Raw genomic sequence first — 144,179 nt, forward strand, 5'->3', positions numbered from 1 at the left:
TGAAAGACTCTTTGGGCAAGTTGGCGGCCGAGGAAGATCTCTTATTTTCTTTGGATGGTGGTCCACAATGGGCTACCAATTGGGAGATGGCTGAGGCAGATGGGGCAGGAGGGGCACTGCCAGATGTGTTTTCAGGAGGAGTCGTCCCTGAAGCACTGCCTTTGGAGCTACTCGCATGCTCAGACAGTGTGGAAGGGAGTCATGGGGATCTTAGCAAGGGCTGCACCCGAGCTAGGACCGGTCACTTGAGGAGTTGTTTGCTGGTGCAGCACCAAGATGGGACATCACTTGGCTTATGAGTTCTCTCGGCAGGATCCAGTTTTCTTCATCACGTAGGCCACCTCGGCATACATGGACAGCTTCCCTTGGCATCTGACAGAGACAAATGCAGGAGCGATGACTCGGCACCCAATTTGGGAGATCATAGGGAGTATTGTAGGCTGGCATATCTAGACTTTCAGATGTGCGCAGACCCTAGGAGATCAGGTTTCCTCTGCTACCCAGATCCTAGCGGACATCTAGAGCACGATCATTCACACGCTCAAGGGTCAGTGGGATCAAATTCAGGGGGAGACCTAGGCAGGGAAGGAGAAGCGACGGCGCTCCCTTCGCGACTGGGACCATCAAGAGTTGTTCTTCCAGCACTCTGCTCAGAGTCTTCAGTGGCATTACTCCCCCCCACCGTGGCTGTTTGTCCACACTCAGATGATTATGCCCTGAGAGGCTTTTAATTATTTTGTTACCACGGGTTGTATCCGTTTTGTGATTACAGCCCGCTGGCCTTTAGGCCTTCTTGTACTCTCGTTTTCAAGCAATATAACTAGCCCTACTTTTTGCAGAAAAAAAAAAAGAGAGAACTATGACGATTAAGAAAAAATTAGGGGGAGTATAATGAGTTAGAGTAGGGGAGGAGAGGGGGGATGAGTTGGGAAAGGGAGAGGGTACTTTGGGGGGAATTAGGTAAAAGAGGAGGAAGAGGGGTAGAGAGAGAGTGGGGGGGGATTTTGAAAGAGGGAGAGGTAGGAGGTAGTTTAAAAGGGGTTTTCAAAGGATTTTAAAGGGAAAAAAGGTAATTCGCAAGGAAAAAAGAGAAAATGAGGATAGTGTGTGTGTGTGTGTGTGTGTGTGTGTGTGTGTGTAATAAAGCAAATTTTGTGGGCACCTATCATATTGGTTAAACAGAAAAATCTAGACTAGTGTGTGAGATTGAGACTTTGTGTGAGTTTGTGTGTCTCATAAATCCAAAATCGTGGTTAAAAAGCAAACTCTATGTTTAATCTAAAGTGGAGTGGGTCTAATGTGTAATATCAAATGTTTAATGTAAGTGGGAAATCAAAAAGAGCTTATCCTTTCACATATGCAGCACCTCTGCTTCTGCTTCGTTTGCCAGTTTGCTGATATTTGGAATTTGGAGACCATGACTCTATGCCATCGCGACCCACCGTGAGAGCTCTGAAGACTGTAACCTCGTCTACGACGTGCTCACCAATCTCACACACACACTCTGTGCCAATTACTCCACAGACGTTCGCCTTTTCTTGCTTTTTCGCTTTCTAGGTAGAGCAGACTTAGCTCGACACAAAGGCAAGATATATAGAGCATACCCAAAGACTCTGCTGGCATGAGCAGTTCAATTCTTGCCAGCCTTTGACCTCGTCTGCGACCTGGTCCATGCGACTGTTGCGAAAGGCAAACCATACCTGCACTCTGTCTTGACAACGCCGTCTGCTCAGTGAACCAACCTTCCCCCTATAGATCATGGCTTCTGACTACTATGAACACTGCGAATTAGAGCCGCTCCCAAACCTCGTCTACTGTCTTGCCTCGTCTACCACCACACGTTGGGAATAAATGAAGGGCTTGAATTCTCTACCTATATAAGGAGTCTGCCAGGCTCTGCCTTCAAGTTCAAGGTGCTTCACGAATCTCTCTCTCTCTCTCTCTCTCTCTCTCTCTCATGCACTCACAACGCTCTATATCTCTCTCTCTTTCTCTCACTCAGCACTCTCTCGCTCTATCTTTTTATCACATCACTACCCACTATGGATTGTGCACAAAGCCCTACAGAAAGCAATCAATGGGAGTCGCCTAGTAATGTTTACGTATGATTTTGGAGAATGGCATTAGAGTCAATCTCCACATGGAGAATGGCACCAGTGCCATTCTCCACAAGCCAACATAGAGTCCTATTCTGAATGTGGGATTATGGAAAATGGCACTGGTGTGAATATCCATGTGAGTTTGGCAATTTTATGTTCCACATGGAGATTGGCACCAGTGCCAGTGTCCACAAACTGGCCATTATGCATGTTAGGGAGATTGCCACCATTGCCATTGTGATTGTGGGTCTATGGAGAATGAAATTGGATCTAATCTGTATGTGGGTTTATGGAGAATGGAACGAGTGATCTAATCTGTATGTGGGTTTATGGAGAATGGAACGAGTGCCATTCTCCACAAACCACATAGTGAGGTTCCTCTAAATTTTGTATGGGAGTTTCCATGTGAAAGCCCTCAGATCTGGTCAAAAACTCTCATGGAGGATGGCACCGATGCCATTCTCCACAAACTTGCATGGAGATATGCATTAGTGCCATTCTCCAAAAGATCAAATGTAGTTGTGGAGAATAGCACTGGTGCCATTCTCCAAATAATCAGATAATGTTGTGGAGAATGGTACTAGTGCCATTCATCACATGGAGAATGGAGAATGGCATTGGTTCCATTCTCCACAATCCATGTGTTCAATGGCACTGGTGCCATTCTCCACATCATCATCTAATTATTTGGAGAATGGCAATGATGCCATTCTCCAACCTTCATGTGTTAGGCTCCTCTAAATTTTCTATGATAAACTCTCATGTGAAAATCCCAACATCTAGTGACAAACTCTCATGGAGAATGGCACCGGTGCCACATAGATAATTGCCTCCTAGGTGTGGTCACCCTCCAATGACAAGCTCACCTAGATCCAATCTCGAACTTGGCTCCTCATGGGCATGAGGCCTACGATGCGGCCCACCAATGAACGGCAATATGCACCTCTTGCTTGTCCTCTAAGGAGAGGGAAATCTATATGGTTGTGGGAGTTGAGCGAGCTGCCATAAGAGCGCCTGGCTAGACCGAATGGTTACCACTAGGGTTAAACAAAGCAAAGAAACTACTCCTATTAGCAAAAGAAAGAGTCAAAGGAGGTATTATAAAGGGGGGAAAACAAAGGGATGGGAAAGGGAAGGCAAAAGGAAAAGACTGTGGGCTACCACCTCCCAAAAAGGTTGTCTGGGCTGTTAAATAGACTGGAAAAAGAAGAGGGCCTAGTTCCCAAGCAAAATACAAGGTATGAAAGGGCAAGCAAGGAAGGGGTCCACAAGCCCAACATCTCTGCACGGCCACAAAAGCAATGCTTTTTTTGCAAATTTTAAAAATTTGGCACTCATTTGGTTTGGGGGGAAAGAATGGACAACCACACAAAAGAGAGGAAAAATGTGTATTGATTGAAGAAAAATAGTCAAACTTTGGCATCTTGTATCTATTGATTGGCGAATCCAAGATCATATCAAATTAAATGGCAAGTCATGAATAGGGTATCTCTTGCACCATTTAATAACTTTATACTTCATTTTTTTGAAGTTAAAACTAATTTTTACAGCAACCAACAACCTAAGGAGATGTTTTGGTTTTCTTCCATCTCCTTGAACCACGTGTAACAAATATGAGCCCTTAGATTGATTTTAATTAATCTCAATCATGAAGGTTTTATTCAAAGAGTGTAAAAACTGCTAGGTAAAGGCATATCTCTCTTTGCTTTTTAAACACAAAAAGGCAAAAAACATACATACAACATAAAAAGCATACATTACGCTACTCCATAACTTACACATATACCTCTCACATAATCACTCACCATTTCCCCACCGCTTCATCGCCGTTTTATGATTGAACATCTTCTTGTGGCGATGATCCAACATCTCCTTTTGTTGCCTAACCTCTTCCAACTCCTTGATACGTAATAGTTGCATGGCTTATTTTGGTGAAGACTTCCCTTCCTATGTAGATATTTTGCTTTTGACTTGGCTATGGTCAAGCAATGGACTTACTCCCTTGCTTCCAACCTTGTGGCAAGTTCCCTTATGGCCTCACGCTTACTGTCTACTCCTTTCTACTCCATGTGTGACTTCTCTACATCTCAGGTTTACGTCTCCTTCCCTTAGACTTAAGCACTACCTTGCTTAAAGCTTATGGTTGACTATTCCGGCCTTTTTTCTACGTGGAGCGGCAACATGAAAGTCTCCTTTTGGCTAGCCACCCTCCTCACATAGCTTTCCCTCCACCCTTAAAACCTTTTGATTTGTTTGTTCGACCGGGTTGGCAAGCTCAGAGGCAAAGTACTTTCTGCCATGGTTTTGTTTTCATTGAGGCTCTCTTCCTTTCTATACGTGTGTGACGAGTTTGTATGTTCAACTCTTTCCTTAACCTGGTTCTACATTCGTAGTTTTTCCGCGGGTGTGTGAGCCCTTTTGTAATGGGAATTGTGACTTGCATAAGTTCTGCTTTTGAATCTTTGGCGTTGGCGTTCCATTGTTGTCGGGCTCTGTTCATTGGCGCTATGGTTTTTTCTTTCGTTCTTCTCGGCTACGTGCGGACTACGTGCTACTCCTAACAATGCCGCTTTTCACCGCTCATTCTCTGTTTCAAGGTTGCATTGTAGGTGATCAACAATGGCACCTCTGAGCGTTTGAGTTTGTAGCAACCAAGTTTGGAATCACCCTGCTTTTCCTTCTTGGCGTCGCCCCGCTATGGGATAGAATACGGAGTTCCATTGGGTAGGAGTCGTCTTAATGCTGGAAGAAAATTTTATTCATTCGCTTTTTTCCTTAAAATTTTGATTGGGGATCTCCCAAAAACCCCAAAAAAAAAGCATTGCATTAAAGGGGGACAACAGCTCCTCCGAACTGTTTGAAACAGGCTTAGACCAGGTAGAGGGGGGAAGATGGCGAGCGGAAACAGCAAGGAGGGGGGCCGGGGGGAGACAACGGTGCGACAGAGCAAGAGCGGGAGTGAGGACCGGGAATAGAGGCAAAGCAAGGGTGAGCCACAATAGGGGCTGGGTGGATGCGGGCAAGGAGGAGCTGTAGCGGGAGATGCTAAGGGGAGGGAGCAACAGGAGCAAAAGGGAGAGGGGTTTTCGCAATATCTTTTTAGCTAGAGAACGTTCTTATTTCATATGCATGAAGACATTTTCAATTCCAAAAAATTGCTTGTATGCTGAACATTTTTCAGGTTCACAATAACATTTTATATACGTTCATCACATTCAGTTTGACAATTCCAAAGGTAAAGCTTTGCTTCTCAGCTTAAATTGGGTATAGTTTCTTGGTACATTACTACCCTTGGACAATTTCGATCCACACCAACACACTCCTAAATTACAAAATCCCAAAGGTAGTGCACGTTTCATGCTATCTTGTTCAACAACTTTCTAGATCTTATGTCTAAAGTCAAAGTACATGCCCTAAGGAAAGAAAAACATGGGTACAACATTTCTTAGAGTCTAACCTGGAGCAAAAAGAATAATAAATTTTTTAAACTTAGGACCCCTTTTTTGACATAATTTACAACTGTAATTGCAACCCCTTTTGTTGCACGGTTGTTCCTCCTAAATTGGACAGCCAGTAGAAACGAGCTAATATTTGCCCTCTCTTGACCATTGTCTAATCATCAATCTTTCATGGTTATTTGTTGCTATTGAATTCCCTAGGCTTGCCTGACCATACGTCTGATCTCATGCTCCCGTATTGGAACGCAGATCCATGATCCCGTGAAATTCCTTGCCCCTCTGTTTGTATGTTTCCCTTTTTCATTTCTAATGATATTTGTGGTCGCATGCCCTGCCACCCCTGACCCATGGATGGAGGAACCACAGTCCTGAGAAACATTTCTGTTTCGGAAGTTTCCTTCATTGGAGCTAGACCTCTGGCTGCAACAAAAGGTAGCGCAGGCTTGTGGTAGTCAGGGACCTGTAGAGTTTCGTGCTGTACTAGTGCTGGTGGACGCCATTCTGGCATCTTATCATCATTCCACAAATGGCTGGCTTGCATCCTGCTCCACTGTCTCAAATTCATTGATGTCAGTGTGTTCTGACTACCTGAACCAGAATTTAGGTAGGTTGGGACCCCAGAAAAATCAGCCCTTATCCTTTGCTCCGGAAAGCCACCGAGAAAATATGCATATCGAGGAGGATCCCCATGTGGTTGAGGTAAGATAGGCTGACTGGAGTTTGAACAAAATGCATCCTTTTGTTTTGTGCCCAAGACAGCAGGCGCAATTGTCTGCTCAAGATTTGGTGGCCCTGGAACAAAAGGTCCATCTCCAGACAGATGGGGTCTTGGGGAGAAAGCATTGAAAGATTGTACTTGTGGTGGCACTGGAGATGGACCGGGCCTTGACTCCTGAAAATGAGATTGTTGAAAAACTTGAGGCGGGTTAATTTGTTCTAAAGTTCCATGTGCAGGATAGTAAGAAAACTGGTCAAGAGGATAAGGTTTCTCAAAAGGGCCTGACCTTACAACAGACCACTGTGGAGCTTGAGGGATTTGAGAAGATATCCCGCTCTGGGAAAAAAAAGGTTCCTGCAACTCCAATGACTGAGGCACAGCAGGTGCACTTCTCCTTGGAAGTTCTGGAGATTTTGTACTAAGCTTGGGCACTATGTGCAAGGCAACCTCAGTTGCAAAGTTAAATTCTGGGAGATCATCATCATCATCATCTTGTATGCTTGACTGCTCAGTCCCAGGTCTAATCATAGCCCTTGCTTTTGGCCCAAACCCAGGGGGTATATCATCAGACCTGTCATCTTCCTCTAAATCCGTTTGTGGCCGCTCTTGTGGTACTCTGAACTCACATGATCTTGGATCTTGGTGATCCTGGGTGGAAAGCGGAAGCATTGTCTCAGATTCGGTGGTCTTAAGTGGTAAAGTTTGAAAAGTTCTATGGGTGCTTGTAATTCTGGGAGCAACATCATCTTCAGGTTTAACGTTCAGAACAGACATGCTACTATGCACGTTTGCAAAAGATACTACAGCTTTTTTATCTTCGATTTCTGATTTCAATAGCATGCGTTCTGCCAGCTGTACTTCACTGGGATGCGTAGGTGAATGTAATTGTCCAGATAAAGCATGTCTATTTGCATTGAAATAGTGGCTAGATGTTTTGTATGTCACACTTTTTATGACACTTCGACGACATACAACAAAGCCTATTAAACTGTCCTCTTCCTCTGCCACTACTTGATTCACACTGAGGTATCCATGTTCTATCAATAAATTCAAGGAGGTACCCCCTCCAGGAAACAGATACAACTCAAACCCTGCAGCAGGCTCAGCATAGCCTACTCTCTCTCCGTTTTTATATTGATTGGCAGCCTGCAGTTCCAAATGTATTATCTTATAAATAAAAAATCTGATCCAACATCCAGTTTCTAAAAAAGGTACTGACATACTCTATTCTCTTACCTCTTTCATGGTGTTCATTGAAGTTCCATTCCCCGCTTGTCCATCCACACAGCATGCAATAACCTAAACATTCATAAGGCGGCAAGTTGAAATTAGATGGAATACCATTCATTCCTTTCAATCAAGTCCAAAATACCAATCCTTTTCACACATACAATTTCTTAGCTTATCATGTGAAAAGAAAAAACCCATAACAACACTTTTTACCCTTCACATCATTAGTTTTTTACATTTCCAGAGTATTTTTTAATTTTTTATCAGTACAACGCAAGACTACCATTACTCAACTCAACCCAGCAAATTCCAGCATTGCTTTATAAACTAAAAGTAGAGTAATGATTTACAACGTGTATGTTTATTTTGACCAATAGAAGGAGAAATCTGTGTGCTGCTTGATCCACATTATTTCCCTGCTTCATTTATAATCTGATGTGGAATTCTGAAGTAAATGGACCTTTACAACATTAAAGGATGATCAATATCTCTGAATTCAAAAGAATGTTCCGAAATTGCCTACGTGACTTGTAACTCAACTTGTCATATCCAAAATTTTGTTTCGGTGCCCAACACCTCCTTGAAAGATTTCCCAGCTATTTGGCTGGCTAACCAAATAAGGCCTTGTAGGTTGCTAGACAATGAGACATCAATATTGTGTTTCTCCCTGATGTGCACATAAGCTCGACATAGAAAAGTGTATGTTCTTCAATTTCTACATCACCTACTAGGCATACCTTGCAGATTCTGTAGCTTTTCCCACATGCCCATTTCCACTCTAGATCATGTGAGCTGACTTCATGCTACTATGGGTCTCTTGAAGCCCAAGATATGTTCTTTGAGATACTCTTGCCTTCCACAGTTCAATATAGGGTTGATCTCCTACTTTACAATTTCAATCTCACTATAGTCACTGATAATATTGAAAACCATAAACTCCATCAAGCATAGCAGGGACTCGGCCATGAGCTCTTCTGTGGCGATGGCTATGGCTATGGCTATGGCTATGGCTATGGCTATGGCTATGGCGAGCTTGAGCTCTGTTCTATTGTGTCAGAATGTGGAAGTTTTCATCGGGGGCACTTGAAAGTTTCTAACTAGTTGGCGGTAGTTTCGCATCCTAGGGACTAGCCACTACGGCATCCCCACTGCCATCATCAGCGCCCAACAATGCTCTCAAACATACAAATCCACACACCCACACATACGTGAGCATCCATTTATACAAAGGTCTTCGTACTCAGTTTCTGCTAGCACAGCAGAGGTGAGGGGTAGACTCAGCCGTGACAAAGGCTAGAGCTAAAGGAGAAGGCTAATCAAAAAGTAGTCCACATTCTCTTCATTCAAGCTACAATTGCTTGTGAAGACTATATGATATCATTGTCGTCACTCTCAAACGAGCATCCAAGCAATAAAATGCTTAGACCATCTAGCTGATAGGGCAATGCACCACTTAAGATAGAAAGAACTAATCGCAATATCAACAAGCCGCAACATGGACAAAAACTTCACAAAGTGAAATTTGCATGTCCGCTAATACTACTGGCAACACGTATCTAGATGAGCATGCCCAAACTCATCCTTTAAAGATAACACATAGTGCAGTTTCAATCTCACGATAGTCACTCATAAGATTGAAAACGATGAACTCCATCACACATAGCACGGACTAGCTACTATGACATCCCCATTGACGTCATCAGCACCCAATAGTGGGTGTAGACCATAGCATAAAGATATGCTCTCTCACATACAAATCCACACACCCACACATACTTGAGTATCCATTTATACAAAGGTCTTCGTATTGAGTTCCTGTCAGCACTCTAGAGGTGAAGGACAGACTCAGCCATGACAAAGGCTAGCACTAAAGGAGAAGGTTAATCAAAAAGTAGTCCACATTCTCTTCATCCAAGCTACAACTGCTTGTGAAGACTACATTTTAGTCTCTCCCAAACAAGCATCCAAGGAAAAAATGCTTAGACCATCTAGCTGATAGGGCAATGCACCACTTAAGATAGAAAGAATTTATTGCAACATCAACAGGCAGCAACATGGACGAAAACTTCACAAGGTGAAATTTGCATGTCCGCTAATACCACAGAAGCATATATCTAGATAAGAACATGTCCGAACTCATCCTCTAAAAATAATACATACTACACTGTCAATCTCACGATAGTTAGATTTTGGCTAGCATTTCAGCATGGCATATTTGGACAGCTAGATGCATAGAGGCCCTAGACCATTCCTAGGTCCACACCTCCATACTTTTGCCAATATTTGGACAAATACTATACATACTTTGATGGCCACTTGGATGAGCATGCAGGGATCTTCTAGAGTGGCCTCCGCTAGGAGGACTACCTTCCTTAGGGAATCGAGAGGCTCCCCTTTCTTCTCAGAGTCCTCTACAGGGTTGTGGTCGCATTTTTTTTTGTTGTAAAAAGAGACTTCTATTAAGTATTAAAGAAACCGTTAGAGCAAGCTCCATACGGGATACACCATGCAATGCATGAAAAGCTCAAGAGCCAAAAAGAAAGGATTGTGGCTGATAGTGCCATCTCAATCCAGTGGAACCCTCCAAGAAAAAGGGAGAACCTCTCCAAACTCGAAGAAAAACAGTCCTCCTAGAAGAGCCTGCCCGTGAAGGGCCCTACATGCTAGCCCAAGTGGCTATCAATGTGTACACCATGTCAGTCCAAATACCCGTGAACACCTGTGATGGGTGTATCTGTGTGCCATCCAATGCCTCTATACATCTGGCTCTCCAAATGTGCCAAGAGGAAATGCTAGCCAAAATCTCCCAAGAGGTGTCCACTGAAGCATGGGAAGCTCTGAAGGGAGTAAGTGGTACATCCTGAAGAGAGCAGGGCTCTATCACCTGCCGGCGGACCAAGAGTGCCCAAGAAGAAGGCTCACCCTCATAAAACACCTAGGGCCCAGTAAGGGATAACCATGCGATCGAGCCCCAAGTCATGAAGAAAGGGGAAGTATGAAAAATGTTGAGTATCCGAGCAACCCCTTTCCAAACAGTCCTCGCCTGACTGCAGTCCCAAAGGCAATGTCGCACTGACTCCTCTGCAGAATGACAGCGAGGGCAAGTGGGATCAACCCCAAATCGTGATCTCCACTGGTTCACTGCAATCATAGTCACATGAAAACCCGTTTCGTCCTCTTCGAAACCTCGAAACGCGAAACAGACGAAATGTTTCGAAATAGGATGAAACGCTCTCAACGAAACCTTTGTTTCACCCAAATCAAAATAAACATTTTTGCCCTGTTTTTTCTAGAATCCAAGGTGTTTATGTTTTGAATTTCCTTTTAGTATCTTGACTTTATATTTCTAGAATCCAAGGTGTTTATGTTTTTGAAGCAAATAGAATGAGTGAGAGAGGGCAAGAGAGAGTGAGAGAGCAGGAGGCTTGGAAGCTGAAGACTTAGTTGCAATAGAATAGAGAGTACAACACACTGAAGGAAAAAGATAAGGTTTCGTCCTAGTGACAAAACCTTAGTAGTCACTAACCATAGTTAGTGAACTAACTGCAGTTAGGGGGAAAAACCTCTTAAAGAGGGAAAAGTGCCCCTAACTAGCTTATTATATTACATTGGTCACTGATGACTACTCCAATTTTACTTGGGTTTATGGGCTGAAAAAGAAATCTGAAGTGTTCACGGTGTTTAAACACTTTTCAGCCATGGTTGAAAATGAAACCGGACTCAGGATACAGACATTACGCACGGATAGAGGTGAGGAATACCTATCTATAGAATTTGATGCTTTTCTCAAGCAAAAGGGTATTGTGCATCAGCTCACAGTCAGGCTGACCCCTCAGCAAAATGGCAAAGCTGAGAGGAAAAATAGAACCCTCATGGAGATGGACAGATGTATGCTGAAAAGCAAACACATGCCTCATAAATTCTGGCTAGAGGGTTTGATGTGTGCCAATTACATTTTGAACAGGGCTCCCACTAAGGCTTTAAAAACAAAAACTCCTTTTGAGGTCTGGAATGACAGGAAGCCTTTAGTGGATCACTTCCGAGTCTTTGGATGCCTTGCCTATGCACATGTGCCAGTTGAATTTAGGCACAAATTGTCAGATAAAGCCATCAAATGCATATTTGTTGGATACAATGCAGAAAGCAAAAGGGGTACCGTCTCTACAATCCTGCTTCACGCAAAATCATTGTAAGTAGAGATGTGATATTTTCTGAAAATTCAGCTCACACTCAGGCTGAATTTCAAATGCCTTCGTCTTCAGAGGATGTCTTTGAAGGCTTGCTACCCATTGCTTTAAGTTCCCCTGCTGATTTTTCTGATCCAAATCAGAATTTACAGCAACCTCCAAATGCTTCAGTTCCGCCACAGGATGTCTTGCCCCCTCCACAGGCAGTGGAACAGGTGGTGCAGCAAGAAATTGCAGACATACATGCAGCAAAAACAGTCCCAAACTGGCTGTTACAGACTCTCAGGGAGAGTAAACTTGATGCTCCGTTACCTCAGGGCAGCAAGGCACATGGAAGGTGCTAATTCAGTGGAATCAGCATATGCAGGTACTCTCCTTGATGAGGAGGAGCCTGCCACATTTGAAGAGGCAAAAGGTAATGTGCATTGGATGAATGCCATGCACGATGAGTTGCAGTCCATTGCAAAAAATCAGACTTGGGATGTTGTGGACTTGCCACAGGGTAAACATGCCATTGGCACACGATGGGTATTTAAAGTCAAACGGAAGCCAGATGGCTCCATTGACAGATATAAGGCCAGGCTGGTTGCTAAGGGCTATGCTCAGAAAAAGGGCATAGATTATGAGGAGACATTCGCTCCTACATCCCGGATGACCAGCATCCGATCAGTAATTGCAATGGCTGCACATTTTGAGTGGAATGTTCATCAGTTGGACATAAAAACAGCCTTCTTGAATGGGGACTTGCTGGAAGAGGTGTATGTCAGACCACCTCCGGGCTTTGAAATTACAGCAAATGCACTTCAAGTATGCAAGCTCAATAAAGCTTTATATGGGCTGAAACAGGCCCCTCGTGCATGGTATGCCAAGATACATGCCTTTTTGACCAGCAAGAGGCTGCACAATAGTCCTACTGAGAGCACCCTCTACATCAAGATGGATGGGGGGGAAATATTAGTCATCCTTCTTTATGTCGATGACTTACTGCTCACAGGGTCCAATGAAGAAAAAATTGCAGATTTCAAAGCTGATTTGCAGACCAACTTCGACATGTCAGATTTGGGGCTGCTTCACTTTTATTTGGGGATCCAGTTCTCTCATGAGAGACGTGGCACTGTTATGTCTCAGTCCAAGTATGTTCAGAAACTCTTGGACAGATTTAACATGCAAGAGTGTAAGCCCATATCCACTCCTATGGAACCGGGGCTGAAACTCACAATGCATGATGCAGGAGAATTAGTTAATGCCACACTTTACAGTCAGGCTGTTGGATGCCTCATATATCTCTGCAACACTAGACCTGATATTCAGTTTGCAGTATCTCAGGTGAGCAGGTACATGCACAGCCCAAAAACTATGCATTGGCAGGCAGTTAAGCGCATCTTCCGTTATTTGCAGGGCACAAAGTCTTTTGGCTTACTATTTCCCAGGGGGGGTGACTTGCAGATGTATGCCTACAGTGATTCAGATTGGGCTGGTGATTATGACACTAGGCAGTCCACTAGTGGCAATTGTTTCTTTTTGGGTAAATCTTGTATTTCATGGCTGAGCAAGAAACAATCTACAGTGGCTACCTCATCATGTGAAGCTGAGTACAGGGCAGCTTTCACAGCAACAGTTGAATGTGTTTGGCTGCGACGTCTATTTGCTGATCTTCATCTGTCTTTGGAGGGTCCCTCTCCAATTCTCACAGATAGTCAGAGTGCCATTGCAGTGGCAAAGAATCCAGTGTTTCATGCTCGCACGAAACACATTGAGGTTCACTATCACTACATCATAGAGAAGTTGCATGCAGGAGAGATCAGTATGATCTTTGTGTCCACACATGACAACGTTGCAGATATTTTCACCAAAGCACTACCACGTGAAAAGTTTGAGGCATTTCGCAGTGCCCTGAACTTATATCCATTTGGTGATTGATTAGCCTTGTACATGACATTGGCACTGCAGGGGGGTGTTAGAATTATAGACATAATTCAGCAATAAATGTGACAAAGTAGAGATGACCACCCAATGACGGAGTCCTCATGGGACCACAGACATCACTGTGTATAAGCTGCAATTTGCGAACAGCTTTAACTGAACCATCCTTCTTGAAGGGGAATCTATGCATTTTACCTAAAATGCACCCTTCACAGGCATGTGGAGGAGGTATCTCAAGAGGTGGCAATGCATCAACCATTGAAAATTTCTGAAGTGTCATTAAGCTGTTGTAATGCATGTGGCCATATCTGGCATGCCATAATTCTGCATTTTGCATGGCAGCTGTAGGGGTAGAAACTGCCAGAGCATGGGCTGCTCTTTTCTCAAAAATATCAAGCTGAAAAAGCCCACGCAGCAGAGTACCAGATAACCTTAAAGCATAGTTAGCTTCCCTGTCTCGGACAGCACATTTGTCTCCTCAAAGATGACCCGAAATCCCCCTCTGTTAAGAGTGGACACTGAAAGAAGATTTTTGGTTATGCCAGGCACATATAAGACATCTGAAAGTCTGAAAATTGAGCCATCAATTGCAGTGAGCTCAACCTCTCCTGTGCCATGTACTGAATATGAGGAGTTGTTGGCACAAGTGACTTTCTTACCAACAGGAGGTGGATGCAAGGAAGTAAAAACACACTTCCTAGAAGTGATATGCTTGGATGCACCGCTGTCAAAATACCATGTGTTCAGTGTTTCATTAACACTGAAAGCAGATGCATCTGTAGAAGAGTCAAAGCTGCAAGTCAAAAATGCATATGTATCATCACTGCAAGAGGCTGTACTATCCCGAGCATCTGGAACAGCCAACCTAGAATCTGAAATGCAAGATAAGAAGGCATAATCCTGTCCAACAAAGTTGGCTGCAGCATCCCCACTGTCAGATGCATGAGGGGCTGAATCTGAAACAGCCATACCTGAGCTGTTTTTCTTTTCTTTTGCAATCCTTTTCTTGCATTCTGCTATGTGATGACCTGGCTTTTTGCAGTAGTGACAAAAACCCTTCTTTTTGGGTTTACTTGCATCACTTTTAGCCTTTTGTGAAGGCTGTCCTGACCCACTGGAAGGCTGATTTGCTGCTATCTTTGCCTGTCCCTTTGTTTTTTATTTAAATTTTGAAAGCATGGCTTGTTCACCTGCACGTGAAGCCAAATTTTTCCTGGTCTGCTCTTCCTGAAGCAGAAGTCCTATCAACTCACGAAAAGTGAGGGGATTTGCACCCCCCTCATTGATAAGTTCAGCGAAGTGTGAAAGCTGAGATAAGACTCAGGAAGAGAATTCAGAGTGGTTGTAATCATCTCTGAATCAGGAATAATTTCATCTATGTTTAACAATTGCTCTCTGAGATCCTGTAGCTTTGTGAGATGGACTGACATGGAGTCACCCTCCTCCATATGTGTATTGCTCAACTCTCTTTTTAAGAAAGATACCCTGGCATCATTCCGTGCTGCATACATGCTTTTCAAGATATCCCACGCTGCCCTGGAGGTCTTACACGACCGGATATGCGGAATGATAGATCTTTTTACTGAAAGAGAGATGCATGACAAAGCTAAGGCATCCCGTGAATCCCATCTCTTCTGCTCTGGAGTATTGACTGTAGCTGCACCAACAACTTGTCCTGCAGCTGCACCCTGTGCACGACCTCTTCCACCTCCTTGCTGAGGAGGGGTAGCAGGTGCAATATCTGCTGGTCGGATCTCATCCCCATTGACATAATCCCATAGATTCCGAGAAATCAGAATATTACGTACCATAAAACTCCAGAGTAGTTGAACTTGTCTTCTTGTGAAAGACCACCAAATGGAAACTCATTCTGATTTTGATGGGCCATTCTTGAGAAAAAGATTGAAGCAGATACAGATCTGAATTCCCTTACTGGGAATGGAATGCACAACTTCCAAAGAACACAGCCAAGCACGGGCTGTATATACAACTTAGATTTCTGTACTTGAGCTGTCAAAAATCTGTCCAAGCATCAAAAAAACTCTCCAAAATCTGCCAAAAGTGTTTCAAACACTCCAAGAAAGGCAGTATGTACTAAATACTCCAAAAAATGCTCTCTCAACACAAAAGCCCCAATTTGTGGCTAGAAATTGCAGCCAGAAAGGGGCAAAATTACTAAAAGCCCCAAATCTGCAATTTTTAAACAAAAGCCCCAAATTTCAGACTAGATCTGCAATTTTGCTCCAGATGTAGCTCCAAAACTGCACAATGATTGCAATGTCTGCAATATACAAAATGCCCCAAATTTACTCCAAAACAACTGCACCAAACTATGGTTTTCTGCAAGATGAGCCTGCCCAAGAACACCTGTGGCTGAAGGCAACCGGTGTAGATCTGCAAGTACAGATCTGAAAGTACAGAAGTGCACGCAAATCTAGGAAGGGTACAAGTGGTACGGTACAGTACGGACTGTACGGTACAGTGTGTACGGCAGTACGGTAAAGTTGTACGGATGCTCCTGCGTCAGGCACGACACTCTGTACGGCGCTGTACGGTAAGTGCACGAACGATGTACAGACACCTCTTCGGAAGTGTACGGCGCTGCAACGAAGTGTGTACGGACGGTGTACGGCAGTGGTACGTCGAATTCCGTACAGTCGTACGGACTGTACGGACGAGTTGGAGCAGGCTTGTAACGTGGAGCAAAAGAGGTACGTTGAAGGGAGCAGGGAGCCCGAGGCTCTTGGACCTGCTTTAATACCAAATGAAGCAAATAGAATGAGTGAGAGAGAGCAAGAGAGAGTGAGAGAGCAGGAGGCTTGGAAGCTGAAGACTTAGTTGCAATAGAATAGAGAGTACAACACACTGAAGGAAAAAGATAAGGTTTTGTCCTAGTGACAAAACCTTAGTAGTCACTAACCATAGTTAGTGAACTAATTGCGGTTAGGGGGAAAAACCTCTTAAAGAGGGAAAAGTGCCCCAAACTAGCTTATTATATTACATTGGTCACTGCTGAATTATGTCTATAATTCTAACAGTTTTGAATTTCCTTTTAGTATCTTGACTTTATATTTCTCTTTGTTCACTCTAACTTAAATATAACATATCTTTTTGTACCTATAAGGGTATATATTAAGTATCAATTCGAAACCTATCCGTTTCGTCTGACAACACGAAACGAAACGAAACAAAACCTGTCAAAACAGCGAAACGGCAAAACAGACGAAACGTTTCTTGTGACTATGACTGCAATCCCTCCATGAATAGAAAGCCAAATGAAAAGAGTGATCTTTCTATTTCTAAGGGATTTCCAGAGCCTCCTCCAGAAATTCCTACGCAAATCTGCAGTGATGAAGAAGCTGTCCCAGTAGGGGGCTCTAGAGGGAAATCCAACCCCTAATGCTCAGCTGCAATCTCCTAGCATTACCAACCGTGAAACGAAAGAAGGGAATCCCCTCTCTCGGTGCCAATGATCTATCCACTCCCACTCTCCAGGGTCCCACTGCAAGCACCTAATAGGTGCACCTCCATATAACCAGAACCTCCAGGATCCCAAGGCCAAGAGCAGAGGGTCAAGGTCTAAGTACCACTGCAAGCCTGCTCCATGGTCCACAAAACCAGCAATCCTGACAGGCTGAAAGGCAACCTCTAGAAGGATATCATTAGTGGATCTAGAGAGTATACCTCCATCCCCAACATCAAAGACCAGCGCATCTTCCTCGCGACCTCAAAGAGCGATCAGCTGTAAAGGAACTGCTGTCCTCGAAAAAGCTCCCATCCAAGTGGTGGAAGTAATAGGCATCTCAACTATCCATTCCACCGGGATGGCTGCACCTATCTGCTGAATCATGCGTGCTACTCCTCTAAGGTGACTCACTGACTGTAGTCTCTGATCCTCAGGTAGCCTGATAAAAGCCTTCCAAGTGCCTACTGTGTAGGCGGGGCCTCTCTCCCATCTAGACCACTGCATGTAATGGGAGGTGCCCAATGGTCTGCCCACTCCATTAAAAAAACTTGACTGGTCTAACGCGCTAAGTAGGCGGTGGCCAAAAGAACCTCGTTCACTACCACAACTCTAGATGCAAGGTCGAGTTTGACTGAGCTCCAAAAAATGAGCTTTTTCCTTATACTCTCCAGTACTGGGGCAAACTGATGTGCTAGAGAGATGCCCAATCCTACCAAGCATCCCAAATACCTGACACGAACACCCCTCTGAATCCAGGAAAAGCCAATGTCAACTCCTCAACATAGAGTGTCCTCATCGCTGATCCAAAAGCCAGAGGATTTATGCTAGTTAATGTGTGCCCCTGCAGCTGAGCAAAAGATATCCAAGGCTGTCCGAAAAGAATCAAGTGACTGCGAAGAGGCCTCAATAAAAATAGCAGTGTCATCAGCCAACTCATAGTCAAGAAGCTCTTGCTCCTGTTGCAGTGGCAATCTCAGCCCATAAAGATCAGCCTGAGATCTAAGGAAGATACTCATAGCTTTTGCCACAAATAGAAAGAGGAAGGGGGCTAAAGGGCACCCCTTACTCCTCCAATCAAAACCTGGCTGTGGGCTGATCTGTAAAGGGAGGCCACCCCTCTAATCCATGCATCTGAAAAACCAAATTGTAGGAGAGTGCGCTCAAGAAAACCCCAATCTACTCTGTCATAGGCTTTTTCAAAGTCCAAGAGTAGAACTGCCAACCTCTGCCTACTCTGCATAGCCCACTCTATGGCTTCCCAAAAAGAAAAGATATTATCAAAAATGCTCCTACCATGCACAAAGCCTGTCTGAGTATCATGGATGAGGTCTAGAAGAAGGGGCTACAATCGGATGCTTATCGCCTTGGCAAGGATTCTGTATAGGGTGCCGAAAAGAGTGATGGGTCTCCAATGGGATACAAAATTCCTGTTGCCACCTTTCGGGATAAGGCGTATGAATCCCTCGGTCAGTGAGTCAAGCATCTCACCTGAGTCTTAAATGCCCTGCAGGGCTGAAGTAATATGATCACCTATCATATCCCAAAAGGCTGTAAAAAAAGATGGAGTAAGACCATCGGAACCAGGACACTTGCCCTTATGAAGGGCGAAGAGAGAATTCCTGAACTCTGTGTTGGTGAAGCATGCATCAAGTGAGCATATCATCTCTGGTGTGACCAACACAGGTAAACTCTGCCAAACTACATCTCTAGCCTCATCTCTGGCCTGTGTGTCAGGATCTGCAGAAAGAAGGGATGCATAAAAATATGTCGCTAAGTGCATGACAGTATCCAGATGAGACTACAAAACGCCATCAGAGTCAACAAGCTACCTGACACTCTCTCTACTATGTCTGGGTCCAAGTACAGAGAAAATTTGTTTATTGACTCTCCCTTCCATCTGTATCCAAAAGAACTCCCGTGCATGAAAGGCATACTCTGCTCTCTGATCAAGCAATGTCTGCAAGTGAGCCCTTGCAGCTACAGCAAGGCGCTCCTGTATCCAAGCATCTGAAGGTCGTCTCTGCTCCTCCCTCTGCAAGGCTGCCAACAGCCGGCGGATACCAATCTCCCGCCTGAGTATCTCACCTCGCCGAGCACTAGCGACAGAGTGATAAAAGTCGCTAATATTGACAAGTGATGTGGCCACATGTGAGGGACCAGCCACCCCCCCTGCAAGTGAGAAACCCAAATATCCAAGACTGCCTCTGTGAGAGTCTCATTTGTGTATAAGGCATCGGGGATCCTGATGTTGTGAGACCATCCTCTCAGAGGGGGCTCTGAGATAGATAAAACTATCGAAAAATGATCGGAGGTGGAGACACCAGGTGCAATGCAAACTGTCCTCCCTCTATCAAGAGCCCAGTCATCCACATAGAATCTGTCAATCCGAGCATGGATAGGCATCTGCACCCTATGGTTCAACCACGAAAACAAAAGTGACTGAGACTGAATATGAAATGCATCATCTGACCAAACATCTCTGCCACTGAATCTGAACAAGAAGGCATCCCAAACTACTCTCTCGAGGGAATGAATACCACCTTCTCTGCCCCCTTGCTTATCAGATGGTGCTTGAAGTCACCTCCAATAATCCACGAATCAGCAATGTCAGCCCAAGAGAGTAACTCTTTTAAAAAAACAACACAGTCCCTTCTGTTGTTCAGAGCGTAGAGGTTGAGGAAACCAACCTTACGTCCGTCAATCAAAAGTAAAATCCACTGGGCCTTGGAAGGGGTGATGGTACCATGTCCAATGACCAGAGGGAGAATAGAATCTGAAACTGATATGCATGTACCTCCTCTGGTTCCCAAGGCAGGAAGCCAAAAAGTCCGGCCTAAAAGCAGCTTACCTGACTTGGAGCAATCTCTGGTATCTAGTTTGTGTTCCTGAAGAAAAAGAATGTCCAAGGAACCACCTGACACACCTGGATGGAGCTAATTCCTAATCAGCTATCTGCGACGGCGATGGGGGATGCCGCCCAATCCCTGTATATTCCAACTGGCTATCCTCATCGGTGGGAGGAAGCGGGTTGGAATACCTTACCCAACCTGGTGGCGGAAAAAGAACCCTCCACCGGAGCTGATCTCCTGCCATTCACACGAGGTCCAAGGGGAGGAAAGTCCACAGGTGAGAGAGAGAGAGAGATCTCTTGAAAGGGATGCCGGCTCTCCGAAAGTGGAAGGTACAAAATCATCATCTGGGAGGTCAGAGAGGTCCTCAAGAGCGGAAAAGGAGTTCCGCTGAGCTAGTCCTGGGGAGGGGCTCCGAAGGATTCCTACCAAAGCAGGGAGAGAATGTAAGACCCCCTTCCCTCTATCCACGAAAGGAGGCACCTATAACGTGCTGATCAAGAAGTGGTGCGGACAAAGTGCCAACAACCTGGGCTGCTGAGGGAGATACATCCTGATCCTGGGGTGGAGTGAAAGAAGGCTCCTGGACACTAGGCTCCAAGGTGATAGCCTCCCGAGGCTCCAAGGGGGATGCCTCCGAAGCGGTGGAAGTATGCTTTGAAGTAGAGGGCCTGACCCACTGTGGGCCAGAGGTGGTGCACTGTGCAGGAGGGACTCGAGCAGCCCTAGGAGGAGGGGGAGCTCGTGTCTAAGGCGGTCCCTGTGGAGCGAAGGGTCCTGCTCCTGTTCTCTGTTGTAAGCTAGTACGAGCTGGTTGCTTTCTGGGCCTCTTTTTCTTCTTTGGGCAATCTCTGGCGAAGTGCCCCGAGGACCTGCAAATCCTGCACTAGTCCTGCCGACCTGCAACCTTGAACCTCTGATGGAAGAGAGACCCATCGGGTCGCTGTAGCATGATGTGGTCATCTGAAATATTAGGGTCCTGGACAAGGACCCTAACTCCGGGTACCCCATCCATCCTGACCGCCTCAGCAGCCGAAGAAGGCTCACCAGGAAGAAGGGGGATCTCTGCTACAACACCAAATCTCTCGCCAATAACTGAAAGAAGCCGGTGATAAACTAAGGGGGGACCAGGGAACCTGATGAAAATATAAGCTCACTGTTTGTCCTCTTCAACTAGGTCAAAGGCCAATTGAAAGGGAAACAAAGAAATCCTCCTGTAGCCTAGAAGTAGAAACCCAACCTGTAGCAAGTCTCTCGTGACGTCTGGGGAATCTAGGCACACCTGAAAGAAACCTCGTCCCAACAGACGAACATCCTTAAGGTGGGGAGCAAGTTCCTAGGGAAGCGCCGCAAGCATCCAATCTCTAGCATGTGATCTGGAGGGGTGTGAACCACAGATACGTGCGAAGAGAGTTGTGGAACACTCATGCTCGAAGTCCTTTTGCAACTGCTGCAGCTCGTCTTTTGAAAATGTGACGGTTCTCGCGACCGGTGCATGCGGTAACAGATTAACTTAATGGGTGCCCATTCGTCAATCGAGGTGGGTAAGGCCGACTCAAACACAATAAAGAAACTCGGTCCGCTTTCCTAATGCCCAGGAGACCCCCAAAAGAAACGGGGGTACACCTGAAGGGAGAGGGTGAGGAAAGGAGGGAGATAAGAGAGAGAGCAAGTCTAGGTTGAAGGAGGAGGGAGGTTCAAGGAGGGGGAGCTGGAAGGGGAAGAGGGAGGGCAGCAAGGGAGGGGACAGCAGGAAAGGGGGAGAAGTGAAGAGGAGAGAGGGAGGGGAGGAGAGGAGGAGAGGGAGGGGAGGAGAGAAGGAGGGGGGGAGAGGAGGAGAGGAAAGGGGGGGGGGGGGAGGTGCGAGCAGCAGCGCAGAGGGGGCCACGGGAGCAGCAGCGGGGGGGGCAGCGCATGCAGCAGTGCAGGGGGGGCAGCGCAGGCAGCAGCCCGGGGCGGGGGGGGGGGGGGGGTAGTGCAGCAACAGCGGGGGGTAGCGCAGCAGCAGTGGGGGTAGCGCGGGGGGGGTAGCGCAGCAGCAGCGCGAAGGGGGAGGAGCGCAGCAGCAGCGCGGGGGGCAAGGAGAGGGTTCGGAGAGGGGAAGGGAGGGGGCAGCAGCAAGGAAGGGAGTCAAGGAGGGAGGCAAGGGGAGTCGAGGGGAGGGCAGCAGGAGGAGCGGGGAGCAGCAGCAGTCCGAGCTGTTTCTAGTTCACTTCCACAAGCACACTAAACTTAATTGGTCTTTCTGAGAGAGCTGCGGTCGCATTTTCAGCCTCAGCCTTGGAATTTTTCTACCTCATTTGGAGGGGGGAGTTTTTTGCCATTTTTGAGACCTTATTTGTTGCTTTGCATGTTGTATTTCTGCTTTGAGCTTGCTCTCGCAGGTTTTGTTACTACTTAATAGAAATATATTTCATGCCCAAAAAACAAATCTCACCATAGTCACTCATAAGATTGAAAACCATAAACTCCATCATGCATATCAGGGACTAGCTACTATGACATCCCACTAACGTCATCAGGGCCTAATAGTGGGTGTAGACCCTAGTATAAACATATGCTCTTAGACATACAAATCCACACACCCACACATACTTGAGCATCCATTTATACAAAGGTCTTTGTACTAAGTTTCTATCAACACTCCGGAGATGAAAGGCAGACTCAGCCGTGACAAAGGCTAGCAATAAAGGAGAAGGCTAATCAAAAAGTAGTCTACATTCTCTTCATTCAAGCTAAAACCCCAAACGAGCATCTAAGGAAAAAAATGCTTAGACCATCTAGCTAAGAGGGCAATGCACCACTTAAGATAGAAAGAATTTATTGCAATATCAGCAAGCCACAACATGGACGAAAACTTCACGAGGTGAAATTTGCTTGTCCACTAATACGGCAAAAGCATATATCTAGACGAATCCAGGAACATGCCCAAACTCATCCTCTAAAAATAACACATAGTAAAGTGTCAATCTCACGATAGTCACTCATAAGATTGAAAATCATAAACTCCATCACGCCTACCAGGGACTAGCTACTACGACATCCCGAGTGTCATCAGCGCCCAACAGTGGGTGTAGACCATAGGCACTAAAGAAGAAGGCTAATCAAAAAGTAGTCCACATTCTCTTCATTCAAGCTACAACTGCTTGTGAAGACTATATGATTTCATTTTAGTCTCTCCCAAACGAGCATCCAAGCAAAAAACGCTTAGACCATCTAGCTAATAGGGCAACGCACCACTTAAAATAGAAAGATGAATCCAGGAACATGCCCAAACTCATCCTCTAAGAATTACACACATTGTGGTTTCAATCTCACGATAGTCACTCATAGGATTAAAAACCATAAACTCCATCACGCATAGGAGGCCTAGCTACTATGACATCCTCATTGACATCATTAGTGCCCAACATGGGTGTAGACCATGGTATAAACATATGCTTTGATGCTTCATCGTGAGAGCTGCAACCCCCCTCCCCCCCCCCCTTCCTCGACCCTCTCCTTCACTTCTAGCTCCAAGCCCCGGGCAGGGTAGCGCCCGACACCCGCGATATTCTGCATAGGGGGCACGTTGGCGAGCGACCCCCCTTTTGTCCTTGCTGGTTCACGGGCCGCCTCCCGGTCCCGCTCCATCAACAGTTCCTATCCAAAGCATTCTTTCCTGCTACCTCTTCTAGTCTCCCGCTTCTTTCTTAGCAAACGGTGCAGTTTTTTTGGTCGTTGGACTTTTGGTGGCGACCTTGGGTCTAGCCAAAGATGTCAAAAATCTCCTATCACTACTTGATAAACAACAAGTATAGCAAGCAGTGAACCTTCTACAGGACAAGGTAGTTGTTGGCAAGATAGTCAGCCTTACTCCCTCGAGGAGACAAATCAAGGACTAGATCCAGGCCATCCTGGCATTAGATGGCGACCACATCCAAGAGGTCACCATCTGTGGACGAGGCATGTTTCTCCTCCAGCTTGGCTCCCTAGATATTGCTCTGGCTCTCGTGGAGAGGAGCCCTATTCTCCTGGGCCCACATTTGGTGTATCTTATCCCTTGGTATCACGGATTTACGGTGGAGGACATGGACTTGACTCACCATGTTCCCCGCTTTCAAGTGATGCTCCACTTCCTGGGGCTTCCAAGGGAGTATATGGCCATTCTTCCTTCTATCCGGTGAGCATTCGGCACAGTTCTAGAGTACCCTTCAGAGTCGACGGCGTCTATTGTGACAAATGACAGGGTTCCTCGTCTCCTATTGGTTGTAGAGAGCCCAGATGCCCTCCCAAAAGTGATTCTCTTGGAGACTCTTGAGGGAGGTACTCTTCGGCAGAGACTAGAGGTCTCTAGATTACCATGCCAGTGTTTGAGGTGTAGATAAAAGGGGCACCTAGCTAGGGATTGTACGAGAGGCTTGAGCAGGGCCCATCCCTCCGCACAGAAGACACAGGGACAGCGTAGTGACACTCAAGAGAATGGGATCCAGCGGCCACCCAGGCAAGCACGACAGCAGTCTTAGCGACAACAGCCAAAGTCCCAGGGTTGAACCTTCTGAGGCGGGCACAAGCAGATGCACAGTCACAAGGAGACCACATTGGAGGTCCCCTAGACAAGCGTATCATGAGATATGAAGGGAGGGCCCTCGACCTCAAGACCATTTTCAGGCCCTCCGGAGGTGAGACTTCATGTTCGCAGGATCCTCCGCAACATCACGAGCAAACACCAGAGGCTTCCAGAGCATCAGTGTGCACAGCCCCTCCGACTCACCCTCCCCTGAGTTCGGAGGAGGAGCCTCAAAGGCCCCAGGTGCCATTGCCGCCACCGCCGCAACGACCTTCAACTTCGGCAACAACAGATACCGCACAGCCTCCCCCTCCCCCGGGCACAAGCAGATGCACAGTCACAAGGAGACCACATTGGAGGTCCCCTAGACAAGCGTATCATGAGATCTGAAGGGAGGGCCCTCGACCTCAAGACCATTTTCAGGCCCTTCGGAGGTGAGACTTCATGTTCGCAGGATCCTCCGCAACATCACGAGCAAACACCAGAGGCTTCCAGAGCATCAGTGTGCACAGCCCCTCCGACTCACCCTCCCCTGAGTTCAAAGGAGGAGCCTCAAAGGCCCCAGGTGCCATTGCTTCTTGAAGAGTTGGGGGGAACGACCAGATCAATGGCAGAGGCTCGTAGTCGAACGGAGGTTGTGTGAGAACAGGAAAAATCTGTGTGTGGAAGGTGAGTGACGGGCTTTGGAAATGGGAGCTTCTCCGACTACAGGAGTCCATGAGCCCCATGGCTTGTGTGATGACGGGAGGTTTGCTCTATTGGCTACCTTCACATGAAGGTGGAAGAATGAAGTACGTAAGATCTACTGGAAGTGTCGACAACGGCTGCTTTTGAGAGGCTGGAATACACAGTCTGTGGAGATCGTGTGCTGCACTAGGTCCAGGGGAGAAGCTGTTGTGACGATGGAGTTCCTGATACAAGATAGTTGATCGTTAGTTGCACGTGAGCTAGAAGCTTGTTCGGAGAGTGCAAGCTTGTAAGTGACGAACGAGTCACTGACTATTGCTTTGGCTGGAGTTCTTGATACGGGCCAGGATCATCATGCTAAGGAGGGCATGTGATTAGAGGTTAGGCTGCCGTATTTGAAGAGAGCTATGGATGCTGAGGCTTGATGACAGAGAAGGCGATACTGTGGCATCGCTACTATGCAAGCATGAAGGAGAAGAGAGATGTAGGTGCTCTGTGAGCAAGTACAGGAGCTGTGAGGCAGTTACCTCTGCGTGGAGGACCTTGGGCGACAGGGAAGGTGATGTTGTGGTGCTATCTTGATCATATGTCAAGCTACGAGCTGCCTACTCTTGTTGGGAGCCTAAGAGACGGGCTGTTTGCTTTTGCTGGAGTCTTGGGGTGCTTGGCTGTGAATCTCGACTGCAAATTTGGAGTAGACAAATTCGGAATGCTCCGTGATGATAAGAGAGGCCGTGTTGCTGGTTTTCTCCACATGAAGGAGATGTTGTGGCACAGTTATGACTATGTGAAGAGTTACGAGCTGTTGTTCTTGATGGAAGCTTAGGAGTTTTGGCTATGGGTTCATAGTATCTTGAGGCTGACTGTTCTCTGATTTTTGGGGGGAAGTTCAGTTCTAAGTTTATCTGCTTCGGGCTGCGTATCTTTTGGCTCTGTTTGAGTCTATGTGATCCATGTTCAGTCAGTTTTTGTGGGAGATTGTCTCGGTGCCTAATACAAAGACACATGCTCTGGAATCTGGTTAATAAGCTCATCATCTACGAGCCCACATTGCAGCTGATCCCTATGAAGTCTCACCTATCTGATGTGGTGAAGTACATAATTCCTGGTTGTCTTTCCTTTTTTTCCTTATCATCTTTTTGGCAATCCTGCTGGGGACAGGAGAAGTTTTGAATTGAGATTGGGTACTAAAGACAAAACGGCCCAGAAGAATTGGCTGGGGAATGTTGCTTGAATTTCTGTGTGGTTAAGGATTGAAACTATGAAGACAAAGCCTCACATGAGAGTGATTCATTGAGAGTTATGTGGGGAGTGTGGACACAGGAGAGATAGATGCCTTGATGTTGAACTTCGGGTGATACACCTCCGTGCTGGGGTTCAAAAGGCTTTGAAAGTGATTGCTCTTAGGAAGAAGAATGCCAGTCAGATGCAGGGTAAGTTTTCTTCAGTAGAGTGATTATTTTTGTTTTCTTTCCAGAAGAGGTTGGGTGGTATTTCTGGTTGGAAGTGTATTTGAGATAAGTTAGTCAAGAGGAGAGATGGCTCATGAATTTCCTCGATTTCACGGGTTGCCCAATGAAGACCTAGAGAGGTTTTTAGAGTGCTTGGAGTTCATAGCTCTTATTAAAGATAGGAATGCTCCAGAAGTCCTCCTTCAGATTCTATCCTTTTGTCTATTGGGAGAAGCGAGAACTTGGCTGCAAACTTTCTCTGCAAGGATGCGTGATGATTAGGGTGCTCACAGAAACCCAACTTAATCAGAGGTGAGGACAGCTTTCCTGGACAGGTTTGTGTGTGTTAGAGATCCTGATGGCATTTGGAGAGAGCTATGTTTATTGCAGCAACAGCCGACTTAATTAGTGGATGAGTATGTCTGTAAGTTCACTGTGTTGTGGAATAAATGGCAGGTGGCCTTATTACCTGAAGTTCCTCTCAGAGTCATAAAAAAGGATAGGTTTGTTGTTGGTCTGAAGCCGGAGATTAGGATAAAGATTGAATGTAAAGAGCTGGTCACTTATGAGGATGCTCTCAGGGTAGCAAAAGAGAAGGAGAGGAAGCAAATAAGATTGTCACAAATGATGCAAGAGATGCCAATGGTTCAACATGTGCTTGAAATTATCTCTCATGTGAAGCCAAAAATACAAAAGCCAGAAGTCAGGAAGGAGGAGAATATAAAAGAAGAAATTCATGAAATGTCGGAGCTTATGAAGAGTTTGAGTTTGAATTTGATGAACGGTAGGAAAGAGGTAGATCATCGGGTGGTTATGGCAGAGGCAGCATGCCTTCTTCAAATAATTCAGGCCCGTGGTAGGCAAGATGAGGTCAAGGGTCATTTGCACCTTGTGTCCAGTGCTTTAATTGTGGAGAGTGGGGACATTACAGCACACACTCTGATAAGCCTCCTCGTGCTGGAGGCGATGTTTATCCATTGTCAATAGGGTTAAACAATAGGGTGAATGATCATAGTGTAGAAGTAAAAGATGCAGGTCAGCCTAGTACCTCTAGAATCCGTAAAGCCACTGCAAAAGAGAAAGGGAAAGGTAAGGCAATTACATTTGGCTTGTTGGAGTTGGAGGAAGTTAAAGATGTCATGCCATTAGGGAAGAGAGATAGAGAAGAGGAGGTTGGTCCGAGTGCAAAGAAGGGGAAGCAGTCTGAGGAGATGATGACCTACCAAAAGAAGAAGAGCAGGAAGCCCAGAAGGAAGTACAGAACTACAGATTATCCCATGGGGAAGGAGCAGGGAGATTATGATTTGGTGGAAGATCTTTCAGCGAGGAAACCGGACATTCCAATTGCCCAAATGATTGGTCTATGCCCAAAGCTTAAAAAAGAATGGAGGCGGGCTGTAAATCCAGCAAAGAGGAACTCTCATAAAGGTACAATTAAGCTGATGTCTGTCTCAGAGGATCTTTTACCCGATGTAGAAGCATGGCATAAAGGAAAGGGTTTTGGAGAGGCCTATATAGATGGGGGTGCACAGATTTGTGTGATTACTCAGGCTTGTGTGGAGAGATTAGGACTGAAGATATCCCGCTCCTCTAGTTATCGCATCAGAATGGCAAAACACTCCAAGGTGAAGACTTTAGGAATAGTACCTGGCCTAGAGGTTGAGGCATTCAGTGTTTCATGTCGAGTGGATTGTCATGTGATGCCTGCGGGGTTGGGAGCCTATCCTTTGATTCTTGGAACGCCGTGGTTGAGGAAGGTAGGTGCAATTCAGAAATGGCAGAAAGAAATCTTTTCTGTACATTCGAATGGGAAGAAATTGAATTTTAATATGGTAAGCAGGGCTGAAGTTTCAGATTCAGCAAGTGAAGAGGAAGAGAGAAGTGAAACCAGCAGTGAGGATGAGAGCTCGGTGACTTCAGAAAGTGATGAAGGAACAATAGCATCGGTGGATTTAGTAGATGAGGATTCACAGGTAGATTTTGTGGGGGCAGCAGGGTTCGGTGAGGAAGAGGTGGATAGGTTTGAGGTTATCGAGGATTTAATGCAGCCCAAATGTTCTCAAGAATCAACCCAGGTGTTGATTGAGCAATCATTGAATCCTAATCTCAATGTTCAGGAGAAAGAAGAATATTTGAAGATGTTGCAGAAATACCCCAATTTGTTCATCACCTCTTATGAGGAGATCAGGGGATTTAAAGGGAAGCCTCTGAGGATTGAGCTGAAGGAAGGTGCCAAACCTGTTTTTAATAAAATAAGAAGATTAAGCTCGGAACAGAAAGATGTGCTAAAGGAAAAGGTAGATAAGCTTCTGAAGGCAGGAATAATTTATCTTGTAGTTCACTGTGATTGGATAAGTCCTGTGGTCATAGTGCCAAAAGGTGTGGACAAATGGAGAGTCTGTGTCGATTACAAGCCTTTGAATGCAGTGATAAAGAGAAACCACTATCCTCTGCCTTTTCTGGATGATATTCTTGATAAAGTGGCGGGTCATGAAATGTACAGCTTGTGTGACGGATATTCAGGGTACTTCCAAATAGCCATAGCCTAGGAAGATCAAATCAAGACTACCTTCATTACCCCCTGGGGAAAATGCCTTTTGGAGTTACCAACGGCCCCTCACTATCAGGAGAATTCAGATCTGATTTTATCACCTTTCTTGGATAAATTTTGTAAAGTGTTTATTGATGACATCTGTGTCTACAGTGGAAGAAGGGAGCACTGTGGCAAGCTGGATCAGGTATTCTATGAGATTGATAATAATGGTGGTCAATTCAATCCTAAGAAGACTCCGTTAGCTCAGACCAGCATTAAAATATTGGGGCATATTGTATCTGAGAATGGGATTGGAGCCAGATCCAGATAAAGTAAAAGCTTTAGTTATGATGTCCTCTCCTGAGAATACCAAGCAGTTGCATACCTTTCTCCACAAGGTGAAGTATTTGTCGAGATTTATTCATATGTTATCTCAGATTTTGTATCCTCTTCAACAAGTGGTAAAATCTGAGCCTCTGAAATGGACGACAGAGAGTGAAGAGGTGTTTGAGGCAGTTAAGGAATCCTTGACTCATATTTCAAGTGAAGAGCGACCAAATTATTCCACGACTTTTTATGTGAATCCGTCTGTAGGACCAGATGCTATTGGTGCTATTCTTTTGCAATAGGGAGAGGGTTCCGGATATATGAAGCCAATCTATTATGCCAGCAGGGTGAAGAGTGAAGTAGAAAGGAAGTATTCAGCGGCTGAATTGGTCCTGGCTAGCCTCTTGTATGCCTGTAGGAGATTTCGGTCTTATCTATTGTCCAGACCTTTTGTGGTTCTCACCTCATGTTCACTACTGCCTCATATGTTGAATAGTACAAACATCTCCAGGAGCATGATTAAATGAATAGTAGAGTTACAGGAGTACTCTTTTACCTTCTTGGTTGAGAACTCTACCCGAGCTTCCTTGGCTGATCTCCTCACCTATAAGGAAGGACCTATTTTAGTTGAAGATGTAGAGAAGAACACTGACATGAATGAAGAAAAAGTACTAGAGGATGCATTTGTTTTACACTTCGATGGATCTTACAAAAAAAGTTTAAATAAAAGTACAGGAGGAATTGTCATTTATGATCCTGGAGGAAAGGAGATTCGGAAAATGGGAATTCAGCTCAAAGCGAGCAGTAATAATGAAGCTGAATATGCAGCCTCTTCTAAGGTTTGAAAGTATGCATTAGTCTGGGTATAAAGAGACTTATGCTTAAGGGAGATGCTCTGTTGGTTGTGAAGCAAATTTAGGTGTCTGGAAGGTTAAGCATGTTCATTTGAAGAGATGGATAAGCGCGGTGAAGAAACTGTTAAATCGATTGGATGCCTGGACACTCCATATTGAAAGAGGTAAGAATGTAAATGCACATGATGCTGCGCAGGAAATTACAGCAGCTTATGTTGATGCAATAGGAGTGCAGGAGCCCTTACACAAAGGAAGGGAGACATTGGCTTGTGAGGAAAGCTTCCTGTTAACTGGTAAAATGCCTGAAGAAGTTCCAAAACAAAGAAAATACAGATTTATTAAAAGCTGTACTTCTTATTGTCTGATAGATGATGTTCTTTACATGAAAGGGGCTGATCTGGTGCTCAGAAGAATTTCATGGCATGAGGAAGTTTTTCATATTCTACAAGCTAATCATGAGGGAGTATGTGGAGGACATTTTGCTTTCAAAATCATGCTGAGGAAAATACTTACAGAAGGGTATGTGTGGCCATCCCTCCAGAGAGACATAAGACATTGGTGCAGGTCATGCCTACAGTGTCAGCAGATGAGTAAGAGGATCTTACATCCAGAACTCAGAAATAGCTTGCTTGTAATATTTTTGAGAAATGGGGAATAGATGCCATCGGTCCTCTACCCATGACAGCCAGGGGAAATTGTTATGTGCTGACAGCTGTGGATTATTTGACGAGATGGGCTGAAGCACGAGCAGTACGGGCTGTCAATGCGAAATCTATATGTAAATTTGTGTATGAGGATATTTGTTGTAGATTTGGAGTGCCACTGGAGTTGCTTTCTGATAGAGGTCCAAGTTTTAGGAGTGAACTGATGGATTTATTATGTGGAAAGCTGAAGATTAAACACAGATATGCAAGTCCCTATTATCCCCAATGTAATGGGATGAATGAAAAATTTCATAGTGTGTGTACTAATATCATGGGAAAGATCATGAGAACACATGAAAAGGAGTGGGACCTTGCTTTGCACTGGGCTTTATGGGCTTACAGAGTTGCAGTAAAAGAAGGCACTCAGTTTTCACCATTTCATCTTGTTTACAGGAAAGAAGCTCTATTACCCTTGGAAGTAGAAATTCCTGCATTACAGATGTTAATGAAGATAAACGAGGATTCAAATTCTACTTTCCAGAACCGGTTATTGGATTTGCAAGAAGAACAACTAGATAGACAAAAGGCGGTGGAACATTATGCTTTAATTCAAGAGGAGAATCAGAATAGAGCAAACAAGAAATTCAGGGATAAGAAAATCAAGGAGGGTGATCTAGTTTTGAGATACAACAGGAGTCTAGATTCTACCTTCAAGAAGAAATTTGTGACCAAATGGGATGGACCTTTTCATGTGACGAAGAAATTCAAAAATGGCTCATATCAACTTGAGGATTTGGATGGTCAGCAGCATAAGAATAGAGTAATTGGCTTTAGACTAAAGAAATACTTTCATAGGATTATGAGTGTGGGCAGCTGTGGACCTGCTGTGATGAAACCAGACAAGCCGAAAGACCTCATGGATGAGGATATCTTTGAAGAAATGCAAATCTTATATACCCCTATCTGCAAGACATGAATGTCTGCAGACTTGGGGATAGGCAAAATGATAGGAAAAAATCTGTATCAAGTTTTTGAGCACTGTATATAGCTGTGGGTAGGCACATAGTTGTACACATCTAGGATAGGTGTGGGCTTTTGGCATTTGTGGATTTTTCTTTCACAAGCATGATGGACTAATGTATAGTTTTTTTGAGACAATAAAGTATGTTTTGCAGGGACTTCATGGGAAATGATGAAATGCAATGTGGTTGTACCAGACTTCCAGAGCAAGGGTATCCAGTGTGTGGTCAAGTGAAATGTTTTTGGGGTCATGTAAAGTCAAGTCATGAAGGGTTTTTTTATATTTTCCCGAGTCAATGTGCACTTGCATGTTACAATGTGTGTGTACGGGGGTGCATGCAAGCTTTAATGTGCATGCTAATGTGTGTGGGAATTGTGTGACTAAAGGTCCAAAATGTGCATTTAATGTGCCTTGGGGGGATATTTGCATTTTTTTAATGGGAGAGTGGTAAAATGTCACTGATGAGGTGGCAAATTAGGCTAAGGTGGCTAGACTGATTGGGAAGGCATCCTGCACATGCAAGGTGGCTACGTGAAAGGATGAAGCGAAGCTTCTGGACTGTGAGCTGGAGCTACGTGAAGATGGCGGCTGGGAGTTGATCGGGGATGCTGGAAGGATCTTACATTGCACTGGACAAAGGCTTCTTGAAGAGTTGGGGGGAACCACTAGATCAATGGCAGAGGCTCGTAGTGGAATGGAGGTTGTGTGAGAATAGGAAAAATCTATGCGTGAGGAAGGTGAGTGACGGGCTCTGGAAATGGGAGCTTCTCCGACTACGGGAGTCCATGAGTCCCATGGCTTGTGTGATGACGGGAGGTTTGCTTTGTTGGCTACCTTCACGTGAAGGTGGAAGAATGAAGTACGTAAGATCTATTGAAAGTGTCGACAACAACTGCTTTTAAGAGGCTGGAATACACTGTCTGTGGAGATCGTGTGCACCAGGTCCAAGGGAGAAGCTGCTCTGACGATGGATTTCCTGATACAAGATAGTTGATCGTTAGTTGCATGTGAGCTAGACGCTTGTTCGGAGAGTGCAAGCTTGTAAGTGACGAACGAGTCACTGACTGTTGCTTTGGCTGGAGTTCTTGATACGGGCCAGGATCATCATGCTAAGGAGGGCATGTGATTAGAGGTTAGGCTGGCGTATTTAAAGAGAGCTATGGATGTTGAGGCTTGATGACAGAGAAGGCGATACTGTGGCGTCGCTACTATGCAGGCGTGAAGGAGAAGAGAGATGTAGGTGCTCTGTGAGCAAGTACAGGAGCTGTGAGGCAGTTACCTTTGCGTGGAGGACCTTGGGCGACAGGGAAGGTGATGTATGTCAAGCTACGAGCTGCCTACTCTTGTTGGGAGCCTAATAGACGGACTGTTTGCTTTTGCTGGAGTCTTGGGGTGCTTGGCTGTGAATCTCGACTGCAAATTTGGAGTAGACAGATTCTGAATGCTCCGTGATGATAAGAGAGGCCGTGTTGCTGGTTTTCTCCACATAAAGGAGATGTTGTGGCACAATTATGATGAGCTGTTGTTCTTGATGGAAGCTTAGGAGTTTTGGCTGTGGGTTCATAGTATTCTGAGGCTGACCGTTCTCTGATTTTTGGGGGGAAGTTCAGTTTTAAGTTTATCTGCTTCGGGCTGTGTAGCCTTTTGGCTCTCTTTGAGTCTGTGTGATCCATGTTCAGTCAGTTTTTGTGGGAGATTGTCTCGGTGCCTAATCCAAAGACACATGCTCTAGAATCTCGTTCATAAGCTCATCATCTACGAGCCCACATTGCAGCTGATCCCTATGAAGTCTCACCTATCTGACGTGGTGAAGTACATAATTCCTGGTTGTCTTTCCTTTTTTTTCCTTATCAATGTAGTCAACCGTAGTATCTCATTCTTCGTCAAGAATTGCAGCGGGCTTTGGTAGGTAGACCAGTTGACTTCCTCTTGATTCACGAGCACATGTTCTTAGCAGTCGGAGGAGGATTCGGCCAACACTCTTCTGGCTAGAGAGGCGGCAGTTTGGGAGCAGGTTCGATGCAAACTTGGCACAATTGTCTTGTTCGGTCAGGAATAGAACCACCAGCAGGTGGTGTGCACAACTACGGTGGACAATGGCCTTCACAAGTTGACGGCGCTCTATTCTATCACTGGCACCCCTCGAGGTGACTTGTGGCACTTCAGGTTTGGTCACTTGAGCATTCATGTGCTATGGCGAGCTGCTCGGTAGCAGATGGTTCTTGGGTTACCAAACGTGGGCTTGCTAGCAAGCACCGGCACTACTGCTCATGTTGACGAGGGAAGCAACATCAAGAGGCATTTCTAAAGTAGGCTATGAGGCGAGCTTCTAAACCCCTTGAGATGGTTCATATGGATCTCTATGGTCCAATGGCGATCCCAAGCCTTGGGGGCACTTTGTACTTCATGCTATGGGTCTATGAATTCAACAGATTCATGTGGGTATACTTCCTCGCTCGAAAGGACATGGCATATTCCCGGTTTTGCGAGTAGTGAGCTCTCGTGGAGAATTAATTCAAGCTGGCTGTGATAGATAGGCCTTTGGGCTGATAAGGGTGGTAAGTTTTGTTCACAAGAATTTGATATGTTTTGCGCAAAGAAGGGCATCCGGTGAGAGTTGCGTGCTAACTCTGAAGCAAAGGTAGTTGAGAGGAAAAATAAAACAGTACTGGAGATGTCTGAGACTATACTGGAGCATCAAGAAGTTCCCCGTTTTCTCTAGGCAGAAGCTACAGTAACGGTCCCGAGAAGCAGAAGGGAAATTGGATGTCAAATCCAACAAGATGGTCTTTGTTGGGTATAACTCTCAATCAACAGGGTATCAATTGTATGATCCTATGAGAAGAAAGATTGTACTTAGCAGGGATGTCATCTTCAATGAACATGTACCATCCTCAGTGGTTGATGAACCACCTATCCTTGGCAAGCCAACTGATGAAGATGGCAATGCCATTGTTCATGTGCCTAAGCAAGGGAAGGTGCCAACAAATGATCCCAGACAGTGAACCGGATGATCAATACCCACACAGGAGAAAGGAGAGGGTTTAGGTTCTGAGAAGGTACCCAAGTGGCTCACTGAGACCTTCGAGACTCCGGAGGAAGTGATATTCCTTCTTTGTGGCTCAAGTGTAGAGAAGGGGGTAGAGACAGATTTGGAAAAGGAGGAATAGAGGAGCAGAAGGGAGAGAGAGAGAGAGAGAGAGAGAGAGAGAGAGAGAGAGAGAGAGAGAGAGAGGGGAAGAGGGAGAGGAAGGGTAGGAGAGAGGGAATGAGGTAGGAAGAGAGGGAAAGATTGAGAGGGAGTAGGAAAGAGAGAGAGAGTGAGTGAGTGAGCGTAGGCAAGAAGGAGGAAGGGAGAGTAGATAGGATTAGATGTCACATCCAAAAAGTCCATAGTAGGGGGTGGATGGAGACTTATATAGTCCCTCCACATTTCCCCCCTAAAGGGCCTCTAACTTGGCCTCTTTTTACCCTTCATTACAGCCATCCCTTCCCATAGAATTTTGCCCTCAAAATTTCATATGCGGGCTGTTAAATAGGTGCAGCAAACAGCAAATAATAATCAGCCCGGTAGGAGATAGAGGTTGTCCTGGACAATGCTCTCTGGCTGCCATGAGTTCTCATCCTCAGGGAGTCCTTGCCACTTGATAAGATACTCGGTGTACACTTTGTTTCGAAGTATGTGATCCCTGAAACCCATGATGCGCTCCAGAACATAGAGTATGTGGCCCTCCTCATCCATAGGTGGTAGCTCAGGAAGGACTTGGACATGCTGTCTGACATGTGGCTTCAGCAAGGACACATGGAAAACATTATGAATCCTGGAGGTCCTGGGTAGCTCCAACTCATACGCCACCTCGCCAACTTTGCGGATGATCCTGTAGGGTCCGTAATACATGTGAGCAAGCTTCGTGTTGGTGTTACCCTTCAGCGAGGCATAACGGTTCTTATGGAGGCGTAAGTGCACATAATCCCCTTCTTCAAAAGACAGATACCTCCTGCATTCATTCGCATACTTCTTCTGCTTGGCTTGGGCATCCTAGCATATTCTTTTTAGCCAATTGCAAAAGGGCATCCATAGTCTCCAAGTCATTTCTTGCTTGCTGATTTTTCACAGCCATGTCTGCAACTAAAGATGGCATACCCATTGTGCATCCATACATAGCCTCAAATGGGCTCATGCCAATAGAGATGTGCTTGGTATTGTTGTAACAAAATTCAGCAAGTGCCAACCACTTATCCCAAGACTTTTGTGTGTCATGATAGAAATGCCTCAAATACTCCTCCAGCCATTTGTTCACCCTTTCTAACTGTTCATCAGGTGTAAGAGAAGTACCCACTGCTGTAAATAATTCCTGCCAAAAGTGACCCATAAATTTTGCATCTCTGTCGCTGACAATCTCCTGAGGGTAAAAACATGCTCAATGAACTGCCAAGCAACCTGTGATGCTGAATAACGGGTCTTAGTGGGTATGAAATGGGCCTGCTTTGTCATTTCGTCAACCACCACAAAAATGCTATCCCATCCCCGCTCTGTGGAAGGCAACCCTATGATGAAATCCATCACAATGTCAGTCCATTTGCCTTCTGAAATAGGTAATGGCTGCAAAAGACCCGCGGGTAACCAGCTATCCACTTTACTTTGCTGGCAGGGCAAACATTCACTGACAAATTTAACTACATCCCACCACAAGCCATCCCAGATAAAGCTCTGTTTAACTTTTTCATATGTCTTAGTAATACCCGCATGTCCTGCCATAGGAGATGAGTGCATTTCCTGTAAGACCAGCAGTCAGTACTTTGAATCTGGCACCAAGTAAATCCTGTCCTTGGACCACAACAGCCCATTATGCAGCTTAAATTCAGCATGCCCCTCGCTCGACGGCCTCTGTAACTCCATTAATATGGAAGCTGCCTTAGAATCCTGCATGTATTCTTCCTGAATACCATGAATCCACTCCTAGTAGATGGTAGAAATGGCAGACGAACTGCAAGCCCACATACGGGATAAGGCATTTGCAACCACGTTTTCTTTCCCCTTCCTATACTCGATGTCAAAATCATAAGACTGAACCTTAGCCAGCCACCTCTTCTGCTTCATTGACAAGTTGGGCTGCCTAAGGAAATACCTAAGTGTCCTATGATCTGTCTTAACCTTGATTTTGCTACCATACAGGTAGTGGTGCCATTTTTCGAAAGCATGGAGGATAGCCAACATTTCCTGATCATACACATGATAATCTAGTTCCTTGGCATCCAATTTCCTGCTTTCAAAAGCAATTACCCCGTGTTCCTGTCTTAGCACAGCCCCTAATCCTCTGCCACTGGCATCTGCCTCCACAATGAAAGTACGTGAAAAATCAGGGCATACCAACACAGGAGCATGAGTGAGGGCGAATTTCAGGTCTTCAAAGCTGCGCTGTGCATTTGTAGACCACATAAAAGCATCCTTCTTCAAAAGGTCTGTCAAAGGGGCTGCCCGCTTGGCAAACTTGCGAATAAAGCGCCTGTAGAAGGAAGCAAGACCTAGAAATCCCCTCAACTGAGTAGGGTTGCGTGGCTACAGCCAATCCACAATGCATTTCACCTTTGCAAGATCCACTCGAATGCCATCCTTGCTCACAATGTGACCAAGATACTCAACCTCTTGTGCCATAAAAGTGCATTTGCTGGCCTTAGCATAAAGCTGATGCAACCTAAAAATTTCCAGCACTTGCTTGACATGTCTGATGTGCTCATGCTTATCCTTGCTGTAAATGAGGATGTCATCAAAAAATACCAGCACATATTTGAAAAGGAGAGGCTGCAAAATCTCGTTCATGAGTGCCTGTAAGGTAGCTGGTGCATTGGTCGATCCAAAAGGCATCACCTTGAACTCATACAGTCCCCTCTCTGTAAGAAACGCTGTCTTGTGCTCATCCCCAGCTTTCATTCTAATCTGATGATAGCCAGACCTCAAATCAATCTTAGTGAAAAACTGAGCACCCTTGAGTTCATCCAACAGGTCATCTATCCTAGGGATTGAAAACCTGTTCTTGATGGTGACCTTATTCAAGTCTCTATAGTCAATGCACATATGGTAAGAACCATCCTTCTTTTTCACCAGGAGTACAAGGGATGCATAAGGAGAAGTGCTATGAGTGATGAAACTCTTTTGAAGTAAGTCCCTCACTTGAGTTGCCACTTCTTCCCGTTCTACCTTAGAGAGTCAGTATGGGGCCTTATTGATAGTCTTACTGCCAGGTTCCAGGACTATGGCGTGATCTACATCTCTTCTCGGAGGCAACTGTGATGGCAAATCAGCAAACACATCTGCAAACTCTGAGAGCAATCTCTGCATATCACAATCATAACACGGGGAGTGCCACCCTCTTTAGTTACTGACACATTTAATGCATATATGGCGCTGCCCCTCTTGAGCTCTCTGGCCAACTGTCTTGCTGAAATGACCTGCAATTTAGGAGCTGTAATACCATGCAATGTAACTGATCCATCCTTGTGGACAAAGCGGAGTGTTAAGGCATTGAAATCCATGCTGATTTTGCCCAGTGATTGCAACCAATCACAGCCCACGACAACATATATTGGGCCCATGTCAATTGCCAAGAGATCATGTGCAAAAGTATAGTCATCAGAGAACTTAAACCTTGCATTTGGCAACAAGATCTACTGATCATATGCTGTCCATTGGCCACTTCTACTCTCAGCCCATGGTCTATCCCAGTAGCAATCAGTCCAACCCTCTGTAAGGTCTTGCAGTTAACAAAACTGTGGGTGCTACCGCTGTCCACCAACACATGCACAATCCTGCCATTAATCATCCCTGTTAATCTGATAGTATCAGCACTTTTGGCACCCATCAAGGCATGCATGGAAATAGTATGAAGAGTTGGCTGGGCATCCCAATAAACCTCATCCTCATTCACGGGAGCATTACCACCTGGATCTTCACGTGCATAAAAAGGTACCGCATCCTGATGCTCCACAAAAAAGAGCGTTGGCCTACGGCCTCTCATGCCACCAGTGGGCAGAATCTCATACGAATGCGAAGCATGAGTGTCATGCGCAGTAGCACCACCAGGATCAAAAGGAAAGTCGGTGCCCTTCGTGGCTCCAGTGTCAGGAGTCTCATCTGCATCATGTGTATTTGCCATCTCATCTTGAGACGTATCCAAAAAACCTAGGGCATCAAACAATTCCTCGTCATCTGAGAGGTCAATGATCATGCTGAGCTTGGCAGTACCACTGTTGCGCATCTTGCACACATTCCTGTGCTCAGGAGTCCATTCGCCACATTTAAAACATAAGTTGGCCTTCTTTCTGCTGTCCATTATTGCCCGTGTATGCTGTTTTATCTCAAGCTGCTCATTTCCAGCAGTAGGCTTGCCTCCAGGCTTGGCATCAGGATACCTGTAAGGCCTGGCATACGGCATCTTACTACCCGAGATAGTAGGAAAGCGCGGAAATGGCGATGCTGCAGATTTCTTGTCAGTCCAATCAGCAAGCTTAGGCTTCGACTCAGTGTCATACCCCATAGCATGCGAGCTGCCCATGCCATTTCTGTGCTTGCCAGCATATTTAGGCTCGAATACTTCTGCAAGCTGAGCTGCCCTCTCAATTGTTTGAGGGTTATGTGCCTTCACCTCTGCAGCGAGAGAAGAACTTAACCCATGGATGAAACGCAGCAGCTTTCCCTTTTCAAATACATCCTACACAAACAGGCAAAGCCTCCAAAAACATTGCAAGTACTCTTGGACCGTACCGGTTTGTGTCAAGGCATAAAATTCAGCCAAGTATTGATCCAATACAAGTGGAGATACAAATGTAGTGACCATCAATTCTTTGAAACCCCTCCAAGTGGTTGGTTTCTGAGGCAAATCCCTCATGTATCGCCACCATGTGTGGGCATAGTCTTGCATATGCATACCTGCCAAAATGATGCGCTCCTCCTCAAACTTGGGGTAGAAGCAGAAATAGTCTTCCAACTTCGTGAGCCACTCCTCCAACTCATTGGGAGTGCGAGTGTCCCCTTTAAACTTATGCACTGTGAGTTTGTCCTTCATATCCTTAGCTGCATAATTCTTGTGTGTGTAGCCTCCAGAAGTGCGAGCATCATCACACTTGAGGTTCACATAATCGGAGAAGGGCATCTCAAGTTTGATGGCCTCAGGTAGGGCCCTGTATGAATGCAAAGAATTTGCCAACATGTCATCAAAAGTGGCTTGCTGCCCACCACCAACCCCCTACTGCATAGAAGCTGCTGCCATCTAATGCACTGGCTGCGTATGGCTATATGTGCTCGCTGGCGGAGTGATAGGTGCATGAACTCCAGGCTGGGTCTCTCTGCCAAACGCATCTCTCCGAAATGATGGCATATCGAAGGGCTGAGAAGAGGACTGACCTCTCTCCCAAGGGTGTGGGCTGCCATATAAACCCAAGCCAACTCTAGGCATACTCGTTGGTGCGGTGAAAGGAGTGCTAGCCGGATGCACACCAACGGGTAGACCCAAAAGAGACGGTTCAGTCTGCATAGATGCAGAAAGCTGAGAGCCAAAAGATGGCCTAACATCTTGCAAGAAGGTGCTCTGTGGCACAGAAAATGCATCATCTATGTCCTGATAATCCCAAGCTAGGGTACATGCAATGGTCCAGAAGACTGATGCTCATAGGCACGATGGGCATCTGCCATAAAACCCCTGCGTGGAGCAAAAAAAACATCCTGACTGTTTGAATGGTCCCCTTGCTGGGGTGCGGGCTGCTTACCCTTATCCTGCATAGCAATAGCAAATGTGATCTGCTGTCCCATCTGAACAAGAGCCGTATCCTACATAGCCATGGCTGTGGTAAGCTATTGGCTGAACTCCTATCCTATATGGTAGAAAGCACCCTGAAGCATAGAGTAAAGGGCATCCATAAACTGCGTCTCCGCTGCCTGCACTTCCGGAATGCAAGAGAGAGAGGCTGAGTGGAAGGAACCTCTGCACCACCAATGGATGCAACCACTGTGGCAGGTACTTGCTCATACTGAGCAGCCTCATCAGAGTCATGCGATATATCACGAGGAACACGCTTCAGTGCCATGGTGACTGGCCTTGGAGAGAGAGCTCGCATGTAGGCAAGGAGAAATGGATATCAAAAAATCTGCTGTGATGAGCCCCGGAGATAGTGTGTGGAAAGCACGAAAATGTCGATGGAGAGGCTCAGAAGAAAGGTCGTCGAGCTCTGAAAGGCCCCTAAAAAGAGGCTGAAAGTGAACTCTCTTTTTTTTTTTTTTTTTGGGGTCCCTAAGTCACCTGAGACAATTAGGACTCCTAACCTATGACTGGTAAGACAGTTAGGACATGGACCTTAGGTAATCTAGCTAGACCATTTAACCCTAGTTAGCACTAACCTAACCTAGCCCAACTAACTGACCCTAAACCTAACCTAACGAACTAACTAAACCCAGTCAGGCTAACCTAGGAAACAAACCTTGGAGGCTAAGGTTTGCAAGGAGGAAATGGGAGGAGACGAAGGGTCGCGTAGCGCGTCGCATGAGCACATGCGACACACGACGTGAGCAAGTAGTAGGCGACTGCCAGGAGGATCAACTGGCTCAACGGCTGGCAGGCGTAGCAAAAGAGCAGCTGCGAATGAAGAAGCTGCAAGGTGATGACCCGCGACGGTGTGGCAAGGACGACGGGCACCCACCAAAAGCATCTATGGCCGCTACAAGTAGAGTTGTAGCCCAGTATGGGAAATGGTTTCGTCAACGAGACTGGAAGGGAGCTAGTCGGTTCGTTCAACGGAATTGGAAAGGAGCTGGTCACGAGCAAAGTTTGCCGTACGGGCAAAGTGGGTACTCAGGGGTTGGCGTTGGACAGTAGTGCGTTGCAGCCTGCTATCCTCCTAGTTGATTTTGACACTGGTCATCTACACTCAATTGCTCCCTCTTCTACGTTATCTTTGCTTGACGCTAAACTGCTTCTGCTTGCATGGAGTCCGGTAGAGAATGAGAAGCACAAGGCCCTAGGAAGGAGCTCTGATACCAATGTAGAGAAGGGGGTAGGGACAGATTTGGAGAAGGGGGAATAGAGGAGCAGAAGGGAGAGAGAGAGAGAGAGAGAGAGAGGGGAAGAGGGAGAGGAAGGGTAGGAGAGAGGGAATGAGGTAGGAAGAGAGGGAGAGATTGAGAGAGAGTAGGGAAGAGAGAGAGAGAGTGAGTGAGCGTAGGCAGGAAGGAGGAAGGGAGAGTAGATAGGATTAGATGTCACATCCAAAAAGCCCATAATAGGGGGTGGATGGAGACTTATATAGTCCCTCCACATTTTCCCCCTAAAGGGCCTCTAACTTGGCCTCTTTTTCCCCTTCATTACATCAGGGAAGAGGAAGGTCCACACAGGTCATAGCGTGGCAAGGAGAAAGTTTTGGAGGCCACACCTATTTAGGTGAACTATTCTCTAATGTCTCGGATCCACATGTGAGGCAGTATGGCTTCGTAGATGGCTTGGAGATAGGGCTCCTGTCACTAAATGTGATAATCCAAAGCTGTATAGCTATTGCCTGCAATCCGGGTTGTGTGCTCAGACGAAGGACATTGAGATACAGTATAATTATGTTCGGGAGAAGGTGCTAGATGAAGTGACCTTGCTCATCTTCTATAAGACGGCAGACAACAAGGAAGACCTATTTACCAAGCCACTTCCACAGGAGCTGCTTGGCGCTCATCCCAGCTCCCTGGGGGGGGGTTCAATAGCCAGGAGTGTTGGAAAACCTGAGATACTTTTGCATGCAACAGATCTTATTGTAGAGAGCCCGAGACACATAACACAAAGTTGTAGACCACACAAGCCAAAATGTCTTGATGATAAGAGCTTCTACATGAACTGTCACCTCACTCACACACACTATCTACTGGTCGCGCATCCTTACCGCGCTTGTTGCAACCTCACAAAAGCTCCTACATAGCTAGCCACCGAGGCTTACACACAAGAAGATGTCACCAGCTCCAACACACCCGGAACATACAACACATACGAGATATACCACTCTGAAGCCACCCGAACAATTATATAGCTCGCAGGAGATCCACACGAGGTCCTGAAGAGCCAAGAAGACCTGCCATCAGCCAGGACCAATAGCATGTGGTAGAATGACACCTCTGCCTACACACGGGAGCCAAGAGCTCCGACTCTCAAGGAAGATTCGAGCCAAGAACCAACAAAGAAACCCTCCATGAAGATGAAGACCTCCTACGTAGTATTCTGCATGTGATAATGCCACATGGCAATTGCCTTTTCTGCCCTTCCATTAACCTTAGCATAGATCACCCCCCACAAGGTTTACCACACAAATGCCTTACAAAGCTAACAATCCCCCCATAAACCAAAGAGGGGAATAAACACAAAATGCTACGAACTATTGCCATCTACTGAAAAAAAAATACTCTCCGAAAACAAACTGATCACAATCAAAAAGTGTAGCCATTATCATTCTCCAAGTGGATCACTGGTGTTTCCGTCATATGAGCAAATGTTGCAGATGTACCCGCCTCATTTTATTCTACTAGACATGCCTTCTTATTAGACTATTGCTTTAGGTCAAAAGCTCTCTTGTAGCAGCTCTTCTCCGTGTGTCCTTCTCTACAACAATATTCGCACGTGGACGACTCCTTTCCTTTGCCCTTGTCTTTCATTGTGAAGGCTTGATCTCCTGTACTGACACGATTCATCTCTACCTGCCTTTCTTCACTCAAAAGCATAGCTGCAATGTCGTGAAAGGTGAGAGCATCCAAATTAAGCCTCAATATCATGACCACCTCCGAGTACTTTGGAGGAAGGCTTGTCAACAAAATGGCCTTGGAATCATCGTCTTCAACACGTACACTAAGCGCCTGTAATTGCTTCATAATTGCCTGCATCCTGTTCAGGTGAGTAGCCAAAGAATCCCCATCGCCCATTTGTAATGCAAACAAGTCCTGCTTCAACATTATCTTGGAATTTATTACCCTAGATCCGAAAAGAGTTTCTGGCATACTCCAGTTTTGAGAAAAAATCTTGATGACATCAACGTGATGGAAGAAATCAACCCTAAGTGCTCGACTTTTCATTCTTTAGATCCCAGGCTTGCATTTTTTCAAGCCCTTGATTGTTTGCAAGTGACGCAACCCCCCACAAGCCCTTCTCCATAAAAAATAATCGGACAGACAGTTGCCAAGAAGGGAAATTCCTACCATCGAATCTTACCATGGACGTTTCGGGGGAGGCCAGTCTTAGTAGTCTTCGTCCATGCATCCATATCTTCTTCTAATTCAAAAAGTAGCTGTCCACACAGCCGCGAGCACGTCGATTGCCAACACTTTCCTTCTATGGTTGCTATGTGGTATTTACTGGTCGCACATCCCTACCCGGCTTGTTGTTGCGACCTCACAAAAGCTCCGACACAGCTAGCCACCAATGCTTACACACACAAGAAGATGTCACCAACTCCAACACACCCGGAGCATACAACACACACAAGAGATACAGCTCTAAACCCACCCAAACAGTTATATAGCTTGCAGGACATCCACACGAGGTCCTAAAGAGCCAAGAAGACATGCCAGCAGCTAGGACCAATAGCATGTGGTAGAATGATACCTCTGCCTGCACGCAGGAGCCAAGAGCTCTGACTCTCATGGGAGAGTCGAGCCAAGAACCGACAGAGAGACCCTCGATGAAGATGAAGACCTCCTACGTAGTATTCTGCATGTGATAACGCTATATGGCACTTGCCTTTTCTGCCCTTCCATTAACCTTAGCATAGATCACCGCCCACAAGGTTTACCACACAAATGCCTAACAAAGCTAACAAGGAGCTGAGAGGGGGTGTTAGAAGTTAGCATCTCTTGATGTATCATATGTATCATGTGAGTGAGGTCTTCTTTGTGGGTGTGCCCACCCTGTGTGAGGATAGACTAAGAGGGGGATGGACACATACCAGGGCCACATCATTCGCCACGATACCACGGAGAATCCAGCCTCCTCTCAGGCTGTTCCTGACCCGATTGCTTTTGCAGCACCAGGGTACAACAGAGGTTCAAGGGGCTGGTACGGCTGTGTACGGGCAGATTTGGCTCAGTTTGGTACGCTGATCCCATCTACTCCAAGGCCAGGTTGGGAGGGCAACTAGGCCACCCACTTGGTCAGGCAAACCAACCAGCCTGGTCGGGTGACCAGGACCTGGACCGACCCCATTGTTGGGTCGGACTGACCCACTCAGTTGGCCCAGGTCGGCCTTCACAAGCAAGCTGACGGTAGAGGTGTGGGGGCTATACATAGGCCGCCCCCTTTACCCTCTTTCATCGTCTTGTGCTCACGTATTATCTCAGCGAATAGAAAGTTTTCTCCTACCTTTGGAGTCAACTCTCACTGTCCCTACTTGCATTTTCAGTTTTGTGTGTGTGTGCTCTCCATTGCTGTTCGCATGCCGCTGCACTCTCACATGATTATATTTTCTTTGATTCTGATATCTACTAGTGACCTTGCCAATTCAGCAAAACCTCTCTTCGTACAACCTCTCTCAATTCTTTGGGTACTTTCAGTTTCTCTATTGTTTCCCAGAGTTTTTTTTAGGACTATTATATCAAATGCTTTCTTGAAGTCCACAAAATAACAATATAAGGTCTTGTACTTGCCCTTAACCTCTTCCGGTGAAGCTCGTATTGTAACAGGTGGTCATCTCTTGAGTGTTTAAGACTGGAACAGCTTGAAATGGTACCCTTAATCCAGTTTTTTCTGCCCATTTTGCTGATTTTTCACTGTAAGATGGTTCCCTAGAGCTTCGCCATAAGCTACTCAACATTAGTCCCATAGTTCTTTGGATTGTTCTTGCCCCACCTTTTGAAATGACCCTATTCATGTCTACTAGAGATCCAATAGGATCTATGGGACAACCAAAAAATAAATATGTATGTTGAACCTCAGTCACAACTAAGTATTCTAGTACTTCGGGTATAATCCCTTGGGTATGATCCAATGACTGCTCTAAGAGGTACTGCAGGTCCTGGGGTGTTAGTTTGTATACTTTGTGTCCCTCTCTAACGCACGGATAGGAACAATATTGGAGAAGTGTGTGAGATTCATCCTCTCTTTCACCCATTGGACATAATTTACAAATCCTTTCTTTCTTGGGAGGTTCTGCCTTCTATATGCTTCTGCCTCAAGGTCATGTGAATCAATCCTCGTCTTGCATATGAGGCATGCTTGAAATTCCTAGAACGCTGATCCCCCCCCCCCCCTCACAGACACTTCCCTCTGGCACTCCTACGCACGTACACTCTATGATATCCCTGATCAGCCTCCTCCCGACCTCTCAGCCACCCCCCGCCCCACTTCTTGTATCCTCTTCACAACCCAGGGAGTCACCCACGCAGCGCATAAGCTTCACAACGGCCGAGCTAAGGATCATGAGGGCCTATGCACAGAGTTTGTTGCCTATGGCATCAAAACTCTAGCCCCCATCCTGGCAACGCTGTTCAATGAAGCTGTCTGCCACGGGTTACCCAGAGCCTGGACCCTGAACACTATCACACCCATCCACAAAGCAGGAGATCCCATGGATCCATGGAATTACAGGACCATTATGATTGGACATGTTATGTCCAAGATCTATGCATCGGTGTTAGATGGCGAGGTCAGTGCTCGCGCAGAGGTACACGGGCTCAGGGCATCCGAACAGGCCGGCTTCAGGGCGGATCACTCGACTTACGATCACATTTTTACACTAAGAGGGATCATTGAGGAGGCCAGACACAGGAGACAGAGAGTATATTGTTGCTTTGTGGATTTCCGCAAGGCATTCGACACCGTTCCCCGCGCCCGACTCATCAGACGCCTGCAGGAGTTAGGATACAACTCGGTGATTATCTGGGCAGTAGTAGCTCTCTATGAGCGGGTGACGGGGCAGGTCAGGATTGGCACCAGCTGGACCCCATAGATCACGAGCACTATTGGAGTCAAACAAGGATGTCCCTTGTCGCCGACTCTATTTGGCCTCTACATCAACGAGCTCGAGACCACCATCAGGACACTCGGAGGTGCAGGCTGCTCTCTTGCGGAGGCTATCATCCAGATTCTCCTATACGCAAACGATGTAGTACTACTATCCTCTTCTGCTACTAGTCTTCAGCGACACCTGGATGGACTTCAGGTCTTCTGTGATACACATGACTTGAAGGTCAACCTTGGGAAAACCAAGGTGATGATCTTCAACACTTCCAGACCCGCTTTGCACCGAGAGCAGTTCCTCTTCGCCGGCGACCCTGTTGAGATAGTTGACTCCTACACATACTTGGGCGTTGTCTTCTCAGGCCCGATCTTCACGATGCGCCCGGTCATGCAAGCCAGGATCAGTCGGGGATACGCCGCTCTTGCCAGGCTAGAGCGACAGTGCTACCACTCCCACTTCCAGGACCCGCAGACCAAGTCTCTCCTTTTTTATTCTTTGGTCCGCCCAGCAGGCATGTACGGTAGCCCTTGGTGGGGAGTCGACCTTTCAGACACAGAGTGGGCTCGAGTCGAGCACCTACAGATACTGATGTTTGCTCGGATGATCTGCAGCAAACCATCAGTACCACACCAGATCATTCGAGCAGAGTTCGGTGCCTCACCCCTACAGCTTGATGCGGCTTTTCAGGCTATCACCTATCTCCACAGAGTCAAGGATTTCAGCTCCTCCGCCGACGGTCGCCTCCGCCTACCTTGGCTAGCCCTATCCTCCTCTATGGCCTTATCCGTTGATGGGGACCAGCAATGCTGGTATAGTCGTCTTTCCAGTTGGTTCACCCGACTGAGCCTCGACTTAGACCGGTTGCCTCCTTTTCAGTACAGCCTCGACGCTCCACCATCTCCCCTCTCCCCCACTGACCAGGAGGTCAACCGGCTCATTCGAGCGGATCTGCTCCAACTCCACACCTGGCGGACATGGTTTCTTCACTCCAAGCTCCCTGTGAAGCTCGTCTTCTACCGCCGACACTGCCTCCAGATCTCACAGGAGGGCTTCATCACACCTCCGGGTTACACACAACTTCATCTACCACATGCGCTCCGGATCTCCCTCGGTCAGTTTAGGGTCTTGTCACACCGATTACGAATCGAGAGCGGACGCGCAGAGGGTATCCCACGAGAGGACCACCTTTGCCCACTTTGCGACTTGCAGGAGATCGAATCGGAGGAGCACTTTGCTTTCAAATGTCCTATCTATTATGCCATTCGAGGCCGGTACCACTGCCTCTTCAGCGACGGATTCGGCTCCCTCCCACACATGCTGTAGTTCCCGGATCAGCGATGCCTAGCCGCTTTCTTACATGAGATGACTCGCCACCGAGATACCTCTCTCCGAGCACGGCGACACGAGCAGCACACACAGCGTGAAGACACCCAGCGTCCTATCACTGATTTCTTCCAGTCACAGGATACCTCTCCTCAGTCTAGCCAACGACACGGATGTGAGCGAGAGCCAGAGCCACGACAGCTGCGCCAGCGGACAGACTCACACATCCGGGTCCATGACATCTCGTCTCTGCTCTCTGCCCGCCCCACTGGGGTTACCGTTGCCCTCATCCACAGGGCCACCCGCCGCCCCCGACAACCGAGCTCGACTAGGCCGCGTGACATCAGAGGCCAATCATCTATCGCAAGGTTTTTTCCGACCTCCCATTTGACGGCCCCTCTATGATTGGTCTCTGACGATCACCACCTGCACATGTATACTGTATCTCCCCCCTCTGCCCCATTTTTTGTGCCCCCCCCTTCTTTTTGGTATCATCTAAAGGTAGACACATATTTTTTGTATCAGGACTAGACACAACGTCCTTCATAACCTCTTTTTTGTAGAAACGGTTGGCTGGCCCGTTTTGAGACCGCCACCGTTATGCTCATTGTATCAGTTATCTTTAGTCTCATAGACCTTCACAGTCTCTCGAAGACTTTAATAAACTTTCTTTCTTTCTTTCTCTTGGAGGCAGTCTTGTACCCTATATATGAACATGGGATTGAACTCCCTCTCTCATTGAACTCTCTCTCTCTCTCTCTCTCTCTAGCATCGCAAGTATTAGAGCCCTATCTCGTCTCATATGTGAGAACTCTACATCCATTTTATGTTGAGGGATTAGAGAAACTTATCGAGCTGTTTCCACAAATGCATATCATACCTTGGTCGCATTGTATATTATGCATATCACCTTATATGCCTTGGTCACATTATATATTATGCATATCATACCGTGGTCAACTTGGAAATATGTAATGTGACCAAGCTATGATATGCATAATTTATAAAGTTGTTTCCACAAATGATATCAAGGGATAACCTATAGTTGAAGTGAATGTCATGGTATGTGGTATGTACGGATGGTGTTGTGGTGTGTGGCTGCATTGGACCCTCAGTCATAATGCATATCATACCTTGGTCACATTGTTTATTTCCACAAATTAGGTCAATAGGGCACCATAGCATCATCGCGCTGAGTTAAGACTAACTCAACACCCTACATCCACATTGCATAAAGTCAAATCATAGGGTCCCCTAATTCAGTCCTCACACTGTATTTATTGGGGAATCCTCAAAACTTCGCAATCAGCCATAGGTCAACTGCACTAGGATAGATTCACTGAGTCGTCATGAAATGGGAATAAAATTAAGTCAAAAGGGGTTGTCCTACTTGAAAGGGCATAAAAAACATCTTCAAGTGAGGCCTAGAACATGCAAATAGGCATTGAGCATCTCAAATCCAAGTTTCAAAGGAGTCGTTGAATTACGGCTAAGTCTACGCCCACAGAAATAGTATTTCAGTGCACGTCACCATCTCTCTTGTTCTAAAACTTGGCGGGACTTGCAATTTGGTGAGCTGATGGCCTACAATTAATCCTCGTAAATTCGGATGGATTCGAAGGTCTTGGAGCCCTACTTGGTGAGCTTCTCCTTGGCCACGATGAGCTTGTTTTTTTATAGTAGCACTTTTCCTTTAGGAGTGCCTACTTGGGCTTCTAGGACACTGAGTTTGGCTTGTAGTGCAAGATTCTCCTTACTGACTCGACCTGTTTCTATAGCCCGCATCACCTGCTTCTTCCTTTCTTTGCCTACCTGCAACCTTCCTTCAACAATCGTTTCTTTTTTGCTTGGATCCATTTGATTGCACATTTTGCTTCTTTTGTTGCTTGTATGGCCTAGTCTTTCTCGTCCATAGCCTTTTGGAGCTCTACCCAATCCACTTGCCTTCTCACCCTAAGTGCCTTTAGCTTGGCCTCAACAATCGGCATCTCGGACCATCAAATAGAGGAACTCAAGGTTCCAAGGTAAAAAAGAGATGAGTACTGTTGGCTTCGAGAGGTGGCACGAATCTGGATAAGGCGAAGGCACCAGATCCATGAGTTAGTCAACTATGCTGGAGCCTCCCTAGGTGGAAACCAAGTGAATCCACTCGAGGAGGGCCATCCTTCCATACCATTAAATATGATGAGGTTATGTCCAAGAAAAAGAGCCCTTATGAAGTGATCAGGAGTCGCCTATCTGCAGATACTCAAGATATCCCTGCCTCATCCAGATCAACATCAAGTAGCAAAATAGAATCAACCTGAAAATCAATAAGTGGTACCTGATGTGAAGCTATCCTTGCATTGAAATCCCCAACAAGAAGTCCCCGTTGCTCGAAAAATCTATGACGTCTGGATGTAGGGCTGCGTACGGTGAGGTCTTGGCCTCACAAAGATCTCTAATGAAATGTGAGGTCTCAAGAGGGAAATAGCGCAATGCAATGAAGAGGTCTTGTGGAGAAATGGGTTGCATCCAAATCCAAAGAAACATGGCGTGTCTGCCACGTCTCTCAATTGGGATCACGGCAATGAGAAACGACCTACATAGAACCACCATTCCTCCTAATCCACAAACTCCACGTCTCTCTAGTCTCATCACGGTATGTCCTACATAGAACCACCATTCCTCCTAATCCACAAACTCCACGTCTCTCTAGTCTCATCACGGTATGTCGCCTCCCATGTGTATCCGCAAACTTAGAGCAAAAGGCGCTCTCGGCTCTTCTGTGTAGAAAGCTATATCTCGTCCTATGTATGACTCTAAGAAATTATGACCATGAGGTACCGTTCTAGCTCCAATAAGTACAAGTCAAGTTCTCAGTACTCTGAGCCTCATAGGCCCAGTCCCCCTATGCGGCAGTCTACTAAATGTCATGCCCATCTCGAGCTACCATCCAGTTTTCCTCCTTGCAGGCCACATCCCACTACTATAGAAGGGTACGCCTTTCCTCTACATAGAGATCCTCATCCATGTGAATCTAAGGATGTTGAGTCTGCATAGTGCTGCAAGACGCGGTAGCCCAACGGTGGGTAGGGAAGTCAAAAAATAAGGCTGGGTGAGGGGTATAGGAGAGGGCAAAAGCTAGGAGGGAGAGGGAGACATCGGGTAAGCCTGGTGAAAGGCACAGGAAGGAGGGGTGACAACGGTACTGTTAGACTGGAGCCGCACACAAAGGCTTGAGCTGAGGCTGTAGGATTTCGCACAGCAATAGTCTCAGTCTGGAACCTACTATGCATTTACCTATTATTTAGATTTTTGATGCAGTCACGTTGTTCTTTTTACTTGGTCTACTAATTATTGTGCCTTTCCGTCTCCTTTTTCTCTTTTGCCATGTTTTTCGGAGTCTCTCTTCCACTTTGTCTCTCTCTCTTCTTGGGTGGTTGCTGTTTTTGTCAACTTCAGGAAGGGGAGAAAAGCTTAGGACCCTTCATGCCCAACGTTCCAACAGCTAAAAAGGAGTGGGTGGAAGGAGAGCGAGGTGAGGAGAGTGGGAGAAGCAGAGCAAGCAAGCGGTAGCTACAGGGATGGCAAGAGGAAAGCAAGTGGGGGAGGTAACGAGTGATAGACGGGAGGGGACAAGGGGTAAACAGAGAGGAAGGCGAAACAAAGGAGCTGGGGGGACCGACCGTCTCGAGGCAAGGGACAGGCAGAGGGGGATAGGTAGAGGGGACATAGGGAAGGGGGGGAAGGGGGGGGTGTGCGGGAGGGGTGGGTAGGGGACAGGCAAGCTAGGGAGGAGGGGAGAAGGCGCCGGGCTGAGAGCAGGGGCACATGTGAGACGTCGGGGGTGGGAGCCACGGAAGTAGGTTAGCAAGCGAGGGGCCTCGAAGCGTGCAAGATATTGATTTCTCAACTTGTAAGCAGGTTAGGTGGCGAGGGAGCAAGATGGGGGCGGGAGGAGGCTGGGGAGCGGGGCAGCAAGATTTGGAGGTTGTTGGGGTGGGGGGTTGGGGGGGGGGGGGGGGGGGGGGGATATATATTGTTTTGGGGATCGGTTTTACATATAGTCCCTTCCAAATTTCCTCACTTGTGACCCCTCTAAGCTCCTCCTTTGCCCCTAGAGTTATCACTAACTTAGCCCCTTTTACCTACTTCATTACAGCCTACATGGCAGCCATTGCATTGCCCTGCAGCATGCCTAAAATCTGCTCACATGGATGCATCTAGCGCATGTTGCAGTCCGCTTATGTCTCATATCTACACACATGGCAGCCTCACCCACTCCATGTGGCAGCCCATGTGCTGCCCTTTTGGCAGCCACAAACCCTAATCCGATTGCAAGTGTCATCCTTCTAATATGGGGCACTCATATTAGTGGAGTTGACCATCATTCTCTCAAAAAGACATCGTATCCAAGGCCAAAGTTTCGAAGAGAATCCTTATCTTATTCTTTATGCCTCACAGAGGCACCAAGCTTCTCGTCCTTTTATCATAGGCTGGCCTATGGTGTACTTCAAAAGGTCCCCAAAGATTGCTTCATAATCATGCTCCCAATGGTGGTCAGCATGGTGCTAGGGTCTACGGACTTAGTCGTCTTCATGGGCTAGACATCTTCTTTATTTACTTATTTCAAGCGTGCCATGTGGAGCTCAGAGGCTTATGCCACATGGCACCTCTTCCTTGCACTCTTTCTCCCACTTGGCATATGCCTTCGTAGCACTCTTGGCTAGCCGCCTCCCGAGTCACGCACATCATTCCCTGCCATCTCGAATGTCCCCATCGATTGTGCGCTCTCAACCGCTACTATTTTTCTGCCCTTCCAATAGTCTCGCTTGCAAAAAGCTGCACCATTTCTTTTTCAATCGTACAAGCTTTCCCTTCCCTTCGCCTCTTCTTGCCCCCTCACACCTATTCCCTCCCCTTATGCAACTCCCAACCTCCCTCCCTGGCCATCTTCTCGCCCCCTCACACCTATTCCCTCCCCTTCTGCAACTCCCAGCGTCCCTCCCAAGCCATCGCTGGTGCCAATAGACACTACCTTCTTTGGCTTTAAATTCTTCTACCAGCAGCACAAAGCCCCTTCCAATTCTGCAAACTTAGGAGCCTGCTGCCACCACATTTTTGTGAAGTTGGACGTTTCACTCCCATACGTTTTGTGGGTGGTACCACTGCAAGGACTACTAGGTCTCCAATGCAGCGCCGTTTGTGGGCCCGAAATGTGGAATGTTTGGACTTTTCGAGCCATATTTCTTGCTTGCAACTTCAAGTCATGCTGAAAGTGTTCTAGCTTGCAACTACAAGCGTTAAATGTGGTTCATTTTGATTTTTCAATCTTATTGGCTTGATAGTAAGGTATGTGTTGAAATATAGTCTAGTTTTTTTAATTCTGTTGATGTGACCAGGCCTTGGTTTCCACACCCTTTTGCTTAGGTCATCGTCCTCTTGAAGTCCATGCTTACTGCCACACCCACCCTGAGCTCCACTCTTATAGCGTATTATGCCTACTCTACCAAACCGTCAGCACTCCAAGCTTTCTTTGATGACATTTGCCTACTCTACCACCATGCTCCCATGGTGTTGTTGGCTAACGATGTTAACAACCTTGGTATTTTTTACTATTCTTACTATACGAAATACTATTCTTACCATACAAGTTTGCCAAGGTTTCTTTTCTATTGGAGTGGTGTTGGGCAAGGAGGTGGCAACAATTCGCATCATGTGCATATGTGTACACACACAATGACATGTGTTATAGCCCCAAACACACATATACAAGCATACACATGTACGCTTACATGAGCATACATAGACTTGAGCATGGGTGCCCATGTGATACGCAAATGTATATGTGTGCATATAGCCATTGCTTTCCACTTTGAGAGAAAGAGAAAGAGAGAGAGAGAGAGAGAGAGAGAGAGAGAACTGGTGCAATGATGCAACGTATATGTAGCCATTGCTTTCCACTTTGAGAGAAAGAGAAAGAGAGAGAGAGAGAGAGAGAGAGAGAGAGAGAGAGAGAACTGGTGCAATGATGCAACGTATATGTGTGATACACATATATACATAAAGTACTTTCCACTTTGAGAGAATTCAAAAATTCCCTAAAAGAAATTTAAAATCTAAAATTTTATTCCTTTAAATTAAAGGGAACCTAGGATAAATCCCAACGTTGAGACCTAAGGGAGGTAGGTCTTGCACCCATCGCAGACGGGCCATGGTACTCGTCATCTCAAAGTGGATGGTCTTCATCCTCAATTTTGTGGCTGATATCTTTCATTGAATCGCTATGCTCCATTACACAGGCCCTCCCCTTTTACAAATTCAGCCAAGTCAATGTCTGATCAATGGTCAAATATCAGCATTGACCAAAAAGTAAAAGCATTGACTATTTGTCTTTTTTTGTCATTCTATACTTGCCTGTGCTATATCCTACCCAGAACAGTTAGGCTGAGAGATATGCAAGGTATCAGGTTGAGAGTTCTGTAAAGAAGGTGCATTTTTTCATCGTTTAGACTTGAGAGAAAAGCTTTCCGACTTGAAAAAGACACAACTTAAAGCTCCATCAACATGAAACTCTTTAAACTGGAAAACCAATCAAAAAACCTATTAAATAGGCCCCAAAGAGAGAGAGAGAGAGAGAGAGAGAGAGAGAGGGTGACAAGGCCGGTGGGATGGGGGGGGGGGGGGGGAGGGGGCATCTCAGTGCTCATAACACGTGGCTAAACCAGCAAGAATGAAAACTCGGAACAGTTTAGACTGAGTGAATGTGGGTTTATTGTTAATATCCCTGATGAGTGCTCTTCCTTCATGACAAACAGCTCATTGAAAGAGAGAGAGAGAGAGAGAGAAGTGGGGGGCGGGGGCAGGGGTGGAGATTCCATGTACCATAATTGAACGAGTTCTAGAAAGGTGTAATTCTTGCAGGAATTTCTCCAAAGCATCTAGTCTTACTCTTCCCTTGATCTCTACCAGCTCTGGCCAGCACTGCAGCTCTACCCCATCTCCACTGTGAAATTTACAGTTGAAAAGTTTTATTGCAGTGATATTTTATCCATCAGAAATGTTAATATTAACATATGGGCATCGTATTCCTGAATAGAGTTGCCCCACGCACATGGGATTCGTTACTACATAGCTGGCTTAGGAAAATTCCAGGAGCTAGCAAAGCCAAACCATGAATCAAACAATAGAGAAGTGCAGCTCACCAAAGATGCATGAAAACAAACCATTGAATTTCATGCTGAAAATATAGATGCAGACTGAAAACCAAAAACAGATAGAAATGTTCTCTACAAACTTCAACTATTTCCAAATCTGCTCCTCCAAAATAACAACACAAAAACAGAGATCTAAATTTTATGCCGGCAAAAAAGGATGCAAAATGGAAAAGTAAAACTTCAATTAAACCGTAATCTACTCCTCCAAAGTAATCAAAAAAAGAAACAGAAATTTCAGAAAAAGCAAATGCAGAAACGTGCATAGACATCGCAAGAAAACAGTCTTGCCACTTCCCATACGACTTCCAAACAGAAGAGAGCTGCAACCAGAGAGCCCAAGGTGTTCACATAGCACTCCAATCAGTCAACTTCTCAAAGCCAGCATCTCTCTCTCTCTCTCTCTCTCTCTCTCTCTCTCTCTCTCTCTCCAAGGCAAACCCTAGCCGCCGCCACCTCCAGGTCATCACTGCCGCATGAACCCTAGCTGTCTCCAGGAATCCTTATCGCCTCTGCCTCACGTCGTTTACAGCAGAAGTAACCCACCTCAAGCTAGGCTGAACTCTTGGCCTAGCTTGGGGATTAGCTCTAGCATTAGCACAGGCCACCAGATGGAGTTCCCAAAAACAAAGCTTTTTGCCACAAGCCCAGTCAGCTAGAAGCCCTCCATAGCCTCGGCGCCCTCTCCCTATGCCTTGACATACCGCAGAGCAAACTTACAGCGTGAACTCAGATGCAAAGCTCCACACCTGCACCACAGCTTGTGACCAAGATATAACTCAGATCAATTCTATTAAACAGGAATTCAAAGCAACGATGAATTCCAAGATCAATAAGTGTGACAATGTATGGTTGGGTTTGGAACTTGTTGGAGATGTCAAAGAATGTGCAAAAGATCAATTTTAGCATTCACGAAATTTAATTTTGAGTCCATAAACCATAGAAAGTATGATTATCTAGTTCAAAAGAAATCCCAAAACTATGAAAAAACTCATTCTAATAAAGAAGTATAGCCATTTTATCTAAAAGTTGAGAAAATAGTTTGAAATTTTATTGACGGCTTTGACCTTGACACTTTAGGTAAAATTCAAAGTCTTAGGTGTGAGTTCCAATCTGGCTCAAGGCAAGAACTGCAGGATTGAGAAAAGTAAAAGAAGTTTGAAAGGAAGGAAAATAGGCTGTTTATCAAGATGTATTGCACTAATCAGAGATTTCAACCCTAGACCCAAAGATCATAGAAATAATATTAAACTATAGTAATGTGCTGAATAATTCGAGCTGAGATGCCCTGTGCACTCCTCGACTGTCTCTGACTCTCAGAGATTTAAGTGTTTCTTTTTGGATGTGTATTTTGTCTCATAGTCCAGGAGTATAGGATAGTGTGTTTGGAAGGTGTGGCAGCGATACTTACAAGTCTACATTTTACTGAAACTAGCAAGCTTGATAAGACAAACTATCCATTGTGGAAGTTCAAGGTGAAGACCCACCTTATAGTGAGAGGATTGTGGAAGTTCAAGGTGAAGACCCACCTTATAGTGAGAGAATGGAGAAGCCTCCATTCTCAAGCTCCATTAATCCAAAGAAAATCTTTAAAGATAATGATGACGCTGAGGACCTACAGATGTCTGTATGGCAAGAGAAGGATGCACAAGCACTGGTTATCATCGGAAAGACATATTACTATTTGTCTAGATGGCTACAACCACGGCGGATGCGTGGGAGATCCTTTGAGACCGCTTCAAGGCCCAAAGTATGACAAACTTCAGCCCAACTGAGTCCCAAGTCCTCAATCTATGAATTAGTGACAGAGATCCAGTGATGAGTCATATCACCAGGATCAATCTATAAGTCCCATCCATGACTTAGTGAGACAGATCCAGTGACGGGTCTTATCACCAGGATCAAGAAGATGAAATCAATTGGTTGAAATCAGAACCAAAATGGAGACTCAGCACAATGCTCACTCTTGAACCTCGTGTTAATTACCTAGAGTGGATGGAATTTCCTACACCCCAACATACCATAGTTGACGTGTCATACTTAGGCTTGACTTCAATTTAGGAATGGTCATGGATTCAAGAACCAATGCTCCTTTGATCCCATCAAATCTTGAACATGCTGCCACCAAAATAGATCAATACAAGCTCTTGGGTGGACACGTCACCAACATTTATGGGTCAAGGATGCTTCAAGCTCCCTTGTTCTACAACATTGTTAATTCATTCTTCTTAAGAATAGGTTGATTTTTTCAACATCATGAATATTTTTTACTTCTTAGTGACTCATCATCGCTTACTAAACCTTGCAATACCGATTTCTCCACAAGCTCGGTAGCATCTTCGATAGTTTTGATGTACCTCAGCTTCTAGATGATTGTAATAGGGCCTTAAGGATTGCTTGGCTGCCAGCTCAATCATGCTTTGCTGCCAGACAAGCCCATTCAATCAGACACCAAGCTTGACATTGATCCATAATGGTCACACATCTCTCCCCTCTCGAGACAAACTAAACTATGCCTAGACATTTTTAACCGCTGTAACATGCCATACATGATTGTAAGCACCAATAACAAATGCAACCATTGTAACTTTGTCTTTGCCTTCCTATAAATCGTGCTAAGTTATATTGCAAAAGATTGGAACATCGCACATGTATTCACAAGACCCTCCTCATCTATTCATACAATATACCAGTCAACAGGTCAACACAGCATTTTCCAGCATTAGGAATGCATATGAGCGTTCACTAGTGCTTTGTGAATTATGAGAAAACGTTTACAACAGCCGTTGAAATAAAAGAAATGCTCAACCAACCAAACAGCACTAGGGATGCATACAAGCTTCAATAGCGCTTCGTGAATTAGGCGAAAGGTTACACCCACTGTTGAAATAAAAGAAATGCTGCAACTAACCAAACAGCTCAACCTCAACAAGCCAAATGCCCTGGAGGAGCCTTTCTATGGATCCACATGAAGGGTAGCATCATTCTTATGGAATGGGAATGGAGGCTTAAGGCTCACTTGGACTAGATTACAAACTGTACCAAGGGCTCATACGATTACATGGGTCAGATGCTCTAAAAAAATAAGCTATGGGTCAGATGCTCTAAAAAAATAAGCTGGCTCAGGCTGAAGTCATTAATTCATCCCCCTCGAACTTCCGTATTTCTTTCTTGAAAACGTCAGAAAAGCTGCCTAGATATCCTGCAAATCAGTTGCATTTTGTTGGTTGTAAAGAGTTGTTAACAAAGCACTTATAAAAGGTAAAATGAGGCCTAAAACTAAATGCCTTGTTGCTCCACTTATAAAAACCAAGTCCCCTGAGTAAACAATTGCTTTGTAAACATAACTGAATAAACATCGGACCCAGTTCTTCACCCTTATCTGTCTGCAAATTGCAGAAAGCTGCAATGAAAAGTAAGGGTGAAGATATAGTCCCCTTCTCTTATTAAGTGCAGTATGTCAGAACTGAATTGCAGCCTATATCTGTGGACTTGAACAAAGATCAGCCTCCTAAGAATTTTCTCCCTTGCCTCCCATTGCTGAAGTGAAAGTTGGATCATTCATAAAGTGTACAGACAATTCAACATTTAAATTGAGAACGGCTCAATTTTCTTGGGTGATGTCAAGATTCAGCGTAACCTTTATTAAATTCTTCTGAGAAGTGTAATAAGTGATTTTGCAGTATCCGCATTTGTTCTGAGAGAACCGATATTTTGGATCTTTTTGTTTCACGTGCACTCATTAAAGGGTTCACATTAAGTTCCATACGATTTTGAGCTTATAAGGACATCCATGACTAAATAATGTTGTAGACCCTTGCTGAAGGTGGTCCTACCTGGAGATTAAAAATGTTTCATCAATAACTAACGATTACAAATTTTGATTTGTAGCGTGATACGACCTACAGAGTTGAGTCATAATTTAAACTGATACAGTGTATTATACACAGTAGATTGAAAACAAGGCTGCCTGTGGTTATGCAATAACTTCGCATCGGGTTACTAAAACTAGCATATGACTACTATATGTAAAAATTGCACCAAGCGCCCCCCCCCCCCTTCCTTCCACAAAAAAAGAAAAGAAAAGAAAAAAGGTGCAGCACAACGAACACCATAATCGTTTCCCAAAAAAGCAGAATAGAGGGAAGAGCAACCATACTGAGCACGCACATCAATCTTCCTAGACAGATTAGAAAAGAATTTATCAAAGAAACAAGCAAGGGAAGATGCAATTGCATCAAAAACAGGAGGCTCGTAATAATTGGCAACAGCCAAAAAGGTTTCTCTATATCCATAATCACGACCTGGATCTGTAAAGAACAGGAATGGCAAGAGATTATAAAATGAAACCTTTTGTAAAAAGCAACTACTGGTGAAATTTGGCAGCCTGACAATTGGAAACAGCCTTCCCAAAGCTTGTCATGCGTTCTGTGCTCTTTTCTTTCTCGTTGACACAAGCTCCCATTTTCTGTGCTCCCTGATTCTACAGCAACAGAATTTTGAAGAGGAGTAACTATCTTGGTAAGATCAGAAGGTGCTTGAATATTCATGCCAGCCATAAATTCCTCCTCAGCTTTTTGAGCCGAAACTAGAGGCTCATTTCTGGAGCCTAAATACTCATCAAGGGACATTATCACGGGCAGACAGCCATCCTTATCCATATTCTCCTGCAGACTGGGTCCTACCAATAGTTTCTGTGACTCCTTATTTTTGTCCAGATCCTTTTCATGATTAAAATCATTAACGGCAGAGAGACTGCACACGAAAATTCGTTCTCTAATAGGAGAGGACTTGAGAACACCTGTGTCTCCTGCAGTCATAATATCATCCATTCCACTATCAAATAAAGAGCCTACATGGACGCCTGCACCGTATTCCTCATTCTTTTGTTCTGTGCCCAATGCAAATCTCTGTGATACACCCCCAGTAATTCCTTCAGTAAGAACATCAGCCTTCTCAACTTGAACTTCAAATTCACCCTTGTGAGTTTTCTTCACCAGCCTTCGTTGTTCTGCATCTTCATCTGCAAGTACGACCATGTGAACTAACTCCTCAGCTTTTGCAATTCTCCACTGAGAAAGTTCTTTTGATGCTAACTGCTCTGCATTCATGGCACACAGATGCCGTGGCAGAATCTCCCTAGAAAGGACCCGTCTTCGAAGATCTGGGTTGGAACGGTCTTTCAAATTAAAAAGTAAAGAGCGGGCCCTCTCCTTATACTTCCTATTAACCCCACCAAAATGCCTGAAGAGCTCAGCTTCTATTCCCGCAGATACGTTCAAGACAACTTCAGATACATGCAACAAGTTGGCACCCTCCATCTCTGTATTGTCTGCTTCTACTTTCGGTTTTTTAAAAGGGGGCTCTTCAATCTGTTCAAAGCTCATTGATGCGTTCGTAAGAAAACTGCTACTATCATCCATCAAATTAGAACCTTCAATGCCATCTCTCCAATCTGGACGAAAATCTGTTCCCCTAGCCCCAGCTTTTACCTGTCCAGCTGCAGGTATTTGACGTGTCTCAATGTGTTGACTCCCTGCTTCACTCTCCTCCCACTCGGGAATCTGAACAAAACCTGCGATTTCAACCACCCTCAAAGCTGCAGCAAAAGACTCCCTCAGTTTGGTCCTTATAGAATCCTCCATTTCTCTGCTCCGAGGCGAAGGAGAATCAAAAGTTTCAACTGTCCTCTCCTGCGGCCGCTTGTGAACTTTAACATTAGGGAATAAGTCTTTCAATGGTATATTATCCATAGCAGACGAGTCTGTATCATGAGGATAGAAAACCACGTCTCCCCGCTTACGTGGAAGCTGCTTATGTGGAAGCTCTAGAAGCTGTTTAATGCTTCTCTTTCGAACTTGTGGACTGGACAGGCCACCTAGCCTTGAGCTTTGTAGCTTACTCTCATGAGCCACCTGCAGCATCATAAACACGTTTTGGGTTTTTAGAAAACAATCTCTGCTTGCGTAAATCTTCTTTGAATTGAATGTCAAGTAAACACTCTACCTCCAGTAGATCCAGAGAAAACGAGTCATAATTAAGACACTTTTACATGCCAATTCAAAGACTGTACTTTAAATCGAACGGAATCGAAGTACCGAGGCAAACAAGAAAGGAGACGTAACGAGAAAGAATAAGCATATGAAAGGCGTAGTGGCAAGGGTCAACACCTCCATTTCAAGGCGTCGGCAGCCGGAGTCTCCAGGAAACCTGACATGAACGAAAACAACAGTTACACAATTACAGCATCGAGAAAATCACGAGAGAGTAATTAAATCACAAGACAGGATAAACAAGCAGAGAAGGCACGAGCTTACCGATGCAGTATGAAGGCGAAATCGCTGTCCCTTTCTTGAAAACGGGAAGAAGGATTGTAGAGAAGGGTGAGGAAACCCTAAACGAAGCTAGTAGCTTTTATTTTTGGCTTCCCTATTTTTGGCTTCCCATTGAGGAGGTTCGACTTTGAGAAGTTAAAAATGTTGATTTTTCCATTTGGATTTTTGGCCTGCCGAGAGAGAGGTCAGAGTAATCAAAATCATTTTTGAGATGAGAAACGATTTTTGACAAGGGAAAGGCTGTAGTAATCGTTTTCTTTGTTTTGAGATGATAAAGCTTCTAATTGTGGCTTGCCGCGTTGGAGTGGTAGTTTGGTAAATCGCGTGCAAACGGGTGATTGGTTGTCCACCACTGCTATTTTTGTCCTCTGTTCTTGCTATTTTTCTCCCCATTTTTCTCCCCCTCTCTCTCTCTCTCTCTCTCTTCTTCTTCTTCTTGCTTGCTATTTGTGTCGCCATCTCTCTCTCTCTCTCTCTCTCTCTCTCTCTCTCTCTCTCTCTCGTGTAAACGGGTGATTGGCTGTCCACCGCTGCTATTTTTGTCCTCTGTTCTTGCTATTTTTCTCCCCCTTTCTCTCTCTCTCTCTCTCTCTCTCTCTCTCTTCTTCTTCTTCTTGCTTGCTATTTGTGTTCCCGTTTCTCTCCCTCTCTCTCTCTCTCTCTCTCTCTCTCTCTCTTCTTCTTCTTCTTCTCTCTCTCAGCTCATGAATGATTTTGATCATTCACCTTGTTTTCTCCCCCTTTCTCTCTCTCTCTCTTCTTCTTCTTCTTCTTCTCTCTCTTAGCTTCCAAGGTAGGCCTTTTGAATGTATTCACTTGTTCTCCCCCCCCCCCCCCTCTCTCTCTCTCTCTCTCTCTCTCTCTTCTTCTTCTTCTTGCTTGCTATTTGTGTCCCCATTTTTTTATCCCTCTCTCTCTCTCTCTCTCTCTCTCTCTCTCTCTCTCTCTCTTCTTCTTCTTCTTCTTCTTCTCTCTCTCAGTTTCCAGAGCAGGCCTCATGAATGATTTTGATCATTCACCTTGTTTCTTGGGCAGTCCACCAATTTTCTCTCCTTTTCCTCTTGCCCTTTTAAGGCAAGCCACTTGAACGTGGTCCATCTTGTTATGATCCTCTTAAGTTGCACTTGCTATTTGTATCCCTTGAAATCTTCCATCTTTTTCTCCTCCACTTCTCTCTCTCTTCTTCTTCTTCTTCTCTTTCTTTCTCAACCCCTTTCCGTGCACCATCTCGTTACAATTGGGCTAAGTTTCACTTGCTATTTCTATCCCTTGAAATCCTCTCTCTCTCTCTCTCTCTCTCTCTCTCTCTCATCACCCCTTTTTCGCGCACCATCTCGGGCAAGCCTCATGAATGAATTCCATCTTGTTTTTTTTTAAGCACTTCCTTCAAGACAGCTCTAAGTTTTGCAAAAAAGTGTCCTCCCAATAGATTTTGGACACCCCATAGGCATTTGAATGTGAGATCTCGATCAAAGGCTATGTTGCTAGGTTCATGTGCAAAGGTTTTTTCTTATTATGATGTGTTTCCAAGGTTGTTCGCTATGATGTGCTTAGTAAAACGCTTATGTATCAAGGAGTTGTGGTGTTGGCTATTCCTTGGAGCCCCTCTTCAATATTGATGAATTCATGTTTAGGGAACACCTAGTGTGGGTGAATTTTATAGGGATGCCAGCTTAGATGGGGAAGTCAATGGATATGGTGGCTAATGCCCTTGGCAAGATTTTGGTAGTTGTGTCCTCTACCCCGAAGGTGTTTGGCAAGAAACATGCATGGATATTTTGGGACCATAGTCAAGATATACCAAACTTTGTGCATTTTCATCTTTTAGAGGAAGTGGCTTTACTCCGAAAGTCAGGTTTGGCCCATTTCTTGAAGATCGGATGCAATGCTCAGCTAAAGCCCTTCCCTCAGGTGTCCAAAGGTGTTGGAGCAAGGGAGTCTTATAAATAATGACATGCAAATTCTAGTACTTGGGAGGGATGTCCGAATGTCAAAAGCTCAAATGTAACGGATGATTTGTTGCGGACAAAGGTTTCGTCGATGGAGATCTAGCTTTTGGATGACGACACAAGAACTATGGGTAGGAAAGGAAGAGTTTTGGCCGAGATTCAAAATCAAAATTAGGCTCAGCTTCAAGAAAAGGTCCCCGAGACGACTGTTGCGAAGGCTCCTAAAAATAAGCTGACAAGTGATCTTTATTCTATTTAGTGGTTGTTGAGGATATAGAAGAAAATCTCCCTGAGGCCAACCTCAGGAAAAGGTTGCTAGAAGAAAGGCTTCGTCCAAGAAGCGTTCGGAGGAAGGTGTCTCGAATAAGCCCTTGTGAAGGAGATGTCTAAGCGAATTAACAATACAGCACATAATGTAAGTAAGAAAGAGAACCGGTTTAACTTCTTACTGGATGCATACAATGACTTGCAATAGAGATGGTGGGCGAGATAAGTAAGGGGTATCCTTGGTGACATTCTAGTATCCTTGGTGACTTGGAATGTTAGGGGATGTTGCAACAAAACCAAACAAAAGGGTTGTATTGCTTTTGTTCATCATTAGGGGGCTGATGTGATTCTCCTTCAACAGATTAAGTGTGTACCTAAGGAAGGATTGTGGCTATCATTTTGATGTTTTTGTTAACTCACCTATTCAAGGGAAGGGGGGGTAGCTATGTTGACTCGAGGTGGTAAAGAGGCGTTTTAAGATTTTGATGTGGTCAGGTTATATAGCTGTGGTTGTAGGTGTGTCGGGTTTCTCTTCAATGTTGTTAGTGTTTATGCATTTGATGACCCTCAGTTCGTGAGGAATGATCTCGTACTTTGAGACATTAAATGGTGAGTAGCAGGTGGGTGCTAGGTGGAGATTGGAATATGACTCAATCTGATGAAGATAGTTTGTTAGGGTCAAGGGGTTTGTCAGGTCAGGGGTTAGAAGCTTGGAAGGAGATGTGTTTGGATAAAGGATTAATTGATGAATTAGAGATTGATCCAGAAGGCACGAGTGGCTTCACTTGGAGTAACAAAGGAAGACGTGTAGATTATGGGGCTAGTTGCATTAACACGTTTTATTTCTCAGAGGAAGGATGGTGGCTCTGTGCTCCTAAGGGAGAGGGTGTTGTTAGATTCTAGATTATCTCATCATCTTTCAGTGCGATGGTCTTTCTCTAACCCACAAACTGTGGGTAGGTCATTGGATATCCCATTTAAGCTTGATAAGAAACTTCTGAGAAAGGAGGGGTTATGTGAGGAAGTGAGGAACTTTGGTTGTACGGATTGGCTCGGGTGGAGGACCCTTGTGAAAGATGGGACAAAGCAATCTAGGCAGTGCAATTTCCATTGAACCTCATGGACGCTATGCTCTCAAGTCCACATGACCCAATCATTGCAAGACTTCTGGTCGAAGTTAAGGATGCTCTACAAATGGAGGAGCTTGATAGAGCCGACAAATCAAGAATTCAAAGTTGTTTGTTGTGGTTATCTCGTAGGGAGTGCCCATCAAAGTTTTTTTCCTAATCCATGAAGCAGAAACATCTGGTGGAAACCATCGACAAGGTTGAAAATTTGCAAGGCAATATTGTTACAGAAATCTAGCATATTGCAGATGTCTTTAAGAAGGAGCTATCCAATATTGTGAGTTCTCTTGGAGTTGGGAGCTTGGAGTGGGAATGTTGGCTGAATGAGGTCGTAGGAGACTTGTAGACTAGAGTTTCTAACTGTCAAAGAGTGGGCCTTGAAAGAGAGTTTTCAAATAAGGAGTTGTAGGAAGCCCTTGTTGTGCTAAAAAAGATGATAAGGCTCTAGGTACGGATGGCCTGACTCCAGAGTTTTATGTGGTTTTGGGATGTCATGAGATAAGATTTTCTTGAAATGGCTAATAACGCAATGGGCAACAGGCAATTGTAAAAAAATGTGAACGTTGGTTTGATCAAACTCTTCCTAAAGAGGTGAAATAGGCCTAAGGTTCGGGGCTGAAGGCCAATTACCATGCTAAACAATTCATATAAGATAATAGCAAAGTCTCCAGCTTACCGAATTAGAGATGTTTTTATGAAAATAGGTGACAAAGAGCAGAATGGCTTTATCAAAGCCAATGACATATGTGAGAACATCCTTAATGTCTCATCTATATTAGACTATGCAACCATGTCAGGCCAACATGACGACCATCATAGAAAGTTAGATGTGAAGTAATGTAAATGCATCGTGGTTGACTACAGTGAGGAAAGCAAAGCATACAAGTTGTATGATCCAACCAAAAGGTCATAATCTCCAGGGGTGTAAATTTTTATGAGGAATCAGAATGGAAAACATCAAATACACAAGAGATAGACACACAAATTATTCAATCACCTACAAAAAAGGTTGATGATGAAGAGCAAGAATTACCAGAGACACTCCAAGAAGAGCAGCAACTCAAACAGTCTACTAGAGAAAGCAGACCACCAGCAAGATTGACATATGCTAAGAAAGGCAAAACAATTTAGATTGAAACTACCAATTATGCTCTTATGACTACCATCATGGCTACAGAAGAGCCAGTGTACTTTGAAGACATTGTTGACAAGACAAAATGGCAAATTGTTGTGAATGAAGAGATGGAAGCTTTGTACAAAAAAAACACTTGGGAATTATGTGACCTTCCACCAGGAAAGAAGGCCATAGCAAACAAATGGGTTTACAAAGTGAAGGACAATCCAGATGGAAGCATTGAAAGAATACAAAGCCAAATTAGTTGCAAAAGGTTTTGAACAGCAATACAATTAAGATTATGATGAGACTTATGCTCCAATAGCAAAGATGGACTCCAAAAGATTTTTGATATCACTAGCGAAACTCAGCAGATGGAAGGTATACCAGCTAGATGTCAAAAATGCTTTTATCACTATTACTTAGGAGAGGAAGTCTACATGCGGCAACCAGCAAGGTATGTTGAGCCAGGGAAAGAGCATCAAGTTTGCCATCTTAAGAAAAGTATCTACAACTTAAAGCAAGCACCTAGAAGTTGGGACATCATTATTTTGCTAATCAGTGATACATGAAGTCCAATGCAGATGATACTTTTTACTACAAAGTTTAAGGGGAAGACATTACTATTGCACTTTTATATGTAGAAGATATGATTGTGACAAGAAGCAATGATAGCTTCATCACAGCAAGCTGAAACAAGACTTATCTGTAGAGTTCAACATCAAGATCTTGGACTTATGCACTATTGTCTTAGTATTGAGTTCTGGAGAGACTTAGATAGCACCTTTATGAGCCAACAAATATATATTGATAGTTTCCTGAAGAAATTTCATATGGCAGATTGCAAGATTGCAGCCACTCCCATAGAACAAAGTTTGAAACTTACCAAAGATCCCGACAAGCCTACAGTCAATGATGAGGCCTATCGATAGCTCATTGGATCTCTTATATATCTAACTATCACAAGGTCATATATTTTTTATGTAGCAAGTTCACTTGCACAATTTATGGCAAATCCAAAACAGTCTTATTGGAATGCAGCCAAGAGAGTCTTGAGATACATCAGAGGTACAAGACAGTTTGGAATAGAATACAGAGGAAGTCATCCAAGGTTGCATGGATACTGTGATAGAGAGTATGCAAGAGATCATGAGACTGGGAGATCCACACAAGGATATACATTTTTCCTTGGTAAAGGTGCTATTTCATGGTTGTCAAACAAACAACCCACTGTGTCTTTGTCTTCAACCAAAGGAGAATATAGGGCACTCACAATAGGTGCATGTGAGGCTATATGGCTTAGATTACTATTGTTAGAAATAGATTACTTTGGTGAATCAAAGCCAACAACAATATTCTATGATAATCAATCAGCTCAAGCATTAGACAAGAATCCAATATACCACTCGAAGATAAAGCACATTGATGTTAGAGAGCACTTCATCAAAGAAAGAGTTTTACTTTGTGACATCACATTACAACATTGTGATAGCAAAGAGAATGTTGCAAACATCTTTACCACCAATAATAACCAGTGGAAGCTTGGAGCTTTGGGGATTAGGCGAATTAGTGCTAGAGCAATTTATAGGAATCTAATAGCAAATCAAATGTTGATCCCGAATCTGAATGAGTAATTGAAGTTGCACAATCAAAGAAATGGTGGAAGCAGAGAATAAATGAGGTGTGGAAAGGATGCCCGTTGTCTCTTTGCATGGAAAGTGTTTGGCACATAATTGGTTGCCTCTAAGGGGTCGCATGGGAAAATGGTCTAGGGTCAATTCCTACTAAGGTGGATTGAGGATATCAGGGTGGGGGTGGGCATGCCCTATGTCTAGATGATTTTGGCTTCATGTTGTTGCTCTATGGCAGTCAGGAAGGTAGGACTTATGGGGCGGTTCTTCACTTGTGCTAATTAGAAGTTGGTGATTTTGGGTAATACTTCATGCTTACCCTCAACTTTGGCAATCTACAAATATGTGTGAGCTACGGGTTAACTAGCCATTTGGAGCCTAAGGAATGAGAGATTGTTCAATTAGGCTATTGTTGTGGGCTATAAGGAGAATGCCTTGGTAGGAATGACCAAGAGTATAATTTTTTATATGGAAAGAAAGGATGCACCAATTTTACGAGCAAAAAACTATGAGCAAGTTTGTCCGAGCGTGTTTTTCAAGAGATTTAAAAATTTGAATTTCTTTAGGAAACATGGTTTTTACACTTTTATTTTTACTAGAACTAGATCCCTTTATCATAAAAATATACAAACTAGTCATTCATTTTTACATAACATAAATTTTATTATTCATGGACATCCCTTTGTACCCCTATTATTGCCTTAAAAAAGTGTTGAAAAATAATTCCTTTAAGAAACATCCCTCATAATCACTCTCAATGTAATCATATTATACATATATAATTACTTATTAAACACATTTATATTAGCTTTCTAGTGTTTTTATAGCATAAATAACAAGACATTTATGGATATGTTTCTAAAGAAGTTTAAATTACTATAAACAAGTATGAACTTGGGCTTATATATCACTCAAAAAATACATGTAATATCTGATACTGTATATGCAAGATTTTCCTAAATATAACCCCATAGATATTCTCAAATGGGGTTTTCCGATCAACTTGAGTGGTTGAATGACTATATTTAGACATTGGGATGTGAAAGTTATGTCACTTTTAAAAGTGTTGTCCAAGGTAGTTTCACCAACGAAACTACCTTGGAAGACCTACTTTAAAGGGGTTTCGCTAGCAAAACTACCTTGATGGCTTGCTTCAATGAAGTTTCTTTGGAGAAACCCTTTCATGAAGATAGGTTAAGAGAGGATTTTCAATGTCACCCCCTATTAAGTAAAAGTTGTAAGAAGGATCATAAGGGAATTTTCATAGAGAAGCCTACTCTACATGTGGGTTTCTTCAAAATCCATCCCATTATGTTACTCACCATTCCCAAAGATTCATGTAAATATTTGTGTATAAAATAGTCATTGCTATAATACTTTGCATATTTCTAAGGGAAACTATGTTTTCTTCTGATCCATTTTTGCCATATTTTTACATAGTTGGAAGCTTTTTTTTCCCTTTCTTGGACGCTCGGAAGATTTTGCTTGAAAAATGGTTGTCCCTGGAAAAGCTCGTGAATAGGCAAGATTCTCTAGTGGGCATGTGCCTAAGTGATCTAGGTTCAGTTCTATAGGGGTTTGTCTTTTGCTCGTCTTTTGTTGAATGTTTTGTGTGCTAGGTTAGTGTGGGCCGCGGGTAGCCTGCCCAAGTTTGTCGCCCAGAATATTGTAAATTATTTCCTTTAAAGTAATAAAAGCTTCTATATTTACTCAAAAAAAAAAACATTTGATATCTAAGATTGAAACACATGGATATTCACGAGCCATCACTTAGAAAAACTTTCAATCTATTGGACCACCCCTCTTTTTACTTTGTTGGCATACCACCCCTTCTACTTGTTGAAATAATTGAATTTGATAGGATACTCCGATGTTGAACACTTGTAAGTTTTGTAGGACTGCTAGAATATGGGTAGTCACAAACCCTACCAAATTGGCTATCATTTGTCAAAAGATGGCAAAAGTACAGATGGAATTTGAAACAATTGAACAAAAAACTAGAACTAGACCGTTTCTTCCTCAAAAAGCAAAAAGCTTTAAATGATGTACTAGTGGCATGAGATAAACTTTTATAAAAGTTTATAAATTGAGGAAACTTTTTTTAGAAGTTGTCTATAGGTTCTTTTCTCCTTTTCTCTTAAATACTCCTTTAATTTGTTTATTAAGATTTAAAAGATGTTGATGAAGTCTCTCTTTTTTATATTTTATTTTTTCCTTTCATGGGTGTGGATTATCCCCATCATTAATACAATTAAGGGATGTGTTTTAACCCAGATCCTTAAATAATATTTATATGCATTTTTTAGAGTGGGCAATCCCCTTCATTAGTTTTTTGTCCTTAAAGGGTATGGTAACCCTCTTCATTAACTTAAGGGATGTGGATTACCACCCTTAATTAATTAATATAATTGGGATGTGGATTACCCCCCTTAGTTAATTAATTTAATTGATTCAAGGATGTGGAATACCCCCTTTCTTTAATAGATTTATTCATTCTTTAAGGGTCATTGTTTGCTTGGGTGTAGCCATTTTTGGTGAGGTTTAGGGAATTTTCTATGTATAGGTATCTTGCATGACCCATAACTTATGCATTGCAACACAATTTGGCAAACTTCGTCTTCAAGTTATGGTATACATTCCAAACTTGAACGTGATAGCAAAAGATTATGGAATAATGATTTGAAATAAGGCTGTTAAAGCATTACAAGTGCTATGTTGCATGTGAAGCATAGCATCCTAAAGAGTATAGGATATAGCAATTTATTAAAAAGCATCAAAATTTTGTTATGTACATACATGCAACCAAGTAATAATTCAAAATAACACTATGTGAGCTTCTCCTTAACCCAAGGACACACCTAAATGAGAACATTAGGTATGGGTTAATGGGCCTCCATTTTGTGCTAAAGTGATGCACACCCATTTGAGGGTGTGCTCCTAACTTTTTTTTGATTTGTAGAAAATCAAAATGGATTGAAAATTTGGAATCCAAACGAGTGGGACTACTGCATGGTGATATTAAATCATTGAAAGTTGTTGATATTGGTATCTAGATTTACCTTAAAATGGAAGAATATGAAAATGTGCAATTTGTGCATGTGCAAAGATCTTTTGATAAATCCAACACTTCACAATTTTAAATTGTTTCTTTTTTCATGCACTTGCTTACTATATGGCTCATAATCATGCCAAATATCATTGCATTTCATAATACACAACATCAAATGTTGATTGCAAAAAAGATAGAGCACTATATTGCCTTTATAACTAATACAATCTCTTCCATATACTCACCCCTACCCTAAACACTAGACACCATAGACTCCCTTAATCTTGAAAGTCTTCATCCCGAACAAGTTCAAAGAAAAACACATCACCCAAAAGAGGTCCTGCTAGTGACAATGGCAGATTAATCCACTCTTCCTCTTTCACATATGCTAAGTCCGACCAAATACGATCATGTACTTCAGAGTATAAGATTTCTACATGTACATCATTACCAAATTCAATGCTTTGCACAGACGGGCCCAATTCCAAGATCAAGTACATGAATATACAGTTTCCTGTTTCTTTTTTCTTTAGTATTTATATCCACTCATCAAACTCAACATCTGTACAAAGACTCATCCAGAGAATTTCTTTTGGGAGGTCTTCCATTGCTGGTAGCACAACACCCTACCACTCTTCCTCATTTACATACAACAGTATGTGCCACACACCTTGTGCTTTCAAGTTGAGGATTTCTTCATACTGAAAGTTCTAATTGAAGCACACTGTATCATACTGTGATTCTACCTCTAAACAAAAATACATTTTTTGTTTTTTTTCATTTCCTCCAGTAACTCCTCTACTGGTATCACTCTATCTCCTTCCATAAAAATATCTACACAATCAAGCCCCACACTCAAATGACTCTGATATAATATCTACATTCTAGTCTTAGAAAAATTCATATTCTGGTATCATATCTATCTCATAAAATAGATCTCTCGGCCACTGGCTCCTGGGAAACTCCAATCTTACAGCTACCTCTTTTACATACAACAGTATGTGCCACTCTTCCTTGTGCTTTAAAGTTGAGGATTTCTTCGTACTGAAAGTTCCAATTGAAGCACACTGTATCATACTGTGATTCTACCTCTAAACAAAAATACATATTTTTTTTCCATTTCCTCCAGTAACTCCTCTACTGGTATCACTCTATCTCCTTCCATAAAAATATCTACAGAGGTATCACTCTTTCTCCTTCCATAAAAACATCTACAGAATCAAACCCCACACTCAAATGACTCTGATATAATATCTACACTCTAGTCTTAGAAAAATTCATATTCTGGTATCATATCTATCTCATAAATCAGATCTCTCGGCCAGTGGCTCCTAGGAAACTCCAATTTTGTAGCTACCTCGTCTATTATCTATAGAATAAGAACCCACCGCTTCTCTATAACTTCGTTAAATATTACTTCATACTACACATGTCGTGGTATAATAATAACCTCCACCCTATGGCTCATCTCAAACACCAAAAATTTTTTTCTAACTACACCAAGGGTATAAATCTTTTGAGCCCTTCCCTAGCTTGGAAGACTCTCTGGTTGGAAAATGACTACAACCACCAATTCCTACTACCCCTGTGATCACCATGATCCCTTAATATATGTAGAAAAGCTCTTAATTCAAATCAGTTGCACTCCTGTTATGACTAGCAGATGGCAATCCACACAACCTCCCACAGTCTAGCAGAGCAGCATTAAGCTCTTCAGGTGATCATCCATGAACTATTGGAGTATCCTAAGCTTCCCTTATCATTTTGGTCAACTTGTAGAACTGATGGCGCAACTCACGATCCAGTGATGATAGATGCCTTTACATAGCTTCCCTTGCCATCACGGAGCTCCCCGTCAAGATACTCTACGCTCGAATATTAGTGATGCCCCAGCCAGCAAAAAGAAAATTTCCCACACAAACCACCGTCCACCTCCCTGTGCATTTGTGATCCCCTTCAAGTCCTGAAGCTCACAACAACCACAGCAACTATCTGTCCTTCAAGCTCGGTCCCCTTCATGTGAAGATAGCCAACAATGTTTCTTTCATCATCACGGAGCTCATGGAGTCTTTGTCGCCCAAGATACTCCTCGCTGCATAGTAATGTCACCACCTATGATCAAGCTGCTCTCCCCTTTAGCAGAGCTGCTGCCTCTTTGTCGTCCACAAACTCTAGCACTCCATCGCTCTCCCAAAAGCCTCAACCCACTCTCATATGGTGGAAATGACCTCCAGCAGTTCATGACTATGCCCCGATCCCAAGTCCTCTAACCCCTGAGCTCGTGTGCCCATCCTCTGTCCATTTATTCCTAGCCTCTATAGTCTTGCGACTCCCCCTTATCCCCAACCAAGTCCCCTAAGCCTTCATCAATAGCAACATCTCGTAACTCGGCACATGATCACAATCACACCGCAGCTTCTCTTGCTCTGACGCCTAAGCCCCATAGTCGGCTCCTCACCTCTTAGTCGTCATCAATTGCTCACAAAGCTCTCTTCTTCACACACTGCGATAGCTTCCTGCTCCTGGAACATGCACGTCGCCCTTGTTCCCCTCCCTTTTGCAACTCCTTCGTGTGATTACCAAGATCCTCCCCAAACTCTCCAGCAACCACCATCCCACGTACCATGCCAGCCCATCCTCCAAAAGCTTGCTCTTCTTCCTCACATAGCCACGTTGCATGCATGCTCTTCTAGATTTTCTAGCCACGTCATCACTTGCATTTTTACCACTCCCATCCTTCCCCCAAAACTTAGACAAAGGCTATTAATCTCCAACCTTAGACTTAAAGCACACCCTTTCACATAACCTTCCAGCAAAGCCTTTATTGCTTCATTGCCACATATAACTGCACATCCATGAAGCCCACAAACCATGACATGGATGCTCACACAGCTTGCAACAAATCAAAAATCACTCATGGCAAGATAGACACAGGACACAGGACGATAATGAAAAACATGTCATCCCACACCAATTGCTTTGGAGTGCCTGATGCACCCATACTGCTCTATCATCATATCCTGAGAGTCCATGCAAACGTATCTACAATCTCAAGAAAATATATACATCAGTGTAGAGTCTTTTATGAGAGTGTCCACAACTCAAAGCCACCACCAACTAGCTATGTACATAGCCATGCACCTACCCATCAGCATGCAACAAGTGAAAAACATATTTACATTTTTATCCACACATCTCTAGTAACCCCTTTCTTCAGCTGTGACATTCATGTCCAGCAGTGAGTTGAAAAGAGATGAAAGATCCAAATTATCTTCTTCTTCACTTTGCACTGACTTCCATCGGTTCTGCCATAGCTCATTATCTTCATGATCCTCCTCTTTCAGTGCTAGCATCAACCGTGCAAAATATATCTTCAACCGGTTAACATTGACTCTCTTCTTATGTTTCTTACCATCTAAATCAGTCAATTGATAAGTTCCATTTTCAAATTTCTTCTCCACTCTGTATGGACCTTCCCATTGAAAATCAATATGAAATGTACTATCCAGTTTGCTATTATATCTGAGAACTAAATCTCCATCTTCGATTTCTTTTTTCTTAATTTTTGCATTTTCCAATTCTTGCTTCCGCATTTGCACTCGGGCATAATGCTCAAAAGCCAAATCACTGTCTAATTGCATCACCTGTAGTGCCAGTAATTTCTCCCTGTAACTATCTACAGGCTCATATCCTTCTTCAACCAAAAATTTCAAAGCTGGTATTTCCACATCCAGTGGCAGTATTGCTTCTTTCCCATATACCACAAATGAAATGGAGAAAATTGAGTGATGTGCTTCATTGCTACCCTGTATGCCCACAAAACTCAAATCATCTCCAAATCCTAGTTTTTGGTGTGGCCTCTCGTCATTTTAATCATCATCAGTTTGAAATCTCCATTAAAATTCTCATTCAACCCGTTACACTGAGGGTAATATAGGGTGATGTACTTATGATTTATATTTAGCTTACTACACAAGTAATCTGTCACTTCTCTTTTAAATCCAGGACCATTATTTGAAAGTAACTCTAGGGGAATCCTAAATCTGCAGCATATGCGTTCATATATAAAATCAGCAACACCTTTGCTATCCACTCTCTTTACTGCCTTCACCTCTACCCATTTTGATGAGTACTCCACTGCGGTCAACATGTAACATTTCCCTCTGGCAGTTCTGGGCAGAGGACCAACTACATCTATCCCCCATCTTTCAAAAATATCATAAACTAGCATAATATTTCTCGGCTCCATTTTAAGAATTCTTTTTCCCATCCTCTGACATTCATGGTAGGATCTACACCAGTGCTACACATCCTTTTGTATTAAAGGCCACACATAGCCCTCTAGAGGTATTTTCTGCAATGTAATCTTAAAAGCATAATGTCCTCAACAAGCTCCTTCATGACTGGATGATAGTATATAATATATCTCTTCTCTCCAGGGCACTCTCCTCAAAATTTGATTAGCCCCTCTCATGTAAAGATCATCATCAATCATCATATACTATCTGATCTTCTGTATGAAGTGATATTTTGACTATTCTTAAACTCCTGAGGTAGATGTCCAGTAAGTAAGAAATCCACTATTTGAGCTAGGAATTCTCTCCCTCTGTATAGTGGATCTTCAAGCTTGCTACTACTATCACTAGATCTTGATCACTCATCTTGTGAGCCAATTCATGTGCCATTTGATTATCGTTCCTTCACACATGCTGGATATTCCAAGCTATAAATTGTTGAAGCAGCCTCTTACTTTAGCTAGATACCCTCTCAACCTCGAGTTTCCTGCTTGCCAACTTCCCAGGACCTGCTTTACAACTAGTAGAGAATCTCCCTTGATCATTATCTTTTGAATTTTCAGCTTTAGTGCAGCTAGTAACCCCTCATATAATGTTGCATACTCTGCCTCATTATTGCTTCCAGCTTCCAGATGAACTCCCTCTTTCTGAATCAGTTTGCTATCTGAATCAGTCATCACATAGCCTCCATTAGCTTGATGTAAACTCTTCCTATATGAGCCATCAAAATGCAAGATAGATGCTCCTGGAATGATAGCATGCTCCTCTTTATCTATCTTCTTCTCCACTTCCTTTACCAAAATGGGACCCTCTTTGTATGTTAATAGATCTGCTAGTGTGGCTTTGGAAGTGCTCTCCACTAGAAATGAGAAAGTATATACTTGTAGCTCAACCAACCACTTCATCATGCTTCGAGAAAGTGTTGAATTATTAACAAGCTGAGGCAATAAAGGGTAGCAAGACAAAACCACAAATGGCTTTGAGATAAGATATGCCTTGAACTACCTGCAAGCATACACCAAGCTTGATAGAATCAGATCTATGCCTCTGTATATCTCCTCTATGCTTCTGTCTTCACTCTACTAGCATAATACACAGGTCTCATATAATGGGACTCCTCCCCTTTCTACAACAATAAAATGGCTCCCGCAACATCTGGTCCAAATGAAGGGTTCACATAAAAGGTCTGAGAGAAATCTAGAGCTTTCACACAAGCAATCTCTCCTAACACTTCCTTCACTCTATTGAACACTGCTTTACAATCCTCACTCCATTGCAGAGGTTCTTCTTTCATAGCTTGTTGCAAAGGATACAACAAGTGAGAGACTAAATGTATGAATCTTGTCATATACTTCACTTTCTACACAAAAGTCTGCAACAACTATTTGATGTAGAGGGAGCTGGAAGTAAGATAAGGGCTTTCACCTTCTCTGGATCAGGCTCAATGCCATTTTGAGATACTATATGTCCCAATAACTTCACTTTGGAGCATCTCAAATGACACTTCTATGGATTGAATTGTCCTCCTACTTCATCCATTCTGTGGAACACTTGATCCAGCCTCCATGCATGCTCTCTCTTGGAACTGTACACACATATATCATCCAGAAATGCTCTCACAAACTTATCAATGAAAGGGGCTAACACTTCATCAGTATTCTCCTGATATCATGCCAGTGCATTCTTCAATCCAAATGGCACTACTCTATAATAAAAGCAACCCCAGGGTGTGATGAATGTAGTTTTGATTTGATCTTCCTCTGCAATTGAAATTTGGAAGTATCCAAAATATCCATCACACACACTGTACTTTTCATATCCTGCCACTCTATCCAATATATCATCAATAAAAGGAAGAGGATAATGATTGCTTTTTGCTACTGCATTGAGACGCTTGTATAATCAATGCATACTCTCCATCTCTTGTGTGCTTAGGAATGATTACCATTGGACTACCCCAATCTGAATACTCCATCGGATATATCACCCTTGCTTTGAGAAACTTATTTAACTCCTCTCTTAGCACAGGCAAAAGCTCTCTATGTGTCCTCAATTTCTAAAAAACAGCTGTGCTACCTTCTTTTAGCTCAATGTGCATTGGCTCACATCTGAAACCCTTGATCTCTTCATGTGAGGTAATAAACAGCTTTGGATATTGAGATGAATGACCTTCATATACTCCTGCTTCTCCACTTCTTCCAGATTGGAATTCAACATGGATAGCAATATCTCTTCTCTCTCTATCTGGGAAGGTGGTGGTTGCATCAAGTTATCTATATCTTCAAGCTTACTCTCCTCCTTAGCTTCCTGTATCTCTGCTGCCTGCAATTCATATGCATTAGAATCCTTCAATAGAAATGATACTTGCCCCTCCTCCTCAGATGTAGTACTTTCTTCTTCTGTCTCACTGTTTGACTCCTCTTCCATGCTTGTTTCTTCTGGTTCTTCTTCTATTTCCCATCTGCTGCTCATATCAAATTTCTTGGCCTTTCCCTTCTTAGTATGCACTGTAATTGTACCCACTCTCCACAATTCCAGCACTTCACATTGCTCATGTATCCCCGTCCTCTACCTATTCCGGCTGAATTTCCTTCACTCCTAGCCTATACATCTCTCTTGTTATTTTGCACACCTTGGCCTCTTCCTCTTCCTGCAGTCTCCATCCAATTTAGGCTGAGTGACTTCATAAGCTCTACAACATAACAGACACCGGCTCTCTCTGTGCATAAGCCTTTATTACTTCTGGACTTCCAATTAGATTCTTAGGCTCTTCTTGCATGCCAAGCTGCCTCAGTCTCTGGACTTTCCATTCCTTCTCCCTGGCCACTCTGACAGCATCCTCAAAACTATCTAGATTCTTCAGCTTCACTTTCAATCTGAGTGTAGGCTTTAGGCCAGCTATGAAATGATCATGCTTGATCATTTGAGTTGGTACCTCTGGAACAAGAGCTTCACACCATAAACTCCATAATCTGAGTGTAGGCTTTAGGCCAGCTATGAAACGATCATGCTTGATCATTTGAGTTGGTACCTTTGGAACAAGAGCTTCACACCATAAACTCCATAATCTCCCAAACTGAATTAGATACTGATTCACATCTTGCTCTTCCTCCTGCCTCACTTTGCACAGCTCTTTCCAAACTTCAATAGGGCTCCTGGCTTGTGCAAACCGTGCAAGGAAAGCTACTCTCACCACTGTATACTCTAGATTTTGCTGCTGCTAAGGATGAGCAGTCTTGAAGGTAGCAACTTGAGTCTGCAACCATGCTTTTGCATCTCCCTGCAAGCAATAATTCATGATCTGAAAGAAAATCTCAGGGGTTGCCCTATCTTTCATAAGTGCTATAAGTTCCATCTTTTCCACGAATCTCACTGGATTCTCATATGGCATGCCCCAGTACTCTGGGAAGTCCTGTGCCATCCTCACAATCCTTCAACTACCACACCCTGGCCTATCTCAACCATAAAAAGACAGGAAAGCAACAAGCAAACACACTACTGAAGAAGCTCACTCTACATTCGAAGAGCATTCTTTTTCTTGCGAGCAAACAATTTCAGAGCTCTTTGCACTCTGGCACAGAGTTGGATCACATGTAGCTAGACTTCAATGCATTTGTCTTTCCTGTGACCACACTCTCCACACCACTCACATTATATGACTCTCATATGTGGATTTCTCCCCATTGCTTGCAACACAGCTCAGAACATCTGCTCTTTCAGTCTTGTAAACTAAAGTGAACTTCCTCCATGGAGGCACCAAAAAGATGATTGCAAAAAAGATAGAGCACTATACTGCCTTTATAACTATGATAATCTCTTCCATATACTCACCCCTACCCTAAACACCAGACACCATAGACTCCCTCAATCTTGAAAGTCTTCATCCCGAACAAGTTCAAAGCAAAACACATCACCCAAAAGAGGTCCTGCTGGTGGCAATGGCAGATTAATCCACTCTTCCTCTTTCACATATGCTAAGACTGACCAAATATGATCATGTACTTCAGAGTATAAGATTTCTACATGTACATCATTACCAAATTCAATGCTCTGCACAGATGGGCCCAATTCCAAGATCAAGTACAAAAATATACCGTTTCCTGTTTCTTTTTTCTTTTGTATTTATATCCACTCATCAAACTCAACATCTGTAAAAAGACTCATCCAGAGAATTTCTTCTGGAAGGTCTTCCATTGTTGGTAGCACAACACCCTGCCACTCTTCATCATTTACATACAATAGTATGTGCCACACACTTGTGCTTTAAAGTTGAGGATTTCTTCATACTGAAAGTTCTAGCTAAAGCACACTGTATCATATTGTGATTCTACCTCTAAACAAAAATACATTTTTTGTTTTTTATTTCCTCCAGTAACTCCTCTACTGGTATCACTCTATCTCCTTCCACAAAAATATCTACAGAATCAAACCCTTCATGTAAATGACTCTGATATAATATCTACACTCTAGTCTTAGAAAAATTCATATTTTGGTATCATATCTATCTCATAAAATAGATCTCTCGGCCACTGGCTCTTGGGAAACTCTAATCTTGCAGCTACCTCATCTATTATCTGTAGAATAAGAACCCACGGCTCCTTTATAACTTTATTAAATATTACTTCTCATACTACACATGTTGTGGTATAATAATAACCTCCACCCTGTGGCTTATCTCAAACACCAAAAACATTTTTCTAATTACACCAAGGTTATAAATCTTTTGAGCCCTTCCCTAGCTTGAAAGACTCTCTGGTTGGAAAATGACTGCAGCCACCAATTCTTGCTACCCTTGTGATTACCACGATCCCTTGATATAAGCAGAAAAATCAAATCAGCTGCACTCCTTCACTTCTGACTAACAGATGGCAATCCATACGACCTCCCACACTCTAGCAGAGCAACATCAAGCTCTTTCCATGATCATCCACGAACTATTGGAGTATCCTAAGCTTCCCTTATCATTTTGGTCAACTTGTAGAACTGATGGCACAACTCACGATCAAGTGATGATAGATGCCTTTACATAGCTTCCCTCGCCATCATGGAACTCTTCGTCAAGATACTCTATGCTCAAATATTAGTGACGCCCCAGCCAACAAAAAAAAAACTCCCACATAGGCCATCGTCCACCTCCCTGTCCATTTGCGATCCCCTTCCTTCAAGTCTTGAAGCTCACAACCACAGCAACTATCTGTCCTTCAAGCTCGGTACCCTTCACATGAAGATAGCCAATAATGTTTCTTTCGTCATCATGGAGCTCATGGAGTCTGTCGCCCAAGATACTCCCTGCTATACAGTAATGTCACCACCTACGATCAAGCTGCTCTCCCCTTTAGCAGAGTTGTAGCCTCTCTCTCGTCCACAAACTCTAGCAGTCCATCGCTCTCCTAAAAGCCTCAGCCCACTCTCATATGGTGGAATACAACCTCCAACAGTTCACGACTATGCCCCGATCCCAAGTCCTCCAACCCTTGAGCTCACATGCTCGTCCTCTGTCCATCTATTCCTGGCCTCTATAGTCATGACTCCTCCTCATCCCCAATAAAGTCCCCTAAGCCTTGATCAATAGCAATAGCTCGTGACTCGGCACGAGCTATTGCTAAAGCACACTGTATCATACTGTGATTCTACCTCTAAACAAAAATACATTTTTTGTTTTTTATTTCCTCCAGTAACTCCTCTACTGGTATCACTCTATCTCCTTCCACAAAAATATCTACAGAATCAAACCCTTCATGTAAATGACTCTGATATAATATCTACACTCTAGTCTTAGAAAAATTCATATTTTGGTATCATATCTATCTCATAAAATAGATCTCTCGGCCACTGGCTCTTGGGAAACTCTAATCTTGCAGCTACCTCATCTATTATCTGTAGAATAAGAACCCACGGCTCCTTTATAACTTTATTAAATATTACTTCTCATACTACACATGTTGTGGTATAATAATAACCTCCACCCTGTGGCTTATCTCAAACACCAAAAACATTTTTCTAATTACACCAAGGTTATAAATCTTTTGAGCCCTTCCCTAGCTTGAAAGACTCTCTGGTTGGAAAATGACTGCAGCCACCAATTCTTGCTACCCTTGTGATTACCACGATCCCTTGATATAAGCAGAAAAATCAAATCAGCTGCACTCCTTCACTTCTGACTAACAGATGGCAATCCATACGACCTCCCACACTCTAGCAGAGCAACATCAAGCTCTTTCCATGATCATCCACGAACTATTGGAGTATCCTAAGCTTCCCTTATCATTTTGGTCAACTTGTAGAACTGATGGCACAACTCACGATCAAGTGATGATAGATGCCTTTACATAGCTTCCCTCGCCATCATGGAACTCTTCGTCAAGATACTCTATGCTCAAATATTAGTGACGCCCCAGCCAACAAAAAAAAAACTCCCACATAGGCCATCGTCCACCTCCCTGTCCATTTGCGATCCCCTTCCTTCAAGTCTTGAAGCTCACAACCACAGCAACTATCTGTCCTTCAAGCTCGGTACCCTTCACATGAAGATAGCCAATAATGTTTCTTTCGTCATCATGGAGCTCATGGAGTCTGTCGCCCAAGATACTCCCTGCTATACAGTAATGTCACCACCTACGATCAAGCTGCTCTCCCCTTTAGCAGAGTTGTAGCCTCTCTCTCGTCCACAAACTCTAGCAGTCCATCGCTCTCCTAAAAGCCTCAGCCCACTCTCATATGGTGGAATACAACCTCCAACAGTTCACGACTATGCCCCGATCCCAAGTCCTCCAACCCTTGAGCTCACATGCTCGTCCTCTGTCCATCTATTCCTGGCCTCTATAGTCATGACTCCTCCTCATCCCCAATAAAGTCCCCTAAGCCTTGATCAATAGCAATAGCTCGTGACTCGGCACGAGCTATTGCTAAAGCACACTGTATCATACTGTGATTCTACCTCTAAACAAAAATACATTTTTTGTTTTTTATTTCCTCCAGTAACTCCTCTACTGGTATCACTCTATCTCCTTCCACAAAAATATCTACAGAATCAAACCCTTCATGTAAATGACTCTGATATAATATCTACACTCTAGTCTTAGAAAAATTCATATTTTGGTATCATATCTATCTCATAAAATAGATCTCTCGGCCACTGGCTCTTGGGAAACTCTAATCTTGCAGCTACCTCATCTATTATCTGTAGAATAAGAACCCACGGCTCCTTTATAACTTTATTAAATATTACTTCTCATACTACACATGTTGTGGTATAATAATAACCTCCACCCTGTGGCTTATCTCAAACACCAAAAACATTTTTCTAATTACACCAAGGTTATAAATCTTTTGAGCCCTTCCCTAGCTTGAAAGACTCTCTGGTTGGAAAATGACTGCAGCCACCAATTCTTGCTACCCTTGTGATTACCACGATCCCTTGATATAAGCAGAAAAATCAAATCAGCTGCACTCCTTCACTTCTGACTAACAGATGGCAATCCATACGACCTCCCACACTCTAGCAGAGCAACATCAAGCTCTTTCCATGATCATCCACGAACTATTGGAGTATCCTAAGCTTCCCTTATCATTTTGGTCAACTTGTAGAACTGATGGCACAACTCACGATCAAGTGATGATAGATGCCTTTACATAGCTTCCCTCGCCATCATGGAACTCTTCGTCAAGATACTCTATGCTCAAATATTAGTGACGCCCCAGCCAACAAAAAAAAAACTCCCACATAGGCCACCGTCCACCTCCCTGTCCATTTGCGATCCCCTTCCTTCAAGTCTTGAAGCTCACAACCACAGCAACTATCTGTCCTTCAAGCTCGGTACCCTTCACATGAAGATAGCCAATAATGTTTCTTTCGTCATCATGGAGCTCATGGAGTCTGTCGCCCAAGATACTCCCTGCTATACAGTAATGTCACCACCTACGATCAAGCTGCTCTCCCCTTTAGCAAAGTTGTAGCCTCTCTCTCGTCCACAAACTCTAGCAGTCCATCGCTCTCCTAAAAGCCTCAGCCCACTCTCATATGGTGGAATACAACCTCCAACAGTTCACGACTATGCCCCGATCCCAAGTCCTCCAACCCTTGAGCTCACATGCTCGTCCTCTGTCCATCTATTCCTGGCCTCTATAGTCATGACTCCTCCTCATCCCCAATAAAGTCCCCTAAGCTTGCAACAAATCAAAAATCACTCATGGCAAGATAAGCACAGGACACAAGATGACAATGAAAAATATATCATCCCACACCAATTGCTCTGGAGTGCTTGATGCACCCACATTGCTCTATCATCATATCCTGAGAGTCCCTGCAAATGTATCTACAATCTCAAGAAAATATATACATTAGTGTAGAGTCTTTTATGAGAGTGTCCATAACTCAAAGCCACCACCAACTACCTATGTGCATAGCTATGCACCTACCCATCAACATGCAACAAGTGAAAAACATATTTAAATTTTTATCCACACAACGTGATAGCATGCCCTTTGGCCTATTTGTGTTTTGAAGAATTTTAGGCCACATTGCACTTGTATGGGATATCCAATTCTGCTGACGTGCATCATTGGAGGGGGGAAGCTCAACTATTGAAAATTTTGGTACTCCCATGAATTTTGAAATTTTCACACCTCCTGGCCATCGAATCATCTTGGAATATTAAGTACTTGCAATGTGCCCCACCCTGCAAATGCTGTACAACCTGCATGCACCTCAACATGACATGCACGCACCTCGATATGACCTTGCGGAGAATTTGGTTTGGCATTATCATCTTTCGGGTAAGTTATATTCTATTCTTTGCTCACCTCACAAGCTAGCTTCTCTTTGTTCTAGAGGATCTATTCTGGACTAATTGTCCCCATGGCATTAAAGAAACATGCAGCTCACCATGGCTTGCAAGAGAAGTAGATAGAAGCTGCGAGATAAGAAAATTGAAAAGCTACAATTGAGAGTCAAGGAAAGCAATGACGCGGTATCGAAACGGCAACGAAAGACACTTTTGCAATGTTTGCAAAGGGAGAAACAATGAGAGAAGGAAGAAGAATCCTTGCAGTGTAGTAGTAAGAAGTAGTTGCAGATGCATGCATTCAATCATTGCCATTGGAGTGAAGAACATGAGCTATGGTGTCACGATTGTTGGGAGCATTTGAGATAGGAACATGACACCAATCGAGTGAATACTAGTCTTGAGTCTTCATAAGCTTTAGCCTACATCCTAAAGTTCATAGAGTAATAACCCTACCAACACCTTGGGAGATGCACGCGCAAGAGGTGATGCTCTCTAACCTTAGAAATGGCCTATAGAAAGTGAAAGGGGTGCACAGCTTAGATGAAGTAGCTGTAAACAGGGGGACATTAGCTATGTTGGTGTTTCCTGAAATAAAGGAGAAACGGCTTGGATGCACAATGTCGAAGATGTTATCAATCAAAAGAACCAAGGTGGCTCTAGGAAATCAATGTAGAGTGGAAGCAATGCACGATCATCTCGATCCAAGAAGTCTGTGGGCTTCAACAGAACACAAGAAAAGGAGGGACATCCTAAGTGCGGAAGTCATTGCTAGAGTGATGATGTTTTGGCACAAAAAGATGAGAGTTTCTCCAAATAGAAAGGACATCTATAAAAAGCAGATGGGATGCAAGGTGTTGGATGTGAGCACATCATACATATGCTTAATACAACGCATGCCAATGGTTGCCTAAACTAGCTTGGTTTGGGATAGTTTACTTGTTTTATTTCTAAACTAGGCTGGCTTGGTCTTAATGTGATTATTTTAAACTAGCCCAGTGGTTGGACCATCGTGCAACTGTGGCTGGTTCAAATCAAACACTAGTTATATGATTGTCATGAGCCAGCATGGTTGAACAAAAATTAGCAATAATGTATTTTGCAACAGAATGACAAAATATTATTGTTGTCCTAAACCGACCTAATGACATCATGCAACCATGGCTGGTTCAACTCAAACACCAGTTATGTGATTGTTTTGAACTAGTGTGGTTGAGCAAACATTAGTTGTTGACCAACTCGATGGTTGAAATTACTATGTTTCTTAGTACTTAAATTAGTTAAATTTAGTTTCCTACTATTTGAGTCATATACCACTTAATTTCTAGACTAGGATGGCTTGGACTTAATGTGATTATCCTAAACCATCCCAGTGTTGGTTCAAGTCAAACAACAGTTACTGATTGAAATTGTCATTGAATAGAAATAAAGAAATGAAAAGCAATATATCGCTATTGTCTAATTGTGACATTCAAAAATAGTTGAATTTTTGACTGTACTAAACCAGCCTGGTGTGGTTAAAATTATGACCATGTCCTAAACCAGCCCGATGGTTGAAATTGTGACTGTCCTAAACTAGCTCGGTGGTTGAAATGGTGACTAAACGTAAACCAACATGGTGGTTGAAATTATTTTGTTTTGCTAGTACCTTGATTAGTTTAATTATTAGATTTATTATATGTCTGTATCAAACTAGCCCAAGGATTGAAATTGTTTTGTTTTTCCGTAGGTTGATTAATTTAATTAGATCACATTATTGCACGTATCGTGTCTTATTTTATTTTCCTCATAGTAGTGCAAAAAGGGGGCTCACTGTATTGTTGTTCCTGTATGTTGGGTCAGCACAGATAGAGTTGTATCTCAAGTTTATGGATCAAAATCTTGACATTTAAATTGGGCAGAGGAGCTTTGAGAATTGTAAGCCTTGGTACGTTAAGAAACTTAAAGACATGTATGTTTGTTGTTGCAAAACACACATATACTTTGACCTAGCTCGGCAAGCTATGAATGACTTGAGATCTAGTCCTGTTGGAGCATTTCTCCATGGGGATTGATGCCCATGTCTTCTCGATGAGTGCGCAGTCTATAGACCACCTGGATCCTCATCATGTGTTGCAATGGAGACTAGGTTTTGTAGCCTAAGGTCTCTATGGGAGCTAGTGGTTTGTCCAAAGGGAGACCATGAGTGACACCGCCTTGAATGCATTCATGGCACATGCAAGCATTGTAGTCTAAAGTTGAAGAAGAGGCAATTTCATGTCTGTCCAAATGAAATGAGGCAAGACAACCTTGTTTCTCTAAAATGGAGGAGATTTAAAAATGTCAATGTTGAAGGATCTGATAAAAAGAGATGGCTACTATCATATAAGATTATTCAGTGGTTTTATTCAGTGGTGCCCTCGACCAATCACGTCATCTCGGTCTGAGCGAGGGATCACGAGCTATTTTCACTAGTACCTACTGACGATTGAGATGGAAAAAAAATAAAAAAATAAAAATCAGTGCCCTGCAAGCTATTAACACACCGTCTGTCTCGCTATCGCCTTCTCAGAATCGACGCCTGCGCAACATCCACCTTTGGAAGCCTTGGGCCATGGACTCTACGCACAACCGTATTATCTCACCGCCTCGATAGCAGCACTTAGCCAAGGGAGCTTATAGGTCACATGGTTTAATCGATCCCAAAATATGTGCTTCACAATTTCATGGTCAGTTGGTAGGATAAGCAGTTTAGGATGTGCCTTGCCCATTTTCCCGATGACACTATTGTCTCTGTCATATATTTTGCTGAAAATTATTCATTTCAAGAACAAGATGAGACACAGAGTGCTCACTGCTGGTACAACAAGTAGATAACAATTCTTATGCATATTACGTACAGTCATTTGCTTGATTCTTCTATGACTAATGCCAATCTACTTGTTGACTCACAGGAGTCCAGGTTAGTGCAACACACATACCATTTCTACATTTTAGATGATAGGGAACATGACACCTTGTTTGTGCAGCATGCTTTTCTACTGCATTGGGAATGGTTGAAAAAGGAAAATCCCCATGCAAAAAATATAAAACAACATTGGGTGTGGCCAGATGGTGCTGCCTCTCAATTTAAATCACTCCGTGGATTCTAATTTCTCTCAAGGTTCAAATCCCTGGCCTAGACATGATGTGGAATTCTTTGGGTCTAGCCATGGCAAGGGTGAACAGGATGTGGCATTGTTATTAAGAAAATTTGTTTAAACACCAATTAACATGCCCTCAAGAAAAGATCAATGATGCCCATGATGTTGTACCATCGCTTACATCCAACCTCTCCACAGGCACGCATTCAACATATGGTAGACAAAGCCTTAAGAATAGTGTAGTACGTAGAGTGTTCCATGAAGTAAAAGTGAATGAAGTGCAAGGAGAAGCTGCCACCACAATTGTGTAAAAATTAAGGGGTTTGTGGTATGCGTAGCATATCAAACAACCACTTGATTAACATAAGAAAATTTTCTTGTTTCTGCATTGCGTACATCATAGGGGATAATGACAATTGTGAGAACATTACAGTAGTTGTGAAGACATGGGAGTGAGTTCAAGTTTTCCCTTTATGTTCAGATGGAGTGACAAACATTGGAGAGATAAACAATGACTAACCACAGTTTTGGGAGAGTTTCAATGACCTCACTAACTATCTAGAAGAGGGGGATAACTTTGCTATTACTACTGCCTCTAGGGAGAATGAGGAAGATAACCCATACTTTGTGTTGCAATGCACAAAACCTAAGCACAAAGAGAGAGAGAGAGAGAGAGAGAGAGAGAGAGAGAGAGAGAGAGAGAGAGAGAGAAAGAGAGGTATATATCACATGGCTCATGACACCCTTATTTCCAAAATTGGTAGGCTAAGAAGGTGTACAAAAGAATGAATTTTGAGGGTTGGGCATTTTCATTGTGGTATGCGTAGCATATGGGGCTTTTCAAACAAGCACTTGATTAACACAAGAAAACTTTCTTATTTCTGCAGTGTGTGCACCATAGGGGAAAGTGACAATTGTGAGAACATTGCAACTGTGAAGACATGGGAGCGAGTTCAGGTTTTCCCTTTATATTCAGATGGAGTGACAAACAATAGAGAGATAAACAATGACTTGCCACAATTTCGGGAGAGTTTCAATGACCTCACTAACTGCCTAGAAGAGGGGGATAACTTTGCAGTTGTTGTTGCCTTTAGGGAGAACGAGGAAGATGACCCATACTTTGTGTTGTAATGCACAAAACCTAAGCACACAAAGAGAGAGAGAGAGAGAGAGAGAGAGAGAGAGAGAGAGAGAGAGAGAGAGAGAGAGAGAGAGAGAGAGAGATATATCACATGGCTCATGACACCCTTATTGCCAAAATTAGTAGGCCAAGAAGGTGTACAAAAGAATGCAATTTTGAGGGTTGGGCAGTTTCATTGTGGTATGTGTAGCATATGGGGCTTTTCAAATAAGCACCTGATTAAAACAAGAAAACTTTCTTATTTCTACATTGCGTGCATCATAGGGGATAATAACAATTGTGAGAACATTGCAACTATGAAGACATGGGAGAGAGTTCAAGTTTTCCCTTTATGTTCAGATGGAGTGACAAACAATGGAGAGATAAACAATGACTCGCCATAGTTTTGGGGGAGTTTCGATGATCTCACTGATTTTCTAGAAGAGGAGGATAATTTTGTAGTTGTCTCGCTACCTCAGGGGAGAACGAGGAAGATGACCCATACTTTGTGTTGCAATGCACAAAACCTAAGTGCATGTGCACACACACACACACACAGAGTGGTATATATCACATGGCTCAGGACTCCCTTTTTGCCAAAATTAGTAGGCCAAGAAGGTGTACAAAAGAATGCAATTTTGATGGTTGGGCGGTTTCCAACCCTCCAAATCACATTCTTTTGTACACTTATTTTTGGCGAGAGTCTACACAAAAGTGTACAAAAGAATGTGTGTGTGTGTGAAAGAGAGAGAGAGAGAGAGAGAGAGAGAGAGAGAGAGAGAGAGAGAACTATGTGTGTGTGTGTGTGTGTGTGAGAGAGAGAGAGAGAGAGAGAGAGAGAGAGAGAGAGAGAGAGAGAGAGAGAGAGAGAGAGAATACTCAATTTGTATAACTTTATCAAAATTGCTTTTTCGATTCAAGATAGCAAATTTAAAGGGATATTTTAATTTTTGGTGCGAGTGTACTGGAACAATCGCCATTTTTGTCAATGAAAAGGTTGTAGGGACAAGATTTCCCTTATTAGGGAGAGGGAAGTTGAAGCAAGAAGGAGAGAAGAGATAAATCCAAGCTAGCAAGACATCTCTTTTGTAAAAAACACAACCCAGTTCAAGGGGAAGACATTAAAAGAAGATGAGAAGCCTGTAGATTTGTTACTTTTTGATTGAGATGTGGAATAAGGAGCTCGATTATGCTACCATTTTGGAGACTCACTAAGATTTTGTAGCAAAAGTTCTTGCAATTTTTTGAAATATTTTAGAGAAATAGAAGGTGACCATATCAGGCAAGTCGTATCATGCCAAGGATTTCATTACAGACAAAAAGCTTCAGATTCCCATCAATAGAAGGTCTGATAGCTTTCGAAAAAAATAAAAAGCGGTTTGCAATATTCATGGTGAACGATGCAGGCTCTTAGAGGAAAGCCTTGCTTTTGCTGTATTTTTAAATCTTTATCTCATGAAGGTACTGAAGACTTGCCAGAGAAGGCTAAGGAAGATCCTCAGGAAGATCCTAGGGAAGAACCCGATATTGAAGACAAAGATAGAAATATAAAAGAGGATCAGGAACTAGAAGAGGAGAATATTAATTTTGAGGAAGAGAGCAAGGAGGCTGCAGCCTTGCATCTTCTAGCCTTGAAGTCAAAAATAGTAAATGAAGCTATGTCTACTGAAGGACTAGATTTGAGACATGTAGTCCTACTATACCTATCCTTCCTCCCTTCAATATTCAAGGTCAAGAGTATTATCTACTATCAGATATACGCATCATCTTTAACCTCAGAGAAGATCATGCCTTTGCCTTAATTGCTCAACTCTATAGCATAGATAAGAACATTGGAATTGAATATGATGAATTAATGGTCCTAGAAGATACATTTGACTCCAAGGAGGCACTCTCAATGTGCTTTCAATAAGCTATAGATGAGGAGGACATGGATGATGAGACCTTCAATAAGGTTAAACCACAAAAGGTGGAGGAGCAGAAGAAAATTCAGCCAAAGGTGAAGGAGCAAAGGAAAACACAAAGTAGCCTAGAAAGAAGCACTAATCTTTGGACCGATAAAATTTTGGAGGAAGATGAGAATATGAAGGTACATTATCACTATTTTCTCTGCCAGATCTTTTTTATCATGACCTGTGTACATATTTCTCATTACTTTTTTTTGATATTATAACTCTTTATTGAAGATGACAGTTTTCTGAGAAGGTCCATTGGGAGCCGAGAAAGGGGACTTGGACAGTTGTCTTCCCTTGCACACTACATGAACAAGATGTCCTCTACCAAGATTTTGATTTACCATAGTCAATTAAGTAACAAGGGAGAGACAACTGTCTACTTTTTTAAATGTTTGTCAAAGTTGGTGGGTACCACGTAATAGTAAACTCAAATTATTCTATTGTCAAAAGGTACAAAGGACACAAAGTCCTATTGGAAAATATTACAAAGCCTCTGCTTCATTGTTATAAATCTCCATAAGGTTTCCAACTCTATCAACCCACTTGTGATTCACAAAGACCTTTGGCTACCTTCACTCTACATGTTTCTGAGCAACTATTGAATTGTCAAGGATCTGCCTTCTTTTCTTTTGTGCCATATTGTAGGCAAGTTCAATTTTTGATAATGCAACTTTTTTTTTGGATTTGCAATCTAACTTTTTTTTGGATAATGTATTTTAAAGAACCACTAAAATACTTATTTGAGACTATTTGCCTTATGTGCTCCTCCAAAATGCTATGTATGTCGAAAAAAAGCATTTCTGGTTGTGTAATGAGACTTTTCCATTCCTTATGTGGACCATATTATAGGGCATCCATACATTTTAACAAAATATAGAAGGTGGTTATATAGAATATGCTACAATCACAAAAAAGATTAAGTCACTATTTTGTAGACCATGTTTGAAAGTACAAACTATGCATACAAAACAAATTAGTTCAACTTACCATGTAGTGTGTTACGTTGCAGTTGTCTAGGCTTGTTTCATTGATTTTCCAAAAGTTTTAAGCTCCTGTTCTAACCATGATGATCGCTCTTGGTCAATGTCTCTTTGTCACAAATCTGGAAAAGCTTGTCGAAGGATTTCCATACATCTACTTTAACATTTTGAGCAACACCATCTACCATATCATCTTTAATTGCATTATCCACATGCTTCCAAAGACCGTATCTCACCCTTGAAACATATCTTGATCGTCTACCAAGTTCCCTTCTCTTTGTGGTTTTAATAAAGACCTTCTTGCTTTGACTCCACCAGTTGGGCATGTGATGTGTGTGCATGTGCCTATGTATGTGTGTGTATACATGTGCATGTGTGTGTGTGAATGTGTGAATGTGTGTGTGCGTGTGTGTGAGCATGCGATGTGTTTGCATGCATGTGTGTATGTGTGCCTATGTGTTTGTGTATGTGTGTGTGTGTGTCCATGTGTGTGTGGGTGTGTCTGCATGTGTGTATGTGTGGGGGTGTGTGTGTGTGTGTTTTTCTATCAACTACTCTACTGCACCAATTCGCAATGTACCATTAAACCAAATACAACCATATACCATTGCACTTCACATCCCATAAGTGTGAATAATCCATTACAATACCGTCCATTTGACAAAGTTTCACAGTGGAAGTCAACTTACATACTCACATTCATGTTAGTAAATTGCAAAAAGTACAAGATTCTCCTGACTAGTCTCCAATAGAAAGTCCAATCTTATTTATCATTAGTTGGGGATAATTCACCATAGAGTACTCTTTGAAGTTTCCAACACCATGTCTTCATGCCTTATATTTTTCAATGCAAGCCTGATAGAGAGGTATGCTAACTCACTTGGCAGCATCACAACCAAATGAAAGTTAGAACAATTCATTCAAGCTATGGTAGCCAAGCTTCAATGCTGGCGCACAGTTGTTATCCATGTCACTCTATCCAAACTAGCATAATCAAATCATGCCATTCTATTAAAAAATAATCAGAGGTTGACATGTAGACAATTAATGAAATGCTTATAAAATCTTAGAGTAATTCTCAAAGGACTATATGGACTAATCAAAGGTCCTGTTGTCATTTGATCAGTTCTCAACCAATCATGATGTTGCATCATGTTAGGCCTGCATATAAGAACCCAAAATATAACACATTGCCAATGGGTAGTAGGATGGCATAAGTATAGAGGCCAAACAAATGGAACATGAAAGCATCAATCCATTCACCATAAAGAAAATTTGTTATAAACAATACCATAAAGAAATCCTCAAAAGTCATCCAAGACTTTCTCCTCGTGTCTACAATTCCCTTGTTCCAATTTAAAGACAAATTCCAAGTTCCAATGGTAGAGTGTTTATCACCTTGGACTAAATAATGCCAAAACTTAATAAGTAGGGCCATCCATTAGGTGAAGGCCATCCCATAGATCCATATTAATGATCGTCTAGTTTTTCCACATAATACTCACGAGTGAGGAAATTTCCAATACAAAATAGTTTAAATATATTGTCGAAGTGGTTTTCATTAGGCCCCTTGTTAATATCACCATAATTCTTAGAATTGTAAAGAAATTCACCATGCAAGACACTTCGCAACTAAGGATACTGATAGAGAACTCAATCACAACCTCCTTTGAAATTACATGCCTCCATTTAGATGATCTTGTAGAACCCCTCAAGCTGTTAAATGAAGCTCAAGTTCTAGAGATTTCCCTTTAGAAACACATAATCATAGTTAAATCCAAGATCTTTGTCACGACAGCTAACAAGAGAAGAATCTCAAAGGTGCAAATGCAAGACACAATAAGAGCCCTATAGCAAAGTGTAATACGAAAAACAAAATGGTATATAAACCATCGCTCATGAGCTACACATGAGTTACAACACATGTGAACTCATTGATCTAGATATATATACTAGCAGCTCCATTGTAGTCTCCATGTATTTCCCTACTTCTTGCAACCTCATAAAAGACATCTAGTCTTCTCTTCCTTTTGGATTAAATTTATTGTAATGGGTGACTTTTGCAACTTTGAAAGTGATTTTTGAAAATAAGAAACATAGGTGGCTAGTAAATGGAAGAGTAATTATATACTAATAAATGCAAGCCTTAGATGAACTTAAGGAGATCCCACAACTCATGGACCCAAGCAATATAATGGAATACATCTAGTCCAAAAGACACATAGGTGACTATAGAAGAGAAGCCATATTAGACATAGGGTTTATAACTCAAAATCACTATGGAAGTTATGATTAAGATGGACACTAAAACATAACACACCCTCTTTCTATTTAACAACAAACCTATGGTATCTTCATGTGATAGTTTATTTGGCCTAAAATCCAAGTATTTTCTTGAGGAAGATCCAATTCTTGGTTTAGGATGGATCCCAATAACTCTAACATGAAAATCATACAACGCTAGGTTTTCCAAATTTGGATAGATGCTTCCATGAAGTGTTACCATAAAGTTGTAAACTAGGATGAAGCTATCAAGTAAAATCAAGATTTACTTGAATAGGCAACAAGGAAGGTAAAGATAGAGCTAAGAGAAGATATTAACTAAAACCCATAATAATAGTGGTAGAAAATCTGGTTAGATTTAGGGACACCACAATGTAAATGGAACTCATAAATATCATTAAGAGAACAATGATTAGTGATGGAGTAAACAAAGGTCTACTTTAAATACTAGTGAGTAGAGAAAATAGATACTCACATGAAAGAAAACATTGTAAAAATAATAGATCCAAGTAAGAGGTCCCCATGCATCATAAATTGGATGGACCAAAATGCTCCTCTAGGGTTGAGAATGTATAGATGATTGTGGTACACTTCAAGAAGATATTATTAGTAGATTTGGCATTTATCAAGTTATATCCTAGGTTAGATTCAAGTTCTAGTAGGCCACACAATAATCTATTGTTGCTAAACTAGACTTATTACAACTTAGAAAAATCATTGGCTATCAAGGAATAAGAGGAGGTTTTTAACATCATTGAAAATGGTAAAAACCATGGAGAAGATGAACTCCCCATGGAATTCTATAGAAGTTTCTAGTAAGTAGTTGGACCTTGCCTCGTAAAATTCTAGTAAAAAATCCTCTTCAATGGGTCTTTCCCTAATTTATTTAATTGTGGTATCATGAAATTATTTCCAAAAGGTGGCAACAAAAAGTACTTCAAGAACTAGTATGGAGACCTCTCAGTTGCAACCATAGAATATTGACTAAAGCATTAGCTCTTAAAATAAGTAAGATGAAGTTTAATATACATGATGAGTAGAAAGGTTTTATTAAAGGCAAACATATTCTTGAGGTTCTCATCAATGTATGGGAAGAATTTGAACATGCCAAGGAGTCCAAGCAAGATGTATGCTTCATTGAAGTTGACTTTGAAAAGTCCTATAATAGATAGGGCGAGAACTTTCTCACTTGATCTATCCATGACATGAGGATGGGTTCAATCTATATGTGCATAAGTCTTCTCCTCTATAATTCTTTACCTGAGGTAGGAATCAATGGGGAGGTGTCTAGTTCCTTCTCAATTAAAATATGAATTATCCAGAGTTACGTTATTGACCCTCTTTTTTTTCTCATTATCACCAATGCTCTAGGATGGTTCTTGAAAATGAGGCAATGAAGGGTAAAGTCAAAGGTGTTGAATTGCTTTATGGTTCTCATCTAGTCAATAAACACTTTCAAAACCCTCACTCCCACTAGAAATGAAAAAGAAGATGTTGCAAATGTGATGGAGGCCTCAGCACATTTTGCCTTGCATTATGATCTCTCACAAATCATTCCAAAATATCCTAATATCCTCCACTCTCTAAGGAGTAACCCTTTCTTAATGCAATGGGATGGTAACAAATTTATAAAGGAACAATCTTTATGCATTTGGGCAGGTTTAGACATCACTATGAAATAAAGATGGGACTAGGCCTTAGATAAATTCTAGGCCAAAGTGGAAAAATGGAGTGTATTCCAAGCCAACCTTGCTAGTATAAAAATGGCTCTAGAGTATCGTATATCCATGACCATTTTTTGCCTCTCATGTTGAGCCCTTTCTTAAAGAAAGTTTATTAATACGTGCATATATTTTCTTCTTACACAAGAGGAAGCTTTCTCAATCAAATGGTCATTTTGTGCAAAGCATAAGAATGGGAGTTGGTGTTTTTGGCATACAAATGGTAGCCAAAAGTTGGATATCTAAGTCCAAACTTAACCCAAATGAAGTCTAGGCCCTTCACTCCTTAAAAATTTCCATGTGGTTAGACCATTAAGATAAGATAGATGAAAAGGATACTCTTTATTCTCTACGCACCGAGTAGCCCAAAGTTGTGATACATTAAAGGACGATTCCTATGGAGATCAATGTGGTCTACACATGAGTGCATAAATTCCATTATAATATGAAGAGGAAAAGTGAACTTCATGGCACAAGATACCATTTGGTTTATGGAGAGGTGGATGACGATCCCAACTCTACTACCAGAATGAGTCTAGTTGGGTTGGATCTAACTCTTATCATTCCCGTCCCTACCACCAAGGGCTAAAAAACATAGATTTAATCCTTATCATCAATCAAAATGGAAAACATTAGACTCTAGGATATCATTCATAAATATGGGCTACTATGGCTCGAATCATGTTTGAGAGAATGCCAATTTCAACATAGCATAAAATTCACAAAGTAGCATGCATTAATGCTAGAAGTATAAGTACTAGAGAATAAAATGGAAAGTGTAAAAGATGCTCAAATGAAGTGGCAGCTGTCTTCCACCTTTTTGTCATATGCTCTCTACTAGAAAAGTGCAAAGAGTCATCTACTAGTTAGTAAGGAAGCTTCTAAATTGGTACAATGCCATTTTGCTAAGGGATTCTTGAGGCCAAGAGAGAAGAATGGGAAAAAGCTAGATTCCATGCACTCTAAATCATCTAGAAATAAATTCTTTTTTAATAATGATGATTATAACCCTAAAGCTAACTTCATTGCTTAGTTCCACAAGAGAAAAAGGTTAGACCAAGAGTAACTAACTATTTTCCACCATCAAATGGGTTTTTGGTTTTGGGTTCCATCAGATGCCCTAGGGATCCATCAATGGGTTTTTCATTGTGGATTATGGGAAATAAAGAGGTATATGGAAGATCACCCTATAAACCTTGGCTATTATTGGTTTCAAATCAATTAATGGCCACATTGTCGTTGTGTGCAAAAGCACAAATTAATGTTGCTAAGTATTTAGTCTTATTGATGAGACTTTGTAAAGGCTTCACCAATGTGAGAGACTAAGTGATTGCAAGGATTCAATTGACAAGGATGTTGATGAGCATGAAACATGCTTATCTACAATGGTTTAATCACAATAGTGCTATATGTTCATAGAGCTCACTTTGGAAATCATTAACTTTACATACTTTCTACTTACTAAAAATTGATATTCAATTTCACATTTTCATTTGAGATATAAAGAAATAATAATAATTCAAAACTTGGATTTCATCAAGGGAAATTGTTGATGCAAACCTTAGTTCTGCTTATTAGCAAATGATTCTATAAATCCTTTCTTTGTTGTTAGTGGCTCTAGTTTAAAGATTAAAATTTGTATGCTTATTTTCATCCGAAAAAATATTCCTTGTATTAGAAATAAACTTTGAAGATTGATTTTTTAAGGCTTAGTGTCTAATACCAAAAAGATTAAAAAGCACAAATGACATTTTTCCATGGCCTCTTTCACACCCTTAGATTGGAAATTTTAAAACAAGTATGTTTTTAAGGATTCCTTCATGAAAACACAAAAGATAGCCATAAACCCTTCATCAATATCTACTCCTTTATGCTCATCACATGACTTGCTAGTCCTCCTAAGATCCTTTCATGACTCTAGGGAATATATATTTTTTGCTCAAATACCTTGAAATCTACATTTCATTGTTCTATCATTTCCTACATTCAATGTTTGAGAGTTCATAAGAATAATTTTATTGGATTGAGAATTTCAGAAATAGAAATACTTGAAAATATTGTAATAGTTAGCATGAAGCTACAAATTTAGTGATTATGAGCTTTTTTTAAAGGGTTAGCTTCTCACTACAACCTCTATCTGACAATCATGTGTATTGTTATGAATTTTCAAGTTTTAGAGACCCATTAAGTGCGTGGATTATTATTCAATCAAATTATGGACTGTAACATTGAAGTCCAATTGCACAATGCTAGCATTTTCAAGTTGGATGCTTTCCTAGTGATGTGGATATTATATATCACAACCACGACCTTGTAGGTGCTATTGCAAATTAACTTCCAAAAGGAGATGCTAGCATGGCTGATGGCCAACTATTTTCTTCTATGAGTCTTGCTTGAATTTCATCCAAAGTTAACTACCTCCATTGTAATTTCCATTGATAAAGAAATATTGGATGTCAGCCAATGAAGCCAATGACAAGCCTAGTAACATTGCTTGATATCAGTTGAAGCATGCATCTATGTTGCTTGGACCCTTAATCACTTTGCTATGTCTTTTTCATACTTGAGCTTCTACACTGCAATCCTTGAATTTGGATATCAATTTGCTTAATGTTGTTGCTATCAATCTTTTTCTTCCTTAAGTATGTTGAAATGCTTTTTCTCATAATGGAAAAAATGTGCTTATCATGTCTAGTGGACTCACATGGCCCTTTTTCTATCTTGTACATATTTTTAGTAGCTTTAATGCTCTTTTTTCTAACAAATTCAAAAATATTATTCCATGTTTGAAGTGCCTTGAGTAGGGTGATGTTGTATTAGAGGGATTCATCTCATACATTTATTCATGACCATGGTCTAGTTATAGATTGCTCACTACAATTGTTTATACTAGCTTACCAAGCTATGGGTGGATTCTCTACACATTGTGTCAAATTATATGTTTTTTCTTTATTCACTATGGATAGATCTCTACATTGAAGAGATTATTCATTGAATTTGTAATCTGATGCTCACATGTACACAATGGCTATCTGAATATGAGTGTGGAAGACTATAGTAAGGACTTTTCCTATGCCCTTATGTTCCTTTATTGCTTATGTTTACGGTTAGCAATTGTGCTTTGTCTCCATTAGGGAAGTCAAAGGTAAAAATTAAGGGAGGTCAAAATGATGGTAGAGATCAAGGATGTTGGGGGACTTTGAGGTGGGAACAAGATGTGTGACAGAGTAGAGTGCGAGGAGATTTGCTTGATTTTTCTTATGGATTTTGAGCTTGAATCACCACACTTAGCATACACATGGGGATCCTCCACAATAACTCAACCGGAATATCAAATTGTCAAAAATATAGGAACTCAAGAAGATGAATGCTTTGATTTGAGATACATTGAGCTAGGAAGCTCATATCCAAGTGCTATAAAAGGAAAAAGTACAGATCTCTTCCTAATCTACACGATGAGCATAAGAACTACTAAAAACAAAGAAAGCTATGAGATATGTCTCAAGTGGACTACTTATGCCTTAACAAAAGTAAGGATTTGTGCCCTAATGAAAATAGGGGCTCACAATTTTCCAATCTGATACCATGTTGAGGAAGTAGGGGGCAAGGATTGCACATGATATGTAACTATACACTTATGTATTTTGAACATGATGGACATATGCACCTTATCCAGTAGGGTTAGCATTAGGGCCATGGGCTTTCCTTATATGCTTATAGTCCTCGATAGAATAGTCTAGTTATTATTCTTAAAACTCATGATTTCACCTCTAATTAATGGATCATTTGCACTACATTCCTAATTCATGGGCTTATTTGCAATGTCTTTCAATGAATGGATTTTATTGCCACTATCTCATTAGCAAAGGCGGTGATGTTAGGAGGGATGTCCTTTCATACTTACATTATTGCTCATATCCTCTCCCTTTCCACCCCCCCATCCTCTGGCCTCTACGAAAGTATATGAGTTTTGAATTTTTGCCAAGTACAGGGACACAATAAATAATTGTTATTAGCAAGATAAGTGAAAAGTAAAATTTCCCACGTAAAATTCAATTCTAAGAAATATTTATTCATTCATCACATTTTTTCCTTTTTTAAATACTAATTTTTATGATGGATTTTTTGAGCCTCTATCTATCTCTCTGTCTCTATCTCTATCTCTATCTCTGTCTCTCTCTCTCCCCTCCCTTACCAAACTTTCCTTGCTTCTCTCAAATTTAGACTTTATTTTATTCTCTCTATTTCATCGAATGCCCCTTACAAAATTATGCTCGCAAAATGCCCTATTGCAATGCATTAAGGATTTAAGCTCTCTTATTAAGGTGCATTTGGAGTGCCTATTTATCTTTATGATTTGCTTAATAAAATTCTAATTCAATATACCATTATTATAGTTTCAATCTTTGACTTCTTGATCGAGAACAAATTGACTTAGACATTGCACTCCCTCACTACTCAAGGACCTATATGATTGGAACAAAATTTATGAACATAAAGCTACAAATCAAACTATCTTTATTCAAAACTAGGCAAGTTGTATTGAATGAGACATTGACATCTTTTTCCAAGGATGTCTTTCATATATCAACACATGAGGCAACAAATATGGATGAAAGTCACAAGTGTTTTCAGTTTATTTTATTATTGAGGAATGCTTAGAGGATTTGATCCCCATGATTACCTTTCTAGCATTTTCATTAGGATTTTGGGACCTTTGATATGATGAGGGGATTTGATCCTGATTATTCCTTTCTAGTAGTTTCATTGGGATTTTGGGTACTTTTTCACTGAATACTCAACTTATTGGTGTATAAAATATTTTTTAGTATTTGCTACTCTACAATCACTTGTTATATGGATCAAGAAAACTTTAATGGCTTCTATAGCTACTACCTCCACTCTTGTGTATCTTGAATCCATATGCTTTTGGATACCTTTTTACAAGCTCAGTTGCAATTATAACAAGCTTTCCTAGTGACATCCCTAAAGATATAGGATTGCTAAAAGTATTCTCCTAATTTTTTGAAATCATCCTCTTACAACAATCCTATTTGTAGTTCTCACATTGTGGAGCTATACCTCACCTTTGATGATGATTATGATGAGGCTTTCTGTAGCGATCTTATAAGTTTTTCTTGAGTTTCTTTCAAACCAAGCCATGCCATAGGATATTGGCAAAACAACATGAAATTTATGCACCACACAAAAAGTTTAGGGTAAGCCACACGAAGTCCACTACTCATACTTACAGGCTTAGATGTATGTTTTTCAAGGAGGCCTAGATTCCTCATACAAGACCGGTTTTGATTTGTAGGGAGGTATAATTTCTTTTGGGTAAGTTGTCTTCTATTCTTTGCTCACCTCATAAGCTAGCTTCTCTCTATTTTGGAGGGTCCATTGCCATGGCATAAATGGCAACATGCAGCTCACCATGTCTTGCAAAATAAGTAGGCAGAGGCTACAAGACAAGAAAGCTGAAAAGCTTGGTCAAGGAATTTTTCCTGAGTTCCTCTTTTGAGTCGAGGAAAGCAATGGCACAATATTGAAACGGCAACAAAAGACACTTTTGCAACATTTGCAAAGGGGAAAAAAATGAGAAGAAAGAAGACTCCTTGTAAAGTAGTAGCAGAAAGTAGTTGTGCAGATGGACACATTCGATCATTGCCATTGGAGTGAAGAACATGAGCTGTGGTGTCAAGATTTATGGAAGCATTCAAGGCAGCAACATCAGGACATTTAGGTGAATACCAGCCTCAAGTCTTCATAAGATTTAGCCTACACCCTAAAGCTTGTAGAGTAACAAACCTACCAACACCTCATGAGATGCATGCCTAGGAGGCGATGCTATCTATCCTAAGAAATCACCTATAGAAAGTGAAAGGGGTGCATAGTTTAGATCAATTAACTACAAAGAGGGTGATGTGAGCTATGTTGGTGTCTAGCTCGGTGCTAGATCAAGTCAAATAGTAGTTATTACTGATTGAAATTGTGGTTGAACAGAAATAAAGAAATGAAAAGCAGTATATTGGTATTGTCTAATTGTGAAATTCAAAAATGAAAAGCAACAATTGAAATTATGACTGTCTTAAACTAGCTTGGTGGTTGAAATTGTGATTGTGTCCTAAACTAGCCTAATGGTTAAAATTGTGACTGAGCCCAATGGTTGAAATTGTGACTGTCCTAAACCACTGTGATGGTTGAAATTGTTTTGTTTTGCTAGTAGCTTGATTAGTTTAATTATTAGATTCATCACATGTAAATTGTATTAAACCAGCCCGAGAGTTGAAATTGTTTTGTTTTCCCATAGGTTGATTAGATTAATTAGACCGCATTTTTACACATACTGTGTTTTGTTTTGTTTTCCTTATAGTAGTGCAAAAAGGGGGCTCAGTGTACTATTGTTCTTGCATGTTGGGTTAGCAAATGGAGCTATATCTCAAGTTTATGGATCAAAATCCTGGTATTTCAATTAGGCAGAGGAGGTTTGAGCATTGTTAGCCCTGGTACACCAGAAGACTCAAAGATGGGCATGTTTGTTGTTGCAAAATACACATAGAATTTGACTTGGACCTGGCAAGCTATGAATGACTTGAGGTCTGGTCGTGTTGGAGCATTTTTCCATGGGGATCAATGCCCATGTCTCCTCGATGAATGCATAGTCTATAGGCCACCTGGATCCTCATCATGTGTTGCAAGGGAGAGCATGTTTTGTAGCCTAAGGTTTCTGTGGGAGCCTGTGGTTTGTCCGAAGGGAGATCGTGAGTAGAACTACATTGAATGCATTTGTGGCACATGCAAGCATTGCACTTTAAAGATGAAGAAGAAGACATTTCATGTCTATCCAAATGAAATAAGGGAAGACAACTATGTTGCTCTAAAATTGAGGAGATTTGAAAATGTCAATGTTGAAGGATCTGATAAAAATAGATGGCTACTATCGTATAAGAGCACTAAGTTGAGGGATATTGTAGGTCACATGGTTCAATCCATCCCAAAATATGTGCCTCACAATTTCATAGAGCCAGCTAGATAGGATAAGTAGTTCAGGATGTGCCTTGCCCATTTTCACCATGACACTATTGTCTCTATCATAGATTTTGTTGAAAATTATTCATTTCAAGAAAAAGATGAGATACAAAGTCCTCACTGGTACAATAAGTAGATAACAATTCTTGTGTCATTTTCTTGATTCTTCTACAACTAATGCCAATCTACTTGTTGACTCATAGGAGTCTAGGTTAGTGCAGTGTACATACCATTTCTACATTCGAGATGATAGGGAACATGGCACCTTGTTTGTGCAGCATGCGTTTCTACTGTATTGGGAATGGCTAAAAAAGGACAATCCCCATGCAAAAAATATTAAACAACATTGGATGTGGTTAGATGGTGTTGCCTCTCAATTTAAATCAGCCTGTGGATTCTACTTTGTCTCAAGGTTCAGATCCTTGACCAAGTCTAAACATGATGTGGAATTTCTTCATGTCTTGACATGGCAAGGGTGAACATGATGGATTTGGTGCTATTATTAAGCAAGCTCTATTTAAACACTAATTAACGTGCCCTCAAGAAAAGATCAAGATGCCCATGATGCTATAACATCAATTACAGCCAACCTCTCCACAAGCACGCATTCAACATACAATAGAGAGAGCCTTAAAACTAGTGTAGTATGCAAAATGTTCCATGAAGTGAAAATGGATGAAGTGCAAAGGAGAATTTGGCATGACTATAAGAAAATTAAAGGAGTTTGTGGTTTGTATGGCATATGGGGATTTTCAAAAAACCACTTGATTAAAACAAGAAAACTTTATTGTTTGTGCAGTGCGTGCATCATAGGGGATCATGAAAATTGTGAGAACATTGCAATTGTGAAGACATGGGAGCGAGTTCAAGTTTTCCCTCTACGTTAAGATGGAGTGACAAACAATGGAGAGACAAACAATGACTCGCCAGAGTTTAGATGACCTGTCCTCCTGATTAACTATCTAGAAGAGGGGGATAACTTTGTAGTTGTTGCTACCTCTGTGGGAATGAGGAAGATGACCCATACTTTGTGTTGCAGTGCACAAAACCTAAATTGAAAAAGGTTGAGGAAGCATTTAAGGATAATTGGGTAACAACCTATGAGAAGTGGGATGTAGTAGTTGGAGCTTTTTGGTACAAGAAACATCCAAGAGAGGCCACAACAAACTGCTACATAAGAGTCCACAAACATTTATGTACTCTCATCTAGTAAGAGCCATTAAGTTCCAAATGCAACCTGTGCCACAATGAAAGAAGTGCAAGAGTGTCTTCAAATTGGATTTATATATGCATGAGCACATCTTGGAGTATCTTCGAGTGGTGGATGAGGACGACTAAGATAGTACTAAGAAAATGTATTCTCATTGCAAGGAAACAATATTCCACTTATCAAAGATGTATTTGAGACTATGCTTCTTTCACTAAATCCCAAACTAGCCATCGCACTTATTTTTGTAAATTCCAAACGATAAATCCCACGCTTGTTTTTAGCATATCCAAAACAACCACCGCACTTGTTTCAGTATCTGATATCTAATCCACAAATCCTACATGAATGAATTGTATGCCATTCATTCAACTTGTAATAATAGAAGCAAACCAACGCACTGGTTGTGGCTTTCAATCTCCGTTCCTTCGTTGTTCCTTTAATGGTTTGTATTGAAGAGCATGCAACTTTTAGCGATCTTTCTACAACATCAATTTGATCACTTTGGAAATATTTATAATATTGGATCACTCCAATCACTTTGGAGTTTCATACAACATCACTTTGATCTCTTTGAAATATCTATAATATTGGATATATATAGATATCATCATAGCAAAATCTCCTCCTCTCTTATTAGCATTATCCAACAACTTTATTTCAAATCTTCAACTCATTGAATCAAAATCTTTCATCTTACATTATGGTCCTTGGCTTGTCAAAGGACATTATCTAGTCACATAGCTAAGAAAATATCACTTCAATTACTTTGGAAATATATGATACTTATAGACATATAGATATATGTAGATATTCAAAATCTTTCATCCAACATCAAAGGACACTATCCAGACTCAGAGCATTCTCTTGTCGTACTATGTGCTACCGATCATCATAGCAACATCTCTTCCTCTCTCATTAGCATTATCCAACCACTTTATTTCAAATCTTCAACTCAATTTAATCGAAATTTTTCATCTCACATTATGGCACTTGGCCTGTCAAAGGACACTATCTAGTCACGTAGCTGAGAAAACATCATCATGGAGATATTTTAATATTGGATATATATATATATATATATATATATATTAACAACTGCACTTACATTGAGAAATATTGTACAATGCCAATCCTCTCTAAACAGATGGCCGGTGGGGACTAGTCAAGAGGTACGTATACAAAATTTTCACCGAATTCCCTTTCAAAAATTGAATGGGGGCTTGTTTTGTAAATCCCAAACTATAAATCTCATGCTTGTTTCTAGTATATCCAAAACAACCACCGTATTGGTGGCAATTAATATCCTAGTGTGCAACCAACCACCATGCTGGTTATCCTGCACTACCGTTGTGCTGTCCTAAAATTGTTGCAAAGTCCCCTTTAGGTTGGTTCTCTTTATCTATTGTCAGATTTCAGCCACCAGGCTGATGACCACAAATCCTAAACAAATTAATTGTATGCCATTCATCTTGTAATAATAGAAGCAAACCACTGTGCTGGTGGTAGTTAATATCCTAGCATGCAACCAACCTCTGAGCTATAACTAACCAGTGCTATACTAAAACGAATCGCGTTGCTGCAAAGTGTTATCCTAAAACAGAAACATTGCCCAAGTAAACTTTATAAAACATTAATAATTCAATAGATTACATACAAATTACATCTGAAAGACTCTTTTCTTTTAGAGCATCCAAATTGGGCTTTTGAAGAGCAAGTGAGGAGTCCCATATGTTGCAATTTTAAGATTAGGGGAGGAGAGGCTCTCGCACTACGCTGCAGAGGAGGAGGAAAGATTATGTGAGGAGCTCTTGGACTATGTAGGGGGGTGAGGTGAGGATCTTTCAAACTATGTAGACATATTTTGGAGCTCGGTATGTCTAGGGGGATCCATTATGAGAGGGGATAGAAGTTGTAGGAAGAGTGCAAGAGAGAAAGAATTACTACCACCTTTTGCCAATGGTTGTGGCTGGTGATGATGGCTCTGAGGTGGTGTCTAAGATTACCAACCACGTCTATGGTGGTGGCTGATATTCCATCGGGCTGGTAGTTAATTACTAGCCACACCACAGTGGCTTGCAATTACTCACCTACCAGTTACCACCACCGGGCTTGCATGATCAATAGAGTACAGTCAATTACCAGTCATCATTGGGCTTGCATGCTCAATAGAGTCTAATTAATTACCAATTAATTACTAGGATGGTGGCATCTTCTTCATGATTACCAGCCACATCGTAATTAATTGCTACTATCGTCGGTGGCAAGGTGGCAATCCTGAGTTGTATAAACATCCTCTTACTATCAGCAATCAACAATACTGAGTTGTACAAATATCCTCTTGCTCAACAAGGTTCAAAACCACTCAATAATGGTTGGATGTAATATTTTGGCCTCTATGGGTCTTAGCAATATTTTGGCTTGCTAGATGTAATCTTTTGGTCTCTAAGGCTCTCAGCAATAGCTGAGTTTTTACAAATGTAATCTCTTGGTTCAATTTGAGGCTCTCAGTATAAATTGTTGTTAATTTTCATATAAACCACTCAACAATGGCTGAGTCATTATGCTTGCTAGATGTAATCTTTTGGCCTCTAAGGCTCTTAGCAATTGCTTAGTTTTTATAAATGTTAGATCTTATGTTCAGATTTTGATTTGTTGTTAGTTTTTATATAACATGTTATTGGATGTGGATGTAATCTCTTTTGCTCAATTTTTACTTGATGAATTGTAGTTGATTATCTGGATGGCACCACCGAGCCTCTAGTCACTGCGGTGGCTCAGAATACATTTGTGCTCATTTAGGATTTATTGCAACAAGGACTAAAATACCAGTAAAGTAGGACTCCATTTTCCTTGGTTTAGGACCAAAATAGCACTAAAATAGCTCCAACAACCCACCGTTGTGGTTGCATGGAGATTCATCTAGAAAAATACATTAGAAAATGCAATTGATGATATGGCCCTTGAGGGGTCTCCTCTAGGGGTAAGGGCCATATCGACATGCATTATACAAGATCCAGGATGCCACTAGATAGACATGGCATGTCTATATGGCCTTTGCCCCTAAAGGGGACCCCTCAAGGGCGATATCAACAATTGCATTTTCCTTGGTTGCATAAGGAAATACATTTTCCTTAGTACACTAATGTATAACTCCAAGAACTGGCACGGTGGTTGTCATGGATCTCCTTCTGTTTGCTAGTATAGTGGTCATCATAGATCTTATTCTGCAAGAAACAATGCTGTGGTCGGTCCAAGCTAACCTCAAATTTTCTTGATCTGCATGGGTGCACTGCCCAATGACAAGTGGCAAAGCTGCTGCAAAAGGCTAGGCAATGACAAGTGGTCAGGCCAAAGATTGTGCTATGAGAAGCAAGGAAGAGTTGCCATGTGTCGAGCTCTGCAGTGTTTAGAATGATAGATTGTGTCTCATTATTATGCCAAGAACTAGTGCGGTGGTCACTCCAAGCCATCTTGAATTTTCATGATCTGCATGGGTGCACTGCCTGATGACAGATGGCAAAAGGTTACGCGATTAATAGGTGGTCAGGCCAGAGATTGTGCTACGCAAAGTAGTGCAGAGATGCATGATGTAGTCAAGCCAGAGATGCACGATATAGTCAGGCCATAGATTGCACTACGCAAAGGAGTGCAAAGATTGTTCAATGTAGTCTGAGATTGCACTGTGCAAAGTAGGGTAGAGCTATTGTGTGTCGAGCTCTATGGTGTTCAAAATAAATAGATTGCATCTCATTATTATGCTAGTGCAGCATCATGACGTCAAGAAAATTTTGACGAGAGCATAGATCCACCCCAAATTCAAAACATTATGGCCCCAAAAATAGTTTCTCGATTGGCTACACCCAAGCAAACATTGACCCTTCAAGTGTCCATCAAAGTAATAATCAAATTTAAAAAAGATGAAGGTTGCAACCGAGGAGATATTGTAGGAATGAGCCGATGGACAATAAGCAATTGCATCAATACAAAGCCACCATCTAGCTCCAAAGATAGTAGCACCATAGCTAGGCCCGAACATACTTCAAATTTTAGCCTATTAGATATATTTGATATCAATGGATGTGGGAAAGAAAAAAAAATGAAAAAAAAGATGACATGCTTTTCATGTAGTCTGGAGGAAGAAGATGTAGTCCTAGGAATAAAGCTGATGCCACTAGATGAAGTGGAAGTTAATTGCATTTTAAGAACTATAAATCTACATCGACTATGTGTTATACAGCCTTGGATGAGCCTCATTCATTACTAGCATAGCTTGAACTCGTGGTTGATCTTTTGTACAAAAAGTGATAAGGCCTCTTCTGGTGACGACGTAGGTACATATTTCATGCCCAAGTCCCTTGCATTCATTAACAATATTTTGAGATCTTCCATCTTATGCCCACATACGAAAATTTTAGCTCCATCTCAAAATCCCAACTTTCGAAATGAAGAAGCTTCATGAAAAGATTCATCTCCCATATTATCAAGAGCTAGAAATATTTGGTTTCCCTAAATGTAATATTCGAGCATGCTTGACCCCTATAGTGTTCTTAAAAGAAACCTTGATCAATCTTGTTCTATCTTCGTGCATTTACCCTTTACCAATCACACAACTAATTAGTTCAAATTAGAGCAATATAAATCACAAATTCTCTAGAAAATTTTAGCTTCATGATGTCAATTACATTATTTTTAACCTTTTCCTCTTTGTTTGTCAAAGCTCTCAAGACTTTTGTATTTGTTTGAGAGATTATTTTCCCCTTTGGCATGTGCCAGTTTCAAATTCAATGTCATAAAATCTCCCAGAAAACTCACAGTTATAGATATTTACTAGAGATGTACATACAATAGTCTTCCCCATGCCACTCATGCCAAATAATCCCACGATATGGCTTGACATTTTAGGGGTGAATGAGAATACGGGAAAGAAAACATGAAATTCACCACTTGAAACAAATACAATGATCTTAATTTGTAGATTCTTCATGCTCTAAGATATTAATATTACGTATCGCAATTAAATTTTACCCTACAAAGGCTTTCCCAGCCCTGAGTTATAGAATCCCCCAATAGAGATCAAGAGGAATCACCATATATATGTAGTTGATGATGGATTCTCTATATATCTCTTCTCTTTCATTCTTCTTAATAAACCCTGATCCATTTGTGGTATCCTATGACTTACAAATCACTCTTCTAAAAAAGGTCTACATGGAGATCCTCCACATCAAAGGCTTTTGGCTTTCCTTCCATTGTTCCCATATCCAAAACCAACTTTCACACCTCTCCTTATCCTCAAATCCAAAACCTGTTATCCCATAGAATATAAGAAAAATTCTCCTATTGGAGTTTTAATACACAAACCACCAATTCCAACATTGGATTTTTATTCCTCTTAACTTTAAAAATCTTCTTAAAGGATGAATACAACAAGTCTATAGTCCCTTGAAACTTTAAGGTATTTTTCATTTTGACTATTGTTACTTTCAAAAAACTATGTCAAAAAGGAAAAATAACATGTCTTCAACAAATCTATGTGTAAACATGTGACAAAATCTTTGTCATCCTTACTATGACTTTTGCCTTATGTGCCTATTCCTCTTTTAGTGGAGAGTTAAGAGAAGCCCGAGAGACAACTAGCACACATCACTCATTTCATCCCTAAGAAGCAATTTGGTAAAATTGAAGGTTTTTCTTGTGCAGCCAAAGCTATATATTTCATTTGCAATCCAAATTTGATGCCGTGAAATAGGGTTTGATGTTCAACTACACCCATCAAGTAAAATATCAACGATCGAACTATACTAGATGTAGATTGATCTTGGCTTCAATATCTATGATGTACACTACTATGATTGAGCCAAAGAGGTTAGTGTAATGGAGAAGCTCATAAGATAGATTTTCTTCGACACTTAAGCATATAGATGAGGCCAAGCTATAAACTGTAGGTGATGCTCCATCAAACTCCATCCATAGCCATTGAGTTTCAGTTCCATTGACATCTTCTCCATAAAAGCCCCCACACCTCTCCTTCTTTGCCCTTTCACTCTGCAAGGGGAGATCCCATAAAGCTCTCCCTCTCATAATTCCCACACTTCTCAATTGAGGGGCTTGGCATTTTGCGAATAAGTTTTTGTAAGTTTTGTGAGGCTTTATTGAATTTTTTCTATAGCTCATGGCATGCCATTAAAGATCATATGGTGTAGAACTCTTATAACCACCTTGATCTCTAGCTATAAGGATTGATTTGACTCAACCATAATGATTTTTTTAAATGGGAAAATTTAAGCAAAACTATGTATTTAGCATTGGGAGAAATTTAAAATACCATTTTATGCACAATGTGTATTCTTACATGCAAAGAACCTAGTACAAGCAAACACATCTCCCACAAAACTAGAAATTACAGATGTTCAAATATTTGACCTATGGATGACCATCGTTACTTTGCTCCATTGGTACAAATTTGTTGGAACAAAACAAAACTTGAACTATGTTGCCAAAAGGATATAAATTCCTTGGAAGAAAAAAAAAACTTTTGATGCATGCACAATTTGACCTCTTTGAAGCCAGAAATGAGCTTAGAAGGTCCAAAAACCTTGAAAACAATTGCAAGCATGGGGCTATTGTTTTGGCTATTTATGCTTGGCTCAACCACGAATGTAATGATGCTTGGCTACTGCTTGCTTGCCTTTATAGCTCAATGGTGATCTATTGATCCAAGGTATTTATGATGAGATCTTGTCCTCTAATACTAGCTCCATGGTTTCCATTGAGTGTTTCCTATGTTTATGAAATATATTGCCTCGTTTTATTATTATTTATACTTGCATGGTGATATGCAAGAATTATAACTAGCCACTAGCTATAAAATTCACACATAAAAATACTTGAAAAACTCGCAAACTTGCAAAAAAATTTACTCGCAGAATGTCAAAACCCCTCAAATGAGAGCCTAAATTCTAAGATCACATTGCATACCCTTTTTCTCTCACAAGCACATGAGCATACACAGAAACATATTTACATTTGCAAAGGGAGAAACAACAATTACTAAAAAACACCATAGAGGAGGGAGTCAAAAAAGAGGGAAAAGATCAACGAGCTCATGGTCTTATTTAAGCTTATTGAGCTTATGGTTAAATCTAGGTTAACAAAACTTTAACATGCATAAAAGCTAGCAAAACTACCCAAAGGGGAAAAAATACACATGATATTTCCCAAAACTAACATCAACTCTCCCCCTCTAACTTCTTTGAAAGAAGATGGGTTTTATTTGGGCTATACTAAAAGAGCTCATTCGATATACATTGCCTTTTCACACATTGCTCTAGCATTGACCTTTTGCTCACAAGAACTAATAACTTCTACATGCATTCTAATTATCCATCCAATTCTTTTGCGCTTTTAAGATAGGATTCTATGGTATTCTAACTTTATCCTTGCAGTCACTTATAATTGAGGTAGATCCCAACTCACTCAAGTTTGGGAAAATTTATATGTCATAATGTTTACTATATCTGATTGCTAGGAGTAGTTGTAATAGGAAGCTCATAGACTAAGCAAAATGTCTCCAAAATGTGAGCTATTATGTTCATAGGGAATTATATTAGAAGTATCACTTACATGGATACTTTGTTGTTATAGCCTTTGGCCTCGTGATGTCTCCCTTTATCAAAGGTATTCATCTTTCCAAGAGAGTGTCATCAATATGTAAACGCAATGATGGGTTGAGGATTGTGATGGAAAGGTAAAGCCAAGTCACTTTAAGAAGATGATGTTAAGTTAGGCCTAAACAAATGCTCTATTGTAGTCATAAAAGTCTTGAATTTCTGGAGGGGCAATCTCCAATCCATGAGTCATGATCATTCACAATAGAAGGGAGATTTGTGGTCTCTTTATATTTGCAATAAGTGCTACCCATGCTACCATGCATATGTCATGATGATCACCTTTGACAGACCATGGGATATCTTTTGTGCACCTATCCCATGGCCTATGCTCACTCATCACTGTACTAGAGCAATCCTAGATCCTATGTCTCTCATTGTTGATGCATGTGTAGGGTGGGTGCAACCATCTTCCACAAGCAAGAGCCGTGACCTATTGGGGAATAAGACTTGGTTGTACTTTAATTTGGTTGCTTCGTGGTTATATATGCTCGGCAAGACCAAAGGAAAGTCGGGGATATAATACAAGGATGTCTCTCTGTTTTGTGTATCGAGTACGTAATGGAGTCGGGTGCCAATCACATCTCTGCTAAAAGCTGCCCCCCCTTACTTTTGCCCACTACCACCGTACCTCTACAGCTAGCGCCTCCCATCCCAAGGTCTCCTTTGTCGTTGTATTCACATGTCTTAATTTCTTTCTATTTTCTTACCATGCTTACTAGAATACCAGGCCCAAATTCTCTTTCCGCCCTACTTGACGATACCGTTGAGCTTTGTTGCTCCTAGTGGTTCGCCATTTCACTATTCTGTCCCCTTAAAAGCTGCTATGGGACAAAGTTTACGGGCACTAAAGCTACAATAGCTTACGTAGATTCTTGCAAAAATATCGCCCCTACGAGTCCTGCAAAAGTAGATCATGCGCGACTGCATCCCTTCCCCTAAGTCAATTCTGTACAAGCCTAAACAAGGCAGAGAAGCTGTAACTAGTCCTTGCGGCCCGACAGGCACGAGTAGAATGACTCCATCCTTGCCTTCTAGATCACTCGGTTGCAACCGACTCCTGTTGATCACTGTACTCTGGGTTCTATCACTCAAGCCTGGAGGAGTTGAGCCCAAAACTCCGCCTGCTTTCTTTATATTTGGGGACTCCCTTGCCGACGTTGGAAACAATAACTATCTGCCCTTGTCCCTATTGAAGGCCAATTACCTACCCAATGGCATTGACTTCGAAGGATCTAATCACCCAACGGGCCGATTCTGCAATGGTCGCGTTGTTCTCGACATCATAGGTAAGCTCATACAACCTGCACAACTTTTATGAGGGTACCATCAATACTATGAATTTGAGCCTTCTGCCAGTAACAACCGTCATGACAAATCTTGTAGCTGATCGTCTGGGGTTCCCAATAAGTTTGCCATACCTATCTCCGAAAGCAAAGGGAGCGGCTATTCTGCAAGGAGTAAATTATGCTTCAGGAGGCTGTGGCATACTCAATGAAACCAATACAGATGCGGTATTCCAATTTCGGCTGTTTCTGCTCCATTTTTCATCCCATGTGTAGAGGATATTAGCTCCTGTTTTACCTTCTATTTCCTTAGCCCCATATAACGCTGGCACTGCAGCAACTATGTATTGCAATCATGATAATTGTTGTGTTCGCTCTCGCAGAACGCCTGTCTTCCGTTCTGGAGGCAGTTGAATAATCATGAGAATACGGTACTGAGCACAGTCCAACAATTGGGCATCGAGGGTGCGGAGGAGTTTCTCTCCAGTTCTCTGTATATCGTCATTTTTGGAAGCAATGATTATCTTGGCAATTACTTGCGAAACAATTCTTCGGACTCGACGAAGTATTCTCCTTCTGAATTCATCAACCTTCTCGTATCATCACTCGACATGGAGCTCACGGTGAGACATATAGCGAGAGTTGAAATGTGTAATGATTATCTATGTGAGCCACATGTCTACTACACCTGAGCTGATCCTTACGTTCTTTTGGCAGAGGCTATATAATAACAGCGCAAGGAAAATAGTCCTTTTTGGAGTTGGCCCACTGGGATGTATTCCTTCCCAACGCGCCAAGGTAAGCACTGAATCCTGCAACGACGAGCTGAACAACTGGGTACGAAGTCTGAATGTCGCTCTAGAGACACTCGTGCAGCAGCTCGGCTCTAAACTTTCTGAAGCAAAGATCACATTTGCGAATCCCTACAGCATTGTCAACGATTTTGTACAGAACCCCTCTACTTACGGTTAGTACAGACCTACCATCACTGTCGATACGGGTCTCTGCATGTGGCCGAGAAGCCATACAATTGCAGCAATCTGCTTAACAGCTGCCACTATTATTTGATACAATACCACGTGCATTAACGATGAAGGAAGAGAGCTCTGGGCAGACAGCCCAACTAGATTTCGCTGATAGAAACCTGATATGTAAGCTACTGTCTTGATAGGTTTCACCGTCGCCAACGAAGCTTGTTGTGGGGGAGGACGGCTGCACGCTCAAATCCCGTGCCTGCCACTGAGCATCCACTGCTCCAACAGAAAAAGCTATCTGTTCTGGGATCCATGGCACCCAACAGAGGCAGCAAACACGTTTCTAGCCAGCAGTTTGTTGTCTGCGTCCTCCAACATTGTCGGGCCGTGGAGCATCACGCAGCTTGCAACCACCCAGTGATGCAGCGATATTCAATTGTAGTGCACTCTTATTTTGCTTAAATAAATTCAATATTTAGATTATTGGTATTAAACGAGAGAGAGAGAGAGAAGCAACGTACACATAAACTTAACACAAACTAAGATATATATTTGATAATTTAGAAGTTATCATCCAACATTGTTTACCATGTGAAAACATCCTTTCTCTCATTTTCTAAAGCAACGTCTCTTACGCAAACGAACAAGCCATCTCTTCAAGAACATCTCTTACTTGGATGAATGGGCCATAGAGATTAGCAAATATTAAATGGGGGGAAAATGACCTTGAGTTAATTACTGATTTGAAATCATTATGGGGATGCAAGCAATATGCCTAGTGGACATTAATGGGTAGGCACAATCTAGGTAGTAGAACATTGGTAGTTTCTCATCAAAAGTGGGATGTCAACACTTTTTGCCAAAGTTTCCAACAAATTTAGTTGGTAGCAAAACGTCTAGGCAAGTATGTGTCCCAATTTTGTATCTTATTGGAAGCTTAACAAGATTTGAGAGCTCAACATGTGGAGACACAAACCGAGCACAAACCAAATAACAAGTTATAGCGTAGGAAAGTTTTAATCCTAGAGACTCCTAGCTCTTCCATTAGCTCTCAAAATAGAAAAAACTTGGAAGCCTTGTTGACTAGTGCTAAGAACACTCTCAATAAAGGAAGTGTTGATCGTGTCAATTTTGTCCCCCTAAAATACAAAGGACTCATAGTGGAAATCAACACAACAATCATTGCTATGGTACAATGAAAGCAAAAATCAAAGTGTATGTACAAATACATAAAACACGCACAACACAATTTCTTTAGAAACAAAGTTGAAATCTATGCACATATGCTAACATAGTGTGGATCCTACAAGCAATATCACGGCTCATACAAGCGATCGAGGTGCATGCAAAATGTAGGTAAGTCGTAATTGGTCCAAGAAAACTATTGGAGGAGGATAGGCTATAAAAGATGAAACAAGAAAACATATAACAACATTGAATTGTATAACAACAATCATAATTCAATGAACCAAGATGATGTAGATTAATGATTATGTGATCACACATCTAGTTGGGAAGGTCGTCGTCAAGCTGAATCCAGCCGATCGAAGTGAGTTATCACCCGGATAATAACTGGCTCTATTGACATCTATATACAATATGTATGAATATATATGATACTAGACCAAAGTGAGGTGAATCCAACTGGCCGAAGCGAGCCATCACCTGGCTTTGATCATGATACCACCTAATAGCATGCCACTCGAGGCGAGATGAATCCAACCGACCGAAACGAGTCACCATCCACCCCAAGTGATAGACATCATACATGCACACACACACAAGCAAGCAAACATACACATAATACATAATCATCTCTCACTTGCTCTCTCTCTCTCTCTCTCTCTCTCTCTCTCTCTCTCTCTCTCTCTCTCTCTCTCTCTCTCTCTCTCTCTTTTCCTCTATGAGCTAGGGTGAGGTGAATCCGCCTGAGCCGAAGCGAGCCATCACCTGGCCGCCCTGATCGAAAAAAGAAACAAGGCTAGACGCTCACCAGAAGGGAAGTGCGGGGAACATTGGGAGAAATTGATGAAAATAATGGCCAAACTACGGTTTATAGACCCTGACTGAATACACCAACTAGTGTGATGCTACACCAACTGGTGTATTCTAGCTAATGCATGTGCGCCATGTGGTATGATGTGACATATCGGTCAGTGTTCTTTATTTAATTACGCTTCATTATTCATCTAATTGTTTAATCTATTCTTCTATTATTCATTGGCTTTTGTAATTACACTAATTTACTTCATTTCAATTGCCTTAGTTAAGGGGTTTGTTTTTGTAGTCTCATAGTTAACTTCTCTCTTTACCTCCTTTTCTGTTAGTAGCTTGAACTTTTTTGTCAATTGTTTCTTATTTATCTTAGTTGTTTTCCTTTTCCCTTTGTTTGTTTGGTACTCTTTTATGGCTGTCCCCATTTTTAATTAATAGTAACTTTTTCCTTTAGACTCTTTTAATTTTTGTGCCATTTCCCCCCCTCTTTTTCACACAATTAATAGTTTCTTTACATTCCAACCTCCCCTTTTTTTCACACATTCTATTCTCCTTTTAAGCTTTCTTTAATGCTAACTTTATTAACTAAAATTTATTAAATTAATTACTTTATTTTTTCATAATCATATTTACACCGATCAGTATGATGATATTACACCGGATGGTAAGAGATATCATTGTGCGGTGTTATTTTACAGTGTGGTGTTGCACCACATCATGTGGTATTTCTATACATTACCATGTGGTATTTTCCCGATTAATCAGTACGCTTTGACCGGTTTTTAAAAATGCAGTTTTTGCATTCTGAACATTTCCAAATGTTTTAGAAACAAAAAGAATGTTCTTTTCTTTAAAAAGATGTCGTAAAAAAATCCTAGGTTCAAGTTGGACATTCTTTAAGATCATGACTTAGGGGTTCAAAGAAGGACTGCACATTACTCTTTAGCTTTTAATGATTTGATTACTGATGTTGATGATGATCACCACTTGATTTGTATGATGATCTACCTCTTCCTCTACCTCTATCTATTGTATAAAGCTGGCTTGCTCACTTATTTGTCTTTTCCTTACTTGAAGTGCTTATTACTTAATTCTTCACCCATTAGAATTGATTGTAGCTTTTCTAGTGTTGGCACTTGATTTTTCATGGCTATGCTTTGTTCAAGGTTCTCATGTCGAAGTCCTATGAGGATGAATTGGACTTGTTCTTTAGGTCTCATTATTTCACCAATTGTTTCAAGTTGAGTATTGATATATTTAGTCCTTAACACATATGCATGTCTGGTATTATTCACTGGGGAGGCCACTAAGAAATGTGTAACATAGCATGTGCAATCAACGAAAGGGTTTCTATATTTTTATGGAGTTACAGAAAATATACATACATAAGGGGTTTTTTCATTCCAAAAGTGAAAATTTTCATACATAAGGGATACTTAATCATCTCAAAACTTACAAAAGGGGTGTATATAGGCTTAAAAAATTCCATAGGTAGGGGGGTTTCTTAATACTCCTTGATCGCACATGCTATATGGGTTTTTTACATAATTTCCCCCCTAGTTATTATTCCTTTGTCAAGAGCTTTGATTACTTTTATTTTTGAGTGTTAGGTTTCCTGATGTATCCTTTTATTTGTACAAGGTTAGAAACATCTCCCATGCTTCTTTTGATGCTTTGACTATGCTTAATTGTCCAAGAATTACATCTTGTTTGCCCAAGTCATGATATGCCTTGTTGGCCCAATCTTGTCATGCTCATGCAATGGCAAGATCACTCTGTGCATTATCTATTGGTCTAGGTAGACTTCTTCCCTTCAATAGAATTTTTGAATTCTTCTTCAATATGTCTTCAAGAAGGTTGGTTTTGATGTGCATATAGAGGATGGTGATGAGTGTAGTAAGTATGAATTAAACGACTAGGTTATAATGACTTTTCCTATTATAAGTGCCTAGAACTAGTGCATGACTTGACCTTTGTAAGGATATCCAAAAATGTACTAAAGAATTTGTGCATAAGCAGTGCCTCAGTAGAAATTCTTCTTCAATATGTCTTCAAAAAGGTTGGTTTTGATGTGCATGAGATAGAGGATGGTGACGAGTGTAGTAAGTATGAATTCAATGACTAAGTTATAATGACTTTTCCTATTATAAGTGCCTAGAACTAGTGCATGACTTGACCTTTGTAAGGATATCCAAAAATGTATTAAAGAATTTGTGCATAAGCAGTGTGTGACACCTAGGTTTTCAGTGGGTATAATTTGGAGTTGAAATGAATGAGATATGTGGACTTTGAAAAATTAGGATGACAGTTAATAAACTTTTTGGCCTATAAGAGTTTTCCATTGGGTGAATGCTCCAAACTCAAGGAAAACAAATCAATGCCTCAAGCAACTATATTGAATGCAAAACTGGAGTACTATCTACTTTCATAAGCCTTTAAAACTAGAGTACTATGTGCTTATATATTGCATGGTAAACCTGGAGTACTATCTACTATCATAAGCCTTTAAGATACAATATATAAAAAATGCATAAGCCTTTGCAAGGAATATTAGTAAGTCTTTGCAATAAAATGCCACTTTGCCATGCAAATGAAGAGGAGGGCAAGTGTAATAATTCCTAGCTAGCTAGACTCATCCATGCATATTCTAAAGGCATCCCAAGACTCATTAGAAAACTCTTAACCATTGTAAGCTTGCATGAAGCTCTCATATTTGATATTGTCTTCAACTGTTGTACCCCCTCTCTAGAACCCATGCCAACTAGTGGCTCCTCTTCAAGCTTGCTTTATTTCCTCACACTTTCCTAACTAACTCAAGGTGCATAAGGTGTCAATGTCAAGGGGAGAATAATTTCTTTCGCTTTTGTTTTTGTAATGATTGTCGAGTGTTAATGTAATGCATATATGATTGGCATGTGAATTACTTAATTGCTTCTTTGATTTTTGTATATACACGTCATTATGGTAGCAGATACGGTCAAGTGCTTATGTAATGATTGTTGTGTGAATTAAATCTATACCTCTGCTTTCCTCAAGGTAGACACCCCTTCAAAGAGAGAGAGAGAGACACTTGGAGAATTGAGTTGCAACACCTTGTCCGTAGGGTGTGCATTCGACATATTATTACACTGAGTAAGGAGCAAATAAGAGAGATTCCTTATACCAAGTCTAAGATAGATGAAATGCAAGAGCGCATATTTGCTCAATTTGAATGCAGTTGGATAAGGCACGGAGAGGTGCAGTGGATAGAGGAGAAAGAGGTTGTACTAAACTTCCTACCTAGAGTGTTGGGTGATATAGTTGTGCAATGGGAAATGGTAAATCAATTAGAGCCCTTAACAGATGAAGCAAGAATGAAGCTAGATAGGTGGCTCATAGAATGGAAAGAATCCCGCATTGCCATTCATAGAAAGAACAAAAAGGAGAAAGGGATAGCAGACGTAGACTATCAAATGTCACCAGCCAATATTATACCCAAATTGCTAGTGGTTCCTCAGAAAGGATTGACCCAACAAGTGAAGACGTCAAGGCACAAATAGATCTATGCATGAAGTTTGCCAACGTGTGCTCTACAACAGGATACTTTCCACTAGTTGCATTAACAATTCTTGAAGAATTGGGTGGGGGAGTGGAAGGAAAAGTGTATCGGGCTAAGATAGAGGGTGTGCCAAGTTTCAAGCCAACCTTATCTTATGCTGGCAAGAAGTTGAGGCACGATACTGCACATGCACATAAATCATTGAAGATGGAGCTAGTAATGACCATAATGCATAGGGTTGTGTGGAGGCCATGTGTCGAGCCATTGATTACACAGACATTAGCAATCTTTGGTTAATCACTCCATACTTCAATGGAGGTAGTATTCATGACATGCTCATGAGTCTATCTTCCATGTACCATGATTATCCGAACTAGGCAAGGTGAGGCAACTCCCGCGAGTAACCTTGGAATACATGGCATGATACGTAGAGTCACGAGTGAGGGTTTAGACACACTGGCTTGAATGTCGACAACTACGTGCTGGATTTCATACAAGATGGAAAATATATGCATGTGAGCATTATTGACAGGGGAAAGTGTGTCCACAGAGCTGAGAGCAAGCCCGAGTAGGTTTAGGCACTTGCTCCAAAGTTATAATTTCCTTGGTTTTTGCACCAAAGCTATACGCAAGAAATGATGCATATCCTCAACCAAATGGCACATGGTCAGACATGTCATATTACTATGCTGTCGGTTGGTTACTTGGCAAAATAGCCAACTTTCTCGTGGGCTTCAAGTCCGCACTATCAACTAATCTATTATACCTAAGGCATGCAATTAAGCTATTTTGGGATTGTAAAATGCACTAGTGCCAAAATGAGCCCCGAGAAAGGATGACAATGGACTTGTTGCTAACCAAAAAACATGCACACAATGTTGATGAAAATGTTGTAATGCGACCAATCGATGATATGAAAACTTATATATAAAATGTAAAATTCTATGGAATTGTCATACTTTGAAGTGGAGTTGTAAATAATGTAATGCTATTATCACACAATTCATGAAACATGTGCGATTGAAGTAATCAACATGAATGTCTAAATAATGCAATGCTATTACGATTGTCATGCTATGAAGTGGAATTGTAAATAATGCAATGCTATTACAATTGTCATGCTATGAAGTGGAATTGTAAATAATGCAATGCTATTATCACACAATTCATGAAACATGCTACAAAATTAGTTTCACCATATGCAACATACACTTCAAAGACTATCGTCAATTAGAAAGAAGACTTACAATGCCCCAAAACACTATTGTTGGTCAACAAACCCCAAAATGGAATCAACAATGGCCTCAACTCCTTCCTGGCCCGTTGCATTTTGCAATTCCTCTATGCACATCACCCAAAAAATGCAACCATATTATTAAGCGAGAAATGTATTCTTGATGGCAAACGTTACATCTCCACCGTCTGCCATCTAACATCGTAGCATTATTCTCCATGTTTGCGATAACTTCAACCACGTCTGGAGACTGCGTTGTTGTCTCAACATCAATACTAGCAGGTGCCTGCAAGATGGCGGCCACTCTCTCTGCACCGTCGCCTCTACATCGTGGCATTGTTCTATTGATATCTCCCATGAAGTGCTATAACATTCTTGCCGCTAAGCCTCGAAATCCTTGATGGCAGATATCACATCTCCAACAATTGCCAACTATAATGGTAATGTAGTTGTGTGCTGCTGTTGATCCTCCAATCTTCTCTAGAGCCATCAGGTGCTGTCAAATTAAGGATTATAGCTAATTTAATAGCTTTCATAACGACCCAAAAAATTTTGAACTCATCATAGCATTTTAATCCTAGAACTTCCAACATGTGAGTACTTCATGCAAGCTTGCTAAACCTTAAGAGAGAGAAATCATCCAACTGTCTTGCCCCCTCTTGACATAATTGGATGATTATGAACGTGCTAATCTACCTGTTAAAATAGGCATGGGATGCCAAATCGCTTTTTCCCACGTTCTTCTCTCTCCTGAGTAAACATCTATCTGCACCATGATAATCTGCAACATTATGCTCTATTGACAGATGTCGGTATTTCAGTCACACTGTTGTAGTAGCTAGTGTCACTTACACAAGGACTTATAGGTTACAAGCAATTTTAATGCTTTCCAAGCTCCAACATGAAAACAATACATTTGTAATACCATCTAAATGCTTTAACATAACTTTCAAGTAGCATGACTGTTGAGAGACCACGCTCAACATCATGTGATTACATGTGCATAGCACTAACATATATAGAGTGCTATAAAGGAAAGGGTTAGATGCCCTAACCCTAGCCTCAAATGGGTTTGCATATATTCTACATTTTCACTGTGTAGTTAGTCATTTGTGGTGTGCTCTCTAGTTGTGCCCTCTCTCCTTATCTCCACTCCTCTCCTCTCCCCTCTTCATATTTTGTCATGGTATTAGAGCATGGTTCTGCCTTCCGCTTGAGGCGCCATCCTTCATGTGAGAGTAAGAGTGATTGAGAGATTGAGACTGATTGAGTATTCTTTCACTTTTGTTTGAGTGAGAGAAAATTTATGTCCATATTTCCGTTCATTGCTTGAGAAAGAGAAAAAGTTTCCATCCATTCTTCTTCCTTTGTATTTAGAGTGAGTGAGATTCTTTGAGTGCAAGTGAAGAAATTCCATTCAGTTCTTCATTTTTATGAGTGATTTGTGAGGTCTAGAGATTTGAAAGCTCCGATTTATAGGAGGAGAGAGAGATAATTCTGTCTAGAAATAGGTTTTCTATCCTATCCGAAGGCTTTAGAGGAGCACCATATCTAGATATACTCGACTTGCAGGCAACAAAAGTGTCTAAGGAGACCTATCTAGTTCCTCTTCGACCTAACTACTCGGCCAAAAAGCACTAAACAAAGCTAATCTACAAGCAAGGCAATCCTGCAACAGCAGCCTCTCCAAACAACGCCTCCTCAGCTATCTCCAAAGCTCACGGGCCTGGCTTCAGCTGCCTACGAGAGCCGACCGGCTTCTTCACCAAGGCTTCTACAACGACAAGCAGCAGCACTGTATGAAGGCAGCTCTTGAACAATAGCCGCCACCCAATGGCATCACCCACCCGCAAGTCCCTGCTCCAACGGCTTCATCAATAGCTCCTGCAGTTTCCATTAACGTTGCATCAACCGGGCTGTCCATAGTCTCCTCGCACGCCTACGTAGATGCTGCTACCGACCATAGTTGCAGGAGAGTCGTTCGGCCGTGATTGGGATGGCGCCAAATACTCCATCTCCTGAGCGACTCTAGCCTCGCCTTCCAACTGCACCAGTACTCAACACCAGTAACAAGTAACACACCGCCTACCCGAGCCTCTACAGCCCACGCGTGCTCTCCACGATTCCCATAGCAGACAACGCCCACGGACTCCCTCCGACTACTTCCAAGGGCCGATGGACTCTGCAAGCCGCACCACGAGCAGCTCTGTGAGCGACTCTGCCCAAGCCTCAACATACCCACGAGCAGTGCTCCACCGGTGCCAAGCACCACCGCCGACGGCCTCAAATAGCATCAAGATCAGCATATTCACAAGCGCCATGGGCCTCAGCCTCTCCAAACGGATGGATTTTTCTTCACGGTGATAGAATCTTTTAGATTCTGTTGGAATCTATAAAGATTCTTATCTTCCTTCTCATAGTGCCACGTGGTACGCTGTCAAAACTACCACGTCAGCAACCCATCCAAAGGTTCCATGTCAGCAACATCCCGCAAAGTGCCGTGTCAGTACCTTATCTCCCACGTGCCATGTCACCACAGGGAGACCCTATCCTTCCACATCATCAGACAACTCATCAGTTGCTACCATGTCATCAGAGACACGTCATCAACCAGTATTGACACATCACTAGGCTAACATTAGCATTATCCATATCTCTTGATCCAAGAAGAATTTGAGGGCGCTCCAAAAAGAAAAATCGCTTGATTATTTGTACTCTACGTGCTTGTCACATCATGCTCACATTTTGGCGCAAGTATCACTCACTTTTGAGCCTCTCCGGACAAATCCACTTCTTACACGCACATTAGCCTCTACATCGACGCATCTGGCCCAGCACATAAAAAGAACCAAAGAAAAAGAAATTATTTGATGTTCTTTTCTTCGATCGATGGTTGGTCTAGATCTAGATCAGAGTAGACTAGATCGCCATAGTGGAGTCGATTTGAATTTCTCCAAGTTGCCAATCTAAGCCATGCCCAAAATTCCCGACTAGTTCCTGCTCGAAGTCAGCCCATATGCTCACATGCAGTTTCACACTCATTACATTTTTTGAAACCCTACCATCTTCGGATCAGTGAGCAATCTTCAGTGGTATTGGCACATTGTATTAGTGGACAGATTGCAAACTATTGCATATTTGCACTTCACATTGCCACCATCGTAAAGCCTTTAATCATGCTATTTTCTGGCATTTGTGCACATCATTTCAAGCCTTGTAAAGCCTCTTGGCTATCCCCATCATCATTTGCCACAAGCCTTGTACCAGATCGGATAATATATTACAGTTCTACCTTCACCGACTGTTTAGATTTCACTTGCCATAGTCAATGTTTTGCAGTTGATTCAGACAGTGATTTTCATGACACTTTGAGTACATTTCTTGCACCATATCTATGACTAGCAACCTCAATCTGGAGGCATTTGCTAAGCTAGACAACTCTAATTATGGCACATGGAAATACCGAATGGAGACCATTCTTTTATTTTAGGACAAATGGGAGTATGTCGATGGATCTACACCTATACCATTGGACAATCTAGCTAGCACTAGCTCTACTCTACCTACTGTCATAGCACTAGCAGTGGGATCTATAGCGGGATCTCTAGCTACACAAACAGTTTTCGCACCTATAGCAGAGACTGCCATTGTCTGAGCACAAGTGGAATGGGATAAGAAAGACAAGTATGCATATCATCTGATCAAGCAGAATGTGCAAGATGTCATGCTAGGACAGCTCAACATTGTCAATACATCAAAAGAATCATGGGATATAATCACAGCTCTCTATGAGTCTAAGAACACTTCCAGGATTCTCACACTAAGAAACCAAATTAACGAGAGTTTTCGTAATAGCAGCGAAACCGGTCATGCTTAAGTACTCAAGATCAAAGATTACAATAATCAACTCGCACAGTAGCAGGAGAGACTATGAATTCCACAGAAATGGATCAAGTCATCCTGAATGGACTAGGAGAGGGATACAAGAATCTAGTCTAGAGTATTGCTATTCAACAGCAAATTACAGCATTGGAAGAACTTCAGTCAGTCTTACTTAGTGAAGAGCTCAGACGCAAGCCATGCATGCACGCAAATGTTACTCTAATAATTAAGCATGTCAAAGTGAGGGATTAGGGAGGATCAAAGCACCACAAGAGAGACATAGGGTAGCAAACACTCAATCTATTGCAATATGTGTACTCAACAATACATGATAGGCTTCTTATAAAGAGAGAGCCTTTAGAATAGTCAAACCATGTGGGATCCTCTCATCCACATCTCTCCTTGTGGATATTCTCAATCCACATCTCCACATCATGTAGTCCACATCCTAGGGTGGCTACTTTGATTCTTTCCTATACCATACCTTAGCCTCTAATTATGTACTCATGGCACCACAACTCTCAACACCTCCCCTTGTTGCCATGATCCTTTAGCTATTGCAAGGTGGTCAGATGTGAGTTACAAGATTAAATCCTCCCCTGGGTGCTTACATGGCTACTCTCAGGTGGTCAGGTTTGATTTACAAACATATGGGCTAAAGGTGGCAAGGATGTTGCTTCTCAATACATGTTGTTCTTGTCATTCTGCTCGAGTTCTGCTCATGGCTTGCCATGTAGTTGACTTGCTGGTTCTTTAATATGCAATCTTCTCCAACTTCTTGCAATGGTGACACTTTGGTTTGTTCTTCAATCTACAGTCACTTTGATAATGACCCATCCTTCCGCAATGGTAGCACTTCGTTGATGTTTTACTAAACAATGCTTATTCTTCATTGTAGTTGTGCGTGTTAATGTAGATGTCGATGTCGATGTCGATGTCGATGTCGATGTCGATGCCTTTAACTCTTTCTTTTTCAAGAAGAGGATACACATTCTTCAAACTTTGGATTTGGCAAATTATTCAAAGTGATTGTTGTCACTGAGCTGTACTTTGCAGGCATGCTTTTAAGGAGAATTGCAAGTGCATCTTTTTTCCCTACTTTTGCATTTATGCCTTCTAGTTGGGTCATAATGCTTTTGATTTTGTTGACAAATTGTGCCATGGATTCATTGAAGCCCATGTGCAAACCATAGAATTCAATCTTAAGATGGATTTCTTGGTATTTGGCTTTTGCACCAAACATTATGTTCAACTCATCCCATGCATCCTTGGCATGATCCTTGGAGTCTATATGATTGAATTATGTTTTGACCCAAGTGCAAACCAATGAGTGATAGTGCTGCTTCATCTTTTTCCTTCCAAGCATCATTTTGTGCAGTGGGTATGACTTCTTTTACAATCTTCCAAAGCTTTTGATGCATCAAGGGATACCTCATTTGTGTAGACCACATGTGAAATCCTTTGCCAGTGAACTTCTCAACAGTTAGGGTGCGTATCACCATTGCAAAGGTCTTAGCAGCAGCTGAAGAAACTTTCAAATCTAGTAGTGTCTAATTGCATACAAAAAAATGAGTTGACAGGCGTGTAGAGCTCGCAAACCTAGTTATTTTTCATTTTTGGGGCGTGTGCAAATTCCTCCTCGATTGCAAGTTATAGCTTGTTGAAGTTTTTGTGAAGAAGAGGATGCCTTTGCTAATGTGGCACAGGGATTCACATGCGGAATTCCATACTTTGCTTAGCAAGGGTTGTTGTGCTTAGGTGGCACTATGGTGACGTTTTAAACTAGCTTAGTTAACCCAAGGTTACTCAAACTGTACCATGGTTCAACTGGCCTAGATAGAACCTAACCATAGTTAATTTTTGACTACCTTATCTGCCACATGGCCTAAGGTAAGCCTTGGAGAAGAAAGAGGAGGCTGAACTCAGCTTTCTCTGCAACGATGAGATGATTCATGCGATGATGGCAGGGTTTGGAGCGCTGCTGGTATTGAGGGAGCCTGTGAAATGGAGCTATTCGTAGAGGTCCATGTGCTCGTTTACAGGAGAGATCATTGATGCAGTCCGTCGGTGTTCCAGTCGTAGTCGTAGCCGTTGCTATGCAGATTTGCTTGGTGTTGTGGGACATGGACGTTGTGCACCATTCATTTGTAGATAGGTTGTAAACCATTGGCTAAGGAGCTGTGTGCATGCGTTGGAGCACGGAGCATGTTGCTTGAAGGTTGGAGCAAGAAATTACATCCGCTTCAAAGTTATGCCCGTGCTGGAGATATAGGCTGTAGGGTAGCTTAAATTTAAAGGAGCTTGTCCATGCTGCAGACATTGTCATTGAGGCTTGTGATGTTGATCTCATCATTGAACCCACCATTGCCCTTCCCGACCTTGCAGGTTCCATCCACAAGCCAAGACTTGGCTTCTAGTACAGATGCTTCGTCGTCATCGTCATCCTCACAATCACCCCTTTTTTGTTGAACAAGATTGACATGGGCAACTTGGCTCAAGCTAGGAGACTCATGAAAGGGCAGAATCGAGACTCACTCATGCCTATTTGCCAAAGGATTTGCAGAGTGGATATCAGTGTCACAAGCGAAGCAAAGAGCTGCAGCATTTGCCTTGCAAGTGACAATTGCAGGAGCTTGTTGTAGCAGGGCCTTTATTGTATTGTAGCTGTATTGTAGTAGAGACTTTGTTGCCTGAGTCGAGGTGTAGTTAGAGCTTCAATTGCATGGAGCAATGGGCTGATAGGCGGCTTCCAGTCAATTGCAGTAGGAGCTGCTTCACAAAGACCTTCAATGATACTCTCTTTCTCTCTCAAACAGTATGAATGAAAGTGCTCTCTCTCACAATCTCTTAACTGAATTCCTCTTTTCTCTCACTCGAACAAGGAAGAATTGTCTCACCGAAAGAGAGAGAATGAATGAAATTCACTATCACTCAATGAATGGAAATATCTTTCAATAAAATGGACGGAAATCTCTCAACGAAAATGAACTCTTACGGAGAACACTCAAGAGAACTCTCAAACTCTCGATCACTTTCACTCTCTCAAGAATCGCAATGCCTCAGCAGAAGGCAAGGGAGATCTAATACCATGTCAAAGTGAGGGATTAGGGAGGATCAAAGCACCACAAGAGAGACATAGGGTAGCAAACACTCAATCTATTGCAATATGTGTACTCAACAATGGATGATAGGCTTCTTATATAGAGAGAGCCTTTAGAATAGTCAAACCATGTGGGATCCTCTCATCCACATCTGTCCTTGTGGATATCCTCAATCCACATCTCCACATCATGTAGTCCACATCCTAGGGTGGCTACTTTGATTCTTTCCTATACCATACCTTAGCCTCTAATTATGTGCTCATGGCACCACAACTCTTAACAAAGCATTCATAGCTTTAAATAGAAGCGGCTGAGGCTGAGGTAGAGGTAGAGGTAGAGGTAGATCATTCTAGCAAAGTGGTCTCATCACATTAGCAACAAAATCATTATCAAAGTCAAAATCAACTTTAGAATTAGCAAAAGAGAAAATCATTCCAATCGAGGAAGATTCCAAGGATGTGGGAATGCATCCACCAACATATCAAACATTCAGTGCAACTACTATCATAAGTTTGGACACTATGAAAGAGATTGCTGCAAGAAGCAATGCGACCGAGGCGGTCAATCTAGCACCAATTGAGGGAATTTTTGCAGAAGAGAAAATCATCGTGGTGGACATTCTAGTCACAATCATTATGCAAATGAACATGGGAATATGTTCCTTGCAAATGAGGAAATGGAAAAGACTGATACAATGTATCTAGACACTGATTGCAATATTCAAAAAAGAATTTTAGCTATCAAGTCGACCAAGCAGGTCAGGATCTCAAAGTACATTGATAGCGATGCATCATCTCATATGACAAAGCATCAAGAATGGTTCACAGAGATGAAACCATTAGAAGTTTAGAAGAATGTCATCTACACGGCAGATAATACACCAAATCCAATTCAAGGGACATGTATTATTCCTATGAACAATTTCACTAGTACAAAAGGATTGGTGAAAGATGTACTCTATGTTGCAAAACTCAGCTATAATAGGTCAAATGATGGAACACAAATACCGAGTCATCTTCGACAGACATGAATGCACTATCAGAGACAAATCCAGAGGATTTTAGCTAGTAGGAAAAGGAGTCAAGGAAGGATGCTTGTTCAGAATGCTAGCCATAGTATCAGATTTGCATGCCATGTCAGCTCAACCACACAACAGATGCCACTTTCCACAAAATGGCACAGGAGATATGGACATGTCAATTTCAAGAGCTTGATTGAGGTCAAGAATCAGAATATGGCGATTGGAATTTCAAAGCTATAGTTTCTTGGAAAAGTTTGCGAAGCATGCTACTTCAGTAAACAAAAGCAAAAGGTATTCTTGATTTGATACATACAGATGTATGGGAATACACCTAGACTGGCAACATCAATGGTTCAATTTACTACGTGACTTTCATCGATGACTATAGCAGATATTGTTGGGTCTATGTTCTGAAAGAGAAATCTAAAGTGTTTTCCAGATTTCAAGAATTCAAAGCCATGGTAGAAAATTAGATAGGTAGAAAGTGTTAAATTACATGGCACAGCAGAACAGAAACTGAACAAAGAATAGAGAGTACATAGCAAACTGGAGATAAACAAAATTTTCCTTCAATACTGATATAGTACAGATGATGGCTCCATCCACCTGTGTGCTCCCACAGTGGAGCTTAAATGGAGATCTAGATAGATACTAGGTGAAGAGCTACTAGCTACTGGAAGATCTCTGTTGGAAGATCTAATCTGGTGCAATGGACTGGGGAGGTCACCTATTTATAGCTATGAGGGTAGTAGTCAGATCAACATAGTTGGTGGAACCAAACCTAGTTACTGAAGCCAACCAGTCAACCTGGTCAGTGGAACCGACTAGTCGTCCATGGAATAAGGGGCTCCCACACAATCACCTTTTTACCATCAACGGTCTCATTGTTGATAGACCTCATCTGACATGCAAGTCAGGATCCATCCAATGTCCCGAGCTCACATATGGCTTCTCCTCATATGGGGGCCTTACAACTTGAGCACCTTGGACCACTGGTGGTTACCAAGAGAGTGGGGCATTGAGCATATCTAACACCCCCCTCAATGTCCACAACCGTAGGTGAACTACCTTCTCGGTCCATAGAGTCTCTGAAGATGACTTCCCGAGTGCCTTGGTGAAGATATTTGCTCCATTTTACTCTGTTGGACAGTAAACCAATTCCACTATCCCGTCCTTGATCAAATCATGCACATAGTGATATTGAATCTCTATATGTTTTGTATGCACATGAAACATTGGATTTTTAGCAATGGCCATGCAACTTTGATTGTCGCACCTTAGCATAGTTGCCTCATCCTCTTGCACTCCCATGTGCCATAAGATCCTCCTCAGCCACACTGCTTCACAAGCGGCAAAACATGCTACCTTGTACTCAGCCTCAGTAGAAGACAATGCCACTATTGGTTGTTTCTTACTGATCCAAGAGAAGATACCCGAACCTAAAGAGAAACAGTATCCAGAAACTGATTTCCTGGAATCAACATCTCCATCCCAATTTGAGTCACAATGACCAACCAAGGAAGTGCTCGTACCATAAGTGATGCCATAATCAAGAGTGCCCTTCACATACCTGAGCACCTGCATCCCTGCATTCCAATGATTCTCCTAGGGCTTATTGGAGAACCTGGTCAAAATGCCAATAGCAAAACTGATGTCTGGTCTCTTGTTGCACAAATAAATGAGACTGCCAACCAACTTCATGTACCTCCCGATGTCTGTTGTTGGTGAGGCATCCTCCATAGATAGCCTCGTATTTACCTCCATATGTGTAGCTATCTCCTTGCACTTGGACATACCAAATGCCTTCTCCCTTGCATATTTCTGCTGAGCGATGAAGATCTTGCCTAGCTCTTGCTAGACTTCAATCCCCAAACAGTAGTGCATCAAGCCAAAGTCTATCATCTGAAACTTTATGCTCAACGCCTTTCTAGTCTATTGGATCATGTCTTCATAGTCACCTATAATAAGGAGATCATCCACATATAGAACAATAATAGTATATTTTCCACCTTTCCTATACACATACAAGTTAGCATCTGAGGCACATCTTTGAAGTTTCATTTATGAAAGAATTTGTCTATCCATTTGTACCATGCTCTTGGGGCTTGTTTCAGCCCGCCGTACAGAGCCTTTTTCAGCTTACATACCTTGTTCTTAGAATGGGGGGCCTCAAACCCAGGTGGTTGAGCCATGTACACCTCCTCCTTGAGGTCACCGTTCAAGAATGATGATTTAACATCCATTTGATAAACGGGCTACTTTTTATGAGCAACCACCGATAGTACTGTGCGAATAGTGGTCATTCTGGCAGTCGGAGTGAAAGATTCTTGAAAATCAAACCCTTCAACCTGCAAAAATCCTTGTGCAACCAATCTAGCTTTGTACTTTTCCAAAGTCCCATTGGCCTTGTACTTTACCTTCCAAATCCTTTCAGTTAGGTGGTCGATCTACCAGCTCTCAAGTTTCATTCTTCATGATGCTGTCATATTCTACTTGCATAGCATTTTTCCAATCTCGATCTGCAAGTGCTTTCTCCAAACTCGCAGACTCCTTTACTTCTGCAATAATCTCAACCATCAAGGCCATATTGACAATGTGAGTAGAAGCCCTCCTTTGCTCCTCGATTCTCTGAGACCGCCTTGGTCCATCTGCATGCTGCTCGACAGACATAGGCATCTAGTTATCATGGTTGTAGAGCTGCCTTACCCATCATGGAAATGGCTTTTTCGATGGTGTAACAATAGGTTGGTGACTTATACCTTCATCATCTGATATTTCCTCCTCCTTTATAGCTCCTGGGACAAATCCATAGTGAATTATCTCTTCACTTGATGATAAAGTGGAAGAGCTCTTCTCTACCTCCACTGCATGTGGCTGCTCCCTAAACACCACATCGTGGCTCGCTATGATCTTCTTTGCCTCTCAATCATATAACTTATAGGCTTTCTTCTCATCACAATAGCCTAAGAAGATACATTTGGTGCTTTTTGGTTGTAGCTTGTTTCTCTCTTTGTCTAGTACATGTGCATAGCATTCATACCCAAACGTTCTGAAGTGGGAGACAAATGGCTTCTTACCGCTGTAAGCCTCATGTGGTGTTTTACCTTTGAGTGCCTTTGTATATTGATAGCCTAAGCCCAAAAGTGGTTTAGCAGTCTAGCACCTTTCAACATACACCTTCCACAGTGGTCCGCATTCAGTGTTCACCAACCAAATTTTGCTGAGGCATATGTGGTGTTGTCATTTGTCGCTTGATCCCTTTGCTCTTGCAAAAATGTTCAAACTCTGTAGAAACAAACTCACCACCACCATCCGATCTGATTTTCTTCACTTTTCTCCTTGTTTCATTTTCAACAAGCTGTAGCCATTCTTTCAATTTACCAAAAGCTTGAGCCTTTTTGCAAAGAAAGTACACCCACATCTTCCTACTATAGTCGTCGATAATCAATAAAAAATAGGAAGATCCCTCGAAGGCGGCTTGTGTAGGCATCTTACTACACAAGTCAACATGCACCAACTCTAGAGGAGCGTTTGCTCTATTCTTGCTTTCTTGTGGGAATGCCTTTCTCTGTTGCTTACCCATCATGTAAGCTTCACATGGTTCTTTGATTTCTGCTACTGCAGGTAAGTGAGCAACCATACCTTGCTTCTGCATCTCCTTCAGCACTGCAGATCCGATGTGGCCGAATCTTTCATGCCAAAGTCTGCTTGTGCCCACTCCAACGGTGGCTGTAAGAGCACTTAGCTCATACAGGTTGTTCCTTCTTACCCTGTGCCAACAAGATTGCTTGCACTATCCAGAATTTTTGCTCCTATCTTGTTGAACCTCACCTCATGGTCAAGGTCAGTTATGGGAGCAACTGATAGCAAATTTCTCTTGATTTGTGGAACATACAGCACATTAGATAGTTTCTTAACATCTCCATTTATGGAAACAAATGAAACCATACCTGTACCCTCAACAAGGCATTTTGCGTTATTTCCAACCATCATGGTGATGGGTTCTTGTAGAGGCTACATGGAACAATATAGACCCTTCTTGCAGGTCATGTGATGGGAGGCACCACTATCCAACACCCATGAATCAGTGGTTGACGCTTCTTGAACTGAGGAACACTCTTCCTCAATGGCCAGAAATAGATCCAACTCTGCTTCTGATGTGTTAGCTGTCTCTTTCCCCTTATTTGTCTTCTTTAGGGTACCATTCTTTTCATCTACTTTCTTGACCCGGCAATCTGCAATCACATGGCCCTTCTTCTTGCAGTAGAAGCATTCTCCGTGAAACTTCTTCTTGCCGCCCTTCTTCTTTTTGTCACCACTAGTAGAGGACTCACCTTTGGTGGAGGAACCACCTTTGCCTTTCATAGTGGCAGATAACACAACATCCCCATTGCCGCTTCCATCTCGAGCTTTAAGCCTCAATTCCTCCTCCATAAGTAAAGCACAAAACTCCTCATATGACAATGGTTGGAGTCTCACCTGAGTGTTAAGTGATGTTACCAATCCATCAAACCTTGGTGGACATATCCGGAGACACCGCCGAGCTAGCTCTTCACTAGTCTTTTGTATCCCAACACCAGCCATCTGGTCACATAGATTTTTGATTCGGGTTATGAATGCCTCCATTGTCTCTACTTCATTAATCTTCTCAACTTTGCGAGCTAATTCTCTAGGTTCTGGATCCTTGTCTAATTCCGCATCTCATACTGACTCTTCAATATGTTCCAAGCCACAGTTGCCTTAGATGTATGCTGAATCAATGTCACAAAACACTATCAGTAGTACTTGTAATCAGGGCACACAGATTATCTGTGTTCCTATGTTTCCAAGCTCGTAGAAGGTTAGCATTAGGAGGTATCATACTCTCCAGATTTTCTAGGTCGGGGGTTCCTTGTGGTTATGGGTTAGTCCCCAGTACTGTCTCTAGAAGCTCATATGAATCCAAAATAGGAGTAATTTTAAACTTCCATAGAGTGTAGTCCGTACCATCTAGCTTACCTTCAGTGAAGGCTGGTGGGAAAATCCTCAATGCCTGGATTGTTGGTGTAGCTGGTGCAGCTGTAGCTGCTGCTAAACTCGAGCCGCTTCCTCTTGTCATAACTCCATATGCTATTGAAGCCTTCACCTCTCTTCTACTCTTTGATCCTTAGAGCCACCTGGTGGGCTCTGATACCATGTTAAATTACACGATGTAGCAGAACAAAAATTGAACAAAGAATAGAGAGTACACAGCAAACTGGAGATGAATAACATTTTCCTTCAATACTGATGTAGTACAGATGATGGCTCTGTCCACCCATGTGCTCTGCTCCCACAGTGGAGCTTAGGTGGCAATCTAGATAGATACTAGGTGAAGAGCTACTAGCTAGAAGATCTCCATTGGAAGATTTGATCTGGTGCAATGGACTGGGGAGGTTGCCTCTTTATAGCTATGAGGGCGGTAGTCGAATCAACGTAGTCGGTGGAACCCACCAGTCAACCTAGTCGATGAAGTCGACTAGTCAACCTAGTCAGTGGAACCGACTAGTCGTCCATGGAATATTTAGGGAATATTTCCTATACCATCGCCTCAAGGGCTCTTGCCCTGAGGGGGAATGAGAGAAGCATAAGCATAAGCTTATGCAGAAAATATTTGGACTCATTTGTAGTTATACATCCAAAAATCAATGTGCTTATTTGGCACACTAACTTAGAGTAGTTCATGCAAGCTTGCTAGACCTCAAGAGAGAGAAATCATTCAACTGTCTTGCCCCCTCTCGACATAATTGGATGATTATAAACGTGGTAATCTACCTGTTAAAATAGGCATGGGATGGAAAATTTCCTTCTTCTCTCTCCCTAGTAAGCATCTATCTGCACCATGATCATCCACAACATCATGCTCTATTGAAGGATGTCTGTATTTTAGACACACTAGTGCAGTTGCTAGCATTACTTACACAAGCACTTATAAAGACTTTTAATTTCTAAGCTATGAGTTAACCTAATAACCTCTATATATTTTTTCAATGTACATATGGAGTTTGAGTTCTAATAAGGGCTACAAATTGCAACATATGCAACATGATCATATCTAATTTGTTTTACCTAATAATATATAAAACACAAGGATAGTGAACCTATGTACCCTACAATCTCTCCACAATGCACATATATAAGCAATAATTTTGTGAGTTGCTACGAGCTGGCAATTGCGAGTTCCACAACCGGCTAGACTTCGAGCAAGATGCAAGCGGCCAGCAGAAGTGAGCCCGCAACTGGCCCAAAGTCAAATATTTACTCATCACTCTTGAATCCTAGTTTATAGAGTTTTAGTAATATATATAGGATAAATTTTTAACCACATGCAAGATGTTCCAGGTCAGCCTCAGTGAACCCCCAATCAGTACGTGGTATAATATTATTCATCAGTGAATGAGTTGTTCCAGGTTGGCTTATGCAAACCTCCAACCGGCTCATTGACTTTTTTTTGAAATGTAGTTATAGGCTACAGCTACATGCTTATAAATAAAAACATATGCAAAAATCAAGAAAAACATACACAAAATAACTCATGCAACTACAATTAAAACCCTAAGCGTTTCCAAAAGTGAATCACTTCATGCAACTTGTAATGTCAACTTTTCCATTTTTCCAAAGCTTCCTAGTACCTACGATATTTCATGCAACTAGATTGAAATCTTAAGTCATGCAACTAAATTAAAATCTTAAGCCATGCAACTAACAAACTCTTTACCTAATCCTAAATCTTTCCAAAGAGTTAAGACAAGTTACAATGGGATGCGCTAATTTTATGAGCAAAAACATATGAGCAAGTTTATCCGAGTGTGTTTTCCAAGAGATTTAAAATTTTGTATTTCTTTAGGAAACATGGTTTTTACACTTTTATTTTCACTAGAACTAGATCTCTTTATTATCAATGGGTCTATGAGACTGAAAGAAGACCTGATACAAACCACAGTAAGGGTGGAGCTCCTAAACGAGCATCACCACCCATGCTGAGTCCTAAGTCTGATCATACATAGTCAAATACATCTGGATGTGACAATGAAAAGGAAAAAGATTGGAGCAGATCAGAACAGAATCCTCTGTATATCATGTTGCCCTAGTTGGTACGTAGCCGGTGATGGGGCACTGGCATCTATCAAGGGGTGCCGTGTGTCTCGGTCTCCTGGAGGAGGCTCGATGCAAGACCAGAGCCACTGTGACTCTCATGGGACGTGTCCCGGGTCTAAAAATGATGGGAGGTCCCCTAGAGTGATCTGTGTGTCCCCTCAATGCCTCGTGTATCATGATGCAGTCGTCAGGTCGGGGTCTTTATTGCATCTATGAGGCTAGAGACTGGACGATCAATATCACTCAATGGGAAGAACTCTATGATCCTACTCTGAGAGGTGTCTGGTGGTGTGGCCAAGCCTCGTCGCTTGAGTAAGTACTCTCTATGTCGGACCCCCTCATGAATGAAGGCCATGAGGCATATACACACTAGTCACTCATTCATTTTTACATAACATAAACTTTCTTATTCATAGACATCCCTTTGTACCCACGGTTATTACCTTTAAAAAGTGTTGAAAAATAATTCCTTTAAGAAACATCCCTCAAAATTACTCTTAATGTAATAATATTTTACATATATAATTACTTATCAAATACATTTATATCATATGACAAGATCTTTCTAGTGTTTTTTTAGCATAAATAACAAGATATTTATGGATATGATTCTCAAGAAGTTTAAATTACTATAAATAAGTATTAACTTGGACTTATATATCACTCTTATAAAATATGTAATATTTAATACTATATATGCAATATTTTCAAAAATATAACCCTATATATGTGCTCAAATGGGGTTTTCCAATAAATTTGAGTGGCTGAATGACTATATTTGGACATTGGATGTGAAAGTTATATCACTTTTATAAGTGTTGTCCAAGGAAACTACCTTGGAAGACCTACTTCAAAGGGGTTTCACTGGCGAAATTACCTTGATGGCTTGCTTCAATGAGGTTTCTTTGGAGAAACCTTTTCATGAAGATAGGTTGAGACAGGGTTTTCAATGTCACCCCCTATTAAGGGCACAACAACCCTTTGAAAAATGGGGAATCGTCATTGTAGGACCCAACATCCTGATGCTACTAAAGGAACACAAGCCTGATACATAATTATAGCAACATATTATTTCACCAAATGGGCTGAGGCAAAAGTAGTATACTTGTAAAGCTAATGCCAAAAGTACTTCCAAGTTCCTTTATGAAAATGTAATTACACGGTATGGTTGCCCCTAAGAAATAATCTTTGTCCCGCTGTACGCACAATGAAGTGATTCAGGAACTTCTGTCAGGATTCATGGTTGTACACTAGAAGAGCACTCCCTACTATTGCGAGGGGAATGGTTGTACATTGTAACACTAGAAGAGCACTCCCTACTATCTCGAGGGGAATGGGAAAGAAAAATCTATCTATAAAACCCTATGCATTATTCTCACAAAGGTGGTGGAACCCAAACAAACCAACTAGGCAAAAAAGCTCAACTTTGACTTATGGACCTTTAGAACCACTTTTAAGGTTAGTACATGTTTTATGCCATTTCAACTAGTACATAGTTTGGAGGCAGTAGTCCCATTATAATTCATTATCCTGAGTCTATGAGTGGCACTACATGAATGCCTTAGTGATCGAGAATCCCTTGAAGCATACTACTCCAACTTGAGATTCAAGAAGCATATTGAAATGAGATTAAGAGCATACCATGTAACAAAAGTAGAAAAAAGATGAAGGAAGGCATTGTTGATAGGAATCTCAAAGATAAGGAGATAACATGATGGTAACCTTGTCTTGCTCTATAACACCAAAGTCCATAAGGGCAAGTATCAATGCCAAGGATCTTATAAAGTCATGCAACCCCATTGACACCCTACTTGTAGAAATTTTGTATGGAGTGCAATTTAGCTTGATGATCAATGCCAACAGACTCAAGCACTACTACAATAATGACTCACAACTCATCCACAATAACTCATGAGCCAACATCGATAAAACCAAAGATTTGGGAATCCCAGATCCCCCATAGTTAGAACTAGATTGTTACATGCTCACTCATTGGCATACATACATTTTTGCACATATAGGTAGACCCAATTGGTTTCAACCTAGGTCTCAGAGGTGATGATTGGGTCCTAGCTGCCTTATGAATTTCTAGCAAATAAGCATAGTTAGTCCTTGCCTAGTTGTTATGTCATGTGCACTCACACAAATTCACATAGGCACATAGTAAATTGCATCAATAAAAAGTGTCCAACACACTTTCATTTCATACTCTCAAATCATCATGTGAATTCTAAACACACACATGTCCTCATGCACAACTATCACACCTGCACACAAACCGATCTACAAGTTTAATGATCAGGGTACAATAATATTCAAAATTGATGCAGATGGGAAGAAATGCCAACAAGCATCCATAATCTCAGTAATGAGCCCCTCGCCAAAGTTCACAGCCATCGACATCTTATCAACCAAATCAATCCCAAGCATTTGTGGTGCAGAGTGGCAGCTCTGATGAAGAGTCAATACATGACATGGAATCAGGAGAGATTTATGTTGGATTCCATGGGATTAGGAAAGGGTTTGAAATCATGCATGCATATTGGTTGATAACTTTTTGATTGTATGTGCCTTGATTAATCATAATAAAATGCATATGGGCATCTAAATAAAACTTGATACGAAGTCTTTGGGGAGATCCAAGACTATGAACTAGAGGAAAAAGTAGATCCCTGCTACTTTTGTGGATATTTGTGCATGAATCATCTACAAGGCAATGTTAAATTGAGCTTTCTTCATTGGTGGGAGACCCCATTCATCATAGAGGTCTTTTAATAGGGCATTCACACTTGCACCTCCATCCACAATGGCTTGGACCTCATCATGTACATTATGGATCAAAGGCATGGTTATATTGTGTATGTCATCTCTTTCACCAAATTAAAGTGGGATGTCTTCTGTTTCTTCTACAAGTTGAGGGAGATTTGCTGATTCAGCCCACCCCTTGAAACATGCCCAAAGGTTTTGACAATTCCGTAAGAGGATTCCAATGGATATGGACACAAGGTAGCTTAGGATGCTCAAGAGGTTTACATCTTCCAGTTGAGGTTGCAAAACATTGTGATGTGGCTCTTGTTGATGGAATAGAGGATCGATTATGGTGTTAAGACTTGGTGGAGCTAGGTCAAGGAATGGATCTTCTCCTTGCTTTTCATCTTGGGCTTGCTAATTTTTTACTTATTGTTAGTGCTTGAAATAGAGCCTTCTCCAATTTAGCATTACGGTACAAAGCTTCTTTGATAAGTGAATCTGAACTAGAGTTTTATGTACTCGGCACTTATTTGCTTGGTGGATGAATTGGCACTTCTGTTTTCTTTTGCTTTTTTGCTCACACAACAACTAATTACTTGGTTGCCTCTTTTTATTTCCACACGATGACATTTACTAGTTGTGACAGAATCCTTTTGGGCCCTACACTTTGTTGATCAACCCCAACAATGCCTATTGGAACATCAAGATTAGACTCATTTTGCTATGGAAGTTTGGGCTTGATGGGACAATCCATGCAAGCATGGACAATGCCAAAATCTCTGCAGGGGCAATTGGAAAGTAGCAGGGCTATCAAGATGGGAGCACTCTACGACTCAATGATTCTCTCCATAACCATAGCACTTGATTGGTGCTCGATATATGTTTAGTCAAACTTGATTTGCATAGATAGGTATTAATCCTTATACTCTTTCCACATACTACACTGGGTCCTCAGCCTAATATTCAAATTGTGTATCCACTTCCTTAGCTTGAAGTTGTTGTAGTGGAACTGCTGGAGGGGGATTTATTGCTCATGTATTGCTATGGATTTGGACTTTTTGTGGAGGTTGTGTTTGTACTGGAACAGGATTCAGCCTTGGAACTGGCGGAATGTTGGTTGTCTATATGTTGGAATGGGTGCTGGTTGATATTGTTGATGTCAAGGTGGATTGTTTCACATGTTGAGTATGGAATTGCTCTCATCATGCTCACCAACTACACAAATATGACACCATATCCTGGGAGGTGAATTTAATTGTGCATTAATCCTAGACCTCAAGATGGGACACTCATTTGTCATATGGTTTCCATGCAATGAGAACAGCATACATTTTCTCAAATTGGATATGTTGGAGGTTGCAATTGAGTCACACAAAGCTTTTGCTCAATTGCTTGCATCATTTTGTCCATTAGCTTCATGGTCATGGTCGTGAAGCCACCTTCATTGGATGTTTCTATAGTATTTATCCTTGCTATCATCACTACTAGAGTCAAAATCCATCATTCCATCTTAAGTGTCCACCATTGCCGCATGAGCAACACTAAATGTCTCACAGCTGGCTGATGTTGATTTTTTTCATTTCTTTGTGAATCTTCCTTTTTAGACTGGCAACAAAGCAAGCCATCAAGCATTTGTCATTTGGGTGAGGCTCAAGCAATTAGATGCTTCATTCAGCCCAGACATGTGCAGACTTCTTCTTTGTAACCTTGTTTAATCTTGGCCAGTTGGAGAGCCAAATCATCTTGAAGGGATTCAGTTTGGAATTGCCTCTTAAATTGGTTCAACAATAGAGATTGTTCAGCCTTGATTGGGGTGATCATGTCAACAGGCAGTAAGTACTTTTGGTTATTTGGGAAATTTCAAAATGCATGTCACGAATGTTTTTGTCATGTGTTCATTTCTATCTTTTGTCTTTTAATTTAGTTTGAGAAGGGAGGGCTAGATGGACAAAGTGTTCCAGCCTAGTAACCCTTTCAAGATTTTGTGGATGTGCCTGAAGGAGTTACTATGCCATCTAATTGTACATTGTATGATTACTTTGAGGAGGTGAAGATAGAGGATAGGAAGTTCTTGAGAGCAAGGTAGAGAGGAATGAACAAAGTGATGAGATGTCGCCCCCTCAAGAAGGTAAAGGAACTTGTTATTTCTACCCTCTTAAAAGAATTTGGCATTGTTTGTGGATGTTTCTATCTTAGCTCATCTTCCACTTTTGGGATGCATCTGATATGTTGTGCAGATTTGTGTGTCAAGATTCACATAACGAAACATATGAGAGTTGTGAGGGTGTGAAAAGAGAGCTTGGGAGAGGAAACAAGTTTGTTGGTGAGGGTGTGCATGTGAAGTGTATGTTATAGTTTTTTATTTTTGTAGGTTAGCTCCTTATGATTGTATGTTGACTACTAACTCAATCACAAGTAAGCTTGTTGATTCCTATTCATCATGGAATTTCCTCCTCTTGTGGCATTATGCCCCTTTAATGCTTCTAGATTTTGAGCCATCTATTGACATTGCATCTATATACCACAAGGGTAAAACTCAAATTATGGCATACCTATCATATTTCATATAAAGTGGAGCTTCTCGTATTTGATGCAAAACATAATGAGTGTGGTAGCAACATAATATATATTGTCAAATGCATTGCTGGATATACAAATAGAAGAGGTTTAAAATTGTGTCTTCAATATTAGTTCTTCTTAAAATATATATGTACATGTACGGGAGATGTGCTGAAATCCTAAGTGTTCTATGACTCTAAATTGTCCTGAGCATTTTAGTCAATCATGTAAAAGTAAAGCAGCTAGAAAAACTATCCATGTCATGAGTAGCACACTAACCCAATCAAAATAGGGGGATTTGCTCCATAGTTTTGCCATAGAATGCATTCTCCTATCCCTCCTTCAACCATCAAAATGGTAAGAAATGGTGCCAAGCTCACCTATGTCAATCAAGCAAAACAAGAGTTTGTTGTTTTAAACTTGTAATCGCATGCCTCACTTCTCGACCATGGTTGTCATCCCCATCAAGCCCAACATTTTAATAAAGCGAGGGAGGAGTTTGAGGTCTAATTTCATTTATTATATCTTGATGCTTCAATAGAGTTTCATTTCCCAATGGTAGGTAAAGAAAAAGGACCACCAAACCTTATTTTGGGTGTTTCACCATACAAAAATACCAGAAGTCATCAAAACCCAAGTTCAAGGATGGCAACTTCATGTTGAAGGCAAGAGTGATTTCCAAGTTGATTGGCATATGGCAAGGGACCTCAATACCCTCAAATGCATGTTCAACATAAGCAAAATAGGTACTTCAAAATCTTCATGCCTTTACTACAGGGAGCCAACCCATGTCATGGATCCTAAATGGTGGAGAAGAGCTCCTAATAGGGATGATATTGATCTCGAATTCAAAGTAGTTCTTGATATTCCTTTGTGCAATTTACATATATGCACATTGCATGCCTTATGTAGAATCATTAAATATATATTGGATTTTCTTGGAAGCCTTGACCAGAAAAGCATAGGAAAAAAACAATTGTTGCATTAGAAAAAGTATTATCGAACACTGGTCTCCATGAAGGAGATGTTCATATCGTAATAGACATCAAGAATCCCTCAAATGGAAAGGATGTTACTATCAAGCCATCAAATTCTGTAAGAGCCTCATCAACAAAGAAAACGAAGAAGAAGAGCAACCAAGCAAGTGTGGGTCCGAAAGGATCTACTAGAGGCCCAAGGGTACTTTGAAGGTGAATCATACATTTGGGTTTCAACAAAACCTCGACATCAAAAGCTACCTTAGTATGTATACAACAAGCCCCAACATGGAAGAACCAAATGATGCCATCCAAAAAGAAACGCACAATAATGTTGGTTTTCCATAAGATTACTAGAGGCCTAGGGATATTACCTTGGAAACACTTATATTTGGATACCCAAGGTACTAAGGGTAACAAGAGCACCTCCATCATCTTCTAGCAGTGAAAATAATGTGCTCAATAAAAAGCCAAAGAAGGAATGGTGGCCTAAGCTTCTAAAATCTTCATCCTCAACAAATGAGAGGCAAACAACTTCTTTGGGCCTATCGATTATGAAAAATCAAGGCAAAGATTGGAGAACAAAACCACAAGAACCTACCTTGAAAAAGGTAGAACCGTAAGAACCTACTCAGAAGGACAAGGTAAAAGCACCAATAAAGGAGGATCACCTCCTTCATAATAACTTTTTTTTCATGTCATTAACCTAATTTTACATGTAATGGACACGATCCAATTGTACCCATACCATTAATACCATGAGTCTCTCCTATATTTTAAAAAAAAAGTGCTTTGGGTCAATACTCTTTGATCTTTTTGTGATTCATTGGTTTTGGCAATTCATTCCCCCCAGATCTTTGAGGATTATGGTCTCATTATTGTGATAGTGTTTGATCTAGTATAGCCTGACCCACAATACACAAAGATACAAATCTTTGCTCGTAGCTTGGCACTATAGAGCTGCAACATGCCTTCCATGAATTTTCTCTTATTGATGTGTTGGTCCTCCTCTTTATCCAACCAAGTTGCTTTTTGGAATTTCTTTCAATTGACATGCTATCAAAGTTGTGGTTTGTATTCAATTTCTTTGAATTGGTATGCCACCAATGATGTGGTTTGTATTCATTTCTTTTCTAGTACTAATGTCACACAATTTCTTCAACTGAAAGATATTGACAATCTTGAATCGATGTTGCATTGCTAACTTCGTGTTGGTGGAATACCCGAAGATGGAGCTTTTGATGCAAGAAAATTATTAGTGAAAAGTTTACTCAAATCTTATCACTACAAATGTTGAAATTTTACTTCTATTCAAACATCATTCAAATCATAATGCCACTTTATTTTGAAGTAGACCAAGAGATTCCAATTATTTGATAAAGTCCAAAATGTACAATACTTGAAGTCCTTTGCATTGTGTGCTAGTAAAACATATGGAGTCACTTGAACATGGCTTGAATAAAATGAAGCCTTGTATTTATTGAACAAGAGTTTCACACTTGGTTCAAGAAAAAAATGCCTTTGATTTAAGAATGCCACTTGTTGCTTGAAACAAAATATTGAATTGTTGAGGTTTTAGTTTCAATAGAGAGATCACCTCTTGCTTGAATAAAATTGTGGAAACTTAACCTTTTAAAAGACATAAAATCTCATTGAGAAATTCTGATGATCATGATCTTCAAGATCTATGAGGGAGACAAGTTCTCCACAATGTACTCTATTCTGGCCCCTAGACACCCCTTCTAACCTTGAACCTCCTTTTGAAGCCTGAAAGTCCTCCTAAACCTTAGCCCCCAATAGAGACAAAAGCCTTCATTTCCCCGACAGTGTTGCTAAGTGTTCCTTTCACACAAACATATGCAAAGTTTACTTTCCACATTGGAGCCTATTTCTCTCTTCAGAATATGACCCGAGGTCCTAAGCTACACATATACTACAATAACAATGACACCAATATATCTATAGGTGATAAAAATCCTCGGAACCCTACACACCTTGCACATCTTGCAAATGCCATGGAGAAGTGGCAACATTCTAGTGCAGTTGCTCAGAAGACTAGTGTCTTAAGTTAAAGTAAACATGTACAAGCACTTGTGAAGAACAAACTTGAAGAAAACTATTATTGTCAAACCAATCAAGGGCTAGGAGGGCTAAAATATTTTCAACGCTTGCCCAAAACATTAATCCCTAGATGAAACTCTCAGTTATCAACTTAGGAATTTTATGCTTTCTATGTTAAAAATAGCCAATTAAAGAACAAATCTGGCCATGTTATGGATACTAATGCTTAGAGATTAACCTTTTGAACATTTCTCCTTTTCACAAAAAGGCAATCCGACACAACCATGAAAAGTTGTACGCAATGAAAGGTTAAGATGTATCTACCCCACATAAAAACAAGTTCTTCAAAAATCGAATCTATACCAATATCCAAATGTGGCAATTTGGAGGGTGTAGAATTCTGACTAAATTGACCCCTCCCATCTTCTTTCTTATAAAAAGCCCATCACCCCCTCATTCTTCTTCTTTAACATCTAGCCTCCATCCTCTTTTGAATTCCTAAGCCCACAACCCTCCTCCCTCTTCATCAAGCACCACCTTACTCCCATCCTCATCCATCAAGCTA

General features: G+C 41.9%; 2 protein-coding genes across 2 annotated transcripts; one reads left to right on the forward strand and one right to left on the reverse strand.

The window, feature by feature from the left end:
* Positions 1 to 5,732: 5,732 nt before the first annotated feature.
* LOC147899853 (uncharacterized) lies at positions 5,733 to 61,970 on the reverse strand. Its single transcript, XM_087377118.1, has 6 exons — positions 61,800 to 61,970; positions 61,653 to 61,692; positions 59,833 to 61,397; positions 55,154 to 55,274; positions 7,512 to 7,574; positions 5,733 to 7,421 (listed from the first exon to the last, which is right to left on the reverse strand). Exons 2-6 carry the CDS (start codon positions 61,656 to 61,658, stop codon positions 5,733 to 5,735), a joined length of 3,444 nt encoding a protein of 1,147 aa, XP_087233244.1. The 5' UTR covers positions 61,659 to 61,692; positions 61,800 to 61,970.
* Positions 61,971 to 112,084: 50,114 nt separating this feature from the next.
* On the forward strand, positions 112,085 to 113,810 carry LOC147899854 (GDSL esterase/lipase 7-like). Its single transcript, XM_087377382.1, has 5 exons — positions 112,085 to 112,408; positions 112,506 to 112,633; positions 112,789 to 113,028; positions 113,123 to 113,372; positions 113,577 to 113,810. Exons 1-5 carry the CDS (start codon positions 112,135 to 112,137, stop codon positions 113,798 to 113,800), a joined length of 1,116 nt encoding a protein of 371 aa, XP_087233508.1. The 5' UTR covers positions 112,085 to 112,134; the 3' UTR covers positions 113,801 to 113,810.
* The last annotated feature ends 30,369 nt before the right edge of the window (positions 113,811 to 144,179 follow it).

Source organism: Dipteris shenzhenensis, chromosome 7 (assembly GCF_047967505.1).
Source record: "Dipteris shenzhenensis isolate YYH24624 ecotype China chromosome 7, Dip_SZ_1.0, whole genome shotgun sequence".
In the NCBI taxonomy this organism is placed as follows: domain Eukaryota; kingdom Viridiplantae; phylum Streptophyta; class Polypodiopsida; order Gleicheniales; family Dipteridaceae; genus Dipteris; species Dipteris shenzhenensis.

What these genes read in the sequence shown, in the direction of transcription:
- LOC147899853 (XM_087377118.1), bottom strand. An exon ending in GTAGTTGCTTTTTACAAAAG is followed by an intron (nt 55,275 to 59,832) that starts GTTTCATTTTAT and finishes TAAATTTCACAG; the next exon opens with TGGAGATGGGGTAGAGCTGC. An exon ending in CAATGAACACCATGAAAGAG is followed by an intron (nt 7,422 to 7,511) that starts GTAAGAGAATAG and finishes TTGGAACTGCAG; the next exon opens with GCTGCCAATCAATATAAAAA.
- LOC147899854 (XM_087377382.1), top strand. Translation starts at nt 112,135, where the DNA reads ATGACTCCATCCTTGCCTTCTAGATCACTCGGTTGCAACCGACTCCTG. An exon ending in ATGAAACCAATACAGATGCG is followed by an intron (nt 112,634 to 112,788) that starts GTATTCCAATTT and finishes TCGCTCTCGCAG; the next exon opens with AACGCCTGTCTTCCGTTCTG. An exon ending in ACAGAACCCCTCTACTTACG is followed by an intron (nt 113,373 to 113,576) that starts GTTAGTACAGAC and finishes CTGTCTTGATAG; the next exon opens with GTTTCACCGTCGCCAACGAA.